General features: G+C 48.9%; 1 protein-coding gene, 1 long non-coding RNA gene and 3 pseudogenes across 7 annotated transcripts; 3 read left to right on the forward strand and 2 right to left on the reverse strand.

Annotated features, from left to right (window-relative positions):
* The first annotated feature begins 8,657 nt into the window (after positions 1–8,657).
* Positions 8,658–20,326, forward strand: LOC115932771 (uncharacterized). 3 transcript variants are annotated; one of them, XR_010133049.1, is made up of 3 exons: positions 8,658–10,598; positions 11,642–11,703; positions 14,966–20,326. It is a non-coding gene; the product is annotated as an uncharacterized lncRNA (long non-coding RNA). The 3 variants fall into 3 exon arrangements; XR_010133048.1 differs by lacking the exon at positions 14,966–20,326 and adding an exon at positions 14,022–14,432; XR_010133047.1 differs by lacking the exon at positions 14,966–20,326 and having other exon boundaries at positions 11,642–14,432.
* A 4,147-nt stretch (positions 20,327–24,473) lies between these two features.
* LOC129532532 (uncharacterized) lies at positions 24,474–26,824 on the reverse strand (annotated as a pseudogene).
* A 227-nt stretch (positions 26,825–27,051) lies between these two features.
* On the reverse strand, positions 27,052–28,259 carry LOC101148996 (serine/threonine-protein phosphatase 4 regulatory subunit 2-like; annotated as a pseudogene).
* Positions 28,260–34,491: 6,232 nt separating this feature from the next.
* On the forward strand, positions 34,492–62,300 carry LOC101136819 (succinate dehydrogenase [ubiquinone] flavoprotein subunit, mitochondrial-like; annotated as a pseudogene).
* Positions 62,301–79,358: 17,058 nt separating this feature from the next.
* LOC101148034 (mucin-20) lies at positions 79,359–110,115 on the forward strand. 4 transcript variants are annotated; one of them, XR_010133038.1, is made up of 6 exons: positions 79,359–84,293; positions 84,605–84,699; positions 86,404–86,536; positions 101,950–103,272; positions 106,186–106,561; positions 109,611–109,688. XR_010133038.1 is itself a non-coding variant. In XM_004038246.5 (4 exons), the coding sequence occupies exons 1-4, from the start codon at positions 98,251–98,253 to the stop codon at positions 109,677–109,679; spliced, it is 1,560 nt and encodes a 519-aa protein (XP_004038294.5). In that variant the 5' UTR covers positions 97,812–98,250; the 3' UTR covers positions 109,680–110,115. The 4 variants fall into 4 exon arrangements, 1 of the variants encoding a protein (XP_004038294.5); XR_010133039.1 differs by lacking the exon at positions 79,359–84,293 and having other exon boundaries at positions 84,310–84,699; XR_010133037.1 differs by lacking the exons at positions 79,359–84,293; positions 84,605–84,699; positions 86,404–86,536 and adding an exon at positions 97,809–98,326.
* The last annotated feature ends 12,468 nt before the right edge of the window (positions 110,116–122,583 follow it).

Below are 122,583 nucleotides of genomic sequence, written 5' to 3' on the forward strand. Positions count from 1 at the left end.
GAGTTCTGAAACGTTGCTTGTATTTTTTCCAGGCAATCATTTTTGTGTTGCATTTACAAATAGGCATGGAAATAGAGACTGCAATGAGAAAAGAGAGAACGCAATGAGAAAAGTTGGAGTTCTAGAAAGAAAGTGGAGGGAGAATAGGAAGAATACAATCAGCAAAGGAAAAAAACACAAATCTTTCCTTTTGTGTAATTTTTATTTCTCCACGGAAGTTCTTGGCCTTCTCTTTTTCTTCTCATGGACAGTCTCCAGTGCTCTCTGCAGCCGGCGTCTGAGGGTGCTGCGTCCGCATTCTCGTGTAGACGTTTTCATTCGCTGGGTTTCTCACCGCTTATACTCACATTGCCATCTCTCCATGTGTGCCTGGCTCTTTCTTTCTTTGCCTGACATTCTATTTGCAGTGTTTCGGAAGGAGAATCTGAGGCCAGAATGATGGCTCCTCCAGAGAGGGTGAGCCTGAGTGCCGGCAGCCTGGAGGGGCAGGGCGGTGGCTCTGGTGTGCTGTGGTTTGCGTGGGCTCTCTCTGCACTTACACTCACAAAAAGACAGTATCTCAGGCAGGAATTCTCGCACGGTGCAGGCTTCTCTTTTGACAGTTTAATGTCACGCATGGATTCCTTTGTAAACATCAGATCAATAGCAGAGTTCCAAATTAAAACATTAGGATAAGAAGCCCATGTTGACTCATCAGTCCCTGGAATGGCCTAGAAGACGGGGCACTTGGTGTTTGGGGATGCGTCTGTCTCAGGCCGGCCTCCACGGGTCAGGTAGCCTAGGGTGGGAGGAGGAGGGCAGCGGGCAGCCCCACAGCCGAGATCCAGGAGAAAGGAAGGGCCACTCACTTTCTCTTCTTCACAAAGTCCTGGGAACGCAGGGAGGGGAGACGGGGTCTCGCTCTAAAAGGCAGCTTTGTAGCCAAACTGCTCCCTCCAGGCAGGAAGAGAATCCCCGCTCAGAAGAAAGGAGGGCCACCCCCGATGACGGCAGGTGGCCCCAAGTGTTTGGATGCAGTGGGCCCCACTGGTTTGGGCCTAACCTCAAGCGGCTGCTAATGGTTCCATGATACTTTTCCCGCTAACACTTCACAGAGATGTCTGACTGATGTCCACTGCTCAGCTGCACTGCTGAGCTGGTGAGCATTCAGGTAGAGCACCCACCTCTACTTTTCTCACCCCGAAAATCAGAGACTGGTTCTCAGCTGGTGCAGCCACCACCCCAGCGTGCCGGATGCAGGACTTTCCCTGCGAACACTGGACAGTCCCAGCAAAGCAGACGGTGGGTCGCTCTGTATCTCTGAAGAACAGCTGGGCCTGCGTGTGTCATTCTCAGGCATCTGGCCCAGGCCTTCTCCTCCAGGAAGGTGGCTGCTCAGCTCCGGGCACTGCCAGGGGCCACGGACCCCACATCCTTTCCAGGCTGTTCCGCAGCATCTGCCTTCATACTCACAGCCACCGCGGCGTGCGTCCCAGGGATTCTCAGAATAGAATTCTGTGCCTCTCTCACCTCTGGAAGTGACCGTGCTCTGTAGGAAAATATCACAGCATGCTGGCCTCAAAAGGCCACGACGTGGCTCTAAACTGCTCTAAGTATGTCAGTTACTTAGAACAATCAGAAAGGGGCAGAACAAGCTGGGGTGTGGAGTCAGGGGTCAGGGCACAGACAGCATCTCTTGTCTTGCAGAGAGAATGCTAGCAATTTGCAAGTTACTTGAAAAGGTTTGTGATTTTCCAACGCCCTGAGTAATTCTGGCCAAAACGCGTGACTCGCCTCACACTAGATGCTTGCTGTAATTGTGTCTCTGTATTAAACTGACCGTTATTTGGAGCTTCAGAATGGACCAGGAGGAAAAGGTAAATACCAACCTCGCTACAACCTCAGAGGCATCAACGCCCTCCTGCTACAGACGCATCTGTTCTCGCCTGGCTCCTGCCGGCTGCCCTGGGAGAGGCCACAAAACGCCCTCCATGGAGACAAGGCCTGAGAACTTTCGGGACTCCCGCTACCACTCACTGTGTTGAAGAACTGCCCAGTCCGCACCCTGGGCCCTACACACACGGCTCTGCGGAGGACGAGGAAGGGCCGTCAGGTGAGACTTCACCGTGAAAAATCTTCTGAGACACAACAATCTCCCTGAATTAAAACTACAGACTCTAATTTATAAAAACTGTGTGTTTCAAAAGCTCCAAGTGTTTACATTCTCCGATTCATCATTCCTTCTTCTAATTTATTTTAGGAAATAATGCAAAGTACTCACAAAAATGTATATAGAAAGACGTTCATTGCGGAATTCATTATAATAAAAACCTGTAAATGCTCTGAGTGTCCAGCGTCAGCATGGTGATAACATACATACGAGGGAATATTGTGCAGCTGCAGTTAGTTCTTATTACATTTCACAGGCATCTTAAATGCTTTGTGAACACCAGTGCATAGATTTTTTTGTTTGGTATAGATGGCAATGATTAGATGGGTGAAATAATTAAAAAAAGGACATAAAATTTTAAAAATATTGAGTGACAGAAGAAAATGAAAAAATGTTAAAGAACTTTTTGGTTATGATATTATCACTAAAAGGCCGTGTCTCCTTGCTCCCTTCTTTGGGGACGGTTCTGGCGTTGCCTGGCCCGTGGGTGGGAATTGTGGTGCTCCAAGTGCCTTCAGCTGCTGCTGGGGTCCCAGGAGCCCAGCCTAGGTGTTCTTCCGTCCTCACCACCCCATGGCCTCCATGGAGCCCCACGGCAGCCTCAGGAAGGAGGGCAGTATAGTCAGAACAGAGTCCTCATGGACCCCCAAGAGACCCTTGGGCCGAATGCCCCGTCCCACCCAGGTCCAGCTTCACTCAGCTCCTAAACAGGAACACGGCTGCAGGCAGGCTCCACGCACCCCGTCCCCAGGGAAGCCGCAGCCCCCGTCCCACGTATCCCGGGCAGGCATCTGTAACTGAGGGCTGCGGGGTCGGGTGAGCAGCGAGGCACATGCTGGCTGGGCGGGGAGGGGCAGCCCTGAGTGGTCGTCTTGCTCAGTGCTGGAGGGGCTCTGAGCCAAAGGTCTGAGGGTCCTGGAGCTGCCATGGCAGATCCCACAGTCTGGGCAGCTCAAAACAACAGGGACTCATTCTCTCCCAGCTCAGCAGGGAGGGGTCTGAAATCGAGTCCACGGGCCGTGCTCCCTCCAGAGGCTCCAGGGGAGGACCCTGCCACCTCTGCCAGCTTCTGTGGCTCCAGGCGTCCCTGGGCCGTGGCCACATTGCTGCACCTCTGCCTCGGTCTCCAGGCGGCCTCCTCCTCTGTCTGCGTCTAACCTCCCTCTGCCTCTGTGTAAGGACACTTGCCGTGCATGTAGGGCCAACGAGTTAATCCAGAATGACCTCCTTATCTCAAGATCTTTAACTTAAACACAGCCACAAAGACCTGCCTCCTATTTGAAGAGAGGTTCTCTGCACAGTTCCAGGGTCAGGAGGTGAACACCAGGTGGCCCAGCCTCAGCCACCCCAGTGAGGACATGTGAGGTTTCAGAATGGCTGTGCTGCCCTGTTAGGAGCTATACACGCAGAAAGGCAACTCCGCCAGCGTCAGGGGTGCTGGATGCATGCAGGATCAGAAGGCGTCGGATTTCCCAGGGAAGCTGGGGAGCAAGGATCCTGCACCAAGGGAGGCAGGAGGCCAGAGACCAGCCCAGGCCCAGTCCAGGAGGAGCCTGGCCAGGAGTCCCACCAAAGCCACTGGAGCCTCCGGGACCCAGCCCTGGAGGGTCAGCAGTGTCCCTCAAACGGATTCTTCACACACAGGTCTCTCTGTCTGTGGGGGCTGCAGGGCCAGTGCCTGAGGAGCCCGGACTTCACACACGGGTCTCCCTGTCTGTGGGGGCTGCAGGGCCGGTGCCTGGGGAGCCCGGACTTCACACACGGGTCTCCCTGTCTGTGGGGGCTACAGGGCTGGTGCCTGGGGGGCCCGGACTGCCAGAAACCTTTGGGGTGGGAGGCTCCAGATGGGACTTCCTGGCCTGTGTTTATGTGGAGCCCAGGCTGCGGGCACCACAGCCAGGCACAGGTTAGGGGTGAGTTGTGGGTAAGGACTAGAAGCGTAAGTAATGGCCTGACCCCCATGTCCTGGCTGTGCTGTGTGGTGGGAAAGACATGGGCTCCGGCGGCTGCTGGGGGTGGCCTGGCTTGCACCTGCTGGGTCCCCCCCGGCCACCAGCCTCACCCAAGGGCAGTTGGTGACTGCCTGCCTCACTCCTGCCAACCCTCAGGGGCCTAGGGGTCCTGCGTGGGGGTCTAGGAACCATGCTGGAGGACGGGCCTGTGCCAGGGCCACCAGGATGTCTATGGCAGGAGCCGGTGCTGGCGAACCCCACACCCTGAGCCCCAGAGCCAGGCTCCTCAGCCCAGGAAAGGGATCAGAGGCGGGAAAACCACACGGCAAAGGCTGTCCCGTGAGGTCACGGCTCCGTCACCGCTGCCCACACACGGAAGGCAGCTGCGGCTGGGAGAAGCCATCTTCACAGACATGCCATCCTTGAGGCTCTCACACATGCACACAGACGCTCCATCCTCTCCCACCCCCACCCCACCCGCCACCCCGGGCAGGCCAGGAAGTCCCATCTGGGGCCTCCCACCCCGAGGGTTGCCGTCAGTCCGTGTGCCCAGGCATCGGGGCCTGCAGCCTCCACAGACAGCGAGACCTGTGTGCGAAGCAGACTCTGTCCTAGGGACAGTGCTGACCCTCCAAGGCTGGGTCACTGGAGGCTCCCCGGGTCCAGTGGCTTTGGTGGGACTCCTGGCCAGGCTCCTCCTGGGCTGGGCAGGTCTCCGGCCTCCTGCCTCCCTTGGTGGAGCACCCTTGCTCCCCAGCACCTCCCAGGTTCACACAGCTCCTCCCTGGGGCTGCGCACTGACCCAGGGGCAGGAGGTGGGCCATCCTCTCCGTGGACTGAAGACCTTGTCTGAAGGGAAAGCAGGGCCGGCCCAAGGCCTGGCTGGAAGAGTGGGTCTTGGTGGCAAAGGCGGCCCGTGGGGGCAGCCCACACGAATGCCTCCCCGGCGCCCTGAGCCCCTGACCGCAGCTGAGCCTGCGGTACTCTGGCCCCTCTCATGGAAAGATGACCTGGGTCTACCATGCTTAGTATCACCCAAAAATTCCTACAGAAGTCTCTCGGGACAAGAAAAGGCCTTCTTCCCTCCCTCCTCCTTTCCTCTTCCTTTCTTTCATCAGCGAACAGCTTCCAGCCGCCTGCACTGTTTGGGCGCCGTCATAAGGAGCCGTGACGGCCTTCACAGAGCTCCGGGGCTCACGGGTGTGGCTGACCTGCCACAAATGGGGCAACAGAGGAGAGGGAGGGTCGGGTACCGATGGCTCAGGAGGGAAGAGATCCCTTCCGTATGGGGAGACGGGGGCTTCCTGGAGGGAGCTGGAGCGAGGGGCTCACCAGGGTGAGACATCCAAGGGACCTGGGGGACCGGCCATGGGACACTGTGGTCCCACGTGGCTCCTGGATGCGCTGTGTGTTTGCTGAGCTGGAGGGGACGGGGAGCCCACGTGCCACGTGCCTCGCGGGAGCGGGAGAGGCCACGCACGCCCTGAGTCCGGCTTTACAAAAACCTTCTGGCAGCAGTAGGAGAGGAGCCACACAGAGGCAGAGCCAGGGAGAGGCGGTGGGGTAGTGAGGGGATGTTGGGGTGCCTGGGTTGGGAGACCCCTGAGCCCTGGGACCTGCATGCTGATGGTCAAGGTTGCAGAGGCGGCAACTGTGGTGACCACAGGACAGGGAGAGGCGGTTGGGTAGTGAGGGGATGTCGGGGTGCAGGGGTTGGGAGGCAGTGGGGTAGTGAGGGGATGTCAGGGTGCACGGGTTGGGAGACCCCTGAGCCCTGGGACCTGCATGCTGATGGTCAAGGTTGCAGAGGCGGCAACTGTGGTGACCACAGGGCAGGGAGAGGTGGTGGGGTAGTGAGGGGATGTCGGGGTGCACGGGTTGGGAGGTGGTGGGATGAGGGGATGTTGGGGTGCAGGGGTTGGGAGGTGGTGGGATAGTGAGGGGATGTTGGGGTGCCTGGGTTGGGAGACCCCCAAGCCCTGGGACCTGCATGCTGATGGTCAAGGTTGCAGAGGCGGCTGCTGTGGTGACCACAGGACAGGGAGAGGCAGTAGGGTAGTGAGGGGATGTCGGGGTGCATGGGTTGGGAGGCGGTGGGGTAGTGAGGGGATGTCGGGGTGCACGGGTTGGGAGACCCCTGAGCCCTGGGACCTGCATGCTGATGGTCAAGGTTGCAGAGGCGGCAACTGTGGTGACCACAGGGCAGGGAGAGGTGGTGAGGTAGTGAGGGGATGTCGGGGTGCACAGCGCCAGACCCTCCCAGCTCTGGGACCTGCACGCTGATGGTCAAGGTTGCAGAGCTGGCTGCTGTGGCAGCCATGGGGCAGCTGTGTCCTCCAGGGCAGCAGCTCACAACAGCCAACCCCAGCTGCCCCCGCACTAGCCCAGCACCTAGGACACGCTGGCGTGTGCTGAGTCAGTGACCAGGCTGTTGCCAGTTGCCCAAATCAGGGCTGATCCCATCCCTCTTGCCATGTCTGGTCCATGAGGCTGAAATGGAAGGAGGATCAAAGGGCGTGTCCCTGGCGGATTTGCCCGTGTTGAGGGAAATGCCCCCTTAAACAGTGTCCGAGTGCGTCTCTGGCCGTCACCTGCCTGAGTGCTGCCTGCCCTGTTCCCAGGGACAATAAGCTCAGAGCAGCGAGGGAGGGGACGCAGAGGCCCCTGGAACAGGCTCACTGGAGCACCCAAGAGACTGGCATTCCATCGCCTCCACTGGCTGCCTGGCCTCAGCACACATGACCTCCTTAGGTGGAACTCAGGAAACAGAAGGCCAGAGGTTAAAACTCACCAGACCACGCACCAACATTTTCATGTGGACACCCCTGCATATCTAGCGGGCCTGGCCACTATGTCCTCACTGCCTGCGACTCTTCCCCTGCCTGTGAGGAGGAAAAGGGCCGAGAGAAAGGCCCCTGCAGGCCAGGAGGGGTAGGCGCTGGGTGGGATGATCTCATGGCAGGCAGAACCAGGAGGCCAGGAGCTTGAGCCCTGCCTAAGTGCACATAGGTGGGTTCCTCAGGGACAAGTCTCACTGCCGGGAAAGGGCGGATTCTCCTGCATGGGAAGCCCACAGTCTCTTCAGTGGCTCCTGCCCACGCCTTGCCACAACTGGCGTCCACCACACACTGCCAACCTCTGAGTCGTGGCAGTGTGGGAATGGTGTTGGGTTTGCAGGTGCATGGGAGTATTATGGGCTTCCCTAGCTTCCCTGGAAGCCCCAGCAGTTGATGGTGAGTTTTCGAATCAATGATTTTATCCATGACTCAGCAGAACCCCGGGCCCTTGGAGTGGACAAGCCAGTGTCAGTCCCCGGCCATGTTCATGGAAAGCAGCACCAGAGAAACGCATGGGCAGAGCAGATGGCACAGAGGGAGCCTCCCTCTGCTGGGAGCAAAGCAAGCACACAAGTTTTCACACATAGGGCACAGGCATTCACACACACAGGAGACAGGCACCCACACACAGGACACAAGGGTACCCACACACACAGGGCACAAGAGCCCACACACACACAGGGTATGGGCACCCAACACAGGACATGGGCGCACCACACACAGGACATGGGCACCCACACACAGGACATGGGCGCACCACACACAGGGCATGGGCACCCACACACAGGACACAGGCACCCACACACAGGACATGGGCACCCACACACACAGGACACGAGAGCCCACACACAGGACATGGGCACCCACACACAGGACTTGGGCACCCACACACGGGACATGAGGGCACCCACACACACAGTACACGGGCACCCACACAGGGCACTAGAGCCCACACACAGGGTACGGGCACCCACACACACGGCGCGAGAGCCCACACACAGGGCACCGGCCGGGTCCTGACTCACACCTGGTGCACCTGAGAGCCGCCTCCTCAGCCATACACTGGAGCCACCCCTGGCTCTGGACAGCAGCGGGTGCTCTGCCTCCCAGGGAGCCACGGTGGACTTAGCCAGTTTGATGTTGAAGACATAGGGGCCAGGGCCACGGTGCTAACGGACGGCCTTGAACTTGAAGGCTGCCCATTTCTGCACTCTTGCGCCAGTCTCTGTGCGTGAGTAGGCTGTAGGAGTGTGGGATGCCAGGCAAGTGCACTTGGCATTTGGACAGATGGTGGCAGATCACCCACAGAGCAGCTGCAGCCATGTGCACCCTGGCCACTTGGCCAGAGCAGGCTGATCACCCGCACTGCCATGCTCTTGTAGAAAAACTCTTTTAAGAGTCTGGTTTTAGCTGATGTCTCCCGGTTGTTGGGAAGACACAGCAGCATCCATCAGATTAAACCTGCAGGAGACCCTGCATGTGCTTCCTGAGGCGGGTTCTGGGCTCCGGTGTGGATGCCTTCATGGGGGGCCCTTATGCTGCCGACCCCAGAGCCCTCCACGCTCCACTCACGGGTTCTCACCCAGAGGCCGTTTCCCCCAGTGCCTGCAGAGGACCAGAATTCTTGGTCTTATAGAGCAGGTGAGGATTTGTCCCAAACTGGGGTGACCTGGCCCTGGCTTCCCAAGAAGCTTTAGGCAGCACATGCATATGCATTGTGTTTTTACAGCTACATATTTACTTCAACCGTTACCAAAACCATCGTGTCCACAAACGACCTCATGGATGAAGTGCTGGGGGTGGGGTAAAGCAAACCTGTGAGTCAAAAACAAGTACTAGGACCTGACCCAGACAGTTCACAAATCACTCACACCAGAGAAACACAGGCGTAGAGGCTGATCCCCAGAAGGAGGTGGTACAGTCAAGCTTCTGAAACCCCGCGGCTGTCGGGGTCGGAGGGTTGCGCTGGGTCTCACCTTCTTGCCCCCTTTCAGGTCACTCAGGTGTCACTCACAAGGCTTCATCAAATGCACCCCATGAGTGTGGATGACTCCAGAGAAAACCTTCTGAGGGTTTCCAGAGACGCATTTTTGCTCCTTCAGAGTAATGGGAACAAGGGGTCACTCTGCTTCACGATAAGGCAGTGACCCCACATGCGTGTGCAGGTGAAACTGCTTTCTCTCTGGCCAGGATAAAAGAGGAGGCTTACAGCCCTCCACCCAGCACCAGCAGTTGGCGACAGGGCTACGCGTTTGCCAGGACAGGACCCACTTGCACACACGGTTGTGTCAAGAGCTCTCTGCCTTGCATGTCTAATTATAACAGAAAAGCACAAATTCAGGGGAACATTCTTCTGGTGTATTTTTCCCACCTGTTACACAGTTCTGGTTCAGGACCATGGCGACCTGGGCACAGGACTCCTCCATCCTCCACCTGCAACATGGCAAAGCCATCTCATGGTGAGCCTGAAAGAGAGTGTGGTGGGGGACAGAGAGGAGGAAGCCCGTCCCCAGCTGTTTTCTGTGGAACTCTGGATACTTTTGTCTTCTGTAGAGAATGAGGATGAACTTGACAAAAAATCCAGAAAGGCTGCTGTGGATGGGGCACTGCAGGCCATTCTCCCAGGGAGTTGGTCCCACTCTGACCATCTTCTTCCCTGCTCTGCGAGGCAATGGAGGGCCTCCGTGTAAGCAAACACCGTCGGGCTGTGCGTGTGTGAGACAATGTGTGCCAAATGCAATCTCATCAACCCATCTGCCTTTCGACACCCGGGAGCTTGTCCAAGCAGAGAGAAAACATTCATCCAGAGTTTAGCAAATAATGCCATCAATTGAAACACGTTTACTTCCACTGAGATGTCTTTAAAAGCAGAGTGATTTTAAAATAATGGTTGGTTTTAAACTGCTTATTTAGGTGTCACGAGTGCATTTCAGTGGGAGTTTTTTGTTGTTGTTGTTGTTTTGTTTTTTAAGACAGAGTCTCGCACTGTCACCCAGGCTGGAGTGCAGGGATGTGATATTGGCTCACTAAAACCTCCGCCTCCCAGGTTCAAGTGATTCTTGTGCCTCAACCTCCCATGTAGCTGGGATTACAGGCATGCCCCACCACATTCTGCTAATTTCTGTATTTTGGACAGAGTTTTGCCATGTGGTCCAGGCTGGTCTTAAACTCTGGACCTCAGGTGATCCTCCCGCCTCAGCCCATGGAGTAGATGGGACCACAGGAGCCCGCCACCACGCCCGACTACTTGCTGTAATTTTTGTAGGGATGGGGTCTAGCCACGCTGCCCAGGCTGGTTCGCACTGCTGGGCTCAAGAGCTCCGCCCGCCTCCGCCTCCCAAAGCGCAGGGATCACAGGTGTGAGCTACCGCGCCCCGCCCAGAGTTTCCGACTGTTAGCGTGAATCATATTCACGTCAAAACTTCTTTTTATACAAGAACTAAAAGGCAAACTAAATCCCTGCTCCATCACTGCCTGTCCCGGGTCGCGGCGCGGGACATTTTCTCCAAGCGCCTTCCCGGCCCCGCGCGCAGGTGGCCTGCGCCGGAGGATCCCGGACAACGCGCATTTCCTGCGCCCCCGGAAGTGGCGGTAACGCCAGGCCCTGCCCCCGGCAGAGGCGGAAGCGCAGTCGCCCTGAGAGGTCTCCCGCGGCCGCAGGTGCCTCAGCCCAGCCGCGCGCCTTGGCCCTTGGCCGCCTACTCCTGCCGCCCCGGCCCTGGGCGGCACGGGGCTTGCTGCGGGCGGGGCGCTGCCCGACCACAGCTTCCTGTGGAACGTCTTCCAGAGCTGCGACCTGGCACCGCCCCGGCACCTCCCGCCTCCGCCGCAACCGCCCCCGACCCCTGCCCCGACCCACGCGGCCGACCCCGACCCCTGCCGGGTCCCCAGCGGCCTCCCCCTTCCCCTGCCCGGACCCCCGCGGCCGCCCCCGACCCCTACCCCGACCGACGCGGCCGCCCCCATCCCCTGCCGGGTCCCCCGCGGCCGCCCCCGTCCCCTGCCGGGTCCCCCGCCGTCTCCCCTGTCCCCTGCCCGGTCTCCTGTGGCCGCCCCTGCCTCCTGCCGGGTCCCTGTCCTGTGCGTCGGGCCCTTCCCAAGGTGCAGACTGCGCCACTGCAGACCCGAGGTCGCGGCCACCGGCCCCTAGGCCAGGCCCTGTTTCTCGCCTCCAGGCGTCAGGGGGAGCGTCTCCAGGGCGCTTGTTTGGGGAAAGCGGAAATAGACTGGGCCGCTGTTAAAATGGCAGCAGCCAAGGAAGAAGCAGCGACCTGGAGTCTGGTCGGGCCAAGTGACCTTTATGGCGGCGCCTTCTGTCCCTGGTCGCTTTTCCACTGAATGAATGACCGAAACTGTAGTAACTCATGGCCAGGGAATGGCTTAGTTATCTGAGGGAATCTTTTTTGTTTGTGAGAAAGGGAAGCTGGTGCAAATGGCGAATTCAGACAGGCCAGGAGGGGAAGGAAGGGAAGGATTGAGGTGGGAAAAGAGAGGGAAAGATGATTGGCCTCTTAGGGGAAGACCACACTTGGACGTGGCTCCTGGGACACTTCCTCGATTCCCCTGTACTCCTCAGCGGGACGGGAGAGGCGGAGGTTCCAGGAGGGAGCCTTCCAGAATCGGTGCAGGGTTGACAGGAGACGTTTGTTCTGCTTTTCCTGAACTTTCGATCGCCAGCTTATTTGGTCTTCTTGATGTTGTAGGGTTGATAAAGACAGGAGTGGAGTGATATCGGACGCCGAGCTTCAGCAAGCTGTCTCCAACGGTGAGTGGGCCAGTGGGACCTGGGCCTCGGGACCAAGAAGCCGCGAGTCTGCCCTGCTCACTAGTGGATAACTTTCTTCCTGAAGTTGATTTTCCAAGGACAAAGGAATCATTAGGACAAATTATTATTACTGCTTCATGGTGGAGATGCTTCAGGTTTATTTTGTGGCTACCGCTGTTACTGCTTGGAGTGCCTCACCGAGCCAGCTAACAACTGCGTGCGTGAGCACAGGGAAAGGCTTCTTGAGAAATGAAAACTAGGTTGTAGGTTTAGGAGGGGAATAGGAAGGTTAGCTCTGTCCAGCCGAAAGCCTTTTGGTCAGTTGGAGGTCCTTGAATTTCCTGGGTGACTGCAGCTTGGTGACTTCTCTGAATAGACCTTCGAGGGCACTGGGGGGTGATTGCTGGAGGGCTTGGGGAGCTCAGGCAGCACTTGTGTGGGAACGTGGCTGTTACAGGAACTGCAGAAACCGGGACTGGGTTCCTGGGGAAAGGATTGGGGGTGTTGGAGGCGCTGGCAGGGGAGTTATGGGGAGGTGTTCTTATCAGTGTGCGAATACTGGGCGTTCGGGCAGCGGGAAATCCGGGTCCTTGCGTGTTGTGAGCTCCCTGGAGTTACGTTCTTGCCAGTTTCAGCTCAATTGATCCGCCTCCCCTGAGCTATCATTGGATACATTTTACTTCATTGAACACCTGACTGCTGCTTTTTCTGTAATCCCTCGGGGGCAGTCATCTTTTCTGATTCTGTGTATAGTTTGCCTTTCCAGATCCGTGCCATTTAAGCTAGAAAAGGGGTCAGTTTTGAGATGTTGTGAAAATGTTGAAAGGCTCCTCGTTCTTAGTGGGAAGTACCTGATGTTGCCAGAGACTGAACTGGGGCGCGGGGAGCACTGCGGCTGCTAGACACTGCCTCGCTGCGCTGTGGGTGGGGGGGTGCTGGATTCAGCCTTACTGCCTAATGATTTGTGAGGATTTGTGTTTTCAGAGTGACATGTTTACCTTATGTTATGATATCAGTTCCTAATATGTGGCGTGTGGGCCACAGATGCTGGTGTATTATTTCACATGCATTTATATAGATTGTTTTCAGGGAATTCAGAAATTCTGTTATCTCTACACTAGTGATTGTGCTTTCTTGATTTTTGTCTTTTCATTATTCTTAAATCCTCCTTTTTTTAATTTGCATCTCAGTTCGTTTATACTCGGGAAGTGCAAGACACGGCTACTAGAAAGAGATGTCAAGAGAACCTGGAATCCAGTAGGCTACAATTTGGCACATCTTAGCTTAAAACTTCCTAAATGTTGGCCACAGTGGATGCAAATGGCTCTGTGCATCGTCTGTTCAGTATGGTCAGGTGACCACCCAGGTTCACGTGGTTTGTCACCAGGGTGATACGAGCCACACGGAGTGCCCTCGTCAGAGGCCATGTCTCAGAGACGTTTATTTTGAGTGGTTTTCCAGCGAGTGATGCAAGATTTATGATCCATTTTAACAGCCTGCTTTTTCTGCATTTGCTCAAATTGTTAGATTTTAAGTTTAGTTTTAGGTTTTCTGTTAAACTTGCTCAACTAGGAGTGGTGATCAAATACTGGACCTCATTAGCATGGTAGCCTGCCCACCTTGGCAGGCTCCACTGGAGTGCCTTGGGGCCTGCCTGGATTCCAGTCCTGGCTCTACCAGTTTTGTGTCCGTGCCGTTACTGGGAGGGAGAATTGAGGAAATGCATGTGAGGTGCTTCCCGTGATTCCTGGCACAGAGCAAGTGCTCAGTAATTGTCAGCTGTGAGTATTAGTAGTAGCTAATACACTACTACTATTCTTGGCTAACAAGCCAGCTCAAAGCTTTGATGGTTTTCCATTACCTGATGATGGTGATGATGTTTCCACTTACTCAACACTCACACGCTGGGCTAGGCACTTAACCCAAATCCAAGGTCAGCATTATTGTTTGGGGGTGGGGGAGACACCTCCTGCTCTGACTCGTGTGTTTGGATTCCTGTATTTTCACCAGAGGGCATTAGTCCTGCCCCAGTTCAGCTGGTCCTCAAAGCATATATAGCTCTTTAACCATCAGCAAGTGTCAGTCAGAACATAATCTTGATTTCAGCTGCTACTAAATATCTACCAGGAGCCTGCTTGAGAGAGAGAATTGCCTGACAGGTGCTGAGTCCACCATTCCTGAGATACTTTGAAATCAGTGTCTGGCTTAACCCAAGCTGTGTATCGGGACCCTCTCACCGTGGTCCCAATGGAGTCGCTTTTGTTAGGTGCCCCCCTTTACCTTGGGCTCTGAGCTTCCTCTGCCTTTCATCTCTGCAGGATGAAGCCCCACCCGCCGTACAGGATGCAAAGCCCTCCTCTATAAAGTGCGTGCGGGGCCAGATGCAGTGGCTCACGTCTGACCTCCCAACACTTTGGGAGGCAGAGGCAGGGGGATGGCTTGAGCCCAGGAGTTTGAGACCAGCCTGGGCAACATTGTGAGACCCTGTTCCTTGAATTGCCCTGGGAGATTTCCTCAGCTTGTGCTGGAGGCATGTGGCCCCATGAAGCCCGTAGTCACCGTTCACCCTGAGAGACGCTGGCTTTGGGGCTCACACGCCTGCTGCGGGGCAGCCCCAGGAGATGGCCACCCTGTTTCTCCTGGAGCTGGAGCTGGAGCTGCGCGTGTTCTCAGCAACTGTGGTGGCTGTTCTGTTTTGTTTGCATCTTATAAACGTTTACCTGATTACATTTTCCTCTTCAATTTAGTTGCTAGAAAACTTAAAGTCAGATTGGTGGCTCGCCAGTAATGAGAGTTTAGAGTAGAGGTAAACTTTATGACATAGTCTTAGACTCTTCACTTTCTCCTCAGCCAACATGATTCACATTTACTTTATTTTGCTGTACTGTGAGTGTCTTTGTGTTTTCTGAATTCCTTCTGGAATAAGGCAGGTTGTTAGTAAGCACAGGTTTCTGGTCCATCTCATAGCCTCAGGCAGTGGGTGGTGCTGTCCGTGCTCCCTTTCTGGGTTACCTGTGGTAGCTCTGAAGTTGCAGGGCTGCGATTTGAAGCCTGATTTAGTACACCGTGTTCCTGTTGTGTTCTGTGGTGGTTTGCTCCTCACATGTGAGCATTCACCCTGTGGCCCTGTGTTTTTCCACCACACCTCTGCCTGGTGGCATCCTACTGGGTGTCTCAGCCGAGCCACTCTGTTCTGAAGAAGCCCTTGTCCTCCACCCCTTTGCTTTGGGCTCTGAGCTTCTTCTGCCTTTCATCTCTGTAGGATGAAGCCCCACCCACCCTTCAGGATGCCAGCCTTGGCGACGTTGTGAGACCCTGTTTCTACAAAAAGTAAACAAGTGTAGTGGTGCATGCCTGTAGTCCCAGCTACTTGGGAGGCTGAGATGGGAAGATCACTTGAGCCTGGGAGGTTGAGGCTGCATTGAGGTGAGATCAAGCCATGGCACTCCAGCCTGGGAGACAGAGCGAAACCCCATCTCAAAAAAACAAAGAAAGCGGATGCGCGCTGCTCCTGCCATTGGATCATCGCAGCATTTTTCTTTTCTCTGATGTGCGCCTTTTTCCTCACCGTGGGGGCTCATGTTTTCGTAGTTCCCTCTCGCTACTAGATTGTGAGCTGCATGAAGGAAAGTTCATAGTTGTGTTGTATGTACAGGCACACAAAATTTGTCCTTGGATAGGCACATATCAATCCGCTTCCTTCTCCTCTCTGAATTTCTTTATTTAAAAAAAAAATTAGAGATGGAGTCTCACTGTCTTGCCCAGGCTGGTCTCAAACTCCTAGGCTCAAGCGATCCTCCCACCTCTACTAATATGAATTATTAGCCTATACTAATATGAATTCCTATATTAATATGATTGAAATTAGTTTGACTTGTGTAATAATTGTTCTCCCAGATTGGGCTTCTGTTTTGATAGTAGAACTAAATTATTAGGCTATTTCAAGAAATTAATATATTACTGGTAGAAAAACTGAAGCTACAAAATAGCGTGGTTTCTCACTTCAGTTAAATTTGTGCTTCTGAGTGCTGGTATTCTAGGTGAGACGGCACTGAGAAGGTATTTGTGGCCCGTACGCTGGTTCATTGATGAGACTTCTTTGTACACAAGAGCTGCTAAAAATTACTGTGGTGAACAGGTATGAAGAAGACTGTTCTCTGCCCTTCTTTTTGCAATAAAATGTTACAAACTGTCTTGAGTTTGATCCCTTTTCGGGTGTTTGGGTTTTTTTTTTTTGACATTCACATATTTCTTGGAATTATAAGAAATTAACTTTGTGCTTCTGATGTGGGTTTCCCTTAATATAACACTGATGTATTTGTAAGGGGCATTTTTAAAGCTGTACTTTAAAAAATAATAATTCTTACATTCGTTTGAAGGTTTTTTTGTTTGTTTGTTTGATTTTGAGGTGGAGGCTCACCCTGTCACCCAGACTGGAGTGCAATGGCATTGATCTTGGCTCACTGTAACCTCTGCATCTGGAGTTCAAGCGATTCTCCTGCCTCAGCCTCCTGAGTAGCTGGGACCACAGGCACCTGCCACCACGCCCAGCTAAGTTTTTGTATTTTTAGTAGAGACGGGGTTTCGCCATGTTAGCCAGGATGGTCTCAATCTCCTGACTTCGTGATCCACCCACCCCGGCCTCCCAAAGTGCTGGGATTACAGGCGTGAGCCAGGGGGCCAACATGGTGAAACCCTATCTCTACTAAAAATACAAAATTAGCCAGGAATGGTGATGTGCGCCTGTAATCCCAGCTACTCTGGAGGCTGAGGCATGAGAATCACTTGAACCCAGGAGGCAGAGGTTGCAGTGAGCTGAGATAGCGCCACTGCACTCCAGCCTGGGGGACAGTGAGACTCCATCTCAAAAAAAAAAAAACAAAAAAAGAATAGAATAACTCTTGTTTAGGTGTTACAAAATCCAGGCCAGACAAATCTAAACTTTAATCTCACACCCAGTTCCTAGATTAGTCCCTTCTCCAGCTCAGGTTCAGCCTAAGCCTCAGGGTTCCTTACTTGGTGGGCACCACCTGCTCCCTTCCCCACCTTTGTTCCTCTTTTTCCTCTGCTGGCTCCTCCGGGGTTGGGTGTGTTCAGAGGCAGAGACAGGCTAAAGGTCTTTGGCTTTTAGATTCTGTTTGTGGGTGAGTTCCAGATACTAGCTTTCTCTTGTGGGATATTTCATTTATCTATTAAAAATATTTATTTAGAACACTCCATTCATGTGCCAGACCCTGTTCCAGGCACTGGGGAGAGGGTGATAAATGAGATCAACAAAAATACCTGCCCACATTAAGCTCCTGTTCTAGGGAAGACAAAAAAGAAAGAAAATACACGTGTCCTTAGTACATTAGAAGGTTCCAAGTACTGTAGAGAAAAATAAAGTAGGTTGGACTCGGTGGCTCACGCCTGTAATCCCAGAACTTTGGGAGGCTGAGGTGGGAGGATTACTTGAGCTCAGGAATTTGAGACCAGCCTGGGCAACATGGCAAATCCTGTCTCTACAAAAAAAAAAAAAAAAAAAAAGAAAATTAGCTGGGTATGGTGGCATGCACCTGTAGTCCCAGCCACTGGGGAGGCTGAGGAGGGAGAATTGCTTCAGCCCGGGAGGTGAAGGTTGCAGTAAGCTGAGATCGTGCCATTGCACTCCAGCCTGAGTGACAGAGCCAGACCCTGTCTCAAAAAAAAAGGAAAGAAAGAAAATGAAAAAAAGAAAGCAGAGATGGGGCAAGCAGGGGAGAGGGCTGGTGCTGGGGTCACAGTGGAGGGGCTGGGGATGCATGGGAGGGGCTGGGGATGTGAGCTTTCCTGAGTTCCCACAGTTCTCTGCCCCTCTCCTGTCTCATGGCACAAGGGCCCCCTGGGGCTTGCGGTGGTTTTGCGCCAAGCTAGTATCTTGTTCTTCCCAACAGACGGAGGCCCTTTGAGGCTTCTCTGTCCTCCACGGGGAACAGCATTGGGCTAAACCTGCAGACACCATTGCAAAGGGAATTCAGGCAAACCCGCTGGTGAAGAATGATTCCAGCGCGGGGACAGAGGCTGACATTTCTTGCGTGGGTGATTTAATGTTGGGCCTCAATTTTTCACTCCCCCCGTAAGAGTATGACATAGCCACAACCTTGCCAGGGCCCGAGGGAGGGTGGATGGACTTATCCATCCCATAGGTGTTGCTCGTGGCTGGGTGACTTGCTTCTGCCAATCAGATTTTCACAGACACGGCACAAGCAGAAGCCTGGAATGTGTGGGCACTGCCAGGCCTGCCCTCTAAGGCTCTTGATTTTCCCCATGAGATGCACGTGCCCCGGGGAACGGCGGCTCTGGCTGTGGGATGAGAGGCGTGTGGAGCAGGCATGGTTCCCATCCTCAGCCTGGAGTCAAGGCCAGACTAGATTAGCCTAAGCCCAGCCACGCCATGGGTGCAGGAGTGAAGAGCAAATGCTAACTGTCCATGGAATTGACTTTCAAAGGGGCGTGTCATGTGCCTCATCCCAGCAACAGGGAAGGCATTTCTCTATCAGTCAGTTGGTAAATGATTATTGACAAACAATGTGCTGGGAAGGTGGAGTGATTTGAGTAGATTTGGCCTCTATTCTCATGGAGCTTCCTTTCTAGAGGGGAAGGCAGATGATGGATGGATAAATATTAATGATTCTAACAGGTTGGTGCAGCAGTCATTAAAAGTAATGGCAAAAAAAAAAACAAAAGAAACGGGGAGGAGCCGGTGCTGCAGTTCATTAATAGTAATGGCAAAACCCGCGATGACTTGTGCACCAACCTAACCCAGTAACCACGGGTGTGCAAATGTGGCGATGGGCAAGTTCCGAGTGCTAGGAGAGCATCTAGCTTCCCGGAGTCAGGAGACGGGGGTTGGCAACCTAACCAAGGTTAAGTCCAAGGGAGGGGGGTGGGCAGGGAGCGATATTTCAGTGGAGACTGCAAGGATGAATGGTATTTAGAGAGTAAACCCCGATAGAGAGGGTGTGTGTCTGGCACAGAGAAGAGCCTGTGCAAAAGCTGGTGGGGCGAGAGGACACCGTGTGTTCATCCACCTGAGGGGCGACCAGCAGGCTGGAGCTCAGCGGGTTGAGAGGAGGATGCAGAGCCCGGGAAAGGCACCCTAGGCAGAGGGCACAGAAGCGCAAAGGCCTGGAGTCAGGCCTGAGCCTGTGTGGTTTGAGGAACGGACAGAGGCCTGTCCGTCAGGAAGGGAACGGCACAGGGGAGAGACCTTAGGCCAGAGCAGAGGGCAGGGCCGTGCTGGGCACTGTGGGCTGTGGATGGTGCTGGCATTTAAGAGGGGAGACCATAGACCAGGGCAGAGGGCAGGGCCGTGCTGGGCACTTTGGGCTGTGGATGGGAGCTGGCATTTATGCTCAGGTGATGGGAATGTGTTAAAAGATTTTAAGGAGGGGAGTAACAGTTGGGATTAATGTGTATTCTGGGAATCTCAACAAAGTAAATTCATAGTTTGAATTTTCATAAAACTTCTGCACAGGCAGAGAGAAATAAGATCGTGTCTACAGCTGTGTGATGATTTTATTGAAAAACATTACTAAGTTTTTAAACGTGATTTCAAATGGTGTGTTTCTGTTTCACATTGGACATAAGTAGATTGCAAGGCTAATGGAAAGTAGAAAAGTTAACTCATGAACATAAAAGAGATATCGATTTGAAAACAAAACTTTTATTCATTTACTTCCGCTGCAGATTTCTTGACTGCTGAATTTCATGAGAAGGGATTGTTCAGGGAGGGACGTGGGGCTGAAGACCTGGAGAGGAGGTGGTGCTACCGCTGTTCAAATCTGAGGGTGGTGGAGATGGAGCCTTGGGGAGGAGCAGGTGCTGCCTTTTAAGTCTATGAGAGTTGTTGAGCTGGAGGTCCAGGGAGGAGCCGGTGCTCCCACTCATGTCTTAGGTTGTGGAGCTGAAGACAATGAAGGAGCCAGTGTGGCTGTTCTGTGAGACTCGTGGAGCTGGAGATCCAGGTGGGAGAGGTGTTTTAGCTCGGGGAGGAGCTGATGTTCTAGTTTGAGTGTCATGCACCTGCAGACCTGTAGAGGAGCTGATGTTCTAGATTGAGAGTCATGCAGCTGCAGACCCAGGGAGGAGCTGATGTTCCAGTTTGAGGATCTTGCAGCTGCAGACCTGTAGAGGAGCTGATGTTCTAGATTGAGGGTCATGCACCTGCAGACCTGTAGAGGAGCTGATGTTCTAGATTGAGGGTCGTGCAGCTGAAGACTTGGGGAGGAGCTTTAGTTGTTCGCGTTGAGGGTCTTTCAGTTGGAGACTCAGGGAGGAGCTGATGTTCTAGATTTAGGGTCACGGAACTGGAGACCTGGACAGAAGTTGATGTTCTAGTTTGAGTGTCTAGCAGCTGCAGATCCGGAGAGGAGCTGATGTTCTAGTTGGAGGGTCTTGCAGCTGCAGACCTGTAGAGGAGCTGATGTTCTAGTTTGAGGGTCGTGCAGCTGAAGACCCGGGGAGGAGCTGATGTTCTAGTTTGAGGATCTTGCAGCTGCAGACCTGGAGAGGAGCTGATGTTCTAGATTGAGGGTCGTGCAGCTGCACACTTGGAGAGGAGCTGATGTTCTAGATTGAGGGTCTTGTGGCTGCAGATCCGGAGAGGAGCTGATGTTCTAGATTGAGGGTCGTGCAGTTGAAGACTCGGGCAGGAGCTGAGGTTCTAATTTGGGGGTCTTGCAGCTGAAGACCCGGGGAGGAGCTGAGGTTCTAGATTGAGGGTCATGCAGCTGGAGATCCGGAGAGGAGCTGATGTTCTAGTTTGAGGGTCTTGTAGCTGCAGACCCGGAGAGGAGCTGATGTTCTAGTTTGAGGGTGGTGCAGCTGCAGACCTGGAGAGGAGCTGATGTTCTCATTTGAGGATCTTGGAGCTGCAGAGCCGGAGAGGAGCTGATGTTCTAGTGTGACGGTCTTGCAATTGCAGACCTGGAGAGGAGGTGATGTTCTAGTTTGAGTATCTTGCAGCTGCAGACCTGGAGAGGAGCTGATGTTCTAGTTTGAGGGTCTTGCAGCTGCAAACCTGGAGAGGAGCTCATGTTCTAGTTTGAGGGTCTTGCAGCTGCAGACCTGGAGAGGAGCTGATGTTCTAGTTTGAAGATCTTGCAGCTGCAGACCTGGAGAGGAACTGATGTTCTAGATTGAGGGTCATGCAGGTGAAGACTCGGGGAGGAGCTGATGTTGTTCGCGTTGAGGGTCTTTCAGTTGGAGACTCAGGGAGGAGCTGATGTTCTAGATTTAGGGTCACGGAACTGGAGACCTGGACAGAAGTTGATATTCTAGTTTGAGTGTCTAGCAGCTGCAGATCTGGAGAGCAGCTGATGTTCTAGTTTGAGGGTCTTGCAACTGCAGACAGGTAGAGGAGCTGATGTTCTAGATTGAGGGTCGTGCAGCTGCAGACCTGGAGAGGAGCTGATGTTCTAGATTGAGGGTCCTGCAGCTGGAGACTCGGGGTGGAGCTGATGTTGTAGTTTGAGGGTCATGCAGTTGAGGACTTTGGGAGGAGCTGATGTTGTTCGTGTTGAGGGTCTTTCAGCTGGGGACTCAGAGAGGAGCTGATAATCTTGATTGAGGGTCATGGAGCTGGAGACCCAGACAGGAGTTGATGTTCTAGTTAGTGGATCTTCCAGCTGCAGACCCAGGGAGGAGCTGATGTTCTAGTTTGAGGGTCGTGCAGCTGAAGACCCGGGGAGGAGCTGATGTTGTAGTTTGAGGTTCTTGCAGCTGCAGACCTGGAGAGGAGCCGATGTTCTAGATTGAGAGTCGTGCAGCTGCACACTTGGAGAGGAGCTGATGTTCTAGATTGATGGTCTTGCAGCTGCAGACCTGGAGAGGAGCTGATGTTCTAGTTTGAGGATCTTGCAGCTGCAGACCCGGAGAGGAGCTGATGTTCTACTTTGAGGGTCGTGCGGCTGGAGACCTGGAGAGGAGCTGATGTTCTAGTTTGAGGTTCTTGCAGCTGCAGACCTGGAGAGGAGCTGATGTTCTAGATTGAGGGTCATGCAGCTGCAGACCCGGAGAGGAGCTGATGTTCTAGATTGAGGGTCATGCACCTGCAGACCCGGGGAGGAGCTGATGTTCTAATTTGAGGGTCATGCAGCTGCAGACCCGGGGAGGAGCTGATGTTGTTCGCGTTGAGGGTCTTTCAGTTGGAGACTGAGGGAGGAGCTGATGTTCTAGATTTAGGGTCACGGAACTGGAGACCTGGACAGAAGTTGATATTCTAGTTTGAGTGTCTAGCAGCTGCAGATCCGGAGAGCAGCTGATGTTCTAGTTTGAGGGTCTTGCAACTGCAGACAGGTAGAGGAGCTGATGTTCTAGATTGAGGGTCGTGCAGCTGCAGACCTGGAGAGGAGCTGATGTTCTACTTTGAGGGTCGTGCGGCTGGATACCTGGAGAGGAGCTGATGTTCTAGATTGAGGGTCATGCAGCTGAAGACCCGGGGAGGAGCTGATGTTCTAGATTGAGAGTCATGCAGCTGCACACTTGGAGAGGAGCTGATGTTCCAGATTGAGGTTCTTGCAGCTGCAGACCTGGAGAGGAGCTGATGTTCTAGATTGAGGGTCATGCAGCTGAAGACTCGGGGAGGAGCTGAGGTTCTAATTTGGGGGTCATGCAGCTGAAGACCTGGGGAGGAGCTGATATTCTAGATTGAGGGTCTTGCAGCTGCAGATCCAGAGAGGAGCTGATGTTCTAGTTTGAGAGTCTTGTAGCTGCAGACCCGGAATGGAGCTGATGTTCTAGTTTGAGGGCGGTGCAGCTGCAGACGTGGAGAGGAGCTGATGTTCTCATTTGAGGATCTTGGAGCTGCAGAGCCGGAGAGGAGCTGATGTTGTACTTTGAGGGTCATGCAGCTGGAGACCTGGAGAGGAGCTGATGTTCTAGTTTGAGGGTCATGCAGGTGAAGACTCGGGGAGGAGCTGATGTTCTAGATGGAGGGTCTTGCAGCTGCAGAACTGTAGGAGAACTGATGTTCTAGTTTGAGGGTCTTGCAGCTGCAGACCTGGAGAGGAGCTGATGTTCTAGTTTGAGGGTCTTGCAGCTGCAAACCTGGAGAGGAGCTGATGTTCTAGATTGAGGGTCGTGCAGCTGAAGACTCGGGGAGGAGCTGATGTTCTAGATTAAGGGTTGTGCAGCTGAAGACTCAGGCAGGAGCTGAGGTTCTAGTTTGAGGGTCATACAGCTGAAGACTCGGGAGGAGCTGAGGTTCTAGTTTGAGGGTCGTGCAGCAGAAGGCTCAGGGAGGAGCTGATGTTCTAGATTGAGGGCCCTACAGCTGCAGACCTGAAGAGGAGCTGATGTTCGAGATTGAGGGTCATCCAGCTGAATACTTGGAGAGGAGCTGATGTTATAGTTTGAGGGCCCTACAGCTGAAGACCCGGAGAGTATCTGATCTTCAAGATTGAGGGTCATGCAGCTGAAGACTCCGGGAGGAGCTGAGGTGGTAATTTGAGGGTCTTGCAGCTGCTGACTTGGGGAGGAGCTGATGTTCTAGTTTGAGGGCCCTACAGTTGGAAATCTGTACAGGAGCTGATGTTCTAGTTTGAGGGTTGTGCAGATGAAGACTCGGGGAGGAGCTGATATTCTAGTTTGAGGGCCCTGCAGCTAGAGATGCAGACAGGAGCTGATGTTGTAGTTTGAGGGTCGTACAGCTGAAGATCCAGGGAGGAGCTGCTCATGTATTTTTAGGGTCATGGAGCTGCAGACCCGGAGGGGAGCTGATGTTAAAGATTGAGGGTCATGCAGCTGAAGACTCTGGGAGGAGCTGACGTTCTAATTTGAGGTCCCTACAGGTGGACACCCAGAGAGGAGCTTATGTTCTAGATTGAGGGTCATGCAGCAGAAGACTCGGGGAAGAGCTGAGGTTGTAGTTTGAGGGTCGTGCAGCTGGAGAACCAGACAGGAGCTGATGTTCTAGATTGAGCGTCGTGCAGCTGAAGACTCGGGGAGGAGCTGATGTTGTTCGTTTTGAGGGTCTTTCAGCTGGAGACTCAGGGAGGAGCTGATGTTCTAGATTGAGGGTCTTGCAGCTGCAGACCCGGAGAGGAACTGATGTTCTAGATTGAGGGTCACTCAGCTGAAGACTTGGGGAGAAGCTGATGTTCTAACTTGAGGGTCGTGCAGCTGAGGACTCGGGGAGGAGCTGATGTTGATGGCTTTGCAGCTGGAGATCCGGCGGGGAGCTGATGTTCCGGTTTGGGGGCCGGGGAGCTGATGTTCCAGTTTGATGGCCGTGCACCTGGAGACCCAGGGAGGAACATCAAACTGGAACATCTGCTCCCCGCAGTGCCTCCAGCTGCATGGCTCCCAAACTGGAACATCGGTTCCCACCCGGGCCTCCAGCTGCACGGCCCTCAAACTACAACATCGGCTACCCCCGAGTCTCCAGCTGCACGGCCCTCAAACTGGAACATCAGCTCCCCACCGGGTCTCCAGCTTCACAGCCCTCAAACTGGAACTTCAGCTCCCCACCGGGTCTCCAGCTTCATGGCCCTCAAACTGGAACATCAGCTCCCCACCGGGTCTCCAGCTTCACGGCCCTCAAACTGGAACTTCAGCTCCCCACCAGGTATCCAGCTGCATGGCCTTCAAACTGGAACTTCAGCTCCCCACCGGGTATCCACCTGCATGGCCCTCAAACTGGAACATCAGCTCCCCGCTGGGTCTCCAGCTGCATGGCCCTCAAATTGGAACATCAGCTCCCCGCCAGGTCTCCAGGAGCATGGGCCTCAAACTGGAGACCTGGCGGGGAGCTGATGTTCCAGTTTGAGGGCCGTGCAGCTGGAGACCCGGCGGTGAACTGATGTTCCAGTTTGAGGGCCGTGCATCTGGAGACCTGGGCGGGGAACTGATGTTCCAGTTTAAGGCCATGCAGCTGTATACCCGGTGGGGAGTTGATGTTCCAGTTTGAGGGCCGTGCATCTGGAGACCCGGTGGGGAGCCAGTGTTGCAGGTTGAGGGCCGTGGAGCTGGAGACCCGGCAGGGAGCTGATGTTCCAGATTGACGCGGTGTAGCTGGAGACCCGGGGGGAACTGATGTTGCAGTTTGAGGACCGTGCATCTGGAGACCCGGGGGGAACTGATGTTGCAGTTTGAGGACCGTGCATCTGGAGACCCGGTGGGGAGCCAGTGTTGCAGGTTGAGGGCCGTGCAGCTGGTGACCCTGTGGGGAGCTGATGTTCCTGTTTGAGAGCCGTGCAGCTGGAGACCCTGTGGGGAGCTGATGTTCCAGTTTGAGTGCCGTGCAGCTGGATACCCGGCAGGGAGCTGATGTTCCAGTTTCAGGGCCGTGCACCTGGAGACCCCGGCGGGGAGCTGATGTTCCATTTTGAGGGCCGTGCACCTGGAGACCCGGCGGGGAGCTGATGTTCCAGTTTAAGGGCCGTGCACCTGGAGACCCGGTGGGTAGCCAGTGTTGCAGGTTGAGGGCTGTGGAGCTGGAGACCCGGGTTGGGGGGAGCTGATGTTCCAGGTTGAGGGCCGTGCTGCTGGAGACCCAGTGGAGAGCTGATGTTGCAGTTTGAGGCGGCGCAGCTGGAGACCCAGCGGGGAACTGATGTTGCAATTTGAGGGCTGTGCAGCTGGAAACCCTGTGGGGAGCTGATGTTCCTGTTTGAGAGCCTGGGAGCTGATGTTCCAGTTTAAGGCCATGCAGCTGGAGACCCGGTGGGGAGCTGATGTTGCAGGTTGAGGGCTGTGCACCTGGAGCCCTGGGGTGGAGCTGATGTTCCAGTTTGAGGGCCGTGCAGCTGGTGATCTGGTGGGGAGCTGATGTTCCAGTTTGAGGGCCATGCAGCTGGAGAGCCGGCAGGGAGCTCATGTTCCAGTTTGCAGGCAGTGCAGCTGGAGACCCGGTGGGGAGCTGATGTTCCAGTTTGAGGTCCGTGCAGCTGGAGATCTGGTGGGGAGCTGATGTTCCAGTTTGAGGGCCCTGCAGCTGGAGACCCGTGGGGATGTGATGTTCCAGTTTGAGGGTGGTGCTGCTGGCGACCCAGGCGGGAGCTGATGTTCTAGTTTTAGGGCCCTGCAGCTGGAGACCCGGGGAGGAGCTGACATTCCCTTTCGAGGGCTGTGCAGGTGGAGACCTGGGGAGGAGCTGATGGTGTTCTAATTTGAGTGTCGTGCAGCTGGAGATCCAGGGATGAGATGGCCCTGCGGTTCAAATATGAGGGTCCCGTAGCTGGACTCTACGTGAGGAACCAATGCTGCCTCTGATGTCTTAGGTTGTGGAGCTGGAAACTCGCGGAGGAGCTGGTATTGGTGTTTCTAGTTGAGGGTCGTGGTATTTCCAGGGTTTCACAAAGGCCAGATTTTATTTCAGTTACTCAGAAGAGAAAGAAAATGTCTTCTGAAAGAGATGAACTGAGTCATTACCAATAGAAAGAGTATCCACTGTATTTATCTCTTATACAAACAGAAAAATATAACATTTTCCCCCTTAGAATAATATATATATATAACATTCACATGTTAAAATGTTGAAACTATGACCAAAATATGAAAACTGCTAGAGCTATCAGACACAAGACAAAATCTTCTTGCATATGTATAAACTAAATGTGATAATCTCAAAAAACTGTTCAAAATTATAATTACTTTCCAGTTTAAAAACTTCAGTCCTAAATTAAAAAAAAAAATCTATATACAAACCACTGATTTGCCCAGACCAAAAAAAGAAAGAAAGAAAGAAAGAGAAATCAGCGGTAAGGTAAACAGGACCCAGAGGAGCTGATATTCACAGTTCTTACATGGACAACTCTTTCAGGAATTATCCATAAAGTACTTTATTTTACAACCTGCTTTTCTTATAAAACTAAAGGTGCACTTTTTTACATAAAAGTTTTATACAGTGTTAAAACCAGAACTGTGTGTAAAATACTGCATGTAAATGTTTCTAAATAGTCTTGTTCCATTGGTTCATCGGTGACTTCTGTGGCTTCATCATCATTTTCCATGGATGATTCTGAAAGAATCTCTCCAGTTTTACTGGAATTGGATCCTACTAATTCTTCTGTTTCACGGCAGTCAGAAGAACCAGTACTTTCAGGGCCTTCGTTTTCACTACCTTCAGAATGTAGTAAATCTTTCTCAGCTTGAGACACATCAGATCCCTCCATTTCATTATTTTCCTCAGAAGTCTCTTCATTCACAGTTGAGGCATCATCAGATTCTTTTTCTTGTTTTTTTCTTTCTGGGATCATTTCTCTTGATGTCATAAAAGACTCTAAAAATAAGCAAATGTTGTTGTACTTAAATTTTATTTTCAAAATACCTCCACAGTTAAGTTTCATGAATTCTGATGTTCTGTAGTTCAAATCACATCCCCTGAAATTCAGCAGCAACTGCATACAGGTGGGAGAAAAGCCCAGCGTCGGCATTACAAGGAGTTCCATGATGTACAGTTCTTTCACAAAAACAATGAATGCAAGAATTTGAGGATCTCCTTACTCCTCCCTTTTACAGATGGTCTCTCAATCCCTTCTTCTTCCTCTTCATCTTCTTCATCCTCTTCTGAACGCGCTGCCGGGTACCACGGCTTTCTTTGTCTTTATCGTGAGATGAAGGTGATGCTTCTGTTTCTTCTACCATAACTGAAGAAAGTTCTCTGCAAGTCGCTTGACTGGCTGTTTCTCCGACTTCGCCTTTTTGTCAAACCTGAGTCTTTTTACCTCATGCCCCTCAGCTTCCACAGCATCTTCATCTGGATGTTTATTTCTCAAAGGGCTCACCGAGGAAACTTCTGATTCAGATGTGGAAGAGTCACTGTGAGTTTTCTCTTCACTTTGCTGCAAATTTGCCTCTTTGCTGTCTGTGCTCTCAGGCCACCCATTTGTTGTCATGGGGGCTGACAAAGAAACCTTTGGTCAATTAAGTGGCCTGGGTGTCCCAGGCCCATTTATATTAGACCTCTCAGTATAGCTTGGTGCATTTCCAGGAAACATGACACCATTCATTCGATTTAAACTATTGGAATTGTTTTTCTCTGAAGAAGGATAAACACAGCTAACAACCATCACGTTCTTTTCTACTCCTCTGAGAAATTTGTCTGTTCCTGTGTAGTTTCTCCTTGGATCTGTTAACAATTCACATAGTTGCTGAATAGTAAAAGGGATACGGTGAAATCCAGTGACAGTTTTCAGTATTCTTTCCTTTGTTTCATCAAAGGGAATATATTCGACATTAGGGTTGGGAGGAGCTCTTGGCGCAGGAGCTGAAGTTCTGAAATCATCCGTCACTTTCTCCAGTTTGAAAATAAAATAGCCTTTAAATTGGGACCACTGAATCTGTTTCTCCAGTCTTGGCTACATGACAAAGAAACTGATCCAGGACAGGACAAACTTTCTTTTTCCCCCTCTTCTCAAAATCTTCCAGCGCCTCCTGGAGCCTGTCGACGTCCATGGCTTCCTGGAGTCCCTCACAGCCTCCGCCTCCCTCCGCGGGTCTCTTAGGGACTGGAACACCTCCCCCCACCCCCCGACGTCCTCCCACTCCCTCGCACACCCTCCAGCACACAGGCCAAGTGGGGTGGGGGGGAACGAAGGGAGCCAGGGGAAGCGTGTGAGAGAGTGAGACCGACAGAGTGAGCACCTCCCCAAGCCGCTACCACCAGCCCTCCAACATGGCGCCTGGCACGTCACCCTAAAAAGTTATTTCTTGGTGAAGCGATGGATGACAGAGATTAATCTGAGAGTTACTATTAATGGAGAAACTTAGAACTTACCATTTTTCCTGTGAGGTTTCGGTGCTGATACTGCTATTCTGTGAGTTCTAGCAATTGAGTCCGTTCACCCAGCCTGGTGATGCAGCAGGTGTCACAGAAGGACCCTGTCCCAGCTGGTCCTGCTCCACTGCTATGATGGTGTGGCCTCTGATCTGTGACTGTGTCTTGAGGGGAGACCAGGCCTTTGATCACAAGCGTATCCATGGTGAGGTTCCGTGGATAGAAGCTCATGGATGTTCCTTCCTGATGTTCATCTGCCACCTTGCTATTGAATGCATCTTGTTTATAACTGTCTTCTAAATATTGAATAGAAATAAAGCATTTGTACAGTATGGGTAAGGTATAAAGAATATTGACACATTGGACACAGAGGACCTCCACCAAGTTTAGGGAGTAGAATCTGAAGAGACATAACTTTGGATGCTCCCTGGAGGCCCTGCCTGGGTCCCAGTCCCTTCCCTTCTCCTACGGAGGGAATCACTTCCTGCTTTAGTCTTTATTATTTGCACACTTTCCTTCATAGTACGTTTCTTTCACCGTGTGCGTACATCCCTAAAAAATATGCCATTTAGTTTTTGAACTTTGTTTTCTTTCTGAGGCAGGGTCTTGCTCTGTTGCCTCGGCTGTAGTTTTGAACTTTGACATGAGTAAATTCTCCTGCGTGGCTGCTCCTGCACTGCATGGCTCTGAGCATCTGCTCTGTGTCTATTTTCATCCTCCATTCTCTCCCTGAGACCCACCCACACTGACATGGCTCAGTTTCATTGCTGCACGGTCTCCCGTCGTCTGAGGGGAGCATGGGAAATGTCTTCATCTTCCCGTGGATGAGTGTTTGGCCAGGTTGGGGCCCTTAGGACTGTGTTTTGTTGGGAACGTTCTTGGGCGTTTCTTTTGTACACAAGCGCAAGTTTCTTCTGGTCAGTAGCTTTCAAGTTTTAAAATTTCATCCCAGGTAAAAATGTAATTTTCCTCATAACCCACAACACACACTCTTTCATATACAAGCATAGCAGAAATATACTTCACAAGCGTTAGCAGTGCCTGGTGTTCCTGCTTCTCTCCATTCTCCCCAACGCTGGCATGGATTGGGTTGTGGGGTTGTGGGATTTTTGCCCGTCTGGTGGGTGTCACGTGATATCTCCCCCTGTTAGGCTGAGCCCCTCTTCATGTTTTCATTAGCCATTCCTCCACATTTCCTCTTCTGTGGAGGGCCGGTTCAGCTCTTTTGCCCAGTTTCTGTTAAGTTGTTTGAATTTTTGCACTTTTCCTTTATTATTCCTATTAGTATGTTTTTGAGACAGAATATCACTCTGTCACCCAGGCTGGAGTGCAGTGGCGCGATCTCAGCTCACTGCAACCTCCATCTTCTGGGTTCAAATGATTCTCCTGCCTCAGCCTCCCAAGTGGCTGGGATTACAGGCACGCACCACCACGCCCAGCTAATTTTTATATGTTTACTACAGATGGGGTTTCACCATGTTGTCCAGGCTGGTCTGAAACTCCTGACCTCAGGTGATTCTCCCACCTCAGCCTCCCAAAGTGCTGGGATTATGTGGGTGGCAAGCCACCCAGGCACCGAGGCAAGAGACAGAGGACACGAGCTGTTCCAGTATAATAAAATATAAAAGAAGAATAGTTATACCAGATATAGATCTTAGATATGATTATATATGAATATCATTAATCATTAGTTTGTAGCAATTACTTTTTATTCCAATATTATGATAATCCTCGCTCTATAATCACAGCCTAGGAAAAACCAGGCCATACAGAGATAGGAGCTGAGGGGACATAGTGAGGTGTGACCAGAAGACTAGAGTGCGAGCCTTCTGTTATGCCCGGACCGGGCCACCAGAGGGCTCCTTGGTCTAGCGGTGATGCCAGCGTCTGGGAAGACGCCCGTTACCAGGCAGATCCTGGTCCAGCGGTTGCAAAAGGTGTCAAGGAACAACACCCGATACTTAGCAGACCGGGAAAGGGTGGGGGGTGGGTCTCCCTTTCCCCGGGGGAGTTTAGAGAAGACTCTGCTCCTCCACCTCTTGTGGAGGGCCTGACATCAGTCAGGCTCACCTGCAGTTATCTGGAGGCCTAACCGTCTCCCTGTGATGCTATGCTTCAGTGGTCACACTCCTAGTCCGCCTTCATGTTTCATCCTGTACACCTGGCTCTGCCTTCTAGATAGCAGTAGTAAATTAGTAAAAATACTAATAGTCCCTGATATGCGGAAATAATGGCATAAGCTGTCTTTCTCTCTGTCTCCTCTCCGTCTCTGCCTCGGCTGCCAGGCAGGGAAGGGCCCCCTGTCCAGTGGACACGTGACCCACGTGACCTTACCTATCATTGGAGGTGACTCACATTCTTTACCCTGCCCCTTCTACCTTGTATTCAATAAATAACAGCGCAGCCAGACATTTGGGACACTACCGGTTTCCGCGCATTGGTGGTAGCGGTCCCCCGGGCCCAGCTGCCCTTTCTCTTATCTCTTTGTCTTGTGTCTTTATTTCTACACTCTCTCGTCGCCACACACAGGGAGAGACCCACCGACCCTGTGGGGCTGGTCCCTGCAGGGTTATAGGCATGAGCCACCATGCCTGGCCTGCTTTTTTCTTTTTCAAAAGGACTCTTTCTAGATTATACCTATTCATTTTGGTGACTATATGTGGGGCAAAGATCGGTTTGAGTCCACCAGGATAAATGTGCCGGATCTCCTCTCTGATGGAAGAAGAGACAGGGATAGAAGGGTACGGAGAATCAGAGCCAAGAGGAGGCCGAGTCAGGCAGGGGTTGCAGGCTGCTGTGAGGACTTGGCTGCTTCTCTGAGTCTGGTGGGATTAGCAGGGGATTTAAACAGAGGAACCATGGGATCTCCCTTATGCATTTCTGCCATGGTTGGCTCAGCTGAACGCACCTCTTGAGCAAGACTTGGTCTTGGACACCCAGAGGCCCTTGGTTGAGGGTTTACCTCCTGGCGTGGCCACTGACACATCCACATTTGGCTCCCACACGGCTGGGCGGCCCCGAGACCTGCTGTGCCTGCACTTCTCATTGGTGGCATTTCTCACGTTTGTCCCCTCTCAAGTCTGCCCCATCCAGAAAACTAAACACCTCTCTCTCCTACATGGAAACCCCCGTCAGCACCTCCTCCTGACTCACAGGGCATCCCGTCAGCATCACAGTCCCAACCTTCCCACACGGACAAGCTCATGGGACCCCCTGATGGACCAGGACAGCGCCAGCACTAAGACGTGCCCTGGAACTCACAGAAAGAGCGGACCAAGAAGCCGGGAATAGCACGGGGCACTGGGAGCTGCAAACGCCCACGATACTGTGAGAGATGGAGAAAGGTATGACAGGAGGAGCGGACCAAGAAGACGGGAACAGCACGGCGCACTGGGAGCTGCAAATGCCCACGATACCGTGAGAGATGGAGAAAGGTATGGCCATGGCGGACACAAAATGTTACTCAACATTTATTAACGGCCTAAATGGAGAACATAACGCTATCAAACCCTTAGGTAAAAACACAGGGGAAAACTTGTATGGCCTGGGGTTAGGCGAAAAGTTCTTAGACATGGCACCAAAAGCATGATTCATAAAAGACTGACAAGTTAAATGTAGTCATAAATTTAAAATTATAATTCTATAAAGCAATATAAAAATCTAAAGAGAATGAAACACAAACTATGGTCTAGAAAAAAATATGTGTGAATCACACATCTCACAACGTACTGGCACGCAGAATATATGAAGAAGCATCAAAGCTGAACCATAGGAAAGTAAAAACCCCAGTAGTAAAGAGATGGCAAATATTTGAATGGAGGCGTCATCAAAGAAGGTATAAGGAGGGCATATTGCCTGAGAAAGAGGCTCAACATCATAGAGATGCTGGAGAAATGCCAGTCAACGGTACCTCTGCAAATCTATTAAAATGGCTAAAAACAGACAAAAACCATGGGCCAACCCAGGTTCTAGTGATGATGCAGAGGAACTGGGACCCTCATAAGCTGCAGTGGGAATGGGAGGGGTCCCGCCATGCTGGAAAGTGGTCCGGGAGTTTCTTACGAAGTTAAGCACATCCTTACCATGTCATCCAGCAACCCCACTCCTGAAATGTCCCCCAAGCGAAAACTTAAACGTGCACACACAAACCTGCACACAAGTGTTTAGGCCTCATTCCTCATTGCCAATAACTGGAAGAAAACAAAATGTCCATCGGCAGGAGCAGGAGAGGGCGTGAAGCAACGCGGATGCTTCCACATGGGGGACACCAACCAGCAGCGGAAAGATGCACCCAAATACGCCAGGTCTCCCAGGCTACATGCCCAGTGAAGGAAGCTAGTTTCGGTGGGCACAGGCCGAAGGATGCCAACACATGACATCTTGGAGAAGACAGTGTACCGTGTTGGGGAGCAGGGCAGTGGTTTCGAGGGGATACGGGTGGAGGGGCGAATGGAGGAGCTCTCTGGGGCGATGGCGTGAGCACCTGCACCTCGCTGTGGGCTGCTGCGGCTGAGGGGCTGTACAGCAAACACTGGCTTCAGTACATGCAGACTGAAGGAGGAAGGCTCCCACAACTCAGAGACAGAGGGTGTCACCTCCATGAAACAAAAACATATTAAAAAATAAAAACTCTTAAAATTAAGAAAACACAAAAAGTATTTCAAAAGCACATTGACTTTGAGTTGACATCATCTACCTGGGAGCATGGAACTGAAACCACAGGCTTGGCAATCCCGGAGGGAGAGGGTGGAGGGTTTAGACCTCAATTGAAGGGCTCAGTACCTGGCTATAGGAAATAACATTTAAAAAGCAGCAGGGTGGAAATAATTTCTGCTGATGAGGTTGCATCTCTCCAGATAGCCGGCAGAGTAAATTAAAGCAATATAGTCTTGCTCTGTTGCCCAGGCTGGAGTGAAGTGGCGCCATCTCCGCTCAGTGTAAGCTCCGCGGGAGAATCTCTTGAACCCTGGAGGCAGAGGTTGCGGTGAGCCGAGATCCCGCCATTCCACTCCAGCCTGGGCAACAAGAGCGAAAGTCCGTCTCAAACCAAACAAAATTAGGTAACTAACCCAGGACTAAAACAGCGTAACTTTAAAAAAATAAGTCTAGGAGGTATGATGTTCATTCCCTGCAAGCCAATAAAGGCCACGTCTGGGGCATACATCTAAAAAAATAATCCTAAAGAGAAAGTTATGGTCACAGATATGTTCTGTACGGTGTTATTAAGAGCAAACATGGGAAACAACCCAAATATCAATAAAATGGGACTGAACCCTTGCAAATTTACTAAAATAACTCAAAATTGTTAAACATGATGCACAAGACGAAGATTGTAATAAAGTGAAAAGACAGGAAACATAATTACTAATGATTATTGGTTTATTTTTCATGCCACTTCATTCCACAGAAAGATTTCAGATATCTTACAGAAAGACACACTAGAAATATTAAAATACTATCTGAACCAGAAGCAGAATCAGGGTAAGCTAGCAGAAAGGCGTATAAGCCAAAGGGATCTACCCAGCTTTCAAAGCTGACCACGGCCGTGCGCAGTGGCTCTGTCTGTAATCCCCGCACTTGGGGAGGCCGAGGAGGGAGGATCGCTTGAGGCCACAAGTTCGAGACCAGCCTGGGCAACAGAGCAAGATCCCGCCTCTACAAAACATTTAAAAATCAGCCGGAAGCCAGAGGCTAGGGACATGGCTGAGGATCGCTCCCGCCCCTCGGAGGCCAGAAACCGAGGGTCACTCCCGCTCCCTAGAGGCCGGAGGCCCCGGGCCGCTCCCGCCCACCTCCGCGGACGAGCGCCGCCCCTTCGACCCCATTCGCTGCGGTCTGGACGTTCAGGCCCTCTCGGTCTGGGAGATCCCGGAGAACCACCCACGGGGCTTTAAAAAGTGTTGGTGCCCAACACCTCCCCGAAATAGGGCCCGCCCTGTCTCGGTCGGGGAGCGCGGGACCTGCGTGTCCACCCAGGGCCACCGTGCGCGGGTCCGCTTTGCGCAGACGCGGCGTCCCCGCCCCTTAGACCCCGGCCCGGGCGTGGCGTGGTGCGCAGGCGCAATGTCCCCCACTACCGCCGCCCTTGACCCGGGCGTGGTGCGCAGGCGTAGTCTGCGCAGGGACTGGCGGGACTGCGCGGGTGCGACTACAGACATGTCGGGGGTCCGGGGCCTGTCGCGGGTGCTAAGTGCTCGGCGCCTGGCGCTGGCGCTGGCCAAGGCGGTGAGTCCCTGCCGCGGAGCGGCCAGGGCAGGCGGGGGGCGAGGCGGCGGTAGGAGCGGGACGGTCCCCAGCGGGTCCGAGCGGAGCGGGCGCCGGGTCCCCGCGCCCCTTGCCCGGGGATCGGGAAGGGGCTGGGAGAGCCCTGGGCCGGTGCGAGGGGGAGCCGCGGAGTGTACTCGGGGGCCTGGGGAGCTCGGTCCTAAGCAGGTAGTCCGCGTCCCTGTGAAGGTCACGACCCCGCGGGCTTGCTGGGCGTCCCCTCCGCCGCTTTGGTCCGGGCCTGGGGTCCGGCGACCTCGCGGGCTGAGGTAGCCCCTCGCCTCAGTGTCTGGCGGGTGGACTCGGGGAGGAGTCGTGTCTGCCCAGGGTCACCGGGGTGGAGTCCTGGCTGGGCCGGGCCTCTGCCGCCCTCTGTGAGGGTTGTCCTGAGGGGCCGCCCGCAGCCCGTGGGTGGGGCTGGCGGGGCGGGTGAAACCGCCCGGGTGGGTGCGAGGAGTGGCCGGGCTCGGCCGGGTGGGTGTCCGGTGGGAAGCGCGGCGCGCCCCTGCTTGGGCTTGCATTTCCCCTTTCCAGAAAGCGCAAATCTGTGCATGTCCACTTGGGGACCTTGGAAGTTAAGGACCTGTACTTTGGGTCCTGTTTGGTGGCCCTTGTGCCACCAAAAATGTGCCGGTGTTTAAAAGCAGCTGTGCCAGTTTTTAAAAATCAGACGGAGAGCTCAGGGCACTGACCGAGCGAGGACTCCAGGAGCTGTGCTTGCCTGTGCGCGGAGTACCTCGAGGGCCGGGCTCGGCTTAGTCCAGGATGATGGTCAGGGTTATACTTCCCTGAGCCCTTGCTCTCTGTCTGAATGTGCCCTCTACGATTGCATCTTCAGAATCGGCCTTCTAGGATTTTATTTAATCAAGCGAAATTGGATAGGTTTAGTTGTTTGGTTCTTTTAAATGAACTTACCCAGCCACCTCCTTAATTACAAAGTAATTTTAAATTGCAGAGTAGAAATCTCAATAGGAACCAAGGCATTCAGCAATATTGATTTGAGTTATGCCTGTGATTGTGCAATTTTCTCCTTTTTGAAATAGTTCTTAAAAATCTCTGAATTAAATGTGAGGATTAGTCATACAGCCATCCTGTCAACATCGGAAAGCGTGTAAACCGTTCTAGCGTGTTGCTGTGGTTGGTGCTGACTGAGCAGAGACCCCCGCCGCATCTTGGGCTCTTAGGAGCTGCCGGGAGGGCGTCCACAAGCAGGAGGTGAAGCCCATGGTCAGTGGGACTTTTTAGGGGCAATGGTAGCTTGTGGTTGGAGAGAAGCTAGATAGAGCCAGTGCCTTTGTCCCCAACCCAGATGGTGCCCAGTGTTCCTTCTGCAGACTAAGGCCCCAGGCACCTCAGACCAGATGGCAAGATAGCAAAATGGAACCAAAATTTAGTCTTGGGTTTTGTTAAAGTCTTTTTATCTTGATGAAGGTAGCTTTTCCTACAGAAAGTCGTGCGTTTTTGGGTTCTTCGTTGGCTGCTTTTGTGATTGCGTAGGTTGTACCTGCAGATTAGTTTCTTGCTCATGATTTATAGGTGCATTTTATTCGATGAGGACCCGTTACTTTGCTAGATTTCGGATATGAATGTCTCTGCACTTCTTACTTTTCCCCCTCCACCTCCTGATTCAGTCATCTGAAATTCTGTATAATTAAGCAAGGTCTAAGTATTCCTTTTAGTTATATGTTCCCCATGTTTTTTCTTAGAGGAAATGTTTGATAGTTTCTCCTAAAAAAATTAATAATTGGCACAGAAGACTAGTTTTGTGTCAAAAGTAGTTTTGAGTTTTATCTAAAGACTGACATTGGCTTGAAGTTGGGCTTTCCAGATTCAAAAATCTGCCCCAGATGAGATTTAGATGCAGAGGTTTAGTGTCCTTTTCCCCAGGGGGATGGCGTGATGATTTGTTCAAGATTGTGTTATAGTAGCTGCCCCTTTTAAGCCCGCTGTGTGTGTGTGTGGTGGGGGGTGGGCAGTGTGTATTCCACATCAACATCCTAGAAAGAATGAATAAACATTGATCTCACTGTTTCTACTTACATTTGGTATAAAATACTGTTTTTATTGGTGCTATTACTATGTTAATAGGGCACTTTACAAAATTTTCAAGAACGTTTTTATTAAAATTATTTCAAAGACTTCTTTGTTAAAATATGATTTTACCATGTAAAAAATTATACTAAGGTAGAAGAATATTTGTTCTTTCTCATTTTCTGAAAAAAGAAAAAACTAAATTAGCTTATGTCAATAAAAACAGAGACTAGAAATTGGAGAAATGAAGAATAATTTTTTACCCCACATAATAAGTAATTTGTGAATTGCAAGTATTTCTAAATACTTGAAGACGTCCCTCACATCCCCTCTTCTGATTGCTGAGTGTGTAATTTCCTAAAGCTTTTTTTTTCTTTTGTTTTTTGGAGACATTGTCTCGCTCTGTCGCCCAGGCCGGAGTACAGTGGCACAGTCTCGGCTCACTGCAACCTCTGCCTCCTGGGTTCAAGCGATTCTCCTGCCTCAGCTTCCCAAGTAGCTGGGATTACAGGTGCCCGCCACCACGCCCAGTTAATTTTTAGTAGAGAGGGGGTTTTGCCATGTTGGCCAGACTGGTCTCAAACTCCTGACTTCAGGTGATCTGCCCACCTTGGCCTCCCAAAATGCTGGGATTACAGGCGTGAGCCACCGCGCCCAGCCCCTAAAACTATTCTTTATGATATTTCTGAGACTATTCAGTCGTCTTCTAAAATGCCGCCAGCAGAATGGAAAACGTATCCCCTAAATGGCTGGCCAACCTTAGCATATGGGACAGTGTCACCTCTCTCACACAGAGCCACTAAAAACTAAACACTAAAACCAGTTTTCTTGAATAAAGGTTGCTAAGATGGAAAATTTAAGCAGCGAGATCTGTCAGGTTGTAGACGTTGGCCAGGAAAAAGCCAGCAGCAGCCAGGCAGGGGAGAGTGTGCATCCGACATCCTCCTGTGTGATGAAGGGATGACACCTCTTCCCTCTGGGCTGTCAGCCTTTACTGTTCCAGGATACAGATCTCCTGATTCAGTGTCCAGTGCCTTTTGAGCTGACCGCAAGCCCTCCTGGACGACTGGAACTGTAATGTGGAAAGGGCTCTGATGGAGCCGGTTAAAATGCTTCATTATTTGCAAAATACCACATACAGTAATACGATCTGGATGTCTTTCCCCTCCTCCACTAAGTAGCGTAAGTGAAGACTTCCCAGAGGAAGTGCGCCTTTTTCATCTCGTATCTGAGTCAGTGAGTATCCTTTTTGGAAACAAGCTTCATCCTGGTTTTCTAGAGTGCCAAGTCAGGGTGGAAAGGAGGACCTGGGGGCTCAGTCCTTCCTTGCCCCTTGGGCTGCCCTTCAGGGTTAAGTAGAGGGTCTCAGCTGAGCTCTCTGGATGCACAGGAGCACCTGGGTACAGAAGAAGGTGAACAGTTTGCAAGGGGAAATTTGAATTACTATCCCCCACAGCATTTGTTCCTTCAGGACACTAACCCTCTGGATCTGTGTCTTCTGTGTCTCCAGTGGCCAACAGTGTTGCAAACAGGAACCCGAGGTTTTCACTTCACTGTTGAAGGAACAAGAGGGCATCTGCAGAAGTTTCAGATTCCGTAAGTTCATGTTTTTTGTTCCATTATAAATGATTTTTTTGGCTTGGGGTAAGGATCTATACCAGATTGTTTTCATATGAGTCATAGACATAAGGGAAAAATTTCTCATAGGTATCCAATGCATGCTGAAATTATTTTCAGTGTAATAATACTTAATTGCAAGTACAAATATAAACATAGATGTTAACATTTTTACTTGTATCTCTTATGTATCTATAAACTAGATTTAAATTTAGGTCAAGTAAAGCAATAAATTAAAATGAACAGTATCTGCTGTGATAGATGATAAAATCCTACTGAAAAGAGGACCGTGGGGCCCTTCCGGTGTGGGTTCCTTGGTATTGAGCGTGCCTGTTCTCTCTCTGTTGGAAAACTGAAACTTGCTGAGAAGTTCTTTTCTCATAAGCTCACAATAGCGACTGAATGCTCCTTGGCACCTTCTCAGGCATAAGCATAGGCACGGCCCTGAAGTAGAGTTGTGGTCCTCAGTCTGATCCCATGGAATAGACCCTCTACCATTCATAGAATCTGATTATCAGTCCCTTCTCCAGGTGCGAATGTGCCTACTTCTCCCCGCACTGTTCAGGGCTCAGCCCCAGGACAGGATGGAGGCCTTGTGTGCCCAGCAGTTGCTCCTTTTATCTTTGTCAAGCTCTTTCACTGGCACAAGAGTCTTCATGTTTGGCATAGTGGAACATGTGATTGACAGGTGAATTTTTCTTTTCCAGATTTCTGCTCAGTATCCAGTAGTGGATCATGAATTTGATGCAGTGGTGGTAGGCGCTGGAGGGGCAGGCTTGCGAGCTGCATTTGGCCTTTCCGAGGCAGAGTTTGATACAGCATGTGTTACCAAGCTGTTTCCTACCAGGTCACACACTGTTGCAGCGCAGGTAAGAGAAAGATGCCCCACTGTGCTCCCACTCCGTGCAGGTCCCGTGCAGCCTCGCACTTTCTACCTGGGCAGCCTCCTGCCTCCTCCCCGTGCTCCAGCCACATGGCCTCTTGCTGTGCCTTACTCAGCTCACCCTCTCAGGGGTCTCTCCCTGGAGCCTCTTCCCTGGGGACTTTGAAGGGCGGGAGCCTTGTTGTCACTCTTAATTCAGACTCCAGTCACACTTGGGTTTTCTCTGACCATCTACCTTCCCCACCCACCCCTGCCACCCCAACACCTTAAGAAAAGGAGATCATCTAAAGAGGAGGAATCAGAATTTAGGTTGGGGAAGAAAAGGGCAAGGGTTTCATTTGTCCCTGTGCTGCTGTCTTCTGGGACTCTCTGAGGGGTAAGGTGGTGGTGGGCACACACAGCCAAAGGAAGTAGGGGTACAGGGGAGTGCGACTCTGAGTATGGAGTTTATTACTTGGTAGGAAGCACTTCTAATCTTTAACACATGCCCGTAAATGCCGTTGGGAAGATTTCTTAATAAAATTATCTGGAAAGATTTGTGGAGTACCTTTTCGGTGCCAGATATGTTAGGTAATAAGCATATTACAGGTAGCCTTTCACTCACTGCTCCAGTCAGCCCTTCCTGGAGTTCCCTCTGTCTCCACCACACAGATGAGGAGACTGAGGCTAAGGGATGGAATCACTGGGTGAGTCGGGGATGGGTTGTGATCTGGAATCTGTCAGGCCTGGCTGCTCCTCTGCTGAGGTCAGCCCTCACTGGGAGTCACCGCGTGAGTAGTTGGCTTTCTCTGAATCCCCCAGCGGGTGGATTTGGGCCTGGAAGACAAAGTTGGGGCTCCTGTTTGTGGCTTGTAAGGAGTGGTTGGTGTTTCCAGGTTGGAATCAATGCTGCTCTGGGGAACATGGAGGAGGACAACTGGAGGTGGCACTTCTACGACACCGTGAAGGGCTCCGACTGGCTGGGGGACCAGGATGCCATCCACTACGTGACGGAGCAGGCCCCCACTGCCGTGGTCGAGGTGATGGGCGGGAGGCTCTGGGTGCTCTCGTGGTCTGTTTCTAGTACAAGAGTCCTGGAAAAAATGTAAGCAGTTGAGGCAGATGTGGCAGCTGAAAGAAGGTGATTAGCAAAGCTCACAAGAGAAGTCTTTGTCCGTCATGAACTATGCATTACATGTAATAAGAAAAACTTCTCTTTGATGAAGTGTTGACATTTTCGTAAAATAGGTTACTTTGGGTTTGCAGATTTGTATTAAAGTTGTTTAGTGTAGATTAGCTGTGAATATCTTGACTCCTTTAAGGTAATAAGGCTTTTGTTTGTTTTTATCTTTCACAGCTAGAAAATTATGGCATGCCGTTTAACAGAAGTGAAGATGGGAAGATTTATCAGCGTGCATTTGGCGGACAGAGCCTCAAGTTTGGAAAGGGCAGGGAGGCCCATCGGTGCTGCTGTGTGGCTGATCGGACCAGCCACTCAATATTGCACACCTTATATGAGAGGGTAAGGCCGCCCCCCGTCCACCTGAGACAGGACCCGTAGTGCTGGAGCTTATGGTGACAGCAGGGAATGGGTTAGCATGCCCAGTGAGTCAGCCAGAGTTTGCGTAAAAAGCAACAGAGAACAGTGGTGTGGGGCACGTGTGGCGACTGTTGATGTGACAGGACCAGACGTGTGCCTTGAGAAGCTGCCCCTAAGGCAATGTGTGAGTTGTTGCCTCTATGTTGGAAAGTTGAATTGATAATCTTATATATCAGGTTATCACTTGGGATATGTGAGACTCAGCATGTAAGAACAGAGCAAGCAGGCCAGGCACAGTGGCCCACGTCTGTAATCCCAGCACTTTAGGAGGCCAAGGCAGGAGGATCACTTGAGACCAGAAGTTTGAGACCAGTCTGGAGAACATAGCGAGACCCTGTCTCTACAAAAAGTTTAAGAAGTAGCTGAGCATGGTGGTACATGCTTGTAATCCCAGTTACTCAGGAGGCTGAGGCAGGAGGATCACTTGAGACAGTGAGCCATGTTCATACCACTGCACTCCAGCCTGGGCAACAGGAGACCTGTCTCAAAAAAAGACAAAGAGCAAGTATTTTAAGGCTCTTTTACCACCTCTGAGTTCCTAAATGGATTGGTTTTGTTTGTTTTGTTTTGTTTTGCTTTGTTTTTGAGACGGAGTCTCACTCTGTCACCCAGGCTGGAGTGCAGTGGCGCGATCTCTGCTCACTGCAACCTCTGCCTCCCGGGTTCAAGCGATTCTCCTGCCTCAGCCTCCAGAGTAGCTGGGACTACAGGTGCATGCCACCACGCCTTGCTGATTTTTTGTATTTTAGTAGAGACAGGGTTTCCCATGTTGCCCAGGCTGGTCCAGAACTCCTGAGCTCAGGCAGTCCACCCGCCTCGGCCTCCCAAAGTGCTGGGATTACAGGCGTGAGCCACCACACCCGGCCATGGATTGTTTTAATATTAACTGTTATCACTGGACAAAGACTTGAGGTGACAATAGTTACTGGGTAATCAGGGTCAACTTTGGCATGACCAAATAATATTCTGAACAGTATTGATTCAGAGTAATCAATGTTCTGAACTTTGTTGTTTTCTGATGAATGGGGACGGATCATTAATTTGCAGGTTGTTAGAACACCAGTGACTTCTCTATGGCTGAGTGCATCGATAGGTGTGTGGTGGGAGGAGACAGCGGCTCCGTCCGGAGCAGGAGCTGTCATGTGGGGAGCTGGCCCAGGCTCACGAGAGCAACTTGCGCTGGCTGAGGGAACGGCACGTCCAGGCGGGCAGCGCTGTCCGGCGCCTACCTTTCTGAGGTGCCGGAATCTGCTCGTCTGCAGCCGTCCGCTTTGGTAGCTGCCAGCCACATGGGGCTGTTGCTAATGTGGCTGGTGTAGCTGAAGAGCTAAACGTTTTGATTTATTTTAATTAATTAAGTGGTTATGTGTTGCCAGTAGCTCCCATCTGGGCTGTGACCCCATGGTCTGCGGACCTCACTCTGGCACCAGACTCCGAGTGGAGCTGCATGCGGCCACTGGACAGTGTGGAGTGCCTCTTCAGGTTGTGTAGAAGTAGGAAATGTGTCACCAAAGTAGGAGCTGTTGCTGCTGCATTCTCTAGCACACCTGCCTTGTTTGTACTGCTCGGCGTGGAATGCCTCTCAGGCTCTGACAGTGTCACTGACACTGTTGCTGATCTCCTTGGATTTACCTGGTCCATTTGGATCAAGTTGTTTCACCTGTTCACATGAGCAGATACCACCTTAAAACCTTAAAGGTTGGCTTAACACTTCTTGCCCTTTTTTTTTCTTTCTTTCTTTTAGTCTCTGATATGATACCAGCTGTTTTGTGGAGTATTTTGCCTTGGACCTCCTGATGGAGAACGGGGAGTGCCGTGGTGTCATCGCACTGTGCATAGAGGACGGGTCCATCCATCGCATAAGAGCAAAGAACACTGTTGTTGCCACAGGGTAGGAATCTAATTTCTACTGTATTTCGTTTGTAAAAATGAATAAATTTCATTTAGAGTGTCTTTATTTTAAGGAAAATAGAAGCATTGTAGAATAGCAGTTCAGACACAGGCCTTGATATAACCGTGTGAGGGTGATGGCCTTTCCCAGCCGTGGTTCCTCACCTGTAAAGGGTGAGGACAGCAGCACCTGCCTCGGGGTGAGAAAGCATGGCCCTCAGTAGTCGGTAGTGGCTGCCGTCAGGTTCACAGCTTACCTCTCCCGATTTTAGATGAGGCAACTGCGGCCCGAAGAGTCACATGGGGTTTTCTGGCAAAATCTCTCTTGTTTTAGTGGGTTCTGTGTTTATACTGATTCCTGGGATAGATAAGTCTGTCTTCTCCACATAATGAAAATAAAAAACTTTAATTTTATACAGTGGCAGTTACTTTAGCCACTTTAAAAGTTAAGAAGTGTCAGTACAGCCAAGAAAAAAAATCAGCAAAACTACAGGTTGGGAACAAATATTTTCCAAACCATATATCTAATGATATCTTAGTATCTAAAATAGCAAAAAAAAAAAAAAAAAGCCCTACTAAAAACAGCCTACTAAACCCTACTAAAAAACAACCCTACTAAAAATGGGCAAAGGACTTGAATAGATATTTTTCCAGAGAAGACATACAAATGGCCAATTGATGTATGAAAAAATGCTCAACATCACTAAGCACCAGAGAAATGCAAATTAAAACCCCAGTGAGTATCATCTCATCTCGCTCCAGTTAGAATGGCTGCTACCAAGAGGACAAAAGATAGTGAGTGTTGGTGAGGATGTGGAGAAAAGGGAACCCTGTGTGCTGTTGGTGGGAATGTAAATTAGTACAACTATTATGGAAAACTCTGGAGGTTCCTCAAAAGCCACAGGACTACCATGTGCTCCAGCAACCTCATTTCTGGGTGTATATCCAAAGGGCATGAAATCAGAAGCTCGAAGAGACACCTGGACCCCCATGTTCATTGCAGCGTTATTCACAATACCCGAGATATGGAAACAACCTAAAAATTTTTGGTGTTTAATGACAATGTGGTGTGTATACACAACTGAATATTATTCAGCTATGAAAACAAAGGAAATCCTGTCATGTGTGACAACGTGGATGAACCCAAAGTCATTATGCTAAGTGAAACGAGCCAGGCACAGAAACACAGATACTGCATGTCACTCATATGTGGATCTAAAACTGTCACAACTCACAGAAACAGAGTAGGACAGTGGTTGCCAGGGGCTGGGGGAATGCAGACTGTGGCGATGCTGATTAAAGGTGTAACTTCCCGTTACAAGGTGAAGTTCTGAAGGTCTAATATACAACATGGTGGCTAGAGTTAATATTATACAGCATGGTGGCTAGAGTTAATATTATACAGCATGGTGGCTAGAGTTAATATTATACAGTACGGTGGCTATCGTTAATATAACTTGAAATTTGCGAAGAGAGTAGACCTTAGGTGTCTGTATCTCCAAAAAAATGGATAATTGTATGAGGTGATAGATGTGTATTAAGTTGATTGTGTCATCAGTTCACAAAATAAATCATCACGTTGTACACCTTAAATATATACAGTTTTGTTTTTTGTTTAATTCATCAATCATACCTCAGTAAATCTGGGGGAAAAAACCAAAATCCATAAAAATTTTAAAATTTTCATTATAAAAGTAGTATATGCTTACTGGGGAAACCTTTTGAACAGCAGAAATCTAAAATAGAAATAGGGCCAGACGCATAGTGGCTCATGCCTGTAATCCCAGCACTTTGGGAGGCCGAAGGGGTGGATCACCTGAGGTCAGGAGTTCAAGACCAGCGTGGCCAACATGGCGAAACCCAGTCTCTATTAAAAATACAAAAATCAATTGGATGTGGTGGTGCACACCTGTAATCCCAGGTACTTGGGAGGCTGAGGTGGAAGAATCACTTGAACTTGGGAGCCGGAGGTTGCCGTGAGCCGAGATTGTGCCACCGCACTCCAGCCTGGGCAACAAGAGTTAGACCCTATCTCAAAATAAATAAGTAAAATAAAATACAAATGGAAATCCCTTCTCTGATCCCAGGCTTCTATCCTACCTGCGCAGGGTAGCAGCACCACTGGCGTGGCCCCCAGTGATGTGTGTGGGGTGTGCATGAGTAGGGGGTTGTGTGCGCACAGCACTGAGAAGTTGGTGCCCGGGGGCTGCCCTGTCCATTCTGTGATCTCACTAGACAGGAGGTCTGGACGTGGGCCGCTGTGTGCAGTCACTGCTCTCTGTTGTTTCCATAGGCTACGGGCGCACCTACCTCAGCTGCACGTCTGCCCACACCAGCACCGGCGACAGCACGGCCATGATCACCAGGGCAGGCCTTCCTTGCCAGGACCTCGAGTTTGTTCAGTTCCACCCCACAGGTAGGGCAGGACGCCTTGCCTGGAAGGCGTTCGGCTCATGTTTGTCTTGTAAGCGTGTGGTGCCTACTCATTGCTCTTCCATAGTTTTATGTAATAACATGGTTTTGAAGATCAGCTTCCTTAGCTCTCAGGTCCTAACTTCAATGTCATTTCCTTAAGGAGACTTTTCCCACACTCCCCTTCCCCTAAGGCAGTTTGGGCCACCGTCTTATGCATTTCTCAAGAGCCCTGAACCCTGCCTTGGTGATACTTACACCAGCAGTAAAGCAGGGATTGAGGCCGGGCGTGGTGGCTCACGCCTGTAATCCCAGCACTTTGGGAGGCCGAGGCAGGTGGATCACCTGAGGTCAGGAGTTCGAGACCAGCCTGCGCAACATGGTGAAACCTCATCTCTACTAAACATAAAAAAATCAGCTGGGCATGGTGGCATGCACCTGTGATCCCAGCTACTTGGGAGGCTGAGGCGGGAGGAATGCTTGAACCTGGGAGGCAGAGGTTACAGTGAGCCGAGATCGCACCACTGTACTCCAGCCTGGGCAGCAGAGTAAGATTTCGTCTCAAAAAAAAAAAGAGTAAAGCAGGAGTTGTTCTGTGTCCCTCTTTGCGGTGAGGTCGTCAGCTCCTCGGGCAGGCAGGTCTTCTTATTAACTGGGGTGCTCCATGCCCAGCACATGGTAGGGTCTCCACCGGGGTTTACTGAGTGAGCATTCTGAGAGCTGGGTGAATGCTGTGGAACCGAGAAGCAGCACAGGCAGATTTCAGCTGTGTAGGAGAACACGGAGCTTCCGTGACAATGGAATGTAAAGTTAAGACACAGACATGACAGAACCCCACGTGACATTGGGCGCTGGGCTCAGCCCACGTGACCACTGAGGGAGCTTGTCGTGGGGAAGATGAGCTCGTCTTGGGGACGTCTGACGGTTGAGGTTACGAATGTGCAATTTGGAGACATTAACTCAGAAATGACAGTTGAAGTCTTGAGTTTGGAGGAGGTTCTTCAAAATGAGTCAGAGACAGAGACACACACACCTGCCTCTTGTTTGAGGTGACTCGTCCTGGACTTTTCTGGGTTGCTTTTCTGACCTGTGGACGATGGAGACCCCTGAAGTGGTGCCAAAGAACCAGACCTATGTCTTCTCTTTCTCTGTCAGTGTCAGCTTTCTGATCCCTGGAAGGGATGAGAGTAAGAAATGGATTTGTTGTAGGTTTTTTTTTTAAATTTGTTTAGAGATGGGGTCTTGCTCTGTTGCCCAGGCTGGAGTGCAGTGGAGCAATCTTGACTCACTGCAGCCTTTGTCTCCCAGGCTCAAATGATCCTTCCACCTCAGCCTCCCAAATAGCTGGGACTACAGGCATGTGTTACCATGCCCATCTAATTTTTGAGGGTTTTTTTGTTTTTGGTAGAGACAGGGTGTCACCATTTTAAGCCCAGGCTGGTCTCAAACTCCAGGGCTTAGGTGATCCTCCTGCCTCGGCCCCTCAGGGTGCTGGCATTATAGCCATGAGCCACTGCACCTGGCTTGTTGTATTTTGTATTACTGTTTTTAATCAGTAAAATGTCACTGAGCCCCTAAATTCCCTCTGTAAGTTGCTTGGAGCTCCACTTCTCATGCTTTGTCTTCAATATGTGAGAAGTAACCACCGAGAATAGAGCATGGAAACTTAGAAAATCAAAAGGCAGGTGAGATGCAAGAATCACATTCTTGTTTTGAAAGCAAGATTGCCCTTTTTGTATACTAATAAAAATTGTAGCTTTTGAAATACATTTAGTTTAGGGTTTTTGATCTCCTTTGTTAAAATTCGAGAGCTTGGCACGCCCTGTTTCTCATCACACTGAGGAGTCACAGAGCCGCTGTTTGGAGCACAGACCGCCGGACTGCCCAGGTTTGGGTTTGAGCTCTGTCCTCAGCTGCATGACTGGATGTTACCAAGTGTTAATTTGCTTGTCACTGAGAAAGGGGGTCGTACTACCCAGAGTTGTTGTAAGACTTAAATGAGTTTAATATGTGGAAAGCAGCTAGAACGGCCCATAGCAAGTGCAGTGTAAAGATTAACTAAAATAATCATTATTACTGTCCTTGCCACTGTTTGGGTAAGTTAGATATGAATTCTCCAAGCTAGTATTCTTAACTAGTCACCACAGTATCATAGTGCAAAAGAATGTTCAAAAATTAAAACAAAATTTGAGGCATCCAGCATACACCGGGCTGTAATCAGAGTATTGGCCAGAGGTCTGTGGGCCGGCCTTTCTCCTTTCTGGGGACGCCACTCTGCCCCAGCCTCTGCTGCAGCTGTCAGCCTTGTCAGGCTTTTTGTTATCCAGACTTTCTACTGTATCTTAACTGTTCTTTCTGTTCAGTTTTGCATATAATGCCTTCTGCATATCTTTTTTGTCTCTCCCCCAAAAAAATATCTTGTAAAAAAAAAATGCATTTGAAATAGAGACCTAGCAATTGTTAGGTTATAAATGTGTGGTTTTTTGCAGGCACATATGGTGCTGGTTGTCTCATTACGGAAGGATGTCGTGGAGAGGGAGGCATTCTCATTAACAGTCAAGGCGAAAGGTTTATGGAGCGATACCCCCCTGTCGCGAAGGACCTGGCGTCTAGAGATGTGGTGTCTCGGTGGATGACTCTGGAGATCCGCGAAGGAAGGTGCGTGTGGTTTACCACCAGCATTGTCTGAGCGGGCACACGGGCCGGGGTTGCTTCTGTGAGTTTCAGCACCGCTCGCCCTCACCTTCGTGTGCAGGCACATGTGCACAGCCACCTCTCTCAGCTGCCGGCAGGCGTCTGTTAGTCTGTGATATTTTCCTGTAGACCTACATTTTGAAAATTTTAGCCAGTTTCTTTCTCAAATCTGTGGAACAGAGTTTCTCTTAGTGTGTGTGTGTATGTGATGGAGTGTGGGAGAGAGAGACACACACCCAATCTGAAGTCGGTGTGTGAGCCTTGGGTGTTGTGTCTGATACCCACAGATGTTTTTCGACAGCTTTCAAAGTGTGTGGGTTATTTGCCTTTCAGAAAAACAATTTGCAGCTCTTTCATTGCCTGACCCTGTTCTTTAATGTAATGACACTTGCTAAATATCTGCTGGTATGGCCTTTAGAGGTTTTACATTTTTATATTAAAAAAAAAAAAGAAGTCAGATGGTTTTTTGTAATATGGTGTCCCTCCGTATCCATCGGTTCCACATGTGTGGTTACAACCAACTATGTATTGAAAATAAAATTGCATCCTTACAAATACGCAGACTTTTTTTTCCTTGTCATTGTTCACTAAACAACACAGTGTAGCAGCTATTTACCTAGCATTTACATTGTATTAGGTACTATGAGTAATCCTGGAGTTGCTGTACAACTTAAATGTAAAACTTGAAATGAGGATGATTTAAAATATGGAGGAGGATGTGCATAGGTTATATGCAAATACTCTCCCATTTTATATTAGGGACTTGAGCATCCACGGATTTTGGTGTCCGTGGGGGTCCTGGACCCAACCTGCCGCGGATACGCAGGGACGACTATTTGGCATAGAGGCCTAATGCTCTTACCAAGGACAGCCACAGCAGGCTGTGATCCCTGAGACGAGTGTGAGTTCAGTAAGGGCAGAGTTTTTGTTCTGGTTCTCAGCTGTGTCCCAGCACCTAGGATTGTCCCTGGCACACACTAGATGCTTAGAAAAGATTTGATGAGAGGGTGACCATTTCCTCAGTATCAAAACATGTTGAAACTCACACGCTTCCAAAATGATGTATTCTCAGGTCTGCTGCCGTTGCCGTTCTCTGCCTTATGTGATGGTGTTCTGTCTTACCAGAGGCTGTGGCCATGAGAAAGATCACGTCTACCTGCAGCTGCACCACCTACCTCCAGAGCAGCTGGCCATGCCCTTGCCTGGCATTTCAGAGATAGCCATGATCTTCGCTGGTGTGGACGTCACAAAGGAGCCGATCCCTGTCCTCCCCACCATGCATTATACATGGACGGCATTCCCACCAGCTACGAGGGGCAGGTGATGGTGCTGGCTTCTCTCCCACAGCTGGAAAGAAGGCTGGGACAATGGGGCCCATCTCGCAGTTGTCTCTTTAGATCTTAGAGGAAGAGACAGATGTTTCCTTCAAGAAAGTACTGTATTGTTTTCTAAATTGCACTTGAAATTTCTATCACTGGAGGATGGAAGGAGGCTTAATAATTTATTCCTCCTTAGCAAACTGTTATAGATACATCATTTGCAGCTTTTTCCATTTTATAATTACTTTCCTATATGATCTTGTGTTATTTCTAATGATCTTATACATCAAGGGATCTTTATAATTCATACCTTTGAGTGGTTTGCGGTTCACACAGAGCTTGTCAGTCACTTATCCTCCTTGTTGGGCGAGGTGGGTGGAAGCTGTTACTTTCCCTGCATAGATGAAGAGGTGAACGGGGGTAGAAGAGTCTGGAACATCAGTCTCCCCTGCTGATGTTCCTCCACCTGCCATGCTCCTGGGTCTGAGCCGGAGCCCAGATGGTGAGGGCCTCAGGAACATGGGACACGGGGGACAGTCGCAGATGCTGACATTGGAGGTCCTCTGACCTGCTTGTAACAGCAGGTGCTCAGGGGCAGAAGGGAAACTGGGGGATACATTCGGAAGTTTCCCTCTGAAGAAGAGTAGCTGTGGTCCTTACTTCCTTCTTAGATATGGTCTTTACTTCCCTCTCTTTGTTTCTTGGAGATGGAGACTCGCTATGTCGCTTAGGCTGGAGTGCAATGGCATAATCTGGGCTCACTGCAACCTCCGCCTCCCAGGTTCAAGCGATTCTTCTGCCTCAGCCTCCCGAGTAGCTGGGATTACAGGCACCCGCCATCATGCCTGGCTAATTTTTATATTTTTAGTTGAGACGGGGTTTCACCATGTTAGCCAGACAGGTCTTGAACCCCTGAACTCAGGTGATCCACCCGCCTCAGCCTCCCAAAGTGCTGAGATTACAGGCGTGAGCCACTGCATGCCCGGCCTACTTCCCTCTCTTTCTCTGACCTGCAGCACAGACACCTTGTTGAGGGAGGTGGGCTTGTGGAGGAATAGGCACCTTGACATTTCACCTGAAATCTTCCTTTCCACAGGTCCTGAGGCACGTGAATGGCCAGGATCAGATTGTGCCCGGCCTGTACACCTGTGGGGAGGCCGCCTGTGCCTCGGCACATGGTGTCAACCGCCTCGGGGCAAACTCGCTGTTGGACCTGGTTGTCTGGTCAGGCATGTGCCCTGAGCATCGCAGAGTCATGCAGGCCTGGTAAGTGTTTTCTTCAGGACCCAGACTATTTGAGAAGGCGCAGGAGGTTAGTCTTTTTTCTTTTTTTTGAGACAGGGTCAGCCCAGGCTGGAGTGCAGTGGCACAGTCATAGCAGCCTCAACCTCCCGAGCTCAAGCAGTCCTCAACACCTCAACCTTCAGAGTCCCAAGTAGCTGGGACTACAGATGTGCACCATCACACCTGGCTAATTTAAAAAAATTTTTTTTGGTAGAGACAGGGTCTCACAATATTGCCCAGGCTGATCTTGAACTCCTAGACTGAAACAGTCCCTCTGCCTCAGCTTCCCAAAGTATTGGGATTACAGGCATGAGCCACTGCACCCAGCCAGGTTACAAAGCCTTGATTTGTTACTGGAAATTTGCTTAGTGATCATATAGAGGTAGTCTGGGTTTTTTCCCCTAGAAGTGATTAAACTGAGAAATCCAGAGATTATATGGTGGTAATATTGAGACTAGATAGAGGCTGGTTGGGGATCTTAACAGTTAAGGTGATATTTTTGGGGTTACATTTTTTTTTTTTTTAATTATTTTGCAGTCATTATTTTCTGCTTAGAAAAAGCACTATTAGGAAGCTGTTATTTTTAGGGGAAGTTCATTACGTATTACTTGCCGATAAAAATCACTTATTTGCAATGAAATATTTAAAATAGTTGGCATGAATGAATATGTAACTTCTTGGTACTTAGAAAAATAATTTAGGCCATTCTAAAAACAAACTATAGCTACCCTCTATTAGAGGAGAAGGGCTGACTTAGAGTGAACAGGATTCCCACCCTCTACGGACAGATTCGGTTTCACTTGCTGGTTTTCTTTTCATGATGGCGTCAAATAATGTGCAGGAAAAGAAATACCGTGTGTGGGAGTGTGAGTCTTACGTGCACGAAGAACAGGACAGTTAGCATCACTCCCATCTCCAGAGATCTTCACGGTGGTTATGCAGCCTCCTGTGCTCAGAACAGTGTAAGGTGGATGAGGCACTGGTGGATGTTTGCGTGGCAAGGATGGTGTGACCCCAGGCCCACGTTCTTCCCGTTAGCTTTCTCTGGTGTTAACCGTTGAGCATCATTTCTGCTGTTTTTATAGAACAGGCGCTTTTTGCTTTTTGTATGGACTCAAGTGAAATAAAAACTAGCACCTCCGTAACTTATAAACATGCGCCCTTTTCTATCTGTAGTTAGAAAGGTACAGGTAGTATTAAAAGGGTAGCTTACTTCAGACACTGTGTCTCTGTGGATCTGACGACAGCTCAGGAGGCCAGCACACGCAGAGCCAGCGTCTCATCCCCAGCCGTTGCTGATCATCGGCGAAGGCGGAGTTCAGGTGCATCGTTCCTGACGCCACAGGTAGTGCTTGTCTCACTCCGTAGCCCTGCACTTTGTCGCAGTGAGGTCTGCTACCACTTCTCTCAGAGGAGTGTACAAAGTTTGAGCTTCTCTTGCTTTCAAAATGCAGAAAAGAACATTTTGTGAGAATACCCTATACTTGACATCTGAGAGACCGCTCACACATGCGGCATCTCACGCAGAATGCTGTGGAGTCACACTCAAAAGGCTGCACACCTGTGGTCCTGTTGATACGACATTCTGGAAAAGGCACATCTAGGGAAGACAAGAGATTGCTGGTTGCCAGAGGCTGTTTCCTGATTGTGCTGAGACTTACAGACACAGCTCTGTGTGTGTCAAAATTTGAAAAACCTACATTAAAAATGATGAGTTTATTTTACTGTATCTTTATGCTTTAATTTTTAAAAATGAAAAGGAAAGAAAAAATGCTTGTAGCGTCCCTACTTCTCCCCCAACCCCCGCCCCCCCCAAAAAAATATATATATATATATTTTTAGACATAGTCTCCCTCTGTCACCCAGGCTTGAGTGCAGTGGTACGATCAGGTGCATGCCACCACATCTGGCTAATTTTTAAAAATGTGTTCTAGGGACAGGGTCTCCCTGTGTTGCCCAGGATGGTCTTGAACTCCTGACCTCAAGTGATCCTCCTGTCTCAGCCTCCCAAAGTGGTTACATGCATCTATACATATGTTAAAATTGGTAGAACTGAGGCTGGGTGCAGTGGCTCACACCTATAATCCCACCACTTTGGGAGGCCGAGGCAGGCAGATTGCTTGAGCTCAGGAGTTCGAGACCAGCTTGGGCAAGGTGGTGAAACCCCGTCTCTACCAAAAATACGAAAATTAGCTGGACGTGGTGGCTCACACTTGAGTAGTCCCAGCTACTTGGGAGGCTGAGGCGGGAGGATTGCTGGAGCCTGGAAGGCAGAGGTTGCAGTGAGCCGAGATCACACCACTGCACTCCAGCCTGGGCAACAGAGGGAGGAGACACTGTCTCAAAAAAAAAAAAAGAAAAAATAAATTGTAGAACTGTCCACCGAAAGAAAAAAGTCAATTTTAATGAATGATCAATTTTTAAAGCATTATAAACAAAAGGAAAAGAAACACCAGCAAGCCTAGAAGCATTTGAGCAGACCCTCAAGAGACCCACAGCCTGGTCCCATGGAGAGGCGGTAGGCAGGGCAGGACCTGTTGGACTCCTGCATTTCATACCTCCTGTCTCCTGCATGTGTTACCTATTGAAGAAAATATATATATAATGTTATTAAAAAAAAAAACTTTAAAACTTTTTTCAAGACATCTTGGAAACACAAGAGTTGCAAATCTTGGCCATACACAGTGGCTCACACATGTGGTCCCAGCACATTGGGAGGCCGAGGCAGGTGGCTCACCTGAGGTCAGGAGTTCGAGACCAGCCTGGCCGACATGGTGAAACCCCATCTCTACTGAAAATACAAAAATTAGCCAGGTATGGTGGCATACTCCTGTAGTCCCAGCTACTCCGGAGTCTGAGGCAGGAGGATTGCTTGAACCAGGAGGTGGAGGTTGCAGTGAGCCGAGATGGTGCCACTGCACTCCAGCCTGGGCTACAGAGCAGAATTCCATCTCAAAAAAAAAAAAAAAATGCAAATCTTGAAGTATAGGTGAGAGCACACAACAGTCCAAATCAGCAGGTGGCTTTCAAGCACACAGCAGCCACCTTCCTCCCCCTAATGCGAAGGACAGTGGGGTGGCCGGCCCCTTGGGACCACCATCTGGAAGGTGTCATTTTTTCCCGTTAGTGGAGTGACATTTGTATACACTTAATATATATAAATTTGTATACATTTAATTTTTTTTTTTTGTAAGACAGGGTCTCGCTCTGTTGCCCAGGCTGGAGTGCAGTGGTGCGATCTCAGCTCACTGCAACCTCCACCTTTCGGGTTCAAGCAGTTCTCATGCCAGATAATTTTTGTGTTTTTAGTAGACATGAGGTTTTGCCACGTTGGCCAGGCTGCTCTTGAACTCCTGACCTCAAGTGCTCCACCTACCTCAGCCTCTTAAAGTGCTGGGATTACAGGCGTGAGCCACCGCACCCGGCCTACATTTTAATTTTTTAATTTTAGAGATGATTTCTAGTTTATTCACTCTAAGATCACTTAATGGATATCTACTGTGTGCCAGCAGTTTTGTCTTTTATGTCTGTTCTTTAAAATTGGCACCAACTCAACAGATGGCCTCAGATGTAGGGTGGGCTGGCAGTGTGTTAGCTCAGGAGACTTACACAGTTTCCAGGCACCTTGAGCGGCTTTGCTACATTTTTGTGTGTCATACTAAATCCATTTGGTTTTTTAAAACGGTTTTCAAAAGTTAAATTCTAGCTTTTTGTTGTTGTTGTTTTAGGAGATAAAGTCCCTCCAATTAAACCAAATGCTGGGAAAGAATCTGTCATGAATCTTGACAAATTGAGATTTGCTGATGGCGGCATAAGAACATCGGAAATGCGACTCAGCATGCAGGAGGTAAGAGCCTGGACTCGCTCTGGAGTGAGCAGGCTGGCTGCATACCTGGCCCTGCACTGGTTTTGTTTTTTTAAAAAGAGATCTAGGGGGATGCAGGTGCAGTTTTGTGTGGATGTACTGGGAGGTGGTGGAGTCTGGGCTTTTCATGTACCCGTCACCCAAGTCGTGTGTGTTGTACTCAGCAGATAATTGCTCATCCCCACCCCTCCCGCTTTTTGGAGCCCCCAGTCTCTGTTAGTCCACTCCGTGTGTCCATGTGTACTCACCGTTCAGCTCCCACTTCCAAGGGAGAATGTGTGACACTTGACCTTCTGAGTCACTTCACTTAGGATAGTGACCTCCCGTTCCATCCGTGTGGCTGCAGAAGACATGATTGCATTCTTTTTTTATGGCCGAGTAGTATTTCATGGTATATATGTACCACATTTTCTTCATCCGGCTGTCTGTTGATGGGCACTTAGGTTGATTCCATGACTTTGCTATTGTGACTAGTGCTGCGATAAACATACGAGGCTGCACCACTATCTGGAGGTAAACAGCAGTAGCACATACTCCTCACTGTATCAAGAATATGACAGAGACCAGAAGTGCACTTCTCCACATAAAAGGTCAGCAGGCCAGGGCAGAATTAGTGACTGCTTAGCATCCAGGACAGCCTTCTGTGGTTCACTCATGTGTGCTTGGGCATGACCTCCGTGCCCTGACCGTCGCTGGCTGTCATGGATGAGTCACAGCGTGGAGGAGAGGGAGCCGCAGGACCGCCGGAGAAGCTCAGTCCCCAGCAGGGCAGCTTTCTCTTAGAGGTTTCCTGGAGTTCAACACAACACTGGTGCTTCATTACATCTCAGGCCCAGATACTGATCATGTCATCACGCCTGGCTTCCAGCAGCTCGGAAATGTCTTTAAGCTGGACCTGTTGCTGCCCCTAAATATACTCAGCAGAGAGGGAGAGTGGGCGGCGGGTGGACAGTGATCTGTGCCGCCTGTGCTGCTGGGAGTCGGTCCAGTAGGACCGTCTGTGATGATGGAAATGTTGAGTGTTTGCCATCCAGTATGGCAGCCATTAGCTACAGGGGGCTGTGGAGAACCTGATATATAGTCAGTCTAAAAAACTGACTTCCTCTAATAACAAGGATTCTTGTCCAAGAATGAGATCTCTTGTCTACTATTTGCAAGAATTTCTGCATATTTTCTAGAGAGAAGTCCACTGCTTTAGTCCTGTTCTGACAGGCATTTGGTGTTAGACACAAGAGAACAGGTTCCCTGCTGACATTTTCAGAGGCCCGTGCCCTTCGGTCTTCAGGTGAGGCTGGGCTTGAGGGAGGCTTTGTGGAATGGTGAGAAGAACAGCGTGACTAAGGCACAGAAGGCTGAGTGATGCCCTGCAGTGCTTTTGTAGGGTTGGAGGCCAGCTGGGAAAGAAGGAACCCTTGCATTAGAGAATGGGAATATGCCTTAGGATATAGAAATGGCAAATCTGAGATAGTTTGAAGTGAGAATACTAGAAGTGTTCCCACCAAACAAGGTGTGTCTTGGTACCTGCTGTATCCCAAGCTCCGTGAGGTGCCGGAGTCAGCACTGAACAAACAGAGCTTCCTATGCTTGTGGAAATGTGTTTATTTGGGGGAAGGGATTTTTCTGCTGACTCTGGCTATTAATAGTAACAATCAAAAAAAGAAATGAGGTAAATTGTTGGGAACAGGCCCCCAAATGTGGCCATAAACTGGCCCCAAAACTGGCCATAAACAAAATCTCTGCAGCATGTGACATGCTCGTGATGGCCATGACGCCCATGCCAGAAGGTTGTGGGTTTACCGTAATGAGGGCAAGGAACACCTGGCCCACCCAGAGCGGAAAACCTCTTAAGACGTTCTTACACCACAAACAATAGCACGAGTGATCTGTGCCTTAAGGACATGCTCCTGCTGCAGATAACTAGCCAGACCCATCCCTTTATTTCCTGTAAGGAATACTTTTAGTAAGTCTTATCACTGGCTTGCTGTCAATAAATACGTGGGTAAATCTCTGTTCGAGGCTCTCGGCTCTGAAGGCTGTGAGACCCCTGATTCCCCACTCCACACTCTATATTTCTGTGTGTGTGTCTTTAATTCCTCTAGTGCCGCTGGGTTAGGGTTTCCACGACCCAGCTGGTCTTGGCAATAAATATTGAAAAGGAATAGATACAGTTGCCATTATTTGCAGATATAATTTCCGAAAAATTTCCAGAGAATAAACGGAAAAACTAACAAAACAAGAATGTAGTAAGGTATGTGGATAAGAGATTTGTAAGTAAAAATTAGTAGCTTTGCAACGTGCCAGCAGTAATCTGCTCAGACATCAGGAAATATCTCATTCACATTTCAAACAAAAAATTTAAAATGCCTTGAAATAATGTAACCAGAAATACGAAAAAAGGATATGAAAACGTCGCTGCTAAAGGACATGAAAGAATGTAATACTAGATTCTGAGATGCAATTTTTTTCATTTGTTCTTCCTGAAAACCATTAGGTTGATGTGCATTACAGTGTTACGATTATGTATGAGTCTAAGGAAAATCAGATGAAATGTCCAAATTAAACCATGAAGGTGCGTCGGTAGAGGAAGAGACAATTAGGGTCAGTGGGGCAAAGCACAGTTAGAGGGAGAAGCAAGGAGGAGGAGGGATCACGGAGGTGGTGCCTGTGTGTCCCACAGGAAGCAAAAGCTGATGCCCAGTTCCCAGCATACCTAAGTAAACTTCAGGTCCACTACCTAGCACGTTTCTCGTGATAGTAAAACTATGAAGGAACTCAGTGTAGAAGGAGCTTCTACAAAATAGGCAGAAGACAGTAGCCAGATGGGCCAAGGGCCCCAGCCACCCACGCCCCTCCCTCTCCTTGAAGACCTTCGCTTCCAACCCCACCATCAGCAGGGCTCTGCTCAGTTCCTCCTTGTGTGTATCACCACGGGGCTGCTGGCTCGTGTCACGTTGACCACCAGACCCCACATCAGGAGTCCCGCCAGGGGTGTGGGGAGGCAGTGCTGCCTGGTTGGCCGCGGAGCCGTATGGAACGTGGTGCCTCACAGGCAGTCTGCTTGGCGTCCTGGACCCTGGCTGTATCCCGCTGGAAAGGATGTGTGTGGGTCTAAGATATGTATATAATAGAAACATTTATTCAGAAGCTTTAGTCAGAACTTCATTTTTAAGTTCAGAGTAATAAACTCATAGTCTACATTTCCTAATTGTTCTGTTTAATTTACATAAATGAAATGCGAAACAACAGGTCTAAAAGTTAAGCAGTTCTTGGTATGGCTGCTTCTATGAATTAAAAGTTTACAAATTATATTTTGTGCCACAGTCAACGCAAAATCATGCTGCCGTGTTCCGTGTGGGAAGCTTGTTGCAAGAAGGTTGTGGGAAAATGAGCAAGCTCTACAGAGACCTGAAGCATCTGAAGACGTTTGACCGGGGTGAGCAGACAGTGGGCTCTGTGCACACTGTTGGGCCCTGCCTTCTGCAGGGTGGGCTGGTGTCTGTCCCGTCAGTGCTGACTTAGTTCCATGCCTGCTGTCTGGATGGGTCCTGGCCCTCAGCTGTAAAGCCACAACCAGTGACTCCATGGACTAGCAGGCCCAGACTGACAGCTCGGAGGGCCCGTGTGACTGGGTCCCGCCTGCCTCTGATGGAAGTTTTTGTGTCCCCAGGAATGGTCTGGAACACGGACCTGGTGGAGACCCTGGAGCTACAGAACCTGATGCTGTGTGCGCTGCAGACCGTCAATGGAGCAGAGGCATGGAAGGAGTCACAGGGCGCGCACACCAGGGAAGACTACAAGGTGCGCCTTCTCGCCACGCCCACCTGCACCTGCCTTTTCCTCCCGCCTGGTGGGACTCAGCCCCACTCCTGCGTTTTCTCTGCGTTTTATGTCGTTTCTCCAAAAGTAAATCCAAAAAATGCCTTTTTCCCCCTGATAACTTTGATCCCTGGGTTCTCGCCATTTTCTGGATCACTGTGACCTGTTCCTTGCTTTGGGTCGGCATCCACTGATGCCAGCAGTGGCATCTCCAAGCCAATGTGCTTTGCTGTTAGAAGGCCAAGGTTAGAAGTGCAGCCAGCGTGGCATGACCAGGAAATAAATGCCAGTTTATTAAATAACGAGTAAGCCACCGTTTCAAGCCTGCCCTGTGGAGGAAATGCTAGTTTATTAATGAGTAAGCCACTGTTTCAAACCTGTCCTGTGGTTTGGAAAAGGTATTATAGAGCCTGCCCTGTGGTTTGATTACAGAGCCTGTCCTGTGGTTTGATTACGGAGCCTGCCCTGTGGTCACTTGTTCTTCAGATGAACTGATTTTTGTGCAGAGCACACGTGTTGGATTCTGCCTGGTAAGAGTTTTTCACATATGATAGCAAAAAACGACGGAAAGGGAAGCTTGGGGTACAAATGCAAGTTCAGGATAAACCACATCAGCAAAACGACAAAGGCTCCACAAGGCAGGCACACAGGCTGGTTCAGGACCATGTGTGGGCGGCTGGTGGCAGCCTTTCCAGTCAGCTGAACACGGTGAATGGGAAAATCATTTTTATTCACCATGAAATTTTACTGATTTACCCTCCACTAGAATATGCTGATGGCTGTGATCACTGCTCAGAACTTGCTTGTCTCCTCATACATATTAAGAGTCTTTCCTGCAAAGTATATGAATCCGTGTTTGCCAGAATACAGAATAATAATAAATTTATTATTTTTGTTTTAATTTTTTTGAGATGGAGTCTCATTGTCCTCCAGGCTTTAGTGCAGCAGCGCGATCTCAGGTCACTGCAACCTCTGCCTCCCGGGTTCAAGTGATTCTCCTGCCCCAGCCTCCCAAGGAGCTGGGATTACAGACGCATGCCACCATGCCCGGCTAATTTTGTATTTTCAGTGGAGATGGGGTTTCACCATGTTGGCCGGGCTGGTCTCGAACTCCCGACCTCAAGTGAACCACCCACCTTGGCCTTCCAAAGTGCTAGGATTACACGCATGAGCCACTGTGCCCGGCCAGTGCATAAATTTAGTTGGTGACAGCGAGTTTTAATTAGAATAGAAGCCAGGTGCAGTGGCTCCCACCTGTAATCCCAGCATTTGGGAGGCTGAGGCAGGCAGATCACTTGATCCCCGGAGCTCTAGACCAGCCTGGGCAACATGGCGAAACCTGTCTCTACAAAAATTAAAAAATTAGCCAGGCGTAGTGGTACACACCTGACGTACCAGCTGCTCAGGAGGCTGAGGCAGGATGAGTGATTGAGCCCGGGAAGTCAAGGCTCTGGCGAGCTGTGATCACACCATTGCACTCCAGCCCAGGTGACATAGCGAGACCCTGTCTCAAAAGAAAAAAAAAGTGTTTTTAATAAAAACAGGCTGAAAGAAAGGATTGAGGTAGTCTCCCAGCGCTTGGAGCAAAAAGACAAAGTATTTGATAAACTCTAAGGTACATCAAGGATGTCTAAGGGAACATGCGGACATGGATTACTCTGGACTCACTGCTGGCTGCACATCGCTGGCCAGCCATGTGGCCTCTGTGCGTTCTGAACGTGTTGATGGTGCCAATCTCCTGGGCTGAAGTGGAAATGGAATGAGTTCTAGGGCATCTGTCTCTTAGATCATTTTAATGTTTGCTGTGTTTTTTCTGTATTGCTCTGTTAGAGTAATGAGAAATGTGATGGTGTTTCCGGCCTCAGGTGCGGATTGATGAGTACGATCACTCCAAGCCCATGCAGGGGCAACAGAAGAAGCCCTTTGAGGAGCACTAGAGGAAGCACACCCTGTCCTATGTGGACGTCAGCACTGGGAAGGTCAGTGTGGAGCTCGTTCTCACCACAGCCCAGCACCCACACGGCCCCGCCCAGGTCTGCGGGCTGGCCTTGCTGATGGTGAACGGGCAGGAGCAGGCCAGATTTAAATCAACTCCCGACAGATTTGAGGCACTGCTGAAAAAGGCACTTTGACAGCAGTCAGGCTTCGGGCTGGAAACAGAATCCAGTGCCTGCAGGTGGTTCAGAGGAGCCTTAAGGAAGGGTTGCTCCGTGGTGTGGGCCAGATGGACGTCACTGGGCAGGAGCAAGTGTCCAAGGCCTGGTGGCAGGGGAAGAGATGATGATTATGGACCTAGCGAGAAAGTCAGCATCTGTTGGGTGGGGACACAGCCACTACCAGAAACCAGTCCCGAGCCAAGGGAGCCCAGAAGAGACCCCTCCCCTCTCCTCCCATGGGCTGGGCCAACTGGAAGCATCTGCAGGGGAGCTGAGGGGATGTGGTGCAGCCCTTAGCATCCCCTGGGCACTGAGCAAGCAGAGAAGGGCAGAAATGGAGGCAGGGTTGGGGTAAGCAGCGTCCTGGGAACAGCCAGCCGAGGGTGTGGTAGGGGGGTTGCAGCTTGTTCCACACAAGCACAGTTCACCCGTGTGGCATTTCCACTGGGCATTGAGATTCAGAAATCATGAAGATAGAAAGCTTTTACCCTTAAAGCTTTTCATAACTTGTAAGAGATAGTCGTATAATCACTTAGCTGTGTCTGTGGAAGTTACCTTTGGACTCTCACTATCATCTAGTGTGTCTGTGATTCAGGCAGTAGGTCATTTTCAGGATTTATCATGAAGGCCATTTCCTGATGGTATAGACAGGTCACACTTCACTCGCTTAGCACAAGTCTATTTTTAATGTTTCCAGGTTCAGGTTTTTTGTTTTGTTTTTGTTGTTGTGAGATAGAGTCTCATCTCTTTTGCCCAGGCTGAAATGTGGTAGCTCGATCTCGTCTCACTGCAGCCTCAACCTCCCCCCGGCTCAGGTAATCCTCCCACCTCAGCCTCCTGGGCACATGCCACCATGCCTGGCTAATTTTTGTATGTTTTGTAGAGACGGGGTTTTGCCACGTTGCCCAGGCTAGTCTTGAGCTCCTGAGCTCAAGTGATCCACCTGTCTTGGCCTCCCCAACAGGCATGAACCAACACGCCCAGCCAGTTTCAGTGATTTTTCAAGAAATACATACTCATTTTAGAAAGTACAAAGAGATTGAAATAAGAGCTCACTAACCAGAGATGACCCATTATGGTTTAAATTTCTTTGTATATGTGCCTACCTTTTCCTGTGTGTGCATATTTAATACACGGCTTGAGTATTCCTTCTCTGAAACCCTTGGGACCAGAAGTGTTTTGGATTTCAGGCTTGTTCAGACTTTGGAATATTTGCATTACACTTACTGTCTGAGCATCCCTAATCGGAACATCTGACTCCATAGCACATTTCTTTTGAATGTCATGCCGGTGCTCAGAAAGTTTCAGATTTGGGAGGATTTCAGATGTTTGGATTAGGGATGTTCTAGCTATATAAATATTTACTTTGAAGTAGAGAAACTGGAAGTAGATGGTTTGAATATCAAGTGTGTTGGTATAGACAAGGGTTCTCCCACTTTTCATGACGGGAGCATTTTTGTAAAGCACTGAGAATCTGGTACAGTGTCATTTTCGTTGCTCTGTTCCACTCTACCGATCTGCCGTCATTTACAGTCCCCTGTTGCACATGTAGATCATTTTTGAATTTGTTATTGGAAAATACTGCAGCAAATACCTTAAAGTTCACATGCCGTAAATCTACTTTTATAGTTAAAATTTTTCAAAAGGAACACAAGAGACGGCTTTTTGTACATTTTTGTGCTTAACTTACCACTGACTTCTTTTCAAGGTCACTCTGGAATATAGACCCGTAATCGACAAAACTTTGAACGAGGCTGACTGTGCCACCGTCCCCCCAGCCATTCACTCCTACTGATGAGACAAGATGCGGTGATGACAGAATCAGCTTTTGTAATTACGTATAATAGCTCCTGCATGTGTCCATGTCATAACTGTCTTCATACGCTTCTGCACTCTGGGGAAGAAGGAGTACATTGAAGGGGGATTGGCACCCAGTGGCCGGGGAGCGTGGCACTTACCTTTGTCCCTTGCTTCATTCTTGTGACAGGATAAAACTGGGCACAGCTCTTAAATAAAATGTAAATGAACAAACTTGCTTTTATTTCCAAATCCATGTCAAATATTTTACTGTTATGACTTGTCATATTTGTTGACCTAAAAATCAAATGTAATTATCTTTGTATTCTGTTACATCAAAATCCAGATATTTTGTTGCAGTTCCTTTTTTTTTTTTTTTTGAGACAGGGTTGGTGCAGTGGTGCAGTCTCAGCTCACTGCAGCCTCAAACTCCTGGGCAGCTCAGGTGATCTTCCTGACTCAGCCTTCTGAGCAGTTGGGGCTACAGGTGTGCACCACCACGCCCAGCTCATTTATTTTTTAATTGTAGGGACAGGGTCTCACTGTGTTGCCTAGGCTGGTCTCAAACTGCTGGGCTCAAGTGATCGTCCCTCCTTGGCCTCCCGAAGTGCTGGAATTATAGGTGTGAAGCACCATGTCTGGCCTTATTGTAGTTTATTTCTAAGTTCAAATTAATGTTGGTGCTTTTCCTCCTTTTTTCTTAGCAGATGGTTTGCTAGGTGAGTGTGTCCTCGATTCTTTAAATCAGGGGTCCCCAATCCCCAGGCCACAGATTGTTACCAGTCCATGGCCTGTTAGGAACCAGGCCACACAGTAGGGGGTGAGCAGCCAGCCAGTGAGCATTACTGTGTGAGCTCCGCCCCCTGCCAGAGCATTACTGTGTGAGCTCCGCCCCCTGCCAGGGCATTACTGTGTGAGCTTCGCCTCCTGTCAGATCAGTGGTGGCATTAGATTCTCATAGGAGTGGAACCTTGTTGTGAACTGCGCATGCGAAGGATCTAGGTTATGCCCCGCTTATGAGAATCTAATACTGATGATCTGAGATGGAACCGTTTCATCTCCAAACCATCCCCACACTTGTCAGTGGAAAAAGTGTCTTCCGTGAAACCAGTCCCTGGTGCCAAAAAGGTTAGGGACTGCCAGTTTAAATAACCAAATGCTAAAAGAACTGGCATAGAAGTAAATGGGCTGCTGCTTTATTTTTAGGCTGTTCATTTTAGAGAACAATGACAGTTATTTCCAAGTTTGTCATTAGAAAATAATATTAGGTTGGAGCAAAAGTAATTGCAGTTTTTGCCATTGCTTTCAATGGTAAAAGCCACGATTACTTTTGCACCAACTTAATATGATAAGTTTGTTCCTTAAAGTGTATTTTTGGTAAGAAAGCCCTTTTGTTTTTCCTTCTGTTAATTTTTTGTTTTTTTCTTGGTAGAGACAGAGTCTTGCCATGCTGCCCAGGCTGGAGTGCAGTGCTGTGATCTCGGCTCACTGCAGCCTCCACCTCCCGGGCTCCAGCAATCCTCCCACCTCAACCTCCCTAAGAGCTGAGACTACAGGTGTGAGCCACCATGCCTGGCTAATTTTTAGAGACAGGGTTTCACCATCTTGCCCAGGCTGATCCCAAACTCCTGGGCTCAAGCAGTCCTCCTGCCTCAGCCTCCCAGAGTATTGGGAGTATAGGTGTGAGCCACTGCCAGAAAAACTTTTCCTAAGACAAGGCAGGGTTTACATTATATTTAGATTTTTTTTTTAATGATGTCTTTTTTGGCAGTGCACAGCCAGAGAACAACACATCACACACAGGAAACAGTTGTGCTCTTGTGATGGGGGCCTCAGCACTAGGAAGGAGTGGACTATTGGCGCACGCAGCAGCTTGAATAAATCTGAAAGTCACTACGCTGCGTAAGAGAAGCCAAATAAAGCGCATGCTGTGTACAGAGGGTGTCGAGAATGCCTCCTACGTGACGGAAAGCAGATCTGTGGTTCCCTGCAGACTGGCAGGAGCAGATTCCAAAGGCACAGGAAGAAGCTTGCAGGTAGAATGTGTTCATTACCTTCCGGACATTACACCACAAAAAAGCTGGGAATAAAAATGCTAACCAAAAAAAAAAGGTGAAAGTAGATAAAATTTCTCAACTGTGTGATGGGTAAACGTGCAGGTTTGCTGTCATGCTTTGTTTATGAAGCTGTGGGGTACAAGGACTCTCATACGTCACTGCGGAATGCAGAACGTTGCAGCCTCATGGAAGAGGATTTGGCAGCATCTGACAAAACTACATGGCATTTGCCCTTAGACTCAGCAATTCTAGAATCTGCCTCAAAAAAAACTCTGGCAAAGAAATGAAAGGACTTTACACACAGAGTTCTTTTCACAACCTGAATGTGTTTGCAACAAAGTTCTTCACTGTGGCGTTTGTAAAACTGGAAACAATCAAAATGTCCATCATTAGGGGATTAGGAACATTAATTCGTGCAGTGGGGAACTCCGTACCAGAAGGAGGAATGAGGAAGGCCTATTGATAAGGGGCAGAGTACATATCATATGATGCAAATATATATTTGCTTTTTCTTAAAACAGTACAAAGATAAAAATCTAAAGTGGTTGCTGTGGAGGACAGGGGTCAGTGGTGGAAGTGAGACCGAAATAGACTCTGAAGTAATATCTGGACTTTGAAATTGTAAGTGTTTTACATATTACCAAACTAAGTTTTTAAGATAGTCCCTAAAATTGAAAGAATGGTATCTGAAATGAATGAATCTAAATTCCTTGGATTGTATTCTACAGGCTCCAACCCTGAGACCAAAATTTGGAAGGTGGCCCTGAGCAGCAGCTGAAGGGAAGTGGGAGGTGAGATAGGAAAGAGGCGGTGGCACGGGGCGTCCGGGAGCCGGGTCCCATGTGGACAGCTGGGCCCGTGCTCACTGTGGGAGCTGGTGTGTTCCTTCACCAGCCCATGCTCCACAGGTTCAGGATGGTCAATTCCGGGCACCCCTGGCCTGCTCCAGGACATGCTCCTGCCACCAGAGAAAGCCCCTAGGCAGCGTCCCGGGTGCTGGTGGTGTCAGAATCGAGTTTGAGTCTGAGGAGTGACCTGGGGCTGGCTGGGCTAGGCAGCATCACGGGTTTCTGCAGCCCAAGTGCACATCAGGCTGGTGACAGTCACGCAGCCTATTACTTCATGTGTCGTCAGAGGATCGCTAGAACACAGCACTTCAAGTGTGCAGATTTAGTGAGCCATAGTCTAAAGACAAATAGAGCCACTGAATCCTAAATTTCAATCAATCATCTCCGTTACTCGTCTTATTGGTATTAATCCTTTGAAATTATATGGGGTGGGAGTTAAAGCTAATAACTAATTATGTTCATGCTAAAACTAAGATTTTTCTGGCCAGTTATGGTGGCTCACACCTGCAATCCCAGCACTTTGGGAGGCCGAGGCAGACAGATCACCTGAGGTCAGGAGTTTGAGACCAGCCTGGCCAACATGGTGAAACCCCATCTCTACTAAAATTGAAAAATTAGCTGGGCATGGTGGCAGGTGCCTGTAATCCCAGCTATTGGGGAGGCTGAAGCAGGAGAGTCACTTGAACCAGGAGGCGGAGATTGCAGTGAGCCGAGATTGTGCCACTGCACTCCAGCCTGGGCAACAGGAACAAAACTGTATCTCAAAAAATAAAACAAGATTTTTCTGAGAAAAAGGTGTAAAACCATATACTAAATTTGAAATAGAAATATAAGCGTGAACCCATTTGTTGTTCTTTTACCATAGACACATTTTCTACCTCTGCCCCAGTAGCAGTAGACACATCAAGCACCTAGAAAGTGGTCTGTAATACATGAAAACCGTGAATTGATAGTGATGGTTTCAAAGCCGAAACCAACCAACCAAACACATGTAATTGGTCACTCTTGGAGGTATCTAGGGCACTAACTCCTAACACTGGGAATGGACACTTGAAGGAAGATCAGCAATTATCTTGTCTTTTCTCTACAAATTGCAATTCAGGGAAACCTTGTTGATTAGGGAAAGTTCTTTACATAAGAATTCCTGCAAATAAGTGAGTAAAGAATGACAGTTTAAGAATTGTCCCAGCCTGGCCAACATAGTGAAACCCCATCTCTAAAAATACAAAAAATTAACCAGGCATGATGGTGGGTGCCTGTAATCCCAGCTACTCAGGAGGCTGAGGCAGGAGAGTTGCTTGAACCTGGGAGATGGAGGTTGCAGTGAGCCGAGAGTGCGCCACTGCACTCCAGCCTGGGCAACAAGAGTGAGACTCTGTCTCAAAAAAAAAAAAAAAAGAATTGTCAAATTGCCACCCCTAATGCCGTGGTTCTCTAACCTGTGTAACAGGATCACCTGGAGGGACCCTACCCCAGACCTTCTGATTCAGTCCTGGGGGACCCCACCCCAGACCTTCCGATGCAGTCATGGGGGGACCCTACCCTAGATTTCCGATTCAGTCCTGGGGGGACCCCACCCGTGATCTTCTGATTCAGTCCTGGGGGGACCCCACCCCAGATCTTCCGATTCAGTCCTGGGGGGACCCTACCCTAGATCTTCTGATTCAGTCCTGGGGGGACCCTACCACATATCTTCCGATTTTGTCCTGTAGGGACCCTACCCCAGATCTTCCGATTCAGTCCTGGGGGACCCCACCCCAGATCTTTCTATTCAGTCCTGGGGGGACGCTACCCCAGATCTTTTGATTCAGTCCTTGGGGGACGCTACCCCCGATCTTTCGATTCAGTCCTGGGGGGACCCTACCCCAGATCTTCCGATTCAGTCCTGGGGGGACCCTACCCCAGATCTTCCGATTCAGTCCTGGGGGGACGCTACCCCAGATCTTCCGATTCAGTCCTGGGGGGACCCCACCCATGATCTTCCGATTCAGTCCTCGGGGGACCCTACCCCAGATTTCCTGATTCAGTCGTGGGGGACCCCACCCATGATCTTGCAATTCAGTCCTGGGGAGACCCTACCCCAGATCTTCTGATTCAGTCTTGGGGGGACCCTAGTCCAGACCTTCGGATTCAGTCCTGGGGGGACCCTACCCCAGACCTTCCGGTTCAGTCCTGGAGGGACCCCACCCCAGATCTTCCGATTCAGTCCTGCGGGGATCCCACCCCAGACCTTCCGATTCAGTCCTGGAGGGACCGTACCCCAGATCTTCCGATTCAGTCCTGGGGGGACCCTACCCCAGATATTCTGATTCAGTCCTGGTTCGGTCTGAGAATTTGCATTTCTAACATGTCCAGGGACCACAGTTTGAAAACCTCCATGGCAGACATGTAATGGGATGACATGGTCCAATAAATGAAGGAAAAATAACAGGTGGCAACCTCAGGCAGCTTCATCCCAACCAGTAAGAAAGTAAATCCTTTTGTAAACTAAGAGGAAGTATTAATATGGGCGTTTGAGCAAACATTTAAGTGTTAGAACAAAGAATTAAAAACTAGCACAGGCACCCCTGAAGCATGATAGGATGGCAGCAGAAGGGCTGATTTAGTTTCCGAGAAATAACTGACAGGCAGTGTTGTGCGTGTGTGTCTACTACTTAGGAACCCAAAACAAACCTTCAGACCGTTTTCATGAGTACTGAGACCAAGAAAACCACTGGGCAGTGGGTGGTCTGGAAATGTAAACGTTGATGGTAGTCCAGTAAAGAGTCATGGCACAATGTTTCATATTGAAAATGTTTTTGTAAATGTGGGTTTCAAGGTTTCAAAGTGAACCCATATGTGTTAGGAGAAAGGACACACCAAAGAAGTAAAATAATTGGGTCAATATAAAAAGAAAATAGAATATTGCCCAGAGAGAAGATGTGGATAATTCCTAACACGGATCAAAGGCACCAAAAAGGTGAGCTGTAAGTAAGATATTCAGACCTGCACCGTCCCGAGCAGTAGCCACAGTGGCAAGTAGCCTCCTCACGGGACAGTGCAGCTACGGAACGATGCCGTCACCGGAAAGTTCTATCAGCCAGCACCGATGCAGACCTTTGCAAATGCCCCTCACACTGAACAGCACCTGTTTGATAGATTGTCCACTACACAGTGAAAAGCCTGGGTGAAAAGCAGCATTTGGTAGAAGAGCAAAAAGGGGAAAAAATTAAAAGGAGTAGGTCATTGTCCTCCAAACTGAATTCTGGCAGAAGAATGTTGGAAGGAAGATGGGAGCCACAGGAGAAGGTATCCTTGTCCCAAGACAGGAGGGGGTGCCAGGCATGGTTGGCTCTGTGCCTGGAATCCTATGGCCGGAATCTGGAAAAAGGAAAAGTGACTGGAAAAGGAAAGATTCTGTGTGCAGATGTCACGATGCAGCCGTCTGTGGTCCTGAGAAAATAAGTGAACAAAGTGGCTTTGGAGGGATGCTGTTGGACACATGCACAGATACAATGTGCACTTGCTATGCTTGTTCACACAAAGGACAGGATGGTCATCTGTTCATTGAACAACTACTTGTCGAGGGCCTATATGTGCCAAAGACATCAGATGAACAAGAGGGTGCACTGTGGAAAGCCTCAGGAACACAAGCGCCCAGAAACATTTAGAAAAATTCGAAGGAAAACAGAAAAGGCATTTTCAGATTAGCTCATAGAAATGAGACCAAAGGAAAGACTGGCCCAGTATTTGGATACATTATGTGATAAACCTTAACACAGGGAGGAAAGTGTTATCTTTCAATTAATTTCTCAACTTCTGGAGAGCTTAGAACAGACCTAACTAGGAGAAAATTGAATCCGAGGCAGATGAGGAGATAGTGGTGCCTCGGTGCTTCCAGTGATTGCGTCAGCAGAACCAGGGGTGGGAGATGATCTCTCTTTTTGTTGGCAGATGGTGGTCTCTGCTGTAGCTTTGTCCCCTGGTGACGGGACTCAGGCAGCATCCCCCATCATTGGCAATACCCCCACCTCTGAGAATGTGGAGAGGACTTGTGAAGACAATGTTGTCCCAAGCAGCACAGCCCAGGTGCTGACAGGATTCAGAGTTAGAGCTTTCTTAGAGGTCAGGGTTGCAGAAGAGGCAGGGACTGCAGCTGCATAGTTTGTATATGTATCAGGCTAGTATCTTTTGTTCTAGACTCATCCATTTGTACATTCATATGAGTATGCATGCATGGTGTTTTTTCTTTTTCTTTTTCTTTTTTTTTTTTTTTTTGAGATGGAGTCTTGCTGTGTCACCCAGGCTGGAGTGCAGTAGCATAATCTTGCTTGACTGCAGGCTCCGCATTCCAGGTTCAAGAGATTCTCCTGCCTCAGCCTTCCGAGTAGCTGGGATTACAGGTGCCTGCCACCACACTTGGCTAATTTTTGTATTTTTAGTAGAGATGGGGTTTCACCATGTTGGCCAGGCTGGTCTCGAACTCCTGACCTCAGTGATCCACCTGCCTTGGCCTCCCAAAGTGCTGGGATTACAGGCGTGAGCCACTGCGCCCAGCCATATGTCTCCATCTTTTTATTTCTTGCAATGTGTTGTTAAAGAAGTCAGGTGGTATGTGTACACAAGTAACATATACTTGTTGAATATTTCTTATTTACTCATACCCTGTCTCGTTCCAAAAGGATTTTAAATGACTTATAATTTTAATATAATCCGGGGAAGATGGGCAGATTCAGCTCTGGGAGGCCAGCAGAATGGCTTTTAGGTCCTCCTTGGATTCAGAAAATACTTCTTGAAAGATATTTGAGGTAAATCTTACGGGATTAGAGGTTAGCCAGATGAAAAGAAATCAAGAGAGGAGAGAGGAGCCCCCACAAAGGACTGACCCAGGGCAATAACAGGGGGAAAGAACTTGGAGGTACAGAGGCAGACCTTGGTGTTTCCCAGGGTTTGGGACGTTGGGGGTAGTAAGGCTGGAGTGGGTAGAGGAAAGGGCTAGGGTGACACCACGGGGTATTAGGTGGAACTGAGGGAAACAGAAATAGGAGCAGAGAAAAGGGAATGAGAACGGGAAAAAGGGAGGTGGGAAATAGAAGAGGGAGTTTCCAAACAGCAACAACAACAGAAACAAGTGTTTTGGGTTGTGGAGTGTTTGCCCTGCAGAGAGCTGGGTCTGCCCTGGTCCCTTTTGGGGATTATGGATCAGTGGGTGGAGCCGCGCGGCCACATCCACCATTCACTTGCACTTGAGTGACAGTCAAGCTACAGTCATGAATACGTTTCTTTCTTTTTACAGAAGAACAGTAAATTGACTTTATTCCTTATAAAGGTGATACTGGAGAATGTGACATAGATTTGCTGGCACATGGGTTTCCTATGAGCAAACCCCAGAATTGGACACACGTATCTGGTGCTGCATTGGAATCATTCCAAAAAACCAAGGCTTGCATTGCATATCTATCTGCTGTCTGCTGAAGGAGCCCTGTCTGTGTGCCCAAGGAAGTGACATCCTTGCCAAGGGCTGTCCCTGTCGCAGGAGATGAAGGAGCGCTGTCTATGTGCTCAAGGACAGTGGCTTCCTTGCCAAGGGCTGTCCCTGTTGCAGGAGATGAAGGAGCCCTGTCTGTGTGCTCAATGACAGTGGCTTCCTTGCCAAGGGCTGTCCCTGTTGCAGGAGATGAAGGAGCCCTGTCTATGTGCTCAAGGACAGTGGCTTCCTTGCCAAGGGCTGTATCTGTTGCAGGAGATGAAGGAGCCCTGTGTGCCTGAGGACAGTGGCTTCCTTGCCAAGGGCTGTCCCTGTAGCAGGGGAAAGCCTTTCAGGACCCTTTCTTAGAGAAATAGGTCTCAAAGTGAATGAATGTACCTCCTCACATACTCACCAAGCAGCCTGCAGAGGATACAGCTTTCCATGTGGCTCAGGGAACAGTTGATATCAACAGTCTCTCAATTTCTTTATTATTATTATTATACTTTAAGTTCTGGGATACATGTGCAGAACATGCAGGGTTGTTACATAGGTATATATGTGCCATGGTGGTTTGCTGCACCCATCAACCTGTCATCTACATTGGGTTATTTCTCCTAATGCTATCCCTCCCCTTGCCCCCAACCTCCCAACGGGCACCGGTGTGTGATGTTCCCCTCCCTGTGTCAATATGTTCTCATTGTTCAACTTCCACTTATGAGTGAGAACATGCGGTGTTTGGTTTTCTGTTCCTGTGTTAGTTTGCTGAGAATGATGGTTTCCAGTGTCATCCATGATCCTGCAAAGGACATTAACTCATCCTTTTTTATGGCTGCATAGTATTCCGTGGTGTCTATGTGCCACATTTTCTTTAACCAGTCTATCATTGATAGGCATTTGGGTTGGTTCCAAGTCTTTGCTATTGTGAATAGTGCCACAATAAACATACATGTGCTCGGGGCTGGGTGCGGTGGCTCAAACTTGTAATCCCAGCACTTTGGGAGGCTGAGGCGGGTGGATCACGAGGTCAGGAGATCAAGACCGTCCTGGCCAACATGGTGAAACCCCTTCTCTAGTAAAATGCAAAAAATTAGCCGGGCGTGGTGGTGTGTGCCTGTAGTTCCAGCTACTCAGGAGGCTGAGGCAGGAGAATCACTTGAACCCGGGAGGTGGAGGTTGCAGTGAGCCGAGACCGTGCCACTGCACTCCAGCCTGGTAACAGAGCAAGACTCCGTCTCAAAAATAATAAATAAACATACATGTGCATGTGTCTTTACAGTAGAATGATTTATAATCTTTTGGGTTTATACCCAGTAATGGGATGGCTGGGTCAAATGGTGTTTCTAGTTCTAGATCCTTGAGGAATCGCCACACTGTCTTCCACAATGGTTGAACTAATTTGCATTCCCACCAACAGTGTAAAAATGTTCGTATTTCTCTACATCCTCTCCAGCATCTGTTGTTTCCTGACTTTTTAATGATCACCATTCTAACTGGTGTGAGATGGTATCTCATTGTGGTTTTGATTTGCAGTTCTCTAATGATCAGTGACAATGAGCTTTTTTTCATATGTTTGTTGGCTGCATAAATGTCTTGAGAAGTGTCTGTTCATATCCTTTGCACACTTTCTGATGGGGTTGTTTGTTCTTGTAAATTTACTTAAGTTCCTTGTAAATTCTGGATATTAGCCCTTTGTCGGATGGATAGATTGCAAAAATTTTCTTCCATTCTGTAGGTTGCCTGTTCACTCTGGCTGGTCATATGCAGAAAACTGAAACTAGACCCCTTCCTGACACCTTATACAAAAATTAACTCAAGATGCATTAAAGATTTAAACGTGAGACCTAAAACCAGAAAACTCCTAGAAGAAAACCTAGGCAATACCATTGAGGACATAAGCATGGGCAAAGACTTCGTGACTAAAACACCAAAAGGAATGGCAACAAAAGCCAAAATTGACAAAAGGTATCTGATGAAACTAGAGAGCTTCTACACAACATGACTGTATTTCAGTGCACGTTTACCACCGAGCTCTTAACGCTCCACCACTGTCCTGTGTCATTAGGATCCCAGCTCTGCAGCCATTCCTCTAGTTGCACCTGGGTCGGCTCTGGGATGCCGCGGGGGGCCGGTGGGCGGCGGAGGGGCCAGTGGGGACCCGGGGCAGGGGCGGAGACCCCTCCCGCTGCACATCCCACTGCCTGGGTATCTGGCCCCCAACCGGCCTGCCCGCTGCTCCCACCTCCCATGGTGGGTCGGGGGCTGGGGACTGGGGCAGGGTACCCCAAATATCTCTCGGTGGCGATCGCTCAGTCCGTGCAGTCCATCCAGCTCCTGCATTGTCCGTCCTACCAATAACCTCTCACTTGCTATTCTCAGCCCCTTCCTGCATTGTCTCCCTGTGAGACCTACTAGAACCCCCACCTTTCACACCGCTGACCTGCTGGGGGAAAATGCACAGAGGCACAGACGAGGCCACGCGCGAGTCCTGATCTCTAACCCCAGCCGGTCTCAGGCCTTGCCGAGGCAACGCTGCTTCCCCAGACACTCTCCCTTTCCCATTTTTTTTTTTTTTTTTTTTTTTTGAGATGGCGTCTCGCTTTGCCACCCAGTCTGGAGTGCAGCGGCACGATCTCAGCTCACTGCACCCTCCACCTCCTGGGTTCAAGCGATTCTCCTGCCTCAGCCTCCCAAGTAGCTGGGATTACAGGCACACACCACCATGCCTGGCTAATTTTTGTATTTTTAGTAGAGATGGGGTTTCACCATGTTGGCCAGGCTGGTCTCAAATGCCCAACCTCTGGTGATCCACCCGCCTCGGGCTCCCAAAGTGCTGGGATTACAGGCGTGAGCCATCGCGCCTGCCCTTACTTTCCCATTCTTAATGCCTCCCGTTTCAGACCTGTCCCCTTTTCCCCGCATTTCTGACTGTCACGGCACATCACAACCAGCAGACAGGGCTTCCCCTATTTCACAGGAGAAATAGAAGCCATCAGATGGGACCTCCTTCAAAGTCCTGCTACCAAACCTCAGCATATACCTGGACCCACATGTATCCTCTTTTCCTTTGGGATTGAATTAGAGAGGTGCTGCTCGAAACCCGCTCCTGGGTGGGGGTCTTGGCTCTATCAGTTATGCCTCTATTCTGTATGTTTAACCTCGCCCTCATAGGGGCATAAAACAGCATTTAAACAGGATTAAGCTTTCCATTTTAAAACTCCATACACTCCCTTAATTTCATCTCCTCCTCCACCTACTGCCCCATGTCTCTCCCTCTTCGTGGCTAAACGTCTCAAAAAAGTGGATACACTTTCTGTCAACTCCTAAACACTCCTCATGCTCACTTGGCCTCTGCTCCTACCTTCCTCCTCCCACTTCATTGGAACTACTTCTGCCAAAGAGGATCCCTGAGACATCCTGACTGGTAACCCCAATGGACTCTACTCAATATGCAACATCCTTCACTTCTTAGCAGAGTTTGAAACAGCCTGACTCTCCTCTTCTGGCAACATTCTTTTCCTTGGTTTGGGGACGCTGTACTGTTCTGGTTTTGCCCCTCCCTCTGAGCACCCCTCCTGTGATCAGCCCTTTATGTCGGCATTCCTTGTGTTTGTCCTGGCCCATTTTCTCCTCTCTTTCTACATCCTTTCCCCGGGGATTTTAGCTTCTCTCACGGCTCAGGCTTCCATCTCCATAGTGATGACTATCAAATTCTGTACCTCATTTCCAGAGGCTCCTGACAGACTTGCTTGGTCAATATATTACTGGACATATTCATGAGACTGTCTCACACAGGCATCTCGAACCCAATGTGTCCCACATAATTCTCTTCCTATCCATGCCTGTTCCTCTTCCACTGCCTCATATGTCGGTGACTGTCCACCTTCTCTCTCTCTCCCCCTCTCCGTTTGGCTCATAGGAAAAGTGTCACCAAGGGCTGTAAGTGCAGATTTCTAATTATCCCCTAAATTTGAACATTTTTCCCCTCGAAAGTGTATGGCCATTACCCTATTACAGATCAACATCTTCTATCACTCGAATGATGGCAATAATCTAATTGGGTTCCTTTTATCCTCTATCTAACAATGACAACTCATTGTCTACACAGCAGGTAGAAGGAGTTTGTTTTCAGAATTGCCCTCTGACCTATTTAAGATGCTCAGATATTCCCTGAGGCTCCTTGGCATGGCCACAAAGGCCCTACACATTCTGGCTGCTTCCTCCTTTCCAGCATCCTCTCTCACGTCTCCTCTCCTCAATTCCACCCTCAGGAGGTACTAGAATTCCTCACTTCTTTGACTACAAGGCACCGTCTTACTCCCAAGACCAGTGAATCTGAAGGTGGCCCACCAGCTGAGGGACTAGATTCCAGACTGAATAGAACAACTTTCCCTGTCTCTCCACATAAAGTGTGTTTGTTTTTCCTCTTACAGTTTTCGTTAATGACAACAAAAAAGGGAGTAATTCTACCTAGTGTAAGAGTCATGACTCTTGATTGCAGCTGACAGAAACTCATGACAGCCTGGTTTAGATAAAGGGGGAGAGAAGGACTAGAAGAATCTTGGAGTTGGGAATGTCGCACGTAATTGAAGGAAGAACAAGAAAACTATAGTAAAGAACCCTGGGGTGGTGATGTAGTCATGGGCCAAGTGTCCTGGAACCCTGGGGTGGTGATGTAGTTGTGGGCCAAGCGTCCTGGAACCCTGGGGTGGTGATGTAGTTGTGGGCCAAGCGTCCTGGAACCCTGGGGTGGTGATGTAGTTGTGGGCCAAGTGTCCTGGGTTTTGGGTGGAGAAAGAGTCCCCTAGATAAGTTATTAGGTGGGTGCAAAGGTAATCGCAGTTTTTCCCATTATTTTAATTGCAAAAACAGCAATTACCTTTGCACCAACCTGATGGAGTCCCCCCTGCCATGCTTCTCTCTGTGAAAAACCCCAAGCCGAAGTCAGCATAACATCCACAGGACTCTATGTTTGCAAAAGCCAACATAGCTATATTACATGTATAAGCACATTTTTTCAATAAGTTAGCCTTAGCTTACTGTAACTTTTTATAAACTTTGTATTTTAACTTTTTAAACTTTTTTGTTGAAAGCTAAGACACAAAAACACATGTTAGCCTAGATCCACACAGGGTCAGGGTCATCAGTATCACTGTCTTCCACCTCCACATTTTGTCTCTCTGGAAGGTCTTCAGGGGCAATAACACACATGGAGCTGTCATCGCCTGTGGTAACAATGCCTTCTACAGTACTTCCCAAAGGGCCTGCTAGTTCACTTAATTCTTTTATAGTTAGAAGGAGTACACTCTAAAACACTGATCAATAGTATAGTATAGTAAATACATAAACCAGTAACACATTTATTATTATCAAGTATTATGTGCTGTGCAGAATGGTGTGTGCTGTGCTATCCAGGAACACATTTATTATCATTATCAAGTACTGTGTACTGTACAGAATGGTGTGCGCTGTGCTATCCAGGAACACATTTATTATCATTATCAAGTACTGTGTACTGTACAGAATGGTGTGCCTGTGCTTTTATGCAAGTGGCAGCACAGTAGCTTTACACGAGCATCGCTAGCCACATGAGTAGCATTGCACTGGGCAACAGGAATTCTTCAGGCCCATTATTATAATCTTATGGGACCCCATCCTATATGCAGTTTGTCATTGACCAAAATGTCCTTATGCAATGCATGACTATATTTGCAAAGGACTAGTATCTAGAATACATTTAAAAGTCTTAAAATAGTAACAAAACAAAGAATGCAATTAGAACATGAGCAAAAGATACAAAGCAACATTTCACTGGAAAAGATATACAGATTGCAAATAAGCACATGAAAAGATGTTTGATACCATTAGGGAAACGCTTCTTTAAACCAGGAGATATCACCACGTGTTAGAATCAACAAAATAAGGCCAGGCACGGTGGCTCACACCTGTAATCCCAACACTTTGGGAGGCTGGGGCAGGCAGATCACATGAGATCAGGAGTTCAAGACCAACCTGGCCAACATGGCAAAACCCTGTCTCTGCTGAAAACACAAAAATTAGCCAGGTGTGGTGGCACATGCCTGTAGTCCTAGCACCTTGGGAGGCTGAGGCAAGATAATTGCTTAAACCCAGGAGACGGAGGTTGCAGTAAGCTGAGATCATGCCACTGCGCTCCAGCCTGGGCGACAGAGCAAGATTATGTCTCAAAAAAAAAAAAAAGAATCACCAAAATAAAAAATAGTAACAATACTATTGTCAAGGATGCAAAGGAACTGTACCACTCAATCACTGCTGTGAGAATTTAAAGTGGTGCCAGCCACTCTGGGAAACAGCTTGGCAGTTTTTTTTTATGACTGAACGTGCAACTACTATATGATGCAGTAATTTCATTTTTGCACATTTATCCCGGAGAAATGAAAACATATATTCACACAAAACCTGTATATGAATGCTAATAAAAGTCAATTGGCCAGGCGTGGTGGCTCATGCCTGTAATCCCAGCACTTTGGGAGGCTGAGGCAGTGGATCACCTGAGGTCAGGAGTTTGAGACCAGCCTGGCCAACATGGTGAAAACTCGTCTCTACTAAAAAGACAGCAATTAGCTGGATGTAATTGTAGGCACCTGTAATCCCAGCTACTGGGGAGGCTGAAGCAGAAGAACCTCTTGAACCCGGGAGGCAGAGGTTGCAGTGAGCTGAGATCGTACCACTGCACTCCAGCCTGGGCGATAGAGTGAGACTCTGTCTCAAAAAATAAAATAAAATAAATAAAAAGATTAGATAATCTGCAAAGTTCCTGTGAGCTCTGTCATTTTGTCACTCTGGTTTTTCAGATTCTTCCCCTGGAGACTGGAGTTTCCAGGATGTGAAAATTACCTCTGCTTGGGTGAGCTATTTCAAGCAGCTGGGATACCTGTGTCACTCCTGCTGTCTGCCAGTGACTGCCCAGGTGTCCGCTGGTTCCTCCCCAGGAGTAGGGAGGAACCAGGTGGGCTGGCTGGGATGGGTGGATATTTAAAGACCAGGCCTTGGATGCCGCAGCACTTCTGTCTCTGCTTGATGCCTGCTGCCATGTGGCTGGTCCTCCTCCTCCTGCTGTGGCTGAGCCCTGGGGTGAAGACAGGTGAGGAGCTAGGCTGGCATCTGTGCTACAGGTCAAAGAGACCCCAGTCTCTGCTCTCTCATTCATTCAATCAATTAATCTGTTTTGTCTCTGGCATGACCCACCTCCTGTGACCTAGCATTCATTAATTCATTAATCAAATAATTTGTGTATTCAGACACTTATTAAGTACCGACTATATGCTTGATGTGGCTTCTTTGTGTATCCAGTTTTATATCTGGATAAGATGTCTTTGGATGATTAGCTTGGGAGGGTCTAGTATCCAGAGGATGCTCCCTCGGATAGAGGCAGCGTGGGCACTGTGGGTGGCTGGGGTGGACGGGGCAGGAGGGAAGGTAGGTGTGATAAACCCAGATCCAGATTAACAGGCAGACTCACTGGGCAATTTCCAGGCACCAGTCTACTGGGTTTATTCAAACATCCCTGGAAATACAACAGGGTGAATACAGTTGCATTTACTAGAACTTCTCTCTCTCTCTCTCTCTTTTTTTTTTTCAGACAGAGTCTGCTCTGTCCCCCACCAGGCTGGAGTGCAGTGGTACGATCTCGGCTCACTGCAACCTCCACCTTCTGGGTTCAAGCCATTCTCCTGCCTCAGCCTCCCGAGTAGCTGGGATTATAGGCATGCACCACCATGCCTGGCTAATTTTTGGCATTTTAAATAGAGACAGGGTTTCACCATGTTAGCCAGGCTAGTCTTGAACTTCTGACTTCAGGTGATCTGCCCACCTCCGCCTCCCACAGTGTTGGGATTACAGGTGTGAGCCACTGTGCCTGGCCCTAGAACTTCTCTTGGGAGAAAACTAGATGTCGTTGGTAGGAACACAGTCAGCTGTTGCTTAATGATGGAGATACATTCTGAGAAATGCATCAGCAGATGATTTCCTTGTTGTATGAATATCGTAGAGTTCACACAACAATGAAATCGAGAGTTTACATAAACCTAGATGGTATATATATATATTTATTTATATGTTTGTTTTCCACATGGAAAGCCACATGTCCCAGCAAATGTTCCATTACTGAACATCAGTCATTTCCCCTGCTTGATCCTCAAGGCCAATATCGAGCACCATATATCGGGTTTCTGCATATGCCCTATTATAATCTTACAGGGCCACCGTCATATATATGGTCCATCATCGGTCTAAACATCGTGATGTGGCACAAGGCTGTACTTCTTGGCCGGGTGCGGTGGCTCACGCCTGTGATCCCAGCACTTTGAGAGGCCGAGACGGGTGGATCACTTGAGGTCAGGAGTTCAAGACCAGCCTGGGTAACATGGTGAAATACCATCGCTATTAAAATACAAAAATTAGCCAGGTGTGGTGGTGGGTGCCTGTAATCCCAGCTACTTGGGAGGCTGAGGCAGGAGAATCACTTGAACCTGGGAGACAGAGGTTGCAGTGACCCGAGATCACGCCACTGCGCTCTAGCCTGGGTGACAGAGGGAGACTCCATCTCAGGAAAAAAAAAAAAAAAAAAAAACCGAAAGCTATTTACTGTGGAAAAATTCAAACACATGCAAAAGTAAAGAGAATAGGATGATGAACCCAAGGTACCAGTTGGCCACCTTCAATATTATCAACATTATGCTCAAGCTCTTATCCCCCATATTTAAAAAATATAACCACAATACCTTATCGAGCCAAAACAAATATGGCCGCACACCTGTAATCCCAACACTTTGAGAGACTGAGGCAGGCAGATCACCTGAGGCCAGAAGTTCAAGACCAGCCTGGCCAACATGGTGAAACCCCTGTGTCTACTAAAAATACAAAAATTAGCTAGGCATGGTGGTGGGTACCTGTAATCCCAGCTACTTGGGAGGCTGAGGCAGGAGAATCACTTGAACTAGGGAGGTGGAGGTTGCAGTGAGCCGAGATTGCGCCACTGCACTCCAGCCTGGGCAACAGAGCAAGACTCTGTCTTTAAAAAAAAAATTAATTAATTAATTAATTTTAAAAACTACTTACTATCATTTAATACCTATCAGTGTTCATATTTCCCCCACTTGTCAAAAATATCTTGTTATTCAGCAGCAAAGCAGAAGAGAAAAAGAAAAAAAAAGGTCAGATGTGGTGGCTGATGCCTGTAGTCCCAGCACTTTGGGAGGCCAAGGTGGGAGGATCACTGGAGCTCAGGAGTTTGAGACCAGCCTGGGTACAGTAGCGAGACTCAGTCTCTACAAAAAAAAAATTTGTTTAAAAATTAGCAAGGTGTGTTGATGTTCACCTATAGTCCCAGCTATTCAGAAGGCTGAAGTGAGAAAATTGCTTGAGCCCCAGAGGTTGCGGCTGCAGCGAGCTGTGACCATACCACTGCATTCCAGTCTGCTGCACCGAGTGAGACCATGTCTCAAAAAAAAAAAAAAAGAAAGAAAGAAAGAAAGAAAAATGCCTTTTTACAGCTGGTTTATTCAAGTCAAGATCCAAAAAAGATACGCACATATGTTTAACTAGCATATTTCGTAAATGTCTTTAAATCTATACCTAGATCAGTGCCATTTTTTCATGTCATTTAGTTGTTGAACGAACCAGGTACTGTGTCCTGCGGCATATCCTACCTTCTGGGTTTGGCTGATTGCATCTTTGTGGATGTCCTTCTGCCTCTGTCTTTCCTGAACTCTGGTAGTTGAGATCAGGACTGGAGATTTCTTTGGCAGGAAGAATCCATAGGTGGGTACTTCCTATCGCACCTCGAAGGAGACACAAAGTGTCCAGCTGTCCCACTTTTACTGGTGTTAAACTTCATCCACCAGATAGTGCACCCATTATAAAATTCTGTCCACTAATGATTTGTGCTGAGATCCACTTCTCATTAGGGGCTGCCAAGTAGTGCTTTTCTATCATTCTTTCTGCACTTGTTAGCCGAAGGTTCTCTATCATGAAGATATTTCCCTTGTCAACTATTTGGCTTGGATGGAAAGGCTGGATCAATGTTTGATTCTTTATTTATCATTTTCATAATAATGAGCTAGCTCCTCAGCACCCCGGGGGAAGTTGTCTTCAAATGCTGCTTTGAAGCATAGAATATTTTATTCTAATGGATATGGGAGGGAAGGGCCTTCCAAGCCGAGGGAACAGCTTGAGCAAAGGCTCAGAGGCAGGAGAATGCAGGGTGTTTAGAGAACAGCAGAGCTCGGTAGCACGTGCAACAAAAGGCTTTTTGAGTGAGGACCCTGAGCACGATATGGTGGGAAAGCAGGGGAGAGGTCAGGATTGCTGGTTTGACTCCCAGCCACGGGCAAAAGGTTCTCCCCTTGTCTATACAATGAGGACATCTCTCTAGATCAGTGGCTTTCCAACGTTTCTGGCCCCAGTTTGCTTTAATAAATACATTTTATACTCTGACCCAGTAAGTGCATCTGTGTGTATAAAAACCAACAGAAATTTCAAAAAGAACTCAATTGACTTTTACATACAATGTATGTGGGTCTATTCTATTCTATTTCATGCAGTGTCATCCTGTTGAAATAAATGTTGGTTATGACCACTGAATTGAACTCAGTCTCACAAATTGTCGGCAACCTTAGTCTGGGTGGCTCCTGGGGCTCTATTTCCACTGCAGCCCTTTCTGGTTGATCCCTGGTCTTGGTGACAACCTGACGCAGGACCAGGCTCTGGAGAAGAGGGACAACATGAGAAGAGAAGCTGATCACTTGCAGGAGGCTCCTGAGCTGAACATGAGGCAAAAGCCAGGCCAAACTCAGAGGCTGTGGCCCCAGCCAGGCCACCCTCACCTTCAGAGTCTTGACCCCCCAGACCACACTACCAGACACCTGCTGGCCCTGTTTCCACAACAGACTGGCTCAGCCACACCCAGGCCCACAGGGCTCAGAGGCCTGCTCCCTGTAGATCTTGTCAACTTTGAAAGGCCTTCAAGTTTATCCCTAAACAAAGCCCTCTAGTTTAGCCCTAAAGAGCCAGGTGTTAACCTAACAGGAAGCAATTTGGAAGGTCAAAGTCAAGTAGACGGAGAACAGTGTTGAGAGTCCTGGGGTGACAACACCTGGGTCCCCTTCTCACCTGAGCCACAGACTCGCCAGGTAACTGGGCCAGCGTCCCTCCTGCCCATGCCTTGCTTGCCCCACTCTTAAGGAAGATGCATCCCCTTATCTTGGAGGGAATGACAATGACCAGATCACAACTGAGCTGAGCAATTTGGGGAAATTTGGGCAGGGGGTAGAGTTGGCAGAACTGGTTTGTAAATAGGGCTCCGGAAGACCTTCCTCTAACTGTGGGGAGTGGGGGAGGGGTTTCTCTCCCTCTTAGGCACTCTCTTCTCTGCTGTTTTCTCTATTTCTCTCTTTGCTGTCACTCCCATTACCGTCCTCATCTTATCTCCTGCTTTTCTCTCCTTCTCTCTCTCTCTTTTTAATAGCAGCTTTATTGAGAGATAATTTACATGATGTGAAATTTACCCTTTTGTACAATTCACCATGTGTACATTTCAGTGTTTTTTAGTGTATTCACAGGGTTGCAGAACCATCACCGCTGTCTTACTTTATTTTTTTGGTACTTTTTGGTAGAGACAGGGTTTTGCCACGTTGGCCAGGCTAGTCTCAAACTCCTGACCTCAAATCATCCGTCCGCCTCGGCCTCTCAAAGTGCTGGGATTACAGGTGTGAGCCACTGCACCTGGCCACCTCTGTCTAATTTCAGAACATGTTTGTTATGCCCCAAATAAACTCTGTACCCATCAGCAGTCACTGCCTAGTCCGCACATCTCACCAGCCCCTGGCAACACTAATGTACTTTCTGTCTTGATGGATTTGTCTATTCTAAACATTTCATATAAATGGAATCATACAATACATGGCCTTTTGTGAGTGGCTTCTTTCACTTAGCATGTTTTCAAGTTTCATTGTTGTTGTGGCATGCATCTGTACTTCATTCCTTTTTATGGCTGAGTAATATTCCATTATATGGATATACCAGATTTAGTTTTAGCCATTCATCAGTTGAAGGGCATTTGAATTGTTTCTACTATTTGGCTATTATGAATAACATTGCTATGAATATTCATTGATAGGTTTTTGTGTGAACATGTGTTTTTAATTCTCCTAACTACAGGCTCAGAAGTAGGGTTTCTGGGTCATATGGCAACTCTATGTTTACATTCTGAGAAACTGTCAAATTGTTTTTCTTTTTTTTCTTTTTTTCTTTTTTTTATTATTTTCTGCTGCCACCTCATCTCCCCAAATTGATTTTCAAAGTGGCTGCACCATTTTGCAATTCCACCTGCAGTGTATGAGGGTCCCAATTTCTCCACACCCTCAGCAACACTTCAACACTTGCTTTTTTTTTTTTTTTTTTTGAGATGGGGTCTCGCTCTGTCGCCAGGCTGGAGTGCAGTGGCATGATCTCAGCTCACTGTGACCTCTGCCTCCTGGGTTCAAGAGATTCTCGTGCCTCAGCCTCCTGAGTAGCTGGGACTGCAGGTGCATGCCACCACACCCAGCTAATTTTTGTATTTTTAGTAGAGGCGGGGTTTCACTATGCTGGCCAGGATGGTCTCAAACTCCTGAACTCATGATCCACCTGTCTCGGTGTTCCAAAGTACTGTGACTACAGGTGTGAGCCACTGCACCCAGCCAACACTTGCTATTTTATTTTTTATCTTAGCCGTCCTAATGGATGTGGGGTGGTATCTCATTGTGGTTTGGATTTGCATTTCCTTATGATTAATGATGTTGAGTATCTTTCATGCTCACTGGCCACTTGTGTATCTTCTTTGGAGAAATGTCTATTTAAATCCTTTGTCCAGTTTTAAATTTGATTGACTTATTTTTATTTACTTATTTTTTTTGGAGGCAGAGTCTTGCTCTGTTGCCCAGGCTGGAGTGCAGTTGTGCAATCTTGGCTCACTGCAACCTCCACCTCCTGGGTTCAAGCAATTCTCCTGCCTCAGCCTCCTGAGTAGCTGAGACTATAGGTGCATGCTACCAAGCGCAGCTATCTTTTGTATTTTTAGTAGAGACAGGGGTTTCACCATGTTGGCCAGGCTGGTCTTGAACTCCTGGCCTCAAGCAATCTGCCTTCCTTGGTCTCCCAAAGTGCTGGGATTACAGGCATGAGCCACCACACCCAGCCAGTTTCAGCTCTTACATTTAGGTTTATGGTCCATTTTGAGTTAATATTTGTATATGGTGTGAGGTAGGAGTCCAAATGCATTATTTTGCATGTGCTTATCCAGTTGTCCAAGCACCATTTATTAAATCTATCTTTTCTTTTTCTTTTTCTTTTCTTTTTTTTTTTTTTTTTTTTGAGACAGGGTCTTGCTCTGTCACCCAGGCTGAAGTGCACTGGTGTGATCATGGCTCACTTCAGCTTCCTGCTTCTGGGCTCAAGTGATCTCCTGTCTCAGCCTCCAGGGTAGCCGGGACTACAGGCATGCACCACCATACCTGGCTAATTTTAATCTTTTTTTTTCTTTCTTTCTTTTTTTAACGTTCCTTTTTCTCCAGGCAGCTGTTCCCAACCCCAGAACCTTTGCTGTCTTGGAACAGATCACCACTGCAAGAGGGGAAGTTGCTACTGTGATGAATTCTGCCATGTGGTACCAGACTGCTACCCAGACCACAGTGTCCTCTACAACCCTCGTAACTCACATACAGGCCTGATTCCACCTACAGCAAAGCTGGATGCTATGGTTGGCAGAGGCAAACCCTTTGCCTGCACTTCAGGCCAAAGCCGGGATGTGGCCTAGATGGTTCCTAAGGTCCCTGACAATCCTGAGATCTTGCATCTTGTCTATTTCAGGTCAAAGGTGCCTACATGTTCCTTCTAGCTTTGTTTCCCTGATGTTCCTTGCCACCTGCTACTCCTCTCTGAGCTACTTTTCCAGGTCCCACAGGGAGAGGTTCAGCTGTCCATGGTAGACATGAGGGTAGAGAATGAGGTGGTTGGGTTCCACTTACCTTTCTATCATCTTGCAGTATGGATGTCTCTTGACTGGTACCATGTAGACTTTTGAGGGCACACAAGAGTCTGCAGAGAGATACTGGGGACATTGAGCAGCAGCGGTGGGGTTGGGAGGCAGAAATGAGGACAGGAACATTTACCTTGTGTTTCTCTCAGCTTATCAGATGACCAAGATGGTGCTGCAGATGGTGCTGAGGATGGAGAACCCACCAAGCCCCGCTAGGAGCCACCTAGACTGGATGCAGAGCATGGTGAGCTCCCTGCAGGTTCTCTGAGAAGGGGTGGATGGCAGCCTGCTCCTTACCTTTGTGGCCTCCAGACCCCAAAGTCAGGGAACCAAAAGAAGAAAGGGGCCGTAGCTAGGGCAGAGCTCCACTGCAATGATTGTTTTAGGGGTAGGAGCCAGGATTGCTGTCTGTGGACACTGAAATTTGAATCTCATATACTTTCACGTGTGACAAAACATTATTCTTCTTTTGTTCTTCTCCTACCATCTAAAAATGTAGAAAACATTCTTAGCCTATGAGTTGCACAAGAACAGGCAGTGGCCAGATTTGGCCCATAGACCATAGTTTGCTGACTTCTGCCCTAAATCATCCTCCATTTCTTTCCTTCTGTGTCCTTGTTACTGACAAAGCCACTTTCCCTAAAATGGGGTCTTTCCCTGTTTGGTGCCATGAAGCCAATATGCAAAAGTGAAAGTGAGCCTCAAGCAGTGCAGGCTTTATTTGGTGGCCATGGAATTGAGAAGTGAGAGCTTGGCTCACAAATCAACTTTTCTGCTCTTGAGACCCAGGAAGTCACAGATACAGGGCATCTTTAGTGAAGGGGCTGAGCATTAAAAGCAAGGGGAGGAGTGGCCAGGTGCAATGGCTCACTCCCATAAACCCAGAACTTTGGGAGGCCAAAATGAGAGGATTGCTGAGACCAGGAGTTCGAGAACATCCTGGTCAACATAGTGATACCCCCCCATCTCTACAAAAATAAAAATGAAAAAAGCAAGGGGAGGAATCATGTGTTTTCTGGGTCTGGGTGGAGAACTTTTCAAAACCAGAGTGCCACCTTCCTATTTGTTTTTTTATGGTTTTTTTTTTTTTCCCATCATTGTCATGTTGGTTGTTGACTGTTAAGGTGCTAGTGGGACTGTCATTTAACATGGAAATTAGATTATAATAAAGTTAGAGGTCAGCTGAGCTGCCATCTTGGATTCCATCAGTCTTAGCTGGTTTGATCACCAGGGGGAAGTTTGGACCTCAGGCATCCTGCTTCCTAAAGATAAACAGCATTAAGGCAGGGTAGATATTCATGGAGGTCATGTGAGTATTGCACTGGATGACATCTTGGCTTCAGCCCTGATCTGTTCAGAGCCCTCAGCATGGTACTGGAGGAGAGGCCTTGGGCCGCATCGTGGCATATTGTGGCTTTGGGGAGAAAGAAAAGCAGATACTGCAATGGAAAGAGCGTGGACTTGAGAGTCATACGTGACTTCAACTCCTAGCTCTACCACTTACCACCTAGGTGACCTCAAGCCACTTTCTCAGCCTTTCTGAGACTCTGTTTCCTCATGTGTATCCTAGAGTTTGTCTGATAGGGCTATAGTGAGAATTAGTTGAATTAAGTAGAGTGAGAATTAAGCCAGGTCTGGAGAGGCCTGGCTACTGGTGAGTGAGTTAATTGAGATCCATTATGGAGGGACCTGTCTCCTGGTGACTGAGTTAATTGAGATGAGGTATGGAGGGACCTGGCTCCTGGTGAATGAGTTAATTGAGACCCGGTGTGGAGGGACGTGGCTCCTGGTGAGTTAATTGAGACCCGGTGTGGACGGACGTGGCTCCTGGTGAGTGAACTGAGATGAGATATGGAGGGACGTGGCTCCTGGTGAGTCGCCCGGAGGCAGCTGCTATCTGGGAACACAGGCACAGGTGGGAACAGACCTTCACTTCCTGCTCACTTAGGTTCAGCGAGTTCTCCAAACCAGCCTCCCAGGAATGCCGTTCTCCATGGCTGTGAGGGGAATGAAGAAGAGAGCCTGACTCCTCTCCTGAGGCCCCTTCCCCACCCTGATCCAGCAGGATCCACGGAGCAGAGGTAATCTGTCCCCAGCTTGGCCCACTGAGGCCAGCATGGCTGGGCCCAGGATGCTTGTCTCTCAGCTCCCATCCTGTGTACTTCCACATTGGTTTAACCAGAGCAAAACTGAAATCTACAATTGTCATAAACACATTTAAATGTGCGTAGAATCAGCCATGCAAATTGTGAAACATACATTTGGCTCATGGTATTATTCACTGTTTTGTGGTGGTTACAATGACTATAGCAAACATTTCTTGAAAGTAGAAAATAAGAACCCAGCACCACTTTAGCTAAGTAATGTGCCCTCTGTCCTCAATATTCCTTCCTGGGCTCCACATTACTGCCCTTAAGTCTGGAAATATTCTGGTCTGAGTCCCGTAGTCCAGGCCTCATGTTCAGGCTTTCTGTCCCCAGTGATGAGAAGTGGCAGACCTTTGTCCGGTGAGCTCAGATGGGCCTCCCGGAGTCTCCTGGGGTGCACAGATTTCAAAGATCCAGGAGGGGCTGCCAGGGGCTGTGGGGTCTGATGAACCTCTCACCTTCCCTCCCACACCTGCCCTTTTCCTGTTTCTGTGGATGCTTTCCCTGTCCTTGGCTTCCTGGACTCCAGACCTCAGGGTCATCTTTTGCTTCTCTCTGCAAGGTGCCAAGTCTCTCTAGTTTTTTGTCTGTTTGTTTTGTTATTGAGACGGAGTCTCACTCTGTTGCCCAGGCTGGAGTGCAGTGGTGCGATCTCAGCTCACTGCAACTTCCGACTCCCTGGTTCAAGCAAATTCTCCTGCCTCAGCCTCTGGAGTAGCTGGGATTACAGGTGCCTGCCACCACACCTGGCTATTTTTTTAATTGATTTTTAGTAGAGATAGGGTTTCACCATGTTGGCCAGGCTGGTCTCAATCTCCTGACCTATGCCTATGCTTGGCACAGAAAGTCATCAGCAGGCCCCAGAGCACGTTTCTGGTGTTATCTTCTGCTAACGCCCTGCACCCACTCCTATGCTGCAGCTGAATGGAACGAGCCATTATCCCCTCGGGAACGCTGGCTTCTCAGTAAATGATTATAGCCCAGAAGCCCTGTCATCACAGAACCCAGCTATTGGCTAATGGGTCAGCTTTAGCTTCATTTCTCTGAATAATTTATTTCAAAACATAATCCCAAGGAACAAGGTTAGGAAAAGGGGAGGGTGACAGGGACAGAGGGAGAGCCTGTGCAAAGACGTGTTATCCAGTCGGCCCCTGCTGTGGCTGGCTGGTTGCGTGATCCTGTAAGATCTTCTAAGAAGCTTTATGAGATGTAGTGAGAACCATCTGTCCTGGGGATGAGTCTGTCATGGGTTATGAGTTGCTCCACAGGATTCTGGATGTATACAGATGTTCCTCATCTTAGGAAGGGGTTATGTCCCAATAAACACGTGGTAAGTCAAAAATACTGTAAGTCAGAAACACATTTAATACCCTGATAAGCCCATCATAAAGTCAAACAATTTTAAATCCAATCATTGTAAGCCGGGACCATCTGTATACCCAAGACATATACAAGGATGTTCATAGCAGCTTTATTCAAAATAGTGAAAAACTAAACAATCCAAATGCCCAGCAACTGGAAAACGGACAAATAAATTGTGGTATATTTATACAGTGGAATACTATGCAACAACAAAAAAGGATGAAGCATAATACTACACACAGCATGAGTGAGTCTCACAGACACAGTGTAAACAGAGAGAATCCAGACACAAAAGAGCCTATCTATGCATGATTCCATTTATATGAAGTTCAAAGACATGCAGAGCTAATCTATGGTGATAGAGATAAGAATGGTGGTTACACTGAAATGGGAGGATCGCTCAAACCCGGGAGGCGGAGGCTGCAGTGAACCATGATGGAGCTGCACTCCAGCTTTGGAGACAGAGCGAGACCCTGTCTCTGAAAAACAAAAAAAATGATTGTTCCATTCTGTGGCGGCAAGCGGGGGCTTGACTGGAAGGGAACACAAGGGCACCTGTTGAGGTGCTGAGCACATTCTGTATCTTGACCTGAGTGTCAGATACATCCTGGGGATACATAAGTACGTAAAAATTCATCAGGGTATACGCTACTTAAGCTGGGCATAATTTACAGTATGTAGGTTACACCATAAAAAAGAAGTGAATGAACCAAAGAATACTGGGCTCCCTGGCGTTTCCTCTTCTGCAACCCAAGGAAATAAGCCTCGGTGTGGAGAGGGCCTGTCCTCAGGGCCTGGCAAATGTAGGCGATTCTTACCACGTCTCCTTCGGTAAGCCTGCCTGGCAAGTTCTCATCCACATAATCTGTGCATGCTCAACATTTGAAACCAGTGGGGACCCATTCAGACCCCAAGAGTTGGTATTAAAGATCATTTTAAAGTGAAAACTGGCCGGGCACGATGGCTTACACCTGTAATCCCAGCACTTTGGGAGGCTGAGGTGGGCGGATCACATGAGGTCAGGAGTTCGAGACCAACCTGGCCAACATGGTAAAACGCTGTCTCTACTAAAAATATAAAAATTAGCCAGGTGTGGTGGCACAGACTTATAATCCCAGCTACTTGGGAGGCTGAGGCTGGAGGATCACTTGAATCCAGGAGGCAGAGGTTGCAGTGAGCCGAGATTGAGCCATTGCACTCCAGCTTGGGCAACAGAGTGAGACTTTGTCTTAAACAAACAAACAAACAAATAAATAAATAAATAAAAGTGAAAACATTTGAGATACAAAAGATGCAGAAAGAAATCTTATCTGAATTTTCCCTTCCTGACTAAAGCAGAGCCTCCCAAAAACACAGAGGCCGGGGCGGTTCCCTGCCAATTCGGCTGCCTTGGACAGAGGCCGGGGCAGTTCCCTGGAGACACCCTGCCTGTTGCCATTAGCATCAGAAAGCCCAGTGCGACCTTCCATACCTTTCCACTGAAGCCCTAAACCCCTTCCTTGGTGTAAGTTTTTTATACACACTTTATTTCTGGTTATTCAGTGAGTTACTCATTACTGAGCAACTATCAGGTGCATCTGTAAATAAATTTAATCTTTCCTCCTGTTAATCTGTTTTTTCTCAGTTAATCTGCAGGCCTTCAACCACTGGGCCCAGGATGAAAGAGGAAAAAGGTTTTCCCCCCAGTGAACCCAGAGCAACTTTGCGGTGGCCTGAGGAGATAGGGCGTAGCAGGTCCATAACCTTGTATTTCAGGGACATTTACCAAGTGTCAATGAAAAGAGTCAAACTCTGTAAAATATATAAAGAAATTTATTCTGAACCAAATGTGAGTGACCACAGCCTGTGATGCAGCCTCAGGAGACCTGAGAACATGTGTCCAAGGTGGTCAGGCATCTCTGGGGTATATACATATATATATATTTGATGGAGTCTGTGTCACCCAGGCTGGAGTGCAGTGGCGTGTTCTCAGCTCATTGCAACCTCCACCCCCAGGGTTCAAGTGATTTTCCTGCCTCAGCCTCCTGAGTAGCTGGGACTACAGGCGCCCACCACCACACCCAGCTAATTTTTTGTATTTTTAGTAGAGACAGCGTTTCACCTTGTTAACCAGGATGGTCTCGATCTCCTGACCTCGTGATCCCAGCCTCTCAAAGTGCTGGGATTACAGGCGTGAGCCACCGTGCCCAGCTGGGTTTATATATTTTAGAGAGACATGAGACATCAATCAAATACGTGTAAGATGTACACTGGTTTGGTGAAGAAAAGTGGGACAGCTCAAAGCAGGGGCTTCCAGGTTACAGGTAGACTTAAAATTTTCTGATTGGCAATTGGTTGAAAGTTACTATCAATAGAAAGGAATGTCTGGGTTATGATAAGAAGCTGTGGAGACCGGCTGGGCACAGTGGCTCACACCTGTAATCCCAGCACTTTGGGAGGCCAAGGCGGGTAGGTCACAAGGTCAAGAGATCAAGTCCATCCTGGCTAACATGGTGAAACCCCGTCTCTACTAAAAATACAAAAATTTGCCTGGCATAGTGGTACACACCTGTAGTTCCAGCTACTAAGGAGGCTGAGCAGGAGAATCACTTGAACCTGGGAGGCAGAGGTTGCAGCGAGCTGAGATCGTGCCACTCCACTCCAGCCTGGCAACAGAGTGAGACTTCATCTCAAAAAACCAAACCAAACAAAACAAAAAACAAAAAAGGCTGTGGAGACCAAAGTCTTATCATGCAGATGAAGCCTCCAGGTCACAGGCCTCAGAGAGAATAGACTGTGAATGTTTCTCAGACCTAAGGTCTGTGCTGATGCCAAATGCTGGTGGCTTTTCCTGCATTCCCAAAGGAAGGAGGGCATAATGAGGCATGTCCAACTCCCCACGTGTCCCCAATGGCCACTTCCCATCATGGCCCGAACCAGTCTTTCAGGTTAATTTTGGAGTGCCCTGGCTGAGCAGAGTCCGTTCAGATGGTTGGGGTTGGGTGCCTTTGATTTTTATGTTTTGTTTGTACAAGTAACAATTCTATCAGGCCCTGAGCAGGCCAGTGCTCTGGGCCTTACTCCATATCCTTGTCCCCAGCAGTCAGATTTGTCCCTACACATGCCCTGGTTTCAGGGGGACAGAAGTAAAGGGGGGGAGGGTTCTTTTAAACAGCTGGTGGGATTGCTAGGCCTAGACAGTGCTGGGGACAACTCCACCCTCCCAGCTGTTCAGGCTGTGAAGTTTGTAGTTATTCTTTATTCCTCTTTCTTTGACACTTCATGTTGATTTGGAAAGACATCGTGTCAGCTCTACTTTCAACACGTATCCAGAATCAGACCACTTCTTACCAGCGTCTTTGTTGCCCCATAGTCAGAGCCACCTCCGTCTCTCACTTGGACATGGGCAAAGCCTCCTAACTCCCTGTTTTTACCCTATTTTCAGCACAGCTGCCAGGGAGATCCTTCCAAAACTGTTAGCAGCAGTAAATCACTATGGGTCTGCAGCAACTCTGTTCTTGCCTCCGGGAAGGAAAGAATTTGTCCAAGGGGCATAAAGCAGAGTGAGAGACCAAGGCAAGTTTTAGAGCAGGAGTGAAAGTGTATTAAAAAGTTGACTGGGGACTGGGCACGGTGGCTCATCCCTCTAATCCCAGAACTTTGGGAGGCTGAGGCAGGTGGATCACCTGAGGTCGGGAGTTCAAGACCAGCCTGATCAACATGGTGAAACCCCATCTCTACTAAAAACACAAAATGAGCCAGGTGTGGTGGCGCATTGCCTGTAATCCCAGCTTCTCAGGAGGCTGAGGCAGGAGAATCACTTGAACCTGTTAGAAACAAATGCTTGTTCCTCAGTGTAAAAAGAAAAATTAGCACTCAGACAAATAATTTAATTTTCTCAGCAAGGCAATTTTTACTTCTATAGAAGGGTGTGACTCATGGATGGAGCAATGGCAAGAGCACACCTGAACAGAGGGGAAGGGGTTCTTATTCCTGACGCAGGTAGACCCTACTGCTATGCCTTTTCCCTACTAGCTAGGGTTGGACCGCACAGCCTAAGCTAATTCTGATTGGCTATTTTAAAGAGAGCAGGGGTACAAGCCGGGGTAGTGGGGTGAGTAGTTAGGTGGGAATGATGGTTACAGAACAGTGACTCAGGATGACTCAGGTCAGAGCAGTTGACCAGGGATGACTCAGGATGGAGCAGGTGATAGAGGCTGGGAGGGGGTTGTTTACTGAAACTAGGGGCAAGGAGATGAAGAGAACAAGGAAGTTAAACTTTAAAATGAAGAGCTGAACATACTGATACATTGATTCTTTGGAGAGGATCTCAGAACTCATTGTACTTAACATTTTACAGCCTAAAACCTTTGAAGAGGAATTTATTATATCCTACAAACCCGGGAGGCAGAGGTTGCAGTGAGCCAAGATCGGGCCATTGCACTCCAGCCTGGGCGACAAGAATGAAACTCTGTCTCAAAAAAACAAAAGTTGGCTAGGGCCGGGCGTGGTGGCTCACACCTGTAATCCCAGCACTTTGGGAGGCTGAGGCAGGCAGATCACCTGAGGTTAGGAGTACGGGACCATCCTGGCTAATATGGTGAAACCCCATCTCTACTAAAAATACAAAAATAAAAAAAAAATTAACCAAGCATGGTGGTGCGCGCCTGTTATCCCAGCTGCTCAGGAAGCTGAGGCAGGAGAATCGCTTGAATCCCAGAGGCAGAGGTCGCAGTGAACTGGGATTGCGCCACTGCACTCCAGCCTAGGCGACAGAGCAAGACTCTGTCTCAAAAATAAATAAATAAATGAATAAAGTTTTAGAGCAGGAATGAAAGGAAGTAAAGTACACTTGGAAGAGCCGTGTTGGCAACTAGAGAGATCCAGGTGCCCCATCTGACCCTTGACTTGGGATTAATACATTGGCATGAGATGTGAGCAGTGACTCAAAGTTGCTCAGAAAAAAATCTTCCCCGGCTATTTAGTACTGCAGCTGGCACCTGCCCTCCCCATGTAAAAATCTCCCCCCTGCTATTTAGTACTGCAGCTGGCACCTGCCTTCCCCACGTAAAAATTTCCCCCCTGCTATTTAGTACTGCAACTGGCACCCTGCCCTCCCCAAGTAAAAATCTCCCCCCGCTATTTAGTACTGCAGCTGGCACCCTGCCCTCCCCACACCAGTATTTAGTACTGCAGCTGGCACCTGCCCTCCCCACATAAAAATCTCCCCCCCGCTATTTAGTACTGCAGCTGGCACCTGCCCTCCCAAAGTAAAAATCTCCCCCCTGCTATTTAGTACTGCAACTGGCACCCTGCCCTCCCCATGTAAAAATCTCCCCCCTGCTATTCAGTACTACAGCTGGCACCTGCCCTCCCCACGTAAAAATCTCCCCCCTGCTATTTAGTACTACAGCTGGCACCCTGCCCTCCCCATGTAAAAATCTGCCCCCCGCTATTTAGTACTGCAGCTTGCACCTGCCCTCCCCACGCCAGTATTTAGTACTGCAGCTGGCACCCTGCCCTCCCCATGCCAGTATTTAGTACTGCAGCTGGCACCTGCCCTCCCCACGCCAGTATTTAGTACTGCAGCTGGCACCCTGCCCTCCCCATGCCAGTATTTAGTACTGCAGCTGGCACCTGCCCTCCCCACGCCAGTATTCAGTACTGCAGCTGGCACCTGCCCTCCCCATGCCAGTATTTAGTACTGCAGCTGGCACCTGCCCTCCCCCCTGCTATTTAGCACTGCAGCTGGCACCTGTCCTCCCCACACCAGGGTATTTAGTACTGCAGCTGGCACCTGCCCTCCCCCCTGCTATTTAGTACTGCAGCTGGCACCCTGCACTCCCCACGTAAAAATTTCCCCCCTGCTATTTAATACTGCAGCTGGCACCCTGCCCTCCCCACACCAGTATTTAGTACTGCAGCTGGCACCTGCCCTCCCCATGTAAAAATCTCCCCCCTGCTATTTAGTACTGCAGCTGGCACCTGCCCTCCCCATGTAAAAATCTCCCCCCGCTATTTAGTACTGCAGCTGGCACCTGCCCTCCCAAAGTAAAAATCTCCCCCCTGCTATTTAGTACTGCAACTGGCACCCTGCCCTCCCCATGTAAAAATCTCCCCCCTGCTATTTAGTACTACAGCTGGCACCTGCCCTCCCCACGTAAAAATCTCCCCCCTGCTATTTAGTACTACAGCTGGCACCTGCCCTCCCCACGTAAAAATCTCCCCCCTGCTATTTAGTACTGCAACTGGCACCCTGCCCTCCCCATGTAAAAATCTGCCCCCCGCTATTTAGTACTGCAACTTGTACCTGCCCTCCCCACACCAGTATTTAGTACTGCAGCTGGCACCTGCCCTCCCCACGCCAGTATTCAGTACTGCAGCTGGCACCTGCCCTCCCCATGCCAGTATTTAGTACTGCAGCTGGCACCTGCCCTCCCCCCTGCTATTTAGCACTGCAGCTGGCACCTGTCCTCCCCCCACCAGGGTATTTAGTACTGCAGCTGGCACCTGCCCTCCCCCCTGCTATTTAGTACTGCAACTGGCACCCTGCACTCTCCATGTCAGTGCTCAGGATTCTTTCTCCCTGTTTTTCTTTTTTTTTCCATAGTTTTCACCTTTCTATAATTCACTTATTTATTATGTTTATGGTTTTGTGAAAGGAAAATAAATCTTGGGCCCCCAAAATCACTAAGCTAAAGGGGAAAGTCAAGCTGGGAATGGCTTAGGGCCAACCTGCCCCCATTCTATTCAAAATCACCCCCTGCTCACTGAGATAGATGCATATCTGATTGCCTTCTTTGGAAAGGCCCATCAGAAACTCAAAAGAATGCTACCTTTGTCTCTCACCCACCTGTGACCTGGAAGCTTTCTCCTGGCTGCGAGTTGTCCCACGTTTGCTTGGCGTTGCCCTGCCTTTTCCAGACTGAACCAATGTTCATCTTACATATGTTGATTGATGTCTCATGTCTCCCTAAAATGTATGACCACCTTGGCACATGTCGTCAGGACATCCTGAGGCTGTGTCACGGGTGTGCATCTTCAACCTTGGAAAAACAAACTTTCTAAATTAACTGAGACCTGTCTCAGATTTGGGGGGTTCACATTTTGGTAACCATGGAGGGATTCTGAGTTGAGGTGCCCCTGACCTTTGACAGATCTATTGGTGCTTGGTAGCAGCATGAGCTAACCTTATGGCTCAAACCAACAGGACAATTTTCTGAGGTCTGGGAGCACCCCCTCCAGAGAGTCCCTGATCTCTCAAAACTTGGTCGTGATCTAAAGTTTATTTGATGTACAACTCTCCCTCCCCTTCTTTTGGAGTTTTATTTGCTTCCAAGAAGGAAGGCAAGATTTCCTGGGTCCGTGATGATGGAAGGTTGGCAACTCTTTTATGGAGTTTGAGCTTGCTCCCAGTAGGGAAGACAAGTTCGAGTTTTTTTCCTGCTTCAAGGATGGTAGAGAGCAGTCTTCAGCCTGAGACCCATCCCTAGGTAAGTAGCTGAACTGAGGTTTTGTCTTGGCTGAAGGTTAACAATCAGCTGGTCTGAATTTCTTCTTCCCGTTCGAGCAGTCTGTGGCCACATCATTTGGCTTTTGTTGTTGTTGTTTGTTCTGGTCTTTCTCTCGTCAGATTTGACCAACTCTACCTGACTTGGTCAAATCCAAGTGAGAATTCCAAATTATGGGTAACAAAGCCTCTCTAATTTGGCTAAAATTCCTTGCAGCTGCAAAAGAGGAGAAAACTAAACCAAAAAAACCAACAAGTCATGTGCTTGGTTTCTGTGTTTGCTTTCTGTCTTAAAAAACAAACAAACAAAAAAACAACAAATGCTCTTTCACTTACTTTTCTTCCTCCCTATACCTCCTCCTGCCTTTGCCATCTGCGGTACCAAAAAAATCTAGAGAAGGCTTCCAATGACTCGAGCCCCTTTAAAGGATTTGGAACAAAGGGGCCACTCACCCCTTCCAGGGTGCTCTGTTTTCTTTGTGGAGTTTCAAGAGTGATGGGCGGATTCTTCTCAGGTCTAAAGCTCTGTGTTCCTGTATGGCATGACCTGACCTCTTTGGCTTTGGAGGAACCAGAGATGACCCTGCACTGTGAGAGGATTTGACCTTGGCGTGTGTAATGGCAGACGAGAACTACAAAGAAGGGGTGGCTGAGCACAGTTTACAGGGAATGGTCTTGGCTGTTTTTTGGGTTTTTTTTTTTCTCTTCTAGGAAGCTGTGATTTAAGGATCCTAATTCTAGTTCAGAGATGTATCCTAAAGGGTCTTCTCTATTGCTTTTTCTCCCAAAATGAATCTCAGTTTGGCTTGTCTATGTGTATTTGCATAAGGAACTGAACTGTTGTTGTCATAGGTAAATGAGAGATTGAGTTTTCTCAGCTCCAAAGAGAAAGGGCATTCGCTCCTCCCAGCCGAGTACTCCATACGGTTCATGGTGCCTCTACTTGCCAGAGTTTATGTAAAGTGGAAGTAATATGGTCTTTGTGCACATTTACATTAAAAAAAAAAAAGAGCCCTGAGGTTGACCTGCAAACTATAGAGTTCCTGAGTCCTCTTTTTTCTCTGTTTTCTTCTCTGCCTGCTTTAAATTTGCTGTTATTTTTCTGTTAAGATAAAAAACACTGTTTGGACCTGACAGTTTTTTTGTTTGAAAACTGGTGAGTTTGTATTTATTTCATGGCGATATTTCTTTTTTTCTTTTCTTTCTTTCTTTTTTTCTTTTTTTCTTTTTTGACAGAGTTTCACTCTTGTTGCCCAGGCTGGAGTACAATGGGATGATCTTGGGTCACAGCAACCTCTGCCTCCCTGGTTCAAGCGATTCTCTTGCCTCAGCCTCCCGAGTAGCTGGGATTACAGGCATGCACCACCATGCCCAGCTAATTCTTTGTATTTTTAGTAGAGATGGGGTTTCTCCATGTTGGTCAGGCTGGTCTCCAACTCCTGACCTCAGATGATCTGCCCGCCTCGGCCTCCCAAGGTGCTGGGATTACAGGCGTGAGTCACCGCGCCCAGCTTTCATGGCTAAATTTCTGAAGTAAAAGCTATAGGATCTTTGTGTGTGTGTATATATTTAAAAGGCCTTTATAATTTCTATAATTTTATGTTTAATTGGCAATTAAATCTGTTTTAATTTCCCTCCAGCACACCAGACTTTTTCTCTCCATACGTTGTGATGTAAATTTTGCTATTCGATTTTCACCTCAGTTTCCTTAAAATGCAAATTCAAGGCTATTTAGCTGACAACTGCTTAGAGTAGTAAAACAGGTTATCAAGAATTCGAAGGTGTGGCTGGGCACGGTGGCTCACGTCTGTAATCCTAGCATTTGGGAGGCTGAGCCGCAAAGATCTCTTGAGGTCAGGGATTCAAAATCATCCTGGCCAACATGGTGAAACCCCATCTCTACTAAAAATACAAAAACAATTAGCCAGGTGGGGTGGCAGGTGCCTATAATCCCAGCTACTCAGGAAGCTGAGGCAGGAGAACCACTTGAAGCCAGGAGGCAGAGGTTGCAGTGAGTCGAGATCAAGCCATTGCACTCCAGCCTGGGCAACAGAGTGAGACTCTGTCTCAAAAAAAAAAAAAAAAAAAAAAGTAAAAAAGAATTTGAAGGTGTAAGAAAAAAGCTCTTTATGAATCTATAAGATGAACTTCTCTCAGCATACCTAATACATCTATGTATTTATGTGTTGTTTTGTACACAGTGTTTTGCTACTGAAAATATATAAAAGAGCTCTAATTAATTGGCTTAAGAAAATAAAAGCACTTGGCTGGGTGCAGTGGCTCACGCCTGTACTCCCAGCACTTTGGGAGGCTGAGGTGGGTAGATCACCTGAGGTCAGGAGTTCGAGACTAGCCTGGCCAACATGGTGAAACCCCATCTCTACTAAAAATACAAAAATTAGCCGGGCGTGGTGGTGCGCGCCTGTAATCCCAGCTACTCCAGAGGCCGAGGCAGGAGAATTGTTTGATCCCGGGAGGAAGAGGTTTCATTGAGCTGAGATCTCATTACTGTACACTCCAGCCTGGGTGACAGAGCAAGACTCCATCTCAAAAAAAAAAAAAAGCTAGTGATTCCATATCTTCAAATCAAATTTCAGTGGAGTGTTTACCGGGCAAGGAAGGCAAGGGGGTCAGCTTGCTGACAGCCTCAACCTGCCAGCCCTCAGCCTGCACATTTGTGATCACCTGGTCACACACCTGGGCAGGAGGCTGCCCCTCCTCCCTGGTTTGAGGAAACAGGAAAAGGTACCCGCAAGAGACAGCCAGCAGTTCTGTGGAGCAGCGGTGGCCGGCTAGGATGGGCTCTCTCTGGGGTCTGGCTCTGCCCCTTTTCTTCTTCTGCTGGGAGGTTGGGGTCTCTGGGAGCTCTGCAGGTAAGGAGGCCTAGAAGGGCCTGGTGGGCCTCTCCCCTAGTGGGGCTCTGGGAGTGAATTTCAGTATGAGCCGCCATTCATGGGCAAGGGCAGGCTCTCTCGGGTTGATTATAATGAACCACAGTGCTACCTGTGAAGTGCTATTATTGTTCATAAAGAGTGTGCAAATGACGGTGTGAGTGAGTGTAAGTGTGCCTGGCGCTGCAGTACACACTAATCAACCATGACGGTGTGTGTGAGTGTAAGCGTGCCTGGCGCTGCAGGACACACTAATCAACTATGACGCTGCCATCGTAAGGGGTGGCTGAGAGTTTGTCTTTATGAACATGGGACAGTAAGTGGGGCACGGAGCGGGGAGGGGGGGGGGGGTTGCAGGGAGGTGCCAGCTGGTGATCATTGTGCAGAAAGCTGAAGAATGTGGCTTAACAAGATTCTGACTCCTCCCAGTTTATTACCTACCATGGATTTCCTTCAAAATACAGATTTCGTGTGAAAAGTGCAACTGCCACAAACTGCTTGGGAAGGGTGGATGCTGACAGGCAGGGCTTTTGTGAAAGATGGGAATGAACCCTGACCTGTCACTAATAGGAGTTGTGCCAAACTCATCACATACATTAAAAAATAGAAAAGGATTTATTTATTTATTTTTAGAGCAGTTCTATGCTCGCTCTAAACCTCGAGTGGAGAGGCCGGGCGCGGTGGCTCACACCTGTAATCCCAGCATTTTGGGAGGCCGAGGTGGGCAGATCACCTGAGGTTGGGAGTTCGAGACCAGCCTGACCAACATGGAGAAACCCCCGTCTCTACTAAAAATACAAAATTAGCCGGGGGTGGTAGCAGGTGCCTGTAATCCCAGCTACTCGGGAGGCTGAGGCAGGAGAATTGCTTGAACCTGGGAGGTGGAGTTTGCAGTGAGCTGAGATCGCACCATTGCACTCTGGCCCGGGCAACAAAAGTGAAACTCTGTTTCAAAAAAAAAAAAAAAAAAAAAAGCTGCAGTGGAGAGTCTGGAGTTCCCATCCCCACCACTCACAGCCTCCCCCATCATCAACGTCCCCCACCAGAGTGGCACATTTGTTAGGACTGAGGAACCTACTTTGACGCATCATTATACATTATATTTTTAATCCTCACAACGGCCCTGCAAGATCCGCCCTGTTCTTACCACCCCCCACCTCCACTGCTTTAAGGGTGAGGCCACTGTGCTTCTGGGCATCCAGTAACAACTCCTCGGAGCCAGGATCTGACTCCCCACAGGCCTGAGCACTGCACCCCGTGGCCTCCTGCCTGTGCTCACCGTGGCCTGGTCTGCGCTGCACGTGTCCCGTTAGCTCCACCTTACAGGTGCGGAAATGCAGGCTTGGAGCTGAGAGACTTGGCCAGGGTCACAGGGCAGAGAGCAGATTCTCCAACTCAGGGTCCCAAGTCCACACGCTTTCCTCTCCACCAGATTTGAAGATTGTACCAGGAGAGCCGCAGTGTTCCAGAGCTACCGAGGGGCTGGGCCGGGATTTGCTGTATTTGAGAAGACCCCCCTGGACCCGAGAGGCTGTGGGCTTGGGGAGCATGAGGAGGTTTCACAGCAGAAAGGACACCCCGGGGCTCCTGGATAAGCCGGAAAATGTGCCAGGGGAAGTCAGGCTCCAAGGGCACCACTCTGGGCTTCCAGCTGTGTGGGCTGGACCAAGAAGGCTCAGAGAAATGATCTCAGGCTTGAAGTGGGGAGAAGAAACTGTATTATGAAGGCAGACGAACAGTTCCTGCAAAAGTGAGATTTGTGTGTGCAGCTGGGGACCAGGGATGAGAGTGGGTGCCCGGGACTCGCCTACACTGCCTGGGGGTGCAGCCCGCACTCCTCACTATAGTCAGATCAACTATGCGTGCTTTCCAGGGGCCCGGGAGAGGACTCCATGGGGAGGGATGCTTACCTTGTGGGCTTTGGAATATAAGCCCTTTCACCTTCTCCGCTGGTCCTCACCACGTTGGCAAGGCAGGAATTGTGACCCTGTTTTCTCAGGTGAGGGCATGGAGGCTGGGAGGGGTCTAGAGACTGGCCTGGCTAGTAGGAGGCCGAGTCAGGATTTGAACCAGCAGATCATCTGACCCCAGAGCCGGTCGTGGGCGGCACAGCGGGAGCTGCAACCGAGGCTCTTGACTCCTGCCTCGTCATTCCCTGAGGTCCACAGGACAACCAGCTGGGGACCTGGGGCCCCATCCTGACGCCCTGGGGAGAGGTGCTAGGCCTCTTTTGGGTCTATGGGCTACTTTTGGACCAGTGGAGCCGGGTAAAGACCATCTCAAACCCTGTGCCAGGGGAGGTCAGACTCCAAGAGCGCCACCTTTGGGCTTCCAGTTGTGTGGGCTGGACCAAGAAGGCTCAGAGAATTAGGGGGTTTGTATTTGATCCTTTTCCTTCCAAGACTGGGATTACCAGATAAAACACAGGGCATCCAGTTACATTTGCATTTCAGGTAACAATTTTTTTTTAAGTGTAAGTACGTAGCCAATATTGCATGAGAAATACTCATGCTAAAAAGTTATTCATCGTTTATCTGAAATGCAAGTTCAAATTTAACCGAGTGCCCTGTATTTTTATTTGCTAAATCTAGAAACCCTCTCCAAGAGGCTCCTTGGCCCACTCACAGGGAGAGCCCGATCTCCCTCTAGACAGGGGAGGCCCCCTTTCTCAGGCCAGAAAAGATCTTGTAGTAAACTACTCAAGAGGCTGAGGCAGGAGGATCGCTTGAGCCCAGGAATTCAAGACCTGCCTGGGCAACAGAGCAAGACCCTGTCTCTGGGGAAGATATCCCACCGTAGCCTCCCTCGGGGCCTCCCATTCCTCCCACCTCAGGGCCAGTCAAGGGAACAGGCCTCTGCTCCAGGCAGAAGTGCCGGCAGCCGCTCTCTGAAAAGCTAGGTGTTGCCTCAGCTGGCTCCCGGTGTCCCGTGGAAAATGCCTGGCCACGGTTTCTATGGTTCCCAGGCTCCAACCCTGCAGTTCTCAGCCCTCATTCAGGAGGGGCCTCGGCAGGGTGGGGGGTGCCCTCTTTCCCTTGCCGGAGCCCCAAGGACTCTGCCGGCTCCCTCGCTTTGGCAGCAGCACTGCCCACCCTGTCTCTGGAGGTTCCCCTGCCTCGATCCACCCAGCTACCCTGAAAGGCAAAATCATAGGCCTTTCTCGTCTTTTAAGGGTTTTTACTTCCATGGGGAAGTATGTGTTGGATGAGAAAAGTATCCGGGGAAGGGGACAGAGGTTCAGAAAGCTCTGCGAGTCCTGGACACTGGTCTGCCTTCTTGGCTTACCCTGGAAGGTGGACGCTGGCCCCACACATCCCCTCTTAAAGACGCAAGCCGATAGCCAGCAGATCCTGGGGCTTGCTGGCCCCAAGTGAGTTGTCAGGGCTTTAGAGGACACCAGCCATGGCAACCCCAGCTCCATGGCTGCCACACAGGCCTGGGTTTCCCAGGACTGCCTCCTTCTTGTTCGCTTATGTAGATGAAAAATGAGGTAACGGCACTCCCCCGCCCCACCCTCCTCCCAGAAGTGCCCAGGGTGTAAACGCAATAGCTTGTGTGAAGTCCACTGGAACCCAGGCTCACCAAGTCAGTCTTAACCAACACAGGCCCCAGCACCCGCAGAGCAGACACTGCGATGACAACGGACGACACAGAAGTGCCCGCTATGACTCCAGCACCGGGCCACGCTGCTCTGGAAACTCAAACGCTGAGCACTGAGACCTCTTCTAGGGCCTCAACCCCAGCCGGCCCCATTCCAGAAGCAGAGACCAGGGGAGCCAAGAGAATTTCCCCTGCAAGAGAGACCAGGAGTTTCACAAAAACATCTCCCAACTTCATGGTGCTGATCGCCACCTCCATGGAGACATCAGCCACCAGTGGCAGCCCCGAGGGAGCTGGAATGACCACAGTTCAGACCATCACAGGCAGTGATCCCGAGAAAGCCATCTTTGACACCCTTTGCACCGATGACAGCTCTGAAGAGGCAAAGACACTCACAATGGACATATTGACATTGGCTCACACCTCCACAGAAGCTAAGGGCCTGTCCTCAGAGAGCAGCGCCTCTTCCGATGGCCCCCATCCAGTCATCACCCCGTCACAGGCCTCAGAGAGCGGCGCCTCTTCCGACGGCCCCCATCCAGTCATCACCCCATCATGGTCCCTGGGATCTGACGTCACTCTCCTTGCTGAAGCCCTGGTGACCATCACCCACATTGAGGTTATCAATTGCAGCATCACAGAAATAGAAACAACGACTTCCAGCATCCCTGGGGCCTCAGACACAGATCACATCCCCACGGAAGGGGTGAAGGCCTCGTCCACCTCCGATCCACCAGCTCTGCCTGACTCCACTGAAGCAAAACCACACATCACTGAGGTCACAGCCTCTGCCGAGACCCTGTCCACAGCCGGCACCACAGAGTCAGCTGCACCTGATGCCACGGTTGGGACCCCACTCCCCACTAACAGCGCCACAGAAAGAGAAGTGACAGCACCCAGGGCCACGACCCTCAGTGGAGCTCTGGTCACAGTTAGCAGGAATCGCCTGGAAGAAACCTCAGCCGTCTCTGTTGAGACACCAAGTTACGTGAAAGACTCAGGAGCAGCTCCGGTCTCCATAGAGGCTGGGTCAGCAGTGGGCAAAACAACTTCCTTTGCTGGGAGCTCTGCTTCCTCCTACAGCCCCTCGGAAGCCGCCCTCAAGAACTTCACCCCTTCAGAGACGCCGACCATGGACAGCACAACCAAGGGGCCCTTCCCCACCAGCAGGGACCCTCTTCCTTCTGTCCCTCCGACTACAACCAACAGCAGCCGAGGGACGAACAGCACCTTAGCCAAGACCACAACCTCAGCGAAGACCACGATGAAGCCCCCAACAGCCACGCCCACCACTGCCCGGACGAGGCCGACCACAGACGTGAGTGCAGGTAAGTGGCTCCTGCTGGTGATCTTCGGGGATTTGGGATGAGGAGTTTCCAGGACGTCTCCACACTTGAGGAGTGGAGAGGAAGGAAGGATCTGGAGCCTACTCAGAGCCTGCTCCTGATGTTGCCTCTTCGTGATCTTCTAGTGGTTCTTGGCGAAATCAGGAAAAGGCAGATGGAGGGTTGTGTATGGAAAGGGGTGGGGATGGAAGTCCGGAGAAATGGTTTGCGGTCTCGGCTCTGCCTGTAACAACCCGAGTGACCTTGGGCAAGTCCCTCTCCCTCTCTGGGCCTCAGTTTCTCCACCTGTATTTGGAGAGGGTTGGAATGGGCACTGAAGTCCTGTCCAGCTCTGACCTTCTGTGAAGTGCACTGTTGAGCAGCTCTGGAAGCTTCTATTCCAGCCATAGCCACACAGAGGAGCAGCAGGCAGGCATCAGGCCCAAGCTGCTGCTCTCTGACGGGCTCGGACCCCATGAAATTGGGGCCTGCTGGATGCATTTCCTGGGATTTATGCCATAGATAGTGACTTAAAATAAATTAATACAGGCTGGGAGCGGTGGCTTATGCCTGTAATCCCAGCACTTTGGGAGGCAGAGGCGGGCGGATCACCTGAGGTCAGGAGTTCGAGACCAGGCTGACCAACATGGTGAAACCCCATCTCTACTAAAAATATGAAAATTAGCTGGGCGCAGTGGTGGGCGCCTGTAATCCCAGCTACTTGGGAGACTGAGGCAGGAGAATCACTTGAACCCAGGAGGTGGAGGTTGCAGTGAGCTGAGACGGAGTGAAACTCCGTCTCAAAAAAAAAGGTAAGATAAAATAAATACGGCGAAGGCTTGGGAGTTTAAAGCTACATCTCTGAGGCAACAGGGACTTCTCAGGGGAGAAGTTCATTGTCGGAGGCTGCTTGGTCAGTCCAGCTTCTGGTCAGCCTGTAGCCTCCACCTCCACTTCCTGTCACTCTGCCCTTGGGCCTCATCTCTGCGTATCCGCAGCTTGTTATCACCTTTCTGGGGGAGGTGGGAATACAAATATTAATCACAACCGCTCAATACATAAAGATATTATTGAATATCTTTCGTATTATAGGCAGGGGTGATATAAACATGTTTCACACCCAGTAAGCACTGACCCCAGCAGAACGTTCTCTCCGGTGCCAGGCAGTGTGCCACCAGCTTTGCATATGTTATCTGATGCCAGGCAGTGTACCACCAGCTTTGCATATGTTATCTGATGCCAGGCAGTGCGCCACCAGCTTTGCATATGTTATCTCCTCTATTTAACCTTCAAAACAGCCTTAGGAGGTGGGTAACACGACCCCATCTGACAGGGTTAAAGATGGTAGCTAAACTGCCCTGGAAAGTGAAGGGGTGGCCTGCCCCTCCACACCTGTGGGTATTTCTAGTCGGGTGGGATGAGAGACTGAGAAAAGAAATAAGGCACAGAGACAAAGTATAGAGAAACAACAGTGGGCCCAGGGGACCGGCGCTCAGCATACCAAGGACCTGCACCGGCACCAGTCTCTGAGTTTTCTCAGTTTTTATTGATTATTATTTTCATTATTTTAGCAAAAAGGAATGTAGTAGGAGAGCAGGGTGATAATAAGGAGAAGGTCAGCAAAAAACATGTGAGCAAAAGAATCTGTGTCATAATTAAGTTCAAGGGAAGATACTATGCCTGGATGTGCACGTAGGGCAGATTTATGTTTCTCTCCACCCAAACATCTCAGCAGAGTAAAGAATAATAAAGCAGCATTGCTGCAAACATGTCTCACCTCCCGCCACAGGGCGGTTTTTCTCCTGTCTCAGAATTGAACAAATGTACAATCGGGTTTTATACCGAGACATTCAGTTCCCAGGGGCAGGCAGGAGACAGTGGCCCTCCTCTATCTCAACTGCAAGAGGTTCTCCTCTTTTACTAATCCACCTCAGCACAGACCCTTTACGGGTGTCAGGCTGGGGGACGGTCAGGTCTTTCTCATCCCACGAGGCCATATTTCAGACTATCACATGGGGAGAAACCTTGGACAATACCTGGCTTTCAAGGGCAGAGGTCCCTGCGGCTTTCCACGGTGCATTGTGCCCCTGGTTTATTGAGACTAGAGAATGGTGATGACTTTTACCAAGTATACTGCTTGTAAACATTTTGTTAATAAGGCACGTCCTGCACAGCCCTAGATCCCTTAAACCTTGATTCCATACAACACATGTTTTTGTGAGCTCAAAGTTGGGGCAAAGTTACAAATTAACAACATCTCAGCAAAGCTTGTTTAAAGTACAGGTCTTTTTCAAAATGGAGTCTCATGTCTTTCCTTTCTACATAGACACAGTGACAGTCTGATCGCTCCTTCTTTTCCCTGGAAAGAAAAATACTTTATTATTTGTTGATTAGATAAGACATTCATATGATTTGAAATGGAAAGGTACAAAAAGGTTCACCATAAAATGTCTTTCTCCCCTGGCTGTGCCCCCACCCAGCTCTCTCCACACATGTAACCCATGAGATTGTCTCTTGTGTGTAATTTTCTGCACATGAAATGTACATACGGAAGCAAATATATGTGACTATGTCATCCTCCTCTTTTTTTTTTTTTTTTTTTTGAGACAGAGTTTCGCTCTTGTTGCCCAGGTTGGAGTGTAGTGCTGCGATCTCAGATCACCACAACCTCCGCCTCCCAGGTTCAGGCGATTCTCCTGCCTCAGCCTCCTGAGTAGCTGGGATTACAGGCACGCACCACCATGCCCGGCTCATTTTGTGTTTTTAGTAAAGACGGGATTTCTCCATGTTGTCAGGCTGGTCTCAAACTCCCGATCTCAGGTGATCCACCTGCCTCAGCCTCCCAAAGTGCTGGGATGACAGGTGTGAGCCACTGCGCCCAGCCCTGATTTTCATCTTACTGTTCTCCATTTGCAGGTGAAAATGGAGGTTTCCTCCTCCTGCGGCTGAGTGTGGCTTCCCTGGAAGACCTCACTGACCCCAGAGTGGCAGAAAGCCTGATGCAGCAGGTGAGTGGGCACTTTCCGGGCCAGGGGAGTAGAGGAAGGGGTGAGGTTCGCAGGGGCTGCAGGGAAGACCCGCAGGACACAGAAAAGCAGCTACCGCACTTGGAAGGGAGTCTCGTTTCTTGTGGAGAATTAGATGCTGAATCTGAGGATTTCTGCCTGGCTTTGCTTCTGCCTGCCTTCTCCGAGTTCTTCATTTCCTTCTCTGCAAGGTAAACATGTGACTCCTGGAGCCCCCAGTTTCTTCTGGTCCTTGGAAGCTTGGCCTTCTGGCCCCTGAGGCAAAGGTCAGTGATATTGATGGGAGGGTAGGTCGGACTCTTGGTTGCAAGTGGCAGAAACCCAAGTCAGAGCAGTTTATGCCAAAAAAAAAAAAAAAAAAAAAAGGCAAGGTCTGAGAAACCTAGAAGTGTCTCTTCAGCTTCAATACGGCTGGATCCAGCAGCTCCAACGCCATCACGGGGACTTTCTCTTTCTCTCCCTGTCTTAGCTCTACTCCCTTCATTCTTCAGAGTCTTTCTTCATATGTATGAAAAGGCAGCCTTGTTAGCCATAGATTCACAAGGGACTTCCATCTCCCCAAATTTTCTTTTCTTTTTTCTTTTTCTTTCTTTCTTTTTGTTTTTTGAGATGAAGTCTCGCTCTGTCGCCCAGGCTGGAGTGCAGTGGCGCGATCTCAGCTCACTGCAAGCTCCGCTTCCTGGGTTCACGCCATTCTCCTGCCTCAGCCTCCCAAGTAGCTGGGACTACAGGCACCCGCCACCACGCCCGACTAATTTTTATGTATTTTTTTTAGTAGAGACGGGGTTTCACCGTGTTAGCCAGGATAGTCTCAATCTCCTGACCTCGTGATCCACCCGTCTTGGCCTCCCAAAGTGCTGGGATTACAGACATGAGCCACCGCGTCCGGCCCCCCTCCCCAAATTTTCATGTCATCCGGGGAAGCGCAGGTCTCCGTGGCCTGCAAGGGTCACCATGACTGACAACCCAGTCAGGATCCCATAGAGGAAGGATGAGCCCCAAGAAAATAGGGAGGCTAGGCAGAAAAAACCCCAGAGATGTATACTCTAGATGAGGACCATGATTGGGATGTATTTGTACAAGTTGGGAAAATTCTCCTAAAACCCACTGGACAGAACTTCCAATGGTAAAGTTCCAGGGTCAGGGTTTTGAGGATGGGGATGGTGTGGCTTGTTGGAGGTTAGACTGGGTCAGCTCAGTGCAGATGTCACAGGCCTGGCCTCACTGAGGGGTGGGTTGTTCTCCTAATGTGTGGTACAAAGTAGCAGATGGGGCATGATGGGAAGTGTCTAAGCTCTGCTCACAGATGTAACCGTGAAAACAGGCCCAGTGCACAGTCTAATGTGGATTGCCTCTTTGACAGTGCCCTTGCTAATACCTGAAGCTTGCATTCAGCACCTCTCACAGTCAATGGGTGCCACACTGCTGAAAAGTGGCTCAGGCCTCCTGTCATCCCTTGCAAGGGTAAACCTGGCAGAGATGCTGGCTGGGGGTTTTATGCCAGGTGTAGAGTTCATAGCCAGGCTGGACAGGTGGAATGATTGCCCTTAGCAGAGGGAAGCAAGATATGTCCGTGGAGAGTGGGATCCTTTGTTGCAGGTGAAAGAAAACCTCTGTCTGTCGTAAGTAAAAGGGGGATTTGTTGGCAGCGTCCCAGACTGCATAGAATCAAAGCAATGCCAGGACAGCAGGCTTGGAAAATAGGCAGGAGGGCCCCCAGGAGCTCTGGGGGCCAGAGAGTGGGATCAGGCTGGCTGGGACACTGTCCCTCTTGCTGGTCAGTCACTATTGGATGCTGCCACAGCCAAGGGGCATCACGTGGCCTGCACACACATTCACATAGGTTCTCGCTGCCTTTTTGTCTCACTGGACTTTTTGCTCCAGAGCCAAAGTCCTGAGTAGGAACATTTGATAGGCCAAGCTTAGCCCTTGTACTCCCATGAGCCCCCAGCCAGGTGCCAGGGGACGGGAAGAAGGGATGTCTGCATCCTTGGAGTTCTCTCAGCAGCAGCGAGGCCCATCGTGACTCCCGCTGTAAGGAGTTCCCTCAACATGGCACGGGGGCTCGATACCCAATGGCCAAATAAGTGACAGATGCCCCCGGGACGTGATAATCAAAGTAGCGAGTGTGAATCCGTGTGGGAGAGGGAAGCCAGTTCCTTTTGTTTTGTTTGGTTTTGTTTTCTGAGACTGAGTCTCACTCTGTCGCCCAAGCTGGAGTGCAGTGGTGCAATCTTGGCTCACCACAACCTCCGCCTCCCAGGTTCAAGCCACTCTTCTGCCTCAACCTTCTGAGTAGCTGGGATTACAGGCCCGCACCACCATACCTGACTAATTTTTGTATTTTTAGTAGAGATGGAGTTTCAGGTTTCAGCATCTTGGCCAGGCTAGTCTTGAACTCTTGATCTCGTGATCCACCCACCTCAGCCTCCCAAAGTGCTGGGATTACAGGCGTTGAGTCATTGCGCCCTGCTGGGAAGCCAGTTTTGTTTTTCTTTTTCTTTTTCTTTCTCTTTTTCTTTTCTTTTCTTTTATTTTTCTTGAGACGGATTCTCGCTCTGTCGTCCAGGCTGGAGCACAATGGCATGATCTCGGCTCACTGCAACCTCCACCTCCCGGATTCAAGCAATTCTCCTGCCTCAACCTCCCTAGTAGCTGGGATTACAGGTGCACACTACCACTCCTGGCTAATTTTTGTATTTTTAGTAGAGATGGGGTTTCTCCATGTTGGTCAGGCTGGTCTCGAACTCCTGACCTCAGGTGACCCACCTGCCTCTGCTTCCCAAAGCACTGGGATTATTGGCATGAGCCACTGCACCCGGCCGGGAAGCCAGTTTTGAATCTCAGGTCTAAGCCCCCAAACCAGAAATGATTTCAGGAATCGGAAAGAAACCGGGAGATCAGGAGCAGGTCAGGCAGCTGAGGCGCAGGCACCAGGCCACGTGGGGTTGGGCATCAGTTCTCGTCCGGGGACAGCCCAACAGTTTGGGCTCAGGGATTAGACAATGAGCTTAGGAACCAGCTAGATCTGGGTGTGACTTCTAGTTCCCAACTGTGTGATCTTGGATAAGTTATTCTATGAGACTTTCATCCCTTATAAAATGAGGATCGTAACACCTGCTTTATAAGGTTGCTGTGAGGTTTAGATGACATAATGTGTGTGAGGCACCAGCCTGTGTCCAGCATTGTAGGAGGCCCAGGAAGGGTTGCCGTCCTCCGCATGCACTCTGCCCCAGTGTCCCTTCCTGTCCTCTGCCTCTGGTGAGCTCATGGGCCAGATGGGCTGAAAGGACAGCTGGCTCTCTTGCTCTCCAGCTCCACCGGGAACTCCACGCCCACGCGCCTCACTTCCAGGTCTCCTTACTGCGTGTCAGGAGAGGCTAACGGACATCAGCTGCAGCCAGGCATGTGCCGTGTGCCAGAAGAGGGTGCTGCCCCTAGCCCGGGCCTCCACCGACAGACTGCAGCTGTGTTACTGTGCTGAGAGGTACCCAGAAGGTTCCCATGAAGGGCAGCAGGTCCAAGCCCCTGACCCCAGATGTGGCAACAGGACCCTCGCTCACATCCACCGGAGCGTATGTGTGGGAAGGGGCTTCACCTGTTCCCAGAGGTGTCCTTGGACTCACCTTGGCACATGTTCTGTGTTTCAGTAAAGAGAGACCTGATCACCCATCTGTGTGCTTCCATCCTGCATTAAAATTCACTCAGTGTGGCCCAGAGGCTGTCTATTGATCTGCATGCTTTCGCCGTTTTTATAGTACAGGGATTGTGTATAGTCTCACTGCTACCTCCTCCTCCTCCTACTCCCCCAGGTCTTGGTTTGGACTTTGATGATAGCATTTACTGAGACGGGCCTGGAGCCTGTTGAACAGCCCGCTGCGGCAGGGCAGGGACCACCTTTGTTCATCTCAGTATCCCCTGAACTAGCAGAGTGTCTGGCCTGCGGTGGGATCGCAGAGAATGTGGAATTGGCCTAAATTTAAATTTCAAGTTCTGGACACAAGCCTAAATTATTCCTCTTGTATGTTATAACTTACATGCTATTATTTTTTAAAAAAATTAATATGGTTTACTTTTTATTATAAAAGTAAAACTTGGCCAGTCTCAGTGGCTCACGCCTGTAATCCCAGCACTTTGGGAGGCCAAGGCCGGTGGATCACGAGGTCAGGAGTTTGAGACTAGCCTGGCCAACATGGTGAAACCCCGTCTCTACTAAAAACACGAAAATTAGCTGGGTGTGGTGGCAGGTGCCTGTAATCCCAGCTACCCAGGAGGCTGAGACGGGAGAATCACTTGAACCCGGGAGGCAGAGGTTGCAGTGACCCAAGATCCTACCACTGCACCCCAGCCTGGGCAAAAGGGCAAGACTCTGTCTCATAAATAAATAAATTTAAAATAAAAGTAAAACTTGTTTATGATTTCAAAATTTTGAAATATTCCAAAGACCAAGCAAAGTAAGAAGTGGGAAGAGGAGAAAGAAAAACTTTTCTATAATCCCACCTCTTAGATACAACGATTTATTTTTTAAAATTGAGACAGGCTCTCACTCTCACCCAAACTGCAGTGCAGTGGTGCGACCATGGCTCACTGCAGCCTCCACCTCCCAGGCTCCAGTGATCCTCCCACCTCAGCCTCCTGAGGAGCTGGGACCACAGCTGGCTAATTTTTGTACTTTTTTTTGTAAAAAAGGGGCTTTACCATGTTGATCAGGTTGGTCTCGATCTTCTGAGCTCAAGCAGTCCTCCTGCCTCAGACTCGCAAAGTGCTGGGATTACAGACATGAGCCACTGTGCCCAGCCTTATATACAGCTATTATTATTAGTGTATACTGTGTATTCATTTCAATTCTTAATCTCTCCACTTGGATGTTGATGAAATACATACCTCACATTCAACATTTCTTTCTTTTTTTTTTCTTTTTGAGATGGAAAGGAGCCTGGCTCTGTCGCCCAGGCTGGAGTGCAGTGGCGTGATCTCAGCTCACTGCAAGCTCCGCCTCTTGGGTTCACGTGATTCTCCTGCCTCAGCCTCCTGAGTAGCTGGGACTACAGGTGCCACCACCATGCTCGGCTAATTTTTTGTATTTTTAGTAGAGACGGAGTTTCACCATGTCAGCCAGCCTGGTCTCAAACTCCTGACCTCAAGTGATCCACCCACCTCGGCCTCCCAAAATGCTGGGATTCCAGTTAATGAGCACCGCTCCTGGCCTCCACATTTCTAAAATCGAAGCTCTGATCTTTTCCTCTGGACCTGCCCCACCTGCATCTTCCCCATCTCAGTTAACGTCAATTGCATCCTTCAGCTGCTCAAGCCGAAATCCTCGGCACCGTTCTTTATTCCCCTCTCACATTTTGCACCAGGAAATTCTGCTGGCTCTAAGGCCATCAAACTGTGCCCAGAATGTGGCCCCTCCTCAGCATCTCCAGTGCTACCACCGAGATGGTCCACGATGCCATCATCTCTCACCTGCACTACTACAGGTCTCCCTGTTTCCAGCTCAGCCCCCACCCCAGTCTGGTCCCAGTGTGTCAGCCAGGGCTGTCTTTTTACAACATAAGGCAGACCACACCACTTCTTTGCTCCAATCCTCCCATTTCACTCAGAAGAAAAGCAGAGTTCTGACAACAGCTGCAAAGCCATGCACGACCTGCGCCCCTCCCCTGCCTCCTTAATTTGCTCACTGAACCGCAGCCACACGGACGTCTTTCTTGTCCCTTGAATGCGCTGGGCCTGCTCTTGCCTTGGGACCTTTCTGTGCATTGCTTAGTCTGCTCAGAAGCCTTCTCCTCTACATATCCACTTGTCTAAACCCTCTACCTCCACCTTCATGCCCCTTCTCAGCGAGGTCTACCGTGACCATGCTGCCTACAAATTCAGTCTCCCCTTCTGTACTTTGATGTACTTTATAGTGCTGATCACAATTGAACATCATACATGTTTTATTTGTTTTCTTTATTATCTGAGTCCTCCAACTAGAATGAAAGATTTTGCCCATTATGGTTTCCCTAGTGCCAAGAACAGTACCTGGCACATACCAGGGGCTCAGTAAACATTTGTTAGATGAATGAAGGAAACAAGGAGACAATGTTGATGCTGCTGTGAGCAAGGGGAGTCTGAACGTTTGATGGATCCCTTCCATTTCTGGAGTGGGGCAGAATGAGTTTCAAAAAGTAGCTTGGACAAAAATAATTCGCTCATCTTGGCATATATATTGGGCAGCTGCCGCAGAAGAGAGACTGAGCTATGTGCCGTGGAGGATTCAAATCTGTCTCTTCTCCCAGGGATTGAAGTTAGACACGTACAGCAATAATAAGTTGAAAGAACTTATTTACACCGCATATAGCAACAACAGGATGCCCTTAATACATAGAGAACTCTTACAGCGCAAGAAAATAAAAAGGCAAACATACCAGTAGGAAAATGGGTAAATGGTAACAGGTAATTCACAAAGGAAGAAATGTCCTCTCCTCCCGCCACCGCCCCCCATGAAAAAGAACGTGTGACTTCAGTAGCAAAAACAGGTCCATTAATACAGTGAGATATTGCTTATTGTATGTCTGTACTGATCTATACTGGGTGCTGGGCAAACGGGCATTCTTAAACACTCCTAGTCGGGAAGAAATTGGTACCTTTCTGGAGGACAATTTAACTGATTTATTTAAAGCCCGAAAAATGTACATACCTTTAACTCAGCAGTTTCGTTACTGATTTATCTTAAGGAAGTAATTTAGAATCTGTGCCTAACTGTTTACAATAACTCATAGATGAAAAAGGCAAAACAAAACACAAGTAACCTCAAATCTCCCCATGTAACAGTTTGCTTAAACACTATAGTGTTATTTTACGCAAGCTACAGAAGCATTGTTGAAACATATATTTATTAGGACAGAAAAAAGTTCATGAAATGTTATTTTATCTTCCCTTTTTTCTTAAAATGGAACTTAAAAAAATTTTTTTTTAACTCCAACCTACCTTTTACACCATCTGCAGAGCTTTCCTCTCCCAAATCAAAGCTACTCCTGTTCCTACCTCCAGGATGGAATCCCCACCTTTGTATGCAAGGGTCTTCATGATATGGCCTCAGCCAACTATCTTAGCTCCAGGTCACGGCCCCATCTTCCATATCCTATGCTGCTTGCACAGGAAGCAGCTCTCTAACCCCAGGCACACCTGCTTTCATCTGGAGTGTCTGCCCATCATGATTCCTCCTCCTGGTCCCTTCACCTGGAAAACTCCTATTCATTCCTCAAAGCCCAGTTCAGATGGCACCTCTCCATGACTTCATCAGATTCCCTACAGAGGTGCTGATTTTCTGGTCTCTTGTGTTTCTGTTGTAACACTTAACACGCTGTATTATAATGTGCTTATTTTATTTACACGTTTGTTACATTGTACGTGCTCGAGGACAAGCAGCCGGTAGTATTCACCTCTGTCATCACAGAAGCTGGCGTGGAGCCCTCCACATGAGGGCACTGATGTGTTTGCTGAGTGACTGGGACAATGGTGGGCCACGTGAGCCCCGAAACTTTCAGTGGGCTCTGAAAGTTAAGAAAAGGGCATTCAGTACTGAAATCACACAAAACGTAAATTTGATGATATAATTGTTCCGAAGCTGCACTATAATTAGGCATGAATGGAGAGCAGTTTACAAAAATGACAATAACACCACTGTTATATAAACCCAATTCTTAAATAGGTTTTCTTCTCTTGCTTTGTATTTCCTCAAATGGGTGATACCTAATACAGTGGCTCATGTAATCTTAATTACTACATATGAGGACACGGACATGTACATATGATGCTGATTACTGTTATTTTTAGAAGTAAAAAAATTGTAAAATTTGACTAGCTTAAAAAATCTGTAAAATATGGGATACACAAATTAGAGACTGGGTGCGGTGGCTCATGCCTGTAATCCCAGCACTTTGAGAGGCCGAGGCGGGCGGATCACTTGAGGCCAGGAGTTTGAGACCAACCCAGGCAACATGGTGAAATCCTGTCTCTACTAAAAATACACAAATTAGCTGGGCATAGTGGCAGGTGCCTGTAATCCCAACTACTCAAGAGGGTGAGGTAGAAGAATCACTTGAACCTGGGAGGCGGAGGTTGCAGTGAGCTGAGATTGCGTCACTGCACTCCAGCCTGGTGACAGAGCGAGACCCTGTCTCAAAACATCAACAACAACAACACAAATTAGAAGCATTTGGGAACTAAAATGTATCATTATGATTGCATGTGGGTGGGTTGGGGGGGGGACAATAAAGAGGAAGAGAGAGAGAGAGAGAGAGAGTGTGTGTGTGTGTGTGTGTGTGTGTGTGTGTGCGCACGCCTGTATTACTGGAGATGACGAAAGTTAGCAGGAGTAATGTTACCAAGCTAACAGGAGCCAGAAGTCCCTGGAGAAAACTCTCCAGCTATTTAAGATTCTAAAGTGTGTGTATATGAGGTAAAAATGCCACATGTTTTATAAAGACAAATTTAAGCGTGGACCTAAACAAGATGGCCTGTCTAAAGTCACCTGTGACTCGGCGTGAGCTCTGAGATGGTGAAACTCCACAGCAATGATGAAGACAACGTGAGGTGGAACTTCTCTGACCAGAGACCTCATCTGAAGCTTCTGCCACAGCCAGTCCTGCCTTCATCCCTTGAGGGGGGGATTGGCCACCAAAGTATGCAAAGCATTTGAATGGAAACGAATTCCATGGGTGTGCCCCACACTTTAATAGCGGGCATCATTATCACTTTCTGGTGCCAGTAAATGCGTAAAGGGGTGTATCATGCCAGTGACCTATTACTCCTCGTCCCAGTCATTAAGCCACTTACTTCAGGCCTGTGGGGAGTTTCTGGAAGGCTCCTTTGAAGCAGGGAAGAATGGGCAAGGGAGTCTGTGTCTTTGGCCAAGCTTTGCCCCAGATAGCTCCCTTTGCCACTCTCGAGCCCACTGAAGGTGTCCCAGCTGCTGCCACCAGCAGGGGCCGGGGGTCTGCAGCCTTCTCTCTTCCAAGCAAACTCACACCTGGCACCCTGGGGAAGGGTCAGTCAGTTATTTTATTCCAGGGGCCGAAGCGACAGAATCCAGACCACTTGCAGCCAGGGAATGAGCTGACGAAAATGGATGGTTGTGTCCTTGTCCTTCTAACTGTCCCACTCGTGAAGGGGCAGCTCCATGTCCAGCTAGAGAAGGGTGTCCCCAGGTGCCCTCTCCTTTCTTGGGACGCCTCCTCCTCCCGTGCTGTCAGGGCCTCAGAGGCTTTGACTGGGCTCACCAAGAAAACACAGGACATCCACTTAAATGAGAACCTCGGATAAACGGTGAACACTTAAAAATATACAAGAATGTTCCAAATAGTTCATGGGATATCTTTAAAACAATTATTTGTGGTTAATCTGAAATTTAAGCTGGGCTTCTTGTATTTTCATTTGCTAAATTGGACAGCCCTACTTTCATTATTATTATTATTATTATTGAGACCGAGTCTCGCTCTGTCACCCAGGCTGGAGTGCAGTGGTGCCATCTCGGCTCACTGCAAGCTCCGCCTCCTGGTTTCAAGGGATTCTCCTGTCTCAGCCTCCCAAGTAGCTGGGATTACAGGTGTGTGCCACCACGCCCAGCTAATTTGTTATATTTTTGGTAGAAACAGGGTTTCACCATGTTGGTCAGGCTGGTCTTGAACTCCTGACCTCAGGTGACTTGCCTGCCTCGGCCTCCCAAAGTGCTGGGATTATAGGTGTGAGCCACCACACCTGGCCCAGACAGCCCTACTTTTAATGCATCCTCTCCCACGAGGGTCCCTGCCTCCTCTCTTCCCTCCAATCTGTGGGTCTCCTTCAGGGGTAGCAAGCTCCAAACCTTCTCCCAGGTACTGGGCCTCTCCTCTGCCTCGGGAGGAGCTGTCCATCAAACACAGACTCTGTCCTCCCGCTCCCTCCATTGCGTAGTGTCCGAAGGTGGACGGGGGAGGAGGGACCTTGGGTTTGGGGCGGTTCTGCTCCCCACCCGCTGCTTTGCTTTTGCTCTTTCTGGTTTCCCTTCTCCGCAGTTGATGACACAGGGCACCCACAGCGCTCACATGCCTTCCATGGTGGGGGTGAATCCTTTGCCAATAGTGCCTGGTGGGTTTCAGGTAAGTTGTAACTTTTGGACCTTCTGCTGTCTCTGACTTTGAGTCACATGACAAGGTCCTCATGGAATTGGGATTCTGGCAGCCAGGTGAGGGCGGTCTCACCAGCTCCTTCGTGCCTGCAGGCCTCCCCCTTCCTCACAACTGATGGATGGTTGGCTCCCTAGCCGCCCCCTTAGTGCCATGTGTGCTTTATTCTTTTAAAAATTTAAATATATTAATTTTGAAATCATCTTTTAAATAATAAAATTTGCTTTTTAGAGCAGTTTTGGGTTTACAGCAAAATTTTCCTGAGTGGAAAATACAGAAAGTTCCCATATGCCCCCTGCCACACGCACATATACCTACACCCAGCCTCCCCCACCACCAACGTCCTGCACCAGGTGGCACGTGTGACAGTCAATGCGTCCACGTCAACATATCCTCATCAAAGTCCAGAGTTGACAGCACATTTTTGGCGTTGGATATTCTCCATTCTCTATCCAACAATGTATCGGCTGGCCAGGCGCAGTGGCTCATGCCTGTAATCTCAGCACTTTGGGAGGTGGAGGCGGGTGGATCTCTTGAGATCAGGAGTTCGAGACCAGCCTGGCCAACACGGCGAAAACCCATCTCTACTAAAAATACAAAAATTAGCCGGGCGTGGTGGCGCATGCCTGTAGTCTTAGCTACTTGGAAGGCTGAGGCAGGAGAATCGCTTGAGCCTGGGAGGCAGAGGTTGCAGTGAGTCGAGATCGCACCACTGCACTCCATTCTGGGCGACAGAGTGAGACTCAATCTCAAAAAATAAAATAACAGAAATGTTTCTGCCATTGTAGCATCATACAGAAAAATAAGTAGTTTCAGTGCCCTAAAAATCCTCTGTGCTTCACTTATTCATCCCCAACCCGTGGCAACCACTGATCTTTTCACTGTCTCCATAGTTTTACCTTTTCCAGAACGTCATATAATTGCAATCATAAGGTAAATAGCCTTTTCAGATTGTCTTCTTTCACATAGTATATGCATTTAAGTTTTCTGTATGTATTTTCATGGCTGTGTAGTTCATTGCATTTTAGCACTGAATAATATTCCATCGTCTGAATGCACCATAGGTTATTTACCCATTCACCTGCTGAAGGACATCTTGGTTGCTTCCAAGTTTTGGCAATTATGAATAAAGCTGCTATAAATTATGAAAAAAGCTGCTATAAACCTCCATGTGCAGGTTTTCGTGTGGACAAAAACGTTTTCTGTCCCTTTGGGTAAATATCAAGGAGTGTGATTGCTGGACTGCATAGTAAGAGTGTGGTTTAGTTTGGTAAGAAAGTGCCAAATTGCGGGCGCCTGTGGTCCCAGCTACTGAGGAGGCTGAGGCAGGAGAATCGCGTGAACCCGGGAGGCGGAGCTTGCAGTGAGCCGAGATCGTGCCACTGCACTCCAGCCTGGGTGACAGAGCCAGACTCCATCTCCAAAAAAAAAAAGAAACTGCCAAATTGTCTTCCAAAGTGGTTGTACCATGTTGCCTTCCCACCGGCAATGAAGGAGGGTTCCTGTTGCTCCACATCCTGAACAGCATTTGAAGTTTTCAGTGCTGTGGATTTTGATCATTCTCTTTTTCTTTTTCTTTTGAGACGGGGTCTCACTCCGTTGCTCAGGCTGTAGTGAAGGCTGGATCACGGCTCACTGCAGCCTCAACCTCCTGGGCTCAAGCAGTCCTGCCATCTCAGCCTCCAGATTAGCTGGGACCACAGTCACATGCTACCGTGCCCATATAATTTTTTAATTTTTTGTAGAGATGGGATCTTGCTTTGTTGCCCAGGCTGGTCTCAAACTCCTGGGCTCCAGTGATCCTCCCGCTTCAGCCTCCCAAAGTGCTGGGAGTACAGGTGTGAGCCACAGTGCCTGACGACTGTGGTCATTCTAACAGGTGTGTATTGAGTACGGGTGTAAGCCACGGTGCCTGGCGATTGTGGTCATTCTAACAGGTGTGTATTGAGTCCAGGTGTAAGCCACGGTGCCTGGCGATTGTGGTCATTCTAACGGGTGTGTATTGGTTTCGCGTTGTTTGCGGTTCCCTAATGACATACGATGTTGAACATCTTTGTAGATGCTTTTGTGCCATGTGAATATCTTCTTTGGTGATATGTATGTTCAGTTTTTTTACCCATTTAAAAAACTGGGTTGTTCATTTTCTTATTGTTGAGTTGTAAGAGTTATTTGTATATTTAATTAATTAATTAATATTTTTTGAGACAGAGTCTCACTGTGTTGCCCAGGCTGGAGTGCAGTGGCGCGATCTCAGTTCACTGCAACCTCCGCCTCCCAGGTTCAAGTGATTCTCCTGCCTCAGCCTCCCGAGTAGCTGGGATTACAGGCGCCCGCCACCACACCCAGCTAATTTTTGTATTTTTAGTAGAGACAGGGTTTCACCATGTTGGCCAGGCTGGACTCCAACGCCTGACCTCAAGTGATCCGCCTACCTCAGCCTCCCAAAGTGCTGGGATTTCAGGTCTGAGCCAGTGCACCCGGCTCTTTGTATATTTTAGATAAAAGTCTTTAATCAGATGGGACTTTTGCAAATATTTTCATTCTCTTGCCATTGCCTTTCACAGAGAAGAAGTTTTTAATGTTAGTGAAGTTCAGCTGATCAATTATTTCCTTCATGGATCATGCCCTTGCTATTGTATCTAAAACGTCATCACCATACTCAAGGTCATTTAGATTTTCTCCTATGTTATCTTCTGGGAGTCTTACAGTTTTGCATTTTATTGAGGTTTATGATTCATTTTGAGTTTTTATGAAAGGTATAAGGTCTGTGTCTAGATTTTTTTTTTTTTTTTTTTTTGCTTGTGGATGTCCGGTTGTCCCAGCGTCATTTATTGAAAACACTATCTCTGCTCCATTGTGTGGCCTCTGCTGCTTTGTCAAAGATCAGTTGACACATTTATACAGGTCTATTAGAAATATTACTTTTAATATTCTGGGCTCTCTATTCTGTTCCATTGATCTATTTGTCTATTCTTTTGCCAGTATCATGCTGCTCTCATGACTATAGCTTTAGAGTAAGCCTTGAAGTCAGGTGGTATCAGTCCTCTGACCGTTATCCATCAATATTGATTTGGCTATTTTGGATCTTTTGCCTCTCCACATAAACTTTAGAGCCAGTTTATCAATATCTACAAATAACTTCCTGGGATTTTGATTAAGATTGTGTTATTATGTAGAATCTGTAGATCAAGTTGGCTATCTTGATCTGCTGCTATCTTGATAATATTGAGAACTGCTATCTTAATAATATTGAGTCTTCTGGCCTGGTGTGCTGGCGCACACCTATAATCCCAGCACTTTGGGATGCCGAGGAGGGTGGATCACCTGAGGTCAGGAGTTTGAGATCAGCCTGGCCAAAATGCCAAAACCCTATCTCTACTAAAAATACAAAAAAAATTAGCCAGGCATGGTGGTGTGTGCCTGTAATCCCAGCTACTCATGAGGCTGAGGCAAGAGAATTGCTTGAACCCGGGAGGCTGAGGTTGCAGTGAGCTGAGATGGCGCCACTGCACTCCAGCCTGGGTGACAGAGGGAGACTCCGTCTCAAAAAAAAAAAAAAAAAAAAAATGAGTCTTCCTGTTCATAAATATAGAATGTCATCCCATTTATGAAGTTCTTTGATATCTTTCATCAGAGTTTTATAGTTTTTCTCATATACATCTTGTACATATTTTGTTACATTTACACCTCAGTATTTCATTTTGGGGGATGCTAATGTAAATGGTCATGTGTATTTAATTTTATTATTAGTTTTTCTTTTTTTGTTTCCTGTCTTGCTCAAATGTTTTTAATTCTAAATTCCAATTGTTCTTTGCTGGCACACACAAAAGCTGTTGCCGTTAGGACATTAACCTTATATCATGAAACTTGTCTGAAATTGCTTCTTTGTTCTGGGGTTTTTTCCTTTTGTCAACTCTTAGATTTTTTTACATAGATGATTGTGTCATCTGTGAACAAAGCAGTTTTGTTTCTTCCTTTTTATTCTGAATACCTTTTATTTCCCTTTTGTATCTAGTTGCATTGGCCAAGACCTCCAGCAGGATGTTGAGAATCGATGGTGAGAGGGGGACATTCTTGCCTTGTTCCTAATCTTAGGGGAAAGCATCTAGTTTCTCACCGTTAAGGATGATGTTAGCTGTAGGTTTTTGTAGATATTCTTTTATTTATTTATTTATTTATTTTTTTGAGACAGAGTCTCACTCTGTCACCCAGGCTGGAGTGCAGTGGTGTGATCTCGGCTCACTGCAATCTCTGCCTCCTGGGTTCACGCCATTCTCCTGCCTCAGCCTCCCAAGCAGCTGGGACTACAGGCGCCCGCCACCACGCCCAGCTAATTTTTTGTGTTTTTAGTAGAGACGGGGTTTCACCGTGTTAGCCAGGATAGTCTCGATCTCCTGACCTCGTGATCCGCCCACCTCGGCCTCCCAAAGTGCTGGGATTACAGACGTGAGCCACCACGCCTGGCCGATCATGTGATTTTTCTTCTCTAGCCTGTTGATGTAACGGATTGCATTAGCTGATTTTTGAATATTGAACCAGTCTTGCATACCTGGGATAAATCTCTGTTGGTCATGGCCTATAATTCTTTTTACATATTGTTGAACTGTATTTGCTAATATTTTGTTGGTAATTTTTGCATCTATGTGAGAGATATTGGTCTATAGTCGTCTTGTAATGTCTTTGTCTGGTTTTGGCATTAGGGTGACAGTGACAAATGACTTAGGAAGTATTCCTCCTGCTTCTATCTTCTGGAAAAGATTGCAGAAAATAGGTATTATTTCCCCTTAAATATTTGGTAAAATTCACCAGCGAACTCATCTGTGCTGCGTGCTTGCTTCTTGATAAATGAATGCTGTGACTACAGTTTTGTATGGAGACTTCATTACATTCCACTTTGGGGCATATGAGGGTAAAGCTACAGCTTTGTACATAGGAGAGTGGCTTCACATATTGGGAGAAGTAATTCTCCATGTAAGTTTGGAGTCTGCTCAGATCAAAGACTGTGAAGGTTAATATTGAGTGTCAACTTGATTGGATTGAAGGATGCAACGTATTGTTCCTGGGTGTCTCTCTGTGAGGGTGTTGGCAACGGAGACTAATATTTGAATCAGTGGACTGGGAGAGGCAGGCTCACTCTCAGTCTGGGTGGACACAATCTAATCAGCTGCCAGCGTAGCCAGAATAAAGCAGGCAGAGGAACGTGGAAGGATTACACTGGCTAAGTCTTCCAGCCTTCATCTTTCTCCCGTGCTGGATGCTTCCTGCCCTCAAACATCAGACTTCCAGTTCTTCAGCTTTTGGACTCTTGGACTTACACTGGTGGTTTGTCAGGGGCTCTTGGGCCTTCTGCCACAGACTTAAGGCTGCACTGTCGGCTTCCCTGCTTTTGAGATCTTGGGATTCAGACTAGCTTCCCTGCTTCTCAGCTTGCAGACACCCTATTGTGGACCGCACCTTGTGATCGTGTGAGTCGATACTCCTTCATAAACTCCCCTTTATATATACATCTATCCTATTAGTCCTGACCCTCTAGGGAGCCCTAATACAAAGATTATATATATATTCTTTATATATATATATATATTTTTTTTTGAGACAGAGTCTTGCTCTGTTGCCCAGGCTGGAGTGCAGTGGCACAATCTCAGCTCACTGCAACCTCCACCTCCTGGGTTCAAGAGATTCTCCTGCCCCAGCCTCCTGAGTAGCTGGGATTATAGGCATGTGCCACCATGCCCAGCGAATTTTTGTATTTTAGTAGAGACAGGGTTTCACTATGTTGGCCAGGCTGGTCTCAAACTCCTGGCCTCAAGTGATCTGCCGACCTTGGCCTCCCAAAGTGTTGGGATTACAGGCGTGAGCCACCGTGCCCAACCAAAGATATTCCTTTGGGAGCTTCCTTCAACAGCACTTACCCGCCCGCAAGAATGAGCTTGAACACCTGCTTTGCACCATGTGACCTCCTTTCTGACCCCATGACTGCATTTTATTGGACCAGGCATAAACAACTGATGTAAATTGGACCAGTCAGATTCTCTCTTCAGGGATTTGGGATTTAGAACTAAGAGGCAGCTACCTAGTTTCTGCATAAAGTTGGAATTGAGATTTTCTAGACACAGGAATTGTGGACCAATTGTGTT

This window comes from Gorilla gorilla, chromosome 2 (assembly GCF_029281585.2).
Source record: "Gorilla gorilla gorilla isolate KB3781 chromosome 2, NHGRI_mGorGor1-v2.1_pri, whole genome shotgun sequence".
Taxonomy (NCBI): Eukaryota; Metazoa; Chordata; class Mammalia; order Primates; family Hominidae; genus Gorilla; species Gorilla gorilla.

Excerpts from the sequence above, each read along its gene's own strand:
- LOC101148034 (XM_004038246.5), top strand. The coding sequence starts at position 98,251 with ATGGGCTCTCTCTGGGGTCTGGCTCTGCCCCTTTTCTTCTTCTGCTGG. Across the intron at positions 98,327-101,949 it reads GGTCTCTGGGAGCTCTGCAG|GCCCCAGCACCCGCAGAGCA; the intron begins GTAAGGAGGCCT and ends TAACCAACACAG. Across the intron at positions 103,273-106,185 it reads GACCACAGACGTGAGTGCAG|GTGAAAATGGAGGTTTCCTC; the intron begins GTAAGTGGCTCC and ends CTCCATTTGCAG.